Raw genomic sequence first — 103,108 nt, forward strand, 5'->3', positions numbered from 1 at the left:
GCTCCAACCCACAACACCAGGGGGTATAGACAGAGGGGGCTGAGACAGGGCTCCAATCTACATCACCAGGGGGTATAGACAGAGGGGGCTGAGACAGGGCTCCAACCCACAACACCAGGGGGTATAGACAGAGGGGGCTGAGACAGGGCTCCAACCCACATCACCAGGGAGGTATAGACAGAGGGGGCTGAGACAGGGCTCCAATCTACATCACCAGACAGGGGCTGAGACAGGGCTCCAACCCACATCACCAGGGGGTATAGACAGAGGGGGCTGAGACAGGGCTCCAACCCACATCACCAGGGAGGTATAGACAGAGGGTGGCTGAGACAGGGCTCCAACCCACATCACCAGGGGGGTATAGAGAGGTATATTTGGCAGTGTCTGCACAGTACCAATACTCAGGCAGTAAGTCTGAGGCCAGTCCTGAAAGCACACTTTGTCCAGGGAGGGAGTGGTGTGATAGAGGTGAGCTGTAACCTGCAGTCTACTGGCTCCTGAATGGCTCACAGGAAGAGCCATTGTTCCAACACAACCCTCTGGCGTTGCTAAATACGATGTCGTTGAATGGTTTTTGTCTTGCCCTGTCTCTCTTCCTAGGTAAGAGCAGCTAACTCCAGTCTCCTGTCATGGATACTAACGCTGGGGAAGTGGAGGACTCAGGAGAAGAGCTTACAGGTAGAACACCTGTCTACTTTATTTTTAAATGATTGACATGCCTAAACCAATGTAAACAGACATACGTAGCTGGCAAATCATTCACTCCCAATGCACCATTCATATACAGTGCATTATGCAATGCAAACAGGAATGAACTTCACAGCAAAAGTCTCATGTCTGACTCTGCAAACAAAACCAAATGTAGGACAGTAACTTCGTGGTGGTTTTAGGGAGGAAGAAGTCTCGGTTCAAGCTGCTGAAGAGTCGTCTGTTTGGCCGTCTGAAGAGGAAGGAGACTGAAGGACGGATGAAGCAGAGCCAGTCCGCCAGTGATGTCACTGCTGATGTCATAGCTCCAGGAGACATCAACTCAGAGGATGACTGTTTGTAAGCATCTGACCTCTTTCACTCAATGGAAATAGTAGCATATCAGTTGATCAAGTTATCAAGTTTAAGTAGCATGTCCACTGGGAAATACTGTATGTATGTAGTAAACATATTTTTGACCTGTGTCACTTACAGGGGCGGTCCAAATACACTGGGGTCCAGAGCTCTGTCACATGACAGCATCTTCCTGGCTGACCAATCACAGAGCTCCTCTGAGCCGACGAGGGTTCTGTCTCAGGAGAATATACACGGCAGGATACAAGAACTGCAGGTGAATCCGTAGGTGGGAGGGTCCTTATAGTCTAATCTACTGTTGTGATTGGTCAAGGAGTGTGCTCATCACACATGCACTGTTTCTGATTGGGCAGCTGAAACTGCAGCGGCAGAACATGTTTCTGGGCCCTCCCCCCTTGCTGATCCCTGGAAAGAGAATGGAAGATTCTGGAGCCACCTCTGAGGATGATGGTTTGCCCCAGAGCCCTCCAGAGATCTTGTTCCATGACCGAACAGCACAGGGGCCTTCCTACAAGGTGAATGGGGCTGATCACATATACTGCACACACATAGATACAATTGATCTAACTTGTATTTATCCTGGATAGTCTCATTGAGATAACATCTATTTTTAGAGAATAAACCTTGCTGTAGTCAGTAGAGTCTGTTGGTACATTTGCAAGCAAAACACAATGTAATCATCACCATTATCATTATCATTCTTCATTACTCTTCCACCACCTTGTGTGACTGACTGATTGACACCTCTTCCTCCATTCCATCCCCAGTTCCCTGACACTCACAGGCACCATAGCTCTCTGAGTTTAGCAGGGACAGGAAGTGAAGAGGAGGAGCAGGTGATGCAACTTCCTGTCTGCATTACACCACATCCCACATTCACATACTGATCATCCTAACAACATTCACCGAAAACATGTTTGTTGGGTCCATTTCAGTTGTTAATGTGCTTTTCTACTTTCTCAGTGCCTCTCCCAGCCCTGCTCCCGTCCTCTCTCCCCGAATCCTGCTTCCCCCTGTGATCCAGAGCCCTCCCCTGCAGTGGACTTTACCAGCCCAGCCCAGTACACTCCTAACCTGGACAGCTCTGCCGCCCGTCACCGCATGTCTGTTAAACCCAGGAACCAGAGGGCCAGCGCCAAGGGAAGGAAAGGTCCCCTGGTAAGATCTCACTGTGTAGTGTAACATCAAAACACCACATAGTGGGTACTGGGCAGCATTTCAATCTCTAATACCTTCATTACAGTGTAAATATAAGACCATGGTTTAACGGGCTGTTTTTCTTGTCTGTGTCATTACTAGAGAGCAAGCAGACTTGGCTCAGAGAGCCTGAGTGACCTGGACCCAGACCAGCCCCTGTCTGAGAGGGAGGAAGAGCAGGATGGAACGGAGGATGAGGACAGAGAGGAAGAGGAGGAGAGGGAGAGACCGTTCTCTTCATCTCCAAAAGACTCTGAGGAGAAGCCCTGGCAGTCAGTACCCCCTGGTGGTCAGAAAGAGGTATTACAGAGACAAGAGTCCTCCGAGACAGAGGGACGCGTCACCACCAACCCTCTCTACCTCCAGGCTATGACCTCTCCTCTATCAGAACCCATGACCAAGACCTCCATCCTGGAGACCCCGAGCCTGTCCACTCCCCCTTCAGCAGCAGTGGAGGAGCCACAGAAGCCCCCGGAACCTATCCGGGTCAAACGCCCAAGAACTCTCATCCAGGATAATTCAGACCAGAGAAGTCGGCCTGGGTCTACATCTGAAAAGACCCTCTCCAGGCCTCTCAGTCCTGTCTATGGATCAGATAATGTCACTTCCACCACAAATCAACTGCCCTCAAAAGAGAAGCCAGAGGAGAATATGACCCCAGCCACCTCTAACAAGGGAGACAGGTTGAGCAGAAACACACAGGGTGTGAGCCTAGCAGACACCAGCAGCTCTACACACCACTCTGCTCTACCTACCCCTGCCCCTCGCATTATAAGACAAACACAGAGACCTGCTTCTGAGAGGGAGTCTGTCAGAGAGACTACAGCAGTCCCACTGTCAGGCGTAAATGAAGAAACCTCCAAATTGGACCTGGTGCAGAGGACAACAGGGCCACCTACTGGCCATGAAGACACACTGCCTAGAGCAAACAGTTTCTCCACCTCCTCCTTGAGACAGCGTTCCAAGAGTGCCACTGGCAGAGCCCACACAGGGACGAGAAACAAGAAGGTGAATGCAAAAGGAAAAGGGGAGGGTTTGGTGGTCAAGAACCCTCATCAGGAGTCTGTCAGAAGGCAAGAGGTAAAACCAGAGCAGGTCACATTTAAAGGTCTGAAGGAAAACCAACCACAACCCTCGCCTCAGGAGAGAAACGTACAAACAGAGGTAGAAGTCGTGGAGGAGACAGGACTGAAGGGAGGAGAGAAAAGGGATGGGCAGAGTGAGGGAAATGAGGAGAAGGAGCAGGAGCAGGAGAGGAGGAGTGCTTTCGGAGTGAAGCTGCGCACCACTTCTCAGTCTCTGAAGTATCGCTTGGAAAGGGACCAAGAATTCAGGGTTAAGTGTCATATTGTCTCAACAACTGCAGAACCAGTCAAAGGCGAAATTGGCACAAGTTCAAAGGTCAGGGGTGACTTGGCAAATAAGGCTTCGAGGAAGGGCCCGTCACAAGTGTCTGACTGCCCCCCCTCATACACCGCTGACAGAAACAGACTCAACGAGAACCAAGGTACGTGTGTCCTCTAGAACATCGTCGATAGTTCAGCGGAGAAATTGAGCCTCGCGTTCAATGCTCTGAGTTGTTGCGGAAATTGACCTACTACGCTGTTTACTTTCTGAATCTACGTCATATCTATATTCTAGTCTATATTGAATAACTATTAACTTGGACTATGCACTAACTGACTTTGCGCTAACAAGGTGTTCTAGCTGACACGGTTGCAGCTATGTCAGTCTACTCAGGGCCCTGTTTCAATAGCATGTACTCACCTCTAGGCACTGTCTTGGTTCTATCCTTAGATGATGATGATACTGACCTGGTAGTAGATGCCTTTTCAGACCCAGGTAACATATATCCACTGAACCACTGAACACTTCTCTAATAATCATACAATAGTAGTTACAGTATAATGAGCACTTCTGAATCAGTGGGCAATTTCCCCTCCAATCAAAACTGGATCCAGATCTGTATAATAATATGTGCCCTCTGTAATTATTGGGACGGAGAAGCATTTTTTCTTCCTCTGACTCTATACTCCAAAAGTTTAGATGTGAAATGATACAATGACTATGAGGACTGTCAGCTTTAATTTCAGGGTATTTTCATCCATTACAGGTGAACCGTTGAGAAATGACAGCACTTATTGTATATAGTCCTCCCTGTTTTAGGTGAGCAAAAGTATTGGGACAAATTCACTGATATGTTTATTTGTGTAGTAAAACGGATAGCATTTGGTCCCATATTCCTAGCATTCAATGACTACATAAATCTCATGACTCTACAAATTTGCTGGATGCTTACATTTGCTGTTTGTTTTGGTTGTTTCAGATAGTTTTGTGCCCAATAGAATTGAATGGTAAATAATGTATTGTGTCATTCTTGAGTCACTTTTATTGTAAATAAGAATATAATATGTTTCTAAGCACTTCTACATTAAAGTGGATGCTACCATGATTACTGATAATCCTGAAAGTAAGAAAGTTACAGATGCACAAATATCCTAACCCCAAGACATGCTAACCTCACACCATTACATTTTTTGGGGGGGTAGGATATTTGTGCATCTGTAACTTTCTCACTCATCATTATTGATGATTCATTCAGCATTATCCATAGTCATGGTAGCATCCACATTCATGTAGAAGTGTTTAGAAACATATTCTATTCTTATTTTCAATAAAAGTGACTCCAAAATGACAAATTTTTTAACATTCATTTCTATTGGGCGCAAACTAATCTGAAACAACCAAAAAAATACAGAAAATGTACAAATGTGTAGTCACAAGCTTGATGTAGTCATTGTGTACTATGAATATGGGACCAAATACTTCACTTTTTACTACTTTAATACATATAAGTGAATTTGTCCCATATCCTTTGCTTACCTAAAATGGAGGGACTATGTACAAAAACTGCTGTAATTGGGGGGACTATGTACAAAAACTGCTGTAATTGGGGGGACTATGTACAAAAACTGCTGTAATTGGGGGGACTATGTACAAAAACTGCTGTAATTGGGGGGACTATGTACAAAAACTGCTGTAATTGGGGGGACTATGTACAAAAACTGCTGTAATTTCTAAATGGTTCACCCGATATGGATGAAAATACCCTCAAATTAAAGTCTGTACTTTAACCTCATGGTCATTGTTTGATTTAAATCCAAGCTTTTGGAGTGTAGAGCCAAAAGAAGAAAACATGCTTCACTGTCCAAATTATTACAGGGGGCTCTGTTTGTATTAAGATCTCTGTTTCACCTTGTAGTGGACATTTCCTGTATTACCAAATCATGAGAGCAAACCACACACAAATCAGAGTTATCATAAAGTCCATCTTTAATTATATGAGCTCCATCACAACCCTGTGACTCTCAGATCAATTCAGTGTATATAAATGAATTCTCTGAGAGTGCTTACACATTGCAACTGATCCTTTATAGCAAAGACACACATAGCCAGACAGCATTGGCTATACATTATCGTTCAGCTTTGTCTCCTAAACTATGTTCTTATCTCGCTCTTGGTACCACTCAGGACCAAAAACAAAACCTCATCTACTAGCATATATCAAATACACCCCCTCCTGGACAAGATCACAGAGAGACAGTGACTGGCACACAGACATTGTGGAGCCACCTATCTGGTTCCCCATTTATCACACCATCCCTTCACATGGTTTAGGAATAGTTTACAAACACATTCACAGATAAGACTAACCTTTCCCCTCTCTGGGGCCCAATGTAACTTAGCCCTAGCAGGAAAGGGATAACTGCAAACTGCAAACAGTATTATCCAAAAGAAGACATTCTAATGACAAATATCTCACATAAGCATCCAATAAAATGAATAAAACATCTTATTTAAAAATGTTACAGAAAGAATTCTGATTCTGCCACGACAACCTCAATCATAATATTGCCAATATCGACCAAACCAAATGAACCACAGAATAAAATAGGATGATCTGATTAAATAATGGATTCACAACTCCAGTCCTCAAACATCACAGTATCTTTTAAATAAAGTTTGATTTGATTTAAATAATGTCACCCATTGTTCCCCAGACAAAGGCCCATCCTCCAGACCTGCTCTGGGGCTCCCAAGAGGGGCTGAGACCCCTGGGTCTAATGGGTCAGCTGGATCGGAGCCTGTCTGGATGTCCATGGCCCGGGAAAAGACCAGGAGTCTCCAACAGCATCTCAGTCCAGAGACAGAGGCTGGGACAGGGGGGACAGGGGGGACAACAACGCCCCAGTACACCACATCACCATGGCCAGCTCCAACCCCAGCCCCACAGCCGAGATTACAACCAACAGCTCAGCCATCAACACAACCTCCATCACAATCACAGCCAAGCACAAAAACAGCCTCGCAAAAACAAACATCACCCCCAGTGGTACAACCACCATCTCAACCAATACCAAGCGGTAGACCAATCCTACGGGGAATGCATCTGACAGCTAAACTCAAAACATTGCCTTCAGATCAGCCTAACACACAAACAGCATCACAACCGACACCACAAGGAACAGCTCAACAGCTGACACAACCGTCCTCCCAACCTCACACGCCAACCAGACCAACTCTACGAGGAGCGTCTGAGAGATCCTCCACGTCTCTGAAGAGAGCTGAGAAGATGCCTGTGGAGAAATGGACAGAAAGAGCGCTCCCGACTGGGACTATGGTAAATATTTGACTGTGCCCCCCTGCCCCCACTAGGGTCAGACATTTTTCCTGGTCAGTTCACGTGGTGACGAAAAGCAACTGACTCAACCAGAGTAAGTCTTCATTTTGTAACTAAGATGTAATGTGGCCAGTTTAGTTAGTAATATGCAATCTCTGTATTTTAGGAGGAATCTAGCAATGGTCAAATTGAGATTCACATCTCAAAGCCTGAGATACCTCCTTCATCGTCATCATCGTCATACCGGGGTCAGCCAACCTGGATGGAACTTGCCAAGAGGAAATCTCTGGCCTGGAGTGACAAGACTATGGACTAAGAGAAAAGTGTGTGTGTGTGTGTGTGTGTGTGTGTGTGTGTGTGTGTGTGTGTGTGTGTGTGTGTGTGTGTGTGTGTGTGTGTGTGTGTGTGTGTGTGTGTGTGTGTGTGTGTGTGAGTGAGGGAGGGAGGTAAAGGGGTTCCTAAAGAGAGCAAGGAGAAAACTGAAATAAAATAATGATTTGTTGATGACTGTGTTATTTGAACCTACTGGATTCAGAGTTTAAAACTGATTTCCCATTACTGTGCTTTACTCTTCTAACCATTAAATATAAAAAAACGACTTATATTTCACTTATATATCACTTATATTTTACTGCATATAACATCACTAAACCAAGAGGTCTGGACTTTTAAGGCACAAGAGGGCATACTCTTGTCCTGTAACTTGTTGGTTGCTGGTTCAAACTCCGCTTCAGTTTTTTCACTGCTTTTGACATATCACTCCATGCTAGATCCCTTCGAACAACTGTCTCAAAGTGTTGTCTGGAATAAATATACTGTCAATTGTATTCTGACTATTTTGAATTGTGTTCGTTTCAATCAATCATCAATGAGCTATTCTCAACCACAATGGGGCTGCCTCATCAATAGGGCCATCGTGGAAATGGTCAATAACTGCAAATTCCTTGGTGTACACATCTCAGAGAATCTGAAATGGTCTAACCACACGAACACCATAATGAAAAAGGCATGACAGAGATTCTTCAACTTCAGAATGCTGAAGAAATCTGGCATGTCCCCAAGGGCCCTCACAGTGTTCTACAGGAGCACCATCGAGAGCATACTGTCGGGCTGCATCACAGCCTGGTACGGCAACTCCACCGAACGCACCATTGGGTGCACACTGCATTCTCTACAGAGCACCTAAACTCTGCGAAAAAAGAAACATCCTCTCCCTGTCAACTGCATTTATTTTTAGGAAACTTAACATGTAAATATTTGTATGAACATAAGATTCAACAACTGAAACAAACTGAACAAGTTCCACAGACATGTGACTAACAAAAATGGAATAATGTGTCCCTGAACAAGGGGGGGGTTCAAATCTAAATTAACAGTCAGTATCTGGTGTGGCCACCAGCTGCATGAAGTAATGCAGTGCATCTCCTCCTCGTGGACTGCACCAGATTTGCCAGTTCTTGCTGTGAGATGTTACCCCACTCTTCCACCAAGGCACCTGCAAGTTCCTGGACATTTCTGGGGGGAATGGCCCTAGCCCTCACCCTCTGATCCAACAGGTCCCAGATGTGCTCAATGGGAGTGAGATCCGGGATCCTCGCTGGCCATGGCAGAACACTGACATTCCTGTCTAGCAGGAAATCATGCAGAGAACGAGCAGTATGGCTGGTGGCATTGTCATGCTGGAGGGTCATGTCAGGATGAGCCTGGAGGAAGGGTACCACATGAAGGAGGAGGATGTCTTCCCTGTAACGCACAGCGTTGAGATTGCCTGCAATGACAACAAGCTCAGTCCGATGAGACCATGACAGACCCTCCACCTTCAAATTGATCCCGCTCCAGAGTACAGGCCTCTGTGTAACGCTCATTCCTTCGACGATAAATGCGAATCCGACCATCAACCCTGGTGAAACAAAACCGCGACTCATCAGTGTAGAGCACTTTTTGCCAGTCCGGTCTGGTCCAGCGGCGGTGGAAATGTGCCCTTAGGCGACGTTGTTGCCGGTGATGTCTGGTGAGGACCTGCCTTACAACAGATATTCAAGCCCTCAGTCCAGCCTCTCTCAGCCTATTGAAGACAGTCGGAGCACTGATGGAGAGATTGTGCGTTCCTGGTGTAACTCGGGCAGTTGTTGTTGCCATCCTGTGATGTTCGGATGTACCGATCCTGTGCAGGTGTTGTTACATGTGGTCTGCCACTGCGAGGACGATCAGCTGTCTGTCCTGTCTCCCTGTAGCATTGTCTTAGGCGTCTCACAGTACGAACATGGCAATGTATTGCTCTGGCCACATCTGCAGTCCTCATGCCTCCTTGCTGCATGCGTAAGGCACGTTCATGCAGATGAGCAGGGACCCTGGGCATCTTTCTTTTGGTGTTTTTCAGAGTCAGTAGAAAGGCCTCTTTAGTGTCCTACGTTTTCATAACTGTGACCTTAATTGCCTACCATCTGTAAAGTGTTAGTGTCTTACCGACCGTTCCACCAGTGCATGTTCATTAATTGTTTATGGTTCATTGAACAAGCATGGGAAACAGTGTTTAAACACTTTACAATGAAGATCTGTGAAGTTATTTGGATTTTTATGAATTATCTTTGAAAGACAGGGTCCTGAAAAAGGGACGTTTCTTTTTTTGCTGAGTTGACAAGAACAGGTGTCGCAGGAATGCCAAGAAGATCATCAGGGACCCCATAGCCATGCCCTGTTCTCCCTGCTTCAATTACTCAGAAGTGGGCAGTACAGGAGCACCATGGCAAAAACTGAAAGACTGGCCAATAGTTTGAGGGTAGAAACTATCAGACTGCTGAATAGCCACCACTAGTCAGCTACCTGCACCCCGCTCCCCCCTCCCCCGTGCTACTCCACCTATGGACATTTGCCCCGCCCCCCGTTACTCCGCCCATCGACATTTCCTGCATGTTGGAGCTCGAAGCCTAGGATTTACACTCACACCTGCAACCCTGCACGTGACTAATAAACACTCTGAATCACCTATGCTATACTGCTTTTACACAGATATTCATTATACTGCCCATTTAATTTAAAAACACATGCAAAAATCCATATCCATACTTTTATTTTGGCTATGTCAGAGGGGAGTGGTGATATGCTATGATAGATTGTAATGCAACAAAGCTTGTTTAATTTCTTTCCGACTACACTTCCCAAGATGCAATGTCGAAGCGCCTCTTGGTCACTTACCGGAAGTTTCTACGTGTTCAGTTGTCCGGAAGAGCTATTTTTTCTGAGGAAAAGGAACTTTCTTCTCAAAATAAGAGGTTCAGTAGGTACGTTTATCCAACATTCTTATCGCAGTTTGCAACTAAACCATACATTCAGTTGTAGTCTTGGCTAACGTGCTACTATGGCCAGCCAATTCCATGTCCATCAAAGGGTCTATGCAACAGACCTAACGTCAGCTAGCTACTTTGTTTAGTCTAACGTTTGTCTTTTGACACTCGCTTGCACAACTGACTTTAGTTTAAACAATATTGTTGGCAGGGAAAACCACAGTTTGCCAGCTGACGTTAGCTTTCAAGAGCCATCTAGTAGCTAGCTACTACTAGTCTGTTAGCCTGGCATGTCAACAAAAATCTGAGCACAGTATATCACACTATCTGTCGTGACTGCTGGAGAGTGTTACAGACATATCAGATAGCTAGTAAGATGTCTAAACTAAACTACCGCAGACAGACTGACAGTGTGACTGTTGCAATGACTTACTGTAATTGCATGGTAAAAGTCAATATTGTACAGGTTCTTGGATGTTGACATAAGCTGACAGTACTGTGTCACCAGGTGAGCCCTATGCAGGCAGAAAGGGAAGACTGCACCTCCACTGTAAATCAAATTCTGTATATCTATGGCTCTGATTTGGTCATCGTGATGCTTCCTGTGTTTCCCAGCACTATGTTACCGACCACCTCGCCGCAGAACGGAAGCCTGAGCGCCCGCGATGCGGCACGCCACACAGCGGGCGCCAAGCGCTACAAATATCTGAGGAGGCTGCTGCACTTCAAAGCCATGGACTTTGAGTTTGCCGTGTGGCAGATGCTCTACCTGTTCACCTCCCCACAGAGAGTGTATCGTAACTTCCACTACAGGAAGCAGACCAAGGACCAGTGGGCCAGAGACGACCCTGCCTTCCTGGTGTTACTCAGCATCTGGCTCTGTGGTCAGTATCTTGGGTGTTTCTGAACAAGTGTGCTTTATAATAACAAGGAGTGGGAACTGTGTAGCAATCGTTTGACCACTAGAATAGCTTTTTGCAATTTAGAGAAAGTATAAATATGCACAACCCCAACAAAAAGCAAAGCACCTTTAAGGCATCATATTAAAGCCTTGATTAGAAATGAAGCAGCAACAGAAATCATTAACAAACTCAAAATAGGATGCAATAAGGCTTTCTTGTGTAAGATGTAACCACCAATCAGACAGGATTGAATGTATCATTTGGAGTATTAATGCCTGGTTATGGGACCCTCTTTCCATTGAGACCCTCTTTCCACCCTCTTTCCATTCCATTGACTTGGTCTCATCTCACATGTGATTAAAACAGATCAGAGACATAAAGCGTTTGTGATGAGACTGTGTAGTCTCAAGGAAATGTTTTGATGATCAGTTACTCCACGTGCTCGACACTGAATGACTGAAAGAAATTGATAGTAATATGATTGTGGGAGCTGTTTTGTTAGACTTGTACAGTAAAATAAATAACAGACACGTAACACAGAGCTCCAGACAGTTTTACAACGGGTAACTAGCAATAGGCTGGTGCTAAATATCTCAAATGAAAAGCATCATTTTTGGACAAATCACTTGCACAATGCTAAACCTCGTTTAGATCTATTATTGAATGATGTGGCTATTGAGCAAGTTGAGGAGATTAAACTGCTGGGTGTAACCCTAGATAGCAAGCTGTCATGGTCAAAACATATAGACTCGATGGTTGCTTAAAAGGAAAGAGGTCTGTCCGTGATAGGGCGTTGCTCAGCCTTTTGACATCTCAGTTGTCCAGACAGGTCCTACAGGCCCTAGTTTTGCCGCACCTGGACGACTGCCCAATAGTGTGGTCATGTGTAGTTTCACCTGGACGACTGCCCAATAGTGTGGTCATGTGTAGTTTCACCTGGACGACTGCCCAATAGTGTGGTCATGTGTAGTTTCACCTGGACGACTGCCCAATAGTGTGGTCATGTGTAGTTTCACCTGGACGACTGCCCAATAGTGTGGTCATGTGTAGTTTCACCTGGACGACTGCCCAATAGTGTGGTCATGTGTAGTTTCACCTGGACGACTGCCCAATAGTGTGGTCATGTGTAGTTTCACCTGGACGACTGCCCAATAGTGTGGTCATGTGTAGTTTCACCTGGACGACTGCCCAATAGTGTGGTCATGTGTAGTTTCACCTGGACGACTGCCCAATAGTGTGGTCATGTGTAGTTTCACCTGGACGACTGCCCAATAGTGTGGTCATGTGTAGTTTCACCTGGACGACTGCCCAATAGTGTGGTCATGTGCGGCAAAGAAGGACAGTTGGTCCAGAACAAAGCAGCCCGTATCTCACTTAGATGTACATGGAGGGAAAGTGTCAGTATCATGCATGTCTGTCTCTCCTTTCTCAACATTGAGGAGAGATTGACTGCATCACTATTGGTCTTTGTGTGAGGTATTGATGTGATGAAGGTACCAAACTGTCTGTTCAAGCAGTTGGTACACAGTTTGGACACTAACCGGTACAACACAAGACATGCAAACAGAGGTCTCTTCACAGTCCCCAGGTCCAGAACAGAGGCTGGGAAACACAGTATTAAATAGAGCCATGACTACATGGAACTCTGCCACCCCAGGTAACTCAAGCTAGAAATAAAACCAATTAAAAAACAGAAAATAGCACACCTTACTGCACAAAAGGGACTGTGAAGAGAGACAGCAATGTAATATAGCTTGTATAGTCATTTGCACTGTACTACTATGTATTAGACCTAGATAGTGTGCATGTACTGAAATGTAGACTGTGATGTTTTACATGTATGTATTTCAGTCCTTTACTAATAATGTTCTGCATTATGTCATGTTTCATGTGAACCCCAGGAAGAGTAGCTGCTGGGGATCCTAATAAACAAATATATTACAAATTACAATATCATCTTTCTGCTTTTGTCCTGTGGCTGTGGTTGACACCGGTCTCTCGTCCTCTGTGTGTAGTGTCCACAGTGGGCTTTGGGCTGGTGCTGGACATGGGCTTTGTGGAGACTCTGAAGCTGCTGCTGTGGGTGGTGTTCATAGACTGCATCGGCGTGGGCCTGCTCATCTCCACACTCATGTGGTGAGTAGAGATTTAGAGAAAGAGCTAGATGGACATAAGGTGTATGGAATGGCTGGAAGCCTATGAGGCCAGATGGAGCCAGAAGCATCATTGTGTGTATGTCTATCTGGTCCCTTCAGATACAGAGTAGAGGTTGTCTTCGGGCTGTGCAAATGTTGGTCCTTCCCCATGATCTTCTAAAGGCCCTTTCCTGTCCGTGCTGTATCCCCAGGTTCATCACCAATAAGTACCTGCTGAAGCCGCCCAGCAAGGACTATGATGTAGAGTGGGGCTACGCATTCGATGTGCATCTCAATGCCTTCTACCCCCTGCTTGTCATCCTGCACTTCCTACAGCTCTTCTTTATAAACCGTGAGTGCAGACTTGTTATTACACATTTCTAACATGTTACGGTGTTATTTGTTGTAACGGTGTCTGATCTCTGCTGTTTGTTTCAGATATCGTAGTGATAAACTCAGACTGGTTCCTGGGGTACTTTGTAGGGAACAGTCTGTGGCTGACAGCCATCGGCTACTATCTATACATTACATTCCTGGGATACAATGGTGAGGTCCCCTTTTAACAAAGATTTTTTATAGCTAAACCAAGATAGACCACAGCCTGTTCCAATGGGAACAAATGAGTCATAGTGGGCAGAACAAGCAAGGAGGTGGGCATAGCCAAGCACGAGCCAGCGAGAAAATCTTGGCCCATTCTAGCATGCATCTGCATATTTCCGTTAGAGAGAACCTACTCTGTTAAGTGCACATGTGCTGTAACTCAATTCCCTTTTGCACTCCTAAACAATGTGTTTTTTTACAACTTTTGCAAAGGGTAAAGTCCACTCTGTTCATAACAGATTCTAGTTTTGGGAACAGAAAACTGTATTGAGATCAAATGTTTCAAAACTTGCAGTATGTCGGTCATCCTTCCTCTGGTGGCCACTGGGCATCATTTTACATTTAATTTAACAGACGCTCTTATCCAGAGCGATTACAGGGGAAATTAGGGCCTTGCTTGAGAGCATAGACAGATTTTCCCCACCCAATCGGCTCAGGGATTCAAACCAGGACCCTTTCGGTTACTGGCCCAATGCTCTTAACCACTAGGCTACCTGCCGCTTCCTCTCACTGCCATATTTGGTAGTGAGTGGAAACGACAAGCGGATGCATCACATTTATATATTTGTTCTGTGGTTTTATTCACCTTTAAAGGGATAGTTCACTGGGGGTGAAAGCATCAGACCCTCTACCAACTGTATATTTACTCCAGTTCCTCTCTCGCTGTCCCTCCTCAGCCTTGCCCCAACTGCAGAACACAGTGGTTCTTCTCTACCCCTTCGCCCTGCTAGTTCTCCTCTACATCCTCTCGCTCTCCCTGGGATGGAACTTCACCAAGGGCCTCTGCTGGTTCTACAAGTACCGCGTCCAGTAGACACTAGTCAGGACCAGAGCTCACAGTCAGGTGGCTCATGGACTCATGGACAATGCTTTCATTCTGGAATGTGATTGGATGGGGTGATGCAGTTTTGTATACTTTGTAAATAATACTTTGGCTGTAAGATACACAAATCGTGGATTGTTTTTAAGATTATATCTCGGTTTGTTTTCTTTTTTTTAATATGACGTACTGAAAATCTTGTTTATTGAAGAGAAATAGAAGTAAAGAAGTGGTGAATTTGTATTTCAATTGGACGAAGGGGCATTTCTCTGAGTGTACATTCCTGAGCACTTTCAATAAAGAGGTTTTACTTCATCCCCTTTTCATTAACAGGAAAGTAATGCAATTTAAAACAAGTAACCTGGTAACATCACTCAGGGACATTTGCTGTTGACCTCAAGACTATATCAGAAAATTAACATTGTAGAATATTTATTTTCTGATAAAGTAAAATGATTGGTGATTCAGAACATAATGGCATGTCAAAACAACACTAGAGACATATCCACCACCTCAAACTGTCTCCCTCTTATCAAGATCTATCTGTACAAAACTCATTACGAAGAGTGGAATTTTGGAGCCCCCCCCCCTATAATTTTGTAAAAATAAACAATTGAAAGTAATATGGGACAGCGGTATCAGTGTAGTTCCCTTATTACTTCAGGGAGTCCAACATCCCCTTGAAGCTCTCCAGGTCCACTGTCCTCATGATGACAACTTGGTGCTCCTTCTCCAGGACTCCCAGCTTGTCCAGGACCATCATGCCCCAGGTGTCGGTCCCCTGAAGCTCCACGGTAACCGCCACCGGCTCAGACACCCACATGAAACAGTCACCGATGGCCGTCGCCATGGTGTACGAGTTGCACGTCACGAAACCCGGGCCAGCTGTCATCTCACGTTGGTAGCGAAGTCCATGGTGTGTTTGAAGATGTTCTTCATGAAGCGGGCCTTGTCTGAGTCCTGGGCCAGCCAGTTGTCACAGAACGACTGCAGAGTGCAGATTAGAGACAGATGGGACAAGTGTGTTTGGAGAAAAGACTAATCAATTTGCTCAAACAAAATGTAAAATCTTTGTAAAAAGGCTGCAAGTGATATTTCGATAGACAATTCATTACTAAGTAAGCCAGTGGATGAATCTCAATAATTGAAAGTGGCCACCTCTCCTTGTCTCATTTCCTCCCATCTGCTCTGATGTGAGAGCTGGACCAGTACTTACAATAAGCCTGGTAGTGTGTGAGCCTTTAATTAGTCTGTATAGGTAGATGACCAGAACCTGTGCTCTTACCCATGGTAGTGATGTAGGTTGGACAGAAGAAGTGGTTCAGGACGATGTAAGCAGTCTCCGGGTCGGCAGCAAAGTTGAACTCTGCACACACTGTGGTGTTCCCCCTCGCTGCAAACACATAATATCCAAGAAACAAATACGTTATTATTAGGTCATTATTACTTACATAATTTCATAACATCCTACAAGGTCAATTGACTGTATGACAAAGTATGTTGATAAGTCACTAGGCCTATGCAAATTACATTATAGACAAAGCCCTTACAGTCAAGTGTTGCCTCCCATGATGAAGAGACCTTTGAGTTTCTGAGGGAGGGTGGGGTCAATCTTCACTGTAAGGGCAAGGTTGGTCAACGGGGCCATAGCTACCAGGCACACCTAGACAGAGAAACACTTGAGTCAATCCAGACATCTACTATGAAGGGGAAAAAAATGCCATTAACGTCTTGGCAACAAAGCACTAGACCTTGTTATAAACTGGTCCTAAACATCTCAAACTAAGAGCATTTTATTTTGGTACAAATCATTCATTAAGTGCTAGACCTCAGTTGAATCTGGTAATGAATGGTGTGGCCGTTGAACAAGATGAGGAGACTAAATTACTTGGCGTTACCTTAGATTGTAAACTGTCATGGTCAAAACATATAGATTCAATGGTTGTAAAAATGGAGAGAAGTCTAGCTGTAATAAAGATGCTCTGCCTTTTTTGACACCACACTCCAAAATGCAAGTTCTGCAGGCTCTAGTTTAGTCTAATCTTAATTATTGTGCAGTCATGTGGTCCAGTGCTGCAAGGAAAGACCTAGTTAAGCTGCAGCTGGCCCAGAACAGAGTGGCTCTTCATTGTAATCAGAGGGCTGATATAAATACTATGCATGCCAGTCTCTCTCAGCTAAGAGTTGAGGAGAGACTGACTGCATCACTTCTTTTTAAGAAACAATGTGTTGAAAATCCCAAATTGTTTGCATAGTCAACTTACACACAGCTCTGACACACACACTTATCCCACCAGGGATTTGTTCATAGTCCCCAAATCCAGATTTTTTTTAAAAAAAGGTACAGTATTATATTGAGCCCTAATTGCATGGAACTTCCTTCCATCTCATTTTGCTCAAATAAACAGCAAACCTGGTTTAAAGAACGCGATAAAGCAACACCTCACAGCACAACGCCTCTCCCCTATTTGACCTAGAATAGTTTGTGTGTATGCATTGATATGTAGGTATGTGTGCCTTTTTAAAAATGTATGTAGTTCTGTCCTTGAGCTGTTGTCTATTAATGTTGTGTATTATGTCATGTTTTGTGTGGACCCCAGGAAGAGTAGCTGCTGCTTTCGCAACAGTTAATGGGGATCCTAATAAAATACCTTCTTGTTTGGATTCCAAGCCCCAATGCAAAGACATTTCTCATAGATCTAGGGGTGCTGAGGTTTGGTTTTAGCCTAGGAACCTAACCCTTTTGTTACCGACCTCTCCAGGGTTCTCATTGACCAGCCTGATGACAGCCCCTTCTGTCTGCAGCAGCTCCAGGCCCAGGGCATCTGGGTCAGGGGCGTCCCCCAGCCCATCCTGCCCGTGGAAGGAGCCTGCCGACAGGGGGTGGCCAATCAGAGGCTCCGCAGTGCCACCGAACACTGGGATCTAACGCAACACAGCAGTCATAGAGTATAAGCTTACCACCAAAATTGTATGATCGTTACAAATGAAATGGTTGTTTAATGAAGTGAGCAGTCTTTCCACCAGGCCTACCTCAAGTCTCTGGAAGACCTTGAGGACTCGCAGTGTGTTCCTGCAGGAGTTTTCCAGGGAGGCGTTGCCGCTTACGCAGGTGATCCCCAGGACCTCCACGTTTGGGGCTGTGAGAGCCATCATGATGGCTTGAGCATCATCCACCCCCGTGTCCACGTCAAGCACCAGTTTCTTCTCGAACCTCCTTGAACACTTAGAGGTGCATTCAACGACAGTCAGAACAGCAGTAACATTACATGGGACATTACACTCCAAAATCTAAGTTTGTCAACCATTTCTTTACCCGCAAGATTGTGCTTGACAATAGTTTGTCGTTGCGGACTCGTCTTCTTTGAAAGACTAAAGCATGTCTGTTACACCTCGTCATGCACCTTTATATCGGAATGAATGGAGAAGACACACAGTATAGGAATTGAATCATAAGTTATCAGGCCGAGTAGAGCAGCAGTAAAGAATATCTGATATTGCCTATATGGAAACCCTATGTGTAACCCTGCCAGCTATACATGTGTGTGTGTGTTGGAACTGGCTTCTCAATGCATTTTTCGAATTGACCGGGCTAACGTTCTGTGCATTGAAATATAATTATATTTGTAATGGTTCAGTGCTACGCGAAACCCATTGACAAATGTCCTGCACACGTAGGTGGATAACCAGAGTTTTCCGGCCTGTCACAGGTCAAAAGGTTGGTAAACTGAAGTCTGTTATTACCAAGCTGATTACCGTTGGAGTCCACGTAGCGAACCGGAGTGTAAGCTCGAGACTGCCGGGTGGTTGTTCGAGGACAGGTTAAAAAAAATACCACCACCACACCACTGTATGTGAGGGTGTAACATCCCCAACGTTGTGGCAACGTAATGGCAATGCTCCAGATCCAGGCCGCCTTTTTCTTGCCTGTTCTCTTAGCTTTGTGTCAGTGTCTATCACCATTCGAATCCCTTTGGTCACCTCGTTTCTTCGTTTCTTTCGCATTGTTCAAACAATGCAAAACTTAATACATTTCTAATTAGTTTTTTTTATACTGTCCCCATTACGAAAAAAAAAGTTATTGTCCTGGAAAACATTACATTGAAATATTCTTATGACGGACCGTGGCTGCAAAACAGTGCCCCCTTGTCAGCAGATATGTAGGCTAAATGACTATGGACACAAGCAAAAAAAAGTCATCTACAAATGGAAGTTAGCTACCTCGTTTTTGGACGCACTCCTTTATAATGTGATAAGACATTTCTGCCACCGTGTATACAAGTCAGATGTATGGTCACATAATTCCACTCAGGATTGTAATGGTGCCTTGGATTTAATCATTTGACTTTAATTGTTCTTGCGTCGCGGCCGTAAAACTGGACAAAAGTCTCATTTTCGAATGCGGTGAGCGCATTATTAAAGTCTGTATAATTTGAGTATGTCGACCCAACATTAATAAGAGAAGCCATTCCTCTGCGAGAAACAGATGTCCTTTCACGGAACCGCAGCCACTACTATAGAGTTCTTCTTATTCCCCCTTTTTGTTTGTTCTTCAGTGTGCAACCCAGATGTTGAGTGCATTACTGCCACCCTCTGGACTGGAGTGTGATTGAGCGTAATAGACCACATGAATGTGGACTGCTTATGTCTGCCAAGGCTGTATTCTTAGCAGACTGTAGATCTCCAAAACATTTTCCTAACGCAGTCAAACGTATTAAAATACCAATCTTTGGACATATCCTGAACAGTGGAGGAAAATATGTATATATTCCAGAGATGTTTTAGTCAAAATAAAGTGCGTCCAATATGAATGATTAAATAAAAATAATACAGGATTACAAATGGGGCTAACAGCAGAGTAGATTTGCATTCACTGTGCGTCACTACGGGCCTGACAGTTGTCCAAGAAATTCGACCCGGCACTCCTTTGCAAAATGAGAAGTGAAAAATAAACCCAATTACCTCCACCTCTGGAAATGAGACGCTGATCTCCATAGTCTGCCGTATGCCAATGGGGCTGCCATTGTCTTCAAGTAGCACTGTATTTTAGGAATCAAAATTTGTTGAACCTTGTTTCTTTCTAGTTGTGACTATGAGTACGTCACCACAGACATTATAACTGGCTTCATATCTCTACAGCTTTGCTACTGTATAACAAGTGGCATCTTGCAGAGAACAAAACCCTAGTAAACAGACAAGGTTTTTGTTTTACTGTGGCCTGGCTGGATGACATTTCACTCTAGCTGGAGTCACCCAGATAAGATTCTGGAATACAATGAATTGCAATGAGAAGAACGGAACCTTCCAACACCCAACATCTTGATGTAAACTTTCAAGTCTCCCATTACAAAGACAAAACAAAGACGTTGAACAATCTTTTATTAGCGTCAGATATTGATGAAAGCTTCATCTAAAGCAACAGTCAGGCCTATACAGATATCCTCTTTGTGCAGGATACAAGATATGCGCTCATTACAATAGAAATATATACAAATCCAATCCCAACACTTATTGAATTATACCCTATAGTATAGTACATAAATGCAAAATAAAGTCTGCAGATAGCAAAATATGTTTCCAATAATACTAAAAATATTTATGAGCATGAAAGACACTACAGTAAACAATAGACTAAATGTACACAAACTGCATCTCACAGTTGAGTCTATGGGTAAATCCTGTCATGTGCAGTACAGAAGTGCCTGTTGAAAAGCAAACATATGTGAAGCTTTGCTACATACACACACAACTCATTTGTAGGGTCAAGTCTCCTCTGGCTCAATTGTGTATCAAATTGCAATCTCATTAAATGTTGCAAAACAGAAAGTTGACATTGCCGCTTGGTGGTGAAAATAGACATGACAAATATGTTGTTGAGCAGCAGTTTCCAGATTAACGTACAATGTAACTCCCATACCGATAACATTCTACCGACTATTTTACCCTGGTCAACAACGCCTGCCAACAAGACAATCCTAAAATAACAGTGCAACAAATGCAGAAAATGACCTTAAAGAAAAGTGCTTCTTGGGTGTTTAAATGGTTTCCTACTGGCCTTTACTTGGTTCAACATTAGAACAGAAAATAATCTACTCGATTTCCTTTACAAGTCAATCTTATAATGTGTTATGTTTTATTTATTACCCTCAAACCAAACTTTTTCCAGAAATTAACTTGTTAAGAGGGAAGTGGATCTTTCTAGAACATAGTTTTTTAATATTCCTCTTTAAGTCTTAAAGGAATAATTCAGGATTTTGGCAATGAGGCCCTCTTTGTGCTAAGCTAGTTAGCATTGGCTCGCGAAACTACCTCTAACTTCACCCGACTCCCGGGTGAACTCGTGCCAAAATCCCAAACTATCCCTTTAAGACAGTGCTAAGTCTTCACAGTGAGCTACCAGATAATGCCACACAGCTAAATCCATTCACAATCACAACCCTTCATTTGGCAAAGAAGTTAAACGCAGGCTTTACAGATATGAAAAGGGAAACAGGACATAGGTGAGGTACGCATCAGACACTGAAAGCTCTGGTTGGTCTTAGGTTGCCATTGCAGTCTGTGGGACGTCTCTCTACAGGGTTTCTTAAACTATGGGTCGGGTTCCAAAGTGGGCCCTGGGCATGCAAGAGGTGGGTCGTGAGTTATGAGAATACAGCTCTAATCACACACTATTTAATCTTCATTTTGGTCACTGGTGAACCATTTGGGTCACAGGAGGATGGTCAATTTCTTATTCAGTTCTGGAGCTGAAAACGTTCAAAGATCCCCTGCTCTACAGGATTAGAGTACTGCTAAATCCACGTGGGGAAGGAATCCTTCATCAAGTCCGTCAGACTAGCTTGACTTCCACAATGTGTAGTCCATACGTAAAACACTCCCTAAATAAGAACTCTGAAATGCATAGGATCTGGCCAATGACGCCAACCAAATGTACAAATCCCAGTTTACATGTTAACTATGGGTTGAGAGACACGACTTTGAACATAGTCAGCATGAAGTAGCATCGTCCCAGGATGAACATTTGGTGACCTATAGATTGCCTGAGGCTCTGAAAATAACTAAAAGTCATCTGTGTATAGTGGTAAAGAATCAGTGACCATCTTTTCAGGAAAACAACCTCCTTGCTGTATCTTGACTACGCTAAAAACGTAATTTAACCAGACAGTGTTGTCACTAGTCCCAACTGACTTATCTACAACTTCAGAACCATCTAGAAAGTATGTATGCGAGGTCTGAATAAATTGTATATCGTTTCTCAACCAGTAGTGGTTTGGCATTTTCCCCATTCCATAGTTTTTGCTATTCTTCTTTGAAAATGGAAAATATGCATCGATTCAGTGCACAGGCATTTACCACAGGACCTCCGCAACTACCGTAGGTTGAAGACCATTGATTCATTTTTTTTATGCTGCTGTTGTTGCTGTCCCTATTACAATAGAATAGATTATGATCCAAATCAAGTGTCAACCTTCCCAAACGTTCCGTCGGGGGGCCTGTAATGTTTGGGGAAGGCCTTGAGCTGCAGACAGTTAAAAGCATACTTGCGACATCCCACGTTCTTCATGGTATTCTCCCGTCTGCAGCCCTCACTGGGAAAAAAGGAGGGAGGGGAGGGGAGGGGAGGGGAGGGGGGCAAGCACAGATAGAGAGGATGACAGCAAAGTGAAGAAAACAAAACAAAAAAGGGCTCGTGTTAAAAGACAATGAGAAACCCAAAAACCAACCAACACATTGACGCCACTGTCAAAGAAACATGTGGGCAACAGCTAAAGTGAACGGACGGATTGTCCCGGGAAATATCGGGATGTTGTTGGAGGGAGCGGTACAGAACACTAATACTGTGTACAGAAGACCTGCTTTCTAGATAGAGTTACGAGCACCACAGATAAAGTGAAACAAGAGCAATAGCAAAACACACAGACTTAAATGTTCTACATTCTAATTTCAATGCAACAGTTCCATTCCAGGGAAAACAAACAGAACTATTCAAATACTCTATAGTGAAGTATACACCTTCTCCTCTGATACATTTGGCATGACGTTTATTGCATAACATTAAAGCTGATTCTTTGGGCTGCTGACTAAATGACTGCTATTTCACTTTCCAGCGAGAAGCATTAGAGAGAAAGGGAGAAACGTCTACTATTTCAGAGAGAAGCATTAGAGAGAAAGGGAGAAATGTCTACTATTTCAGAGAGAAGCATTAGCGAGAAAGGGAGAAATGTCTACTATTTCAGAGAGAAAAGTCTACTATTTCAGAGCGAAAGGGAGAAAAGTCTACTATTTCAGAGCATATTCATAAATGGTTATGCAAGCAACCCTGATATTGGGTTGGAACTTGGCAAAGTACCAGACAAGGGTTACTACAATGATATCTGGAACAGCAACTAGAATTTCTCCCTCTCATTATAGTGACACCTGCATGACGATGATGTAATCACATCAAACTTTCCATAAGAATACATATATTTAGCAAATCTTGAGTATTTAGACAGACAAGCATGAAAATATAATGCAACGCAATATAAATATATTCTCTATCGTCAAAAGCACTAAGGAATTCAAGAGAAACAGAAAAATAAAACTTGAGAATTGAGTCAGGAACTTGGTTTTAGTTGGAATTATTCCTGGATTTAGCATCACTATGGTTACAACATGTTTAACGCAGTGGGTTTCTTCATGGGAATTAAATACACCAGCAGAACCAACTGCCACCAGCACATTCTGCAATTCTCTACAACTTTAGAATGGGCTCCTAATTGCATGTATCCCCAGAATGGAGCAATCCAACTCTTTTCTTAGGACCTACCAGCAAGAGGAGCTATTTCACATTTGGTTGAAGCAAACGCCATCCTAGCGTTGTACATACTGGGGATGTGTCCTAAATGGCGCCCTATTCCCTATATAGTACACTATTTTGACCAGGACCTATAGGGCTCTTGTCAAAATTAGTGCACTACATAGGGAAAAGTGTGCCATTTGGGACAGAACTTGGGTGATGCTCTCATGGAGCACATTTTCCCCTGGCTGTCCCCTCAGCTCTCCTCCCCTGGCTGTCCCCTCAGCTCTCCTCCCCTGGCTGACAGTCAGATGGTGTTTTCATGGGACAAAAGAGGTAGTTCTACACCAGCATACTTATCAATAGATGATCTGATTTTATACATTTCTATTATTTACAATATGGATTTACAAGATTGAAAAAGTAAATACTGTAGAATACTGAGAAAGAAATACTGCATGTACTTACGTATTTGTTGATCATGTAAAACAGTAACATTGCACAAAAATCAGTTAAAAAAAAAAAAAAAACTCTGAATATTCAAAACCAAACCATTGAACTAACCTAAATACACCATTAAACCCAGCCTAGCTCTCATACCAGTCACACAGGTGAGAGGCCTATAAGAAGCTTGCATAAAGCTCAACCAACAAGGACAAAAGAATCCCTCCAGTTTTCCATTGTGGGGGGTCGAGGAGTTGGAAATGAGGGGTGGAGGGGCTGTAAGACAAGCATGACAATCTCACAGAGGCGGCTATTTTGGGACGGATGGTCCATTTCTTTAGTAGGTCACTTTAGATTGGATTGAGTGTGGCCGTCTTGGGACGTAACACTGAAGACAGGTATTATACTAATTAAAATGGAGAGAGGCTATGGGGCTAGAAAACGATAATACCACTAGTCTACATATTAATGAGTGCATATACCATTAGATAGCTAATCATGTTTTATGGGACTAGATAGCAACTACTGTATATGCTAATGGTGTGTGGACTCTCTCGGCAGAGACCAGGAAGTCCAGAGTGCAAGGCTTGGAAGTAACCCAAAGAGTCTGATATCAAATCTCCCTTTCTAGGGCACTTCTCTGTGGAAGCGGGATGGATTTGGGCTACTGGGAGATCTGGAGGTAATACTCTGACCTGGAATAAAGATCCAAGACCTGTATCTACCATCTGAGACCTGGCTAAAACATTTGGCACAACAAGCATGGGTTGTGTCTCAAATCATCCCCTATATTTAGTGCACTACTGGTCAGAGGTAGTGCATCATTTGGTGGTAGGGAGCCATGTAGGTTTGCCCATGTACATTCTCTTCACTCCCTCTGTCATTTCCATAGAACTGCAACCCTTATAGGTTCTCAAACAAAGAACCAATTCATATATACAAACTCTATAGTAAATAGGAAACTTGGTACAGACATGAAATGAAATCTGATAAACTAAAAATTAACACTTCGGAAAAACTACACTGCATAATCAAACAAGCCAACAAAGGTCCCCTGAAATATCATACATTCCCAGAATTAGCCAATTCAAATGGCTCCAACCAAGATGAAACTGTGTCAATTGGCAAGACAAGCAAATAATCTTCATTAAGATGACAATGTTGAGAAAAAAAAGTGCATTGGTTTAAAGTGAAAGCGGACACAAGTCTCTCCTGCTGTAAGAGTAGGAAGGCCTGAGGAACAACAACAAAATGGCCACCAGATCAAAACATCAGCTTGATATTGCATGGCCAAGCTATCCCTTGGCTTATGCTGTATGCAAACCTTATGGAAGACGTAAACGTCAAGCAAGCCAGAACATTTGCATGACTGAAAATAAGCTGTGTGCAAAACCAAAGGATCCATGACATCATATTATCATAACAGCATGGTTATAATCATGTCATGAGTTGGGAAGCAGCATTATAAATACTCAAGGACAACTGGGACAAAACTTCCATTCAATTCAGCTAAAACTTCTGACCGGCTATATTTCACAAAATTTCTCTCCATACTCTGTTTGTTTTTGATTGTTGTAAAACAATGGGTGTTAAACTGAGAAATATGTCAGAACACTGACAGTAACAGTCTCATACAGTACTGCACATAGACCTTTAGACCAGCCTCCTGCTCTGACTGGATTGGTTAGGACAGAGAGCAGGGCGGGAGGAGTGCTGGCTGCCCATTGGGTGGAACAGCTGGCAGTTTAGCCGAGTGACGCACATAAAGTCCAGTCAGGTACACACGGTCTGCCCTTGACCAATCAGAGGGTTCTCCCGGCTGAGCTCCAGACAGACTGACATAGAGCGACTGACTGACTCCCTGACTGCCTGTCTTCCTCCTTGACTGACAAACTAACGTTTTGCCTTTCTTCCTGACCGACTGACTGACTGATGGACACACTGGGGGGAATGGGTAGAGAGAAGAGGTGAGTAGAGGTCGAGAGTAGGTGGGGCTGGGTGGCAGAGGGGCTGTGCCTTCAGCTGCAGCGGAGCTTGGCCAGGAAGTAGGCGACGCTGAGGAACAGCCAGACGACCAGCAGGTTGGGGCTGAGGGCCAGCAGGGGCAGGGAGTACAGCAGGCTGGGGTCCAGCCTGAAATCCCGCACAGGCAACAGGCCACTCAGGTTCTTCTGGGTGACCCCCTCCCTGGTCCCAATGCTGTGGAGAGGGGGAGGGAGGGAGGAGAAGCCGGGGCCAAAAAGTACAGGTGGCATGGATGGATAGATAGATAGATGGACACGTGCATTGGGACAGGGATGAAGTGGCCAATAAGAGTGGAGGAGATGGTAATACACAATATGAATGATATGTGGTGGCCATGATCAGCCATGGATAACAAAGAGAGATACCAGTGATGGTGCAGGTGGGGTGTGATAACATTAAGGTTAGGGCCACAGTCAGTGGATGGAATGGAACGGAACGTGAAAAGACCCATTCAGCCAGAAACAAATCCCAAACAAGAAACACCCCAAATTAAAAATGGATAAAGGAAATCATTCCAACCAAAAACATGAGAAATGATAGACAAATACATTGTCATAAAAGAGGAAGAGAAAGAGAGAAAGGAAAAAATTAAGAGAAATGTTCTGCATCTTTATGAAAGAAAAGATCAAGAGGTAAGAGAAGACAGTGATGATTCTCCATGTTCATACCACAGACAACAGATATGGGGGGGGTTGTGCTCCAATCCATTTCATTTCAGTCAAGTCATTGAATTTGGATTCACTTCCTGAATAGCAGGTGGGGTGGGGGGGTATGCCAGCCTCAAGCCATGCACATAAAATTCCCCATACCAAATAGGAACAGGAAGTGGGCAGGTGAAGAGAGGAGCGAGAGACCATGCAGGGAGCTGCAGGACAGCATGGCATTACTACCCAACAGATCTTTCACATAACCTACTGTACTCTACAGGGCTTCTGTTCTGGGAGTCATCACATCCTTACACAAGGTTTCTGTTCCTTCTACCCTCCTCCACTTCATCTAGCCCTTCTCATCTTCTCAGCAAGCAGTGTCAGAGAACAGGGGGATGGGGTTGGAGGAGAGCTGGATAGGGGGATGATGTGGGGGTATGAAAAGCGAGCTCTGTCATCATGGGGGAGCATTCTCCACAAACTGGCTAGACAGACTGTCAAGCAGATGCTGCACGAGGAACCAATGCTAATTACAGAGAATTAAAATAGAACTTATATTTTATAAATGGGGGAGAAGGGACCCTGTAGTTGGCACTGTCCCAGCATATGGAGCGAGCAATATGTGTGCGTTTCATTTTAGTTCAGGCAGTGGGCTGGACACCTACCTGCGCATGCAGTCGAGGGCCTGGGAGAAGACCTGTGGGGCCATGCCATGTTCGTGCTGTAGGATCAGACACTGCTCCAGGGTGACGGACATGGCCGTGCGGTCCTTAGCACTCTTACAGCTGGTGAACCGCACACCGTTCAGACGACGACAGATCTGGGGAGGAGAGATACCAGGAAATAATAGACGGCAGGCTGCTCACTACAAAATTATTCTTCAGGCCTGCTCTGGACCCTCATTAGTAACATCCATACAGAAGGAAATGGACTGGACTCGAAAGGATCATCTCCAATAATTCATTCATGGCCCTGCAGCGAAAAAATGGGCTTACCTCTGCTGCCTGCCACAGGATGTCTACGTTCTTGTTCTTCCTGGCGTGGACGTTCTGTTCCAGGAACCTCAGCAGTTCTGGTAGACACGTCTGTGAACGGGACCTTGGCAGGCCTGAGACCAGGAGAGGGGGGGGGGAGATGTTATAGGCTACATCTTAACAATATTCTCCATATAGGGCCAATTACTTCAGGTAGGACCATATAGGGCCATTTACTTCAGGTAGGACCATATAGGGCCATTTACTTCATGGTGACTTACAGTCCTCAGGTAAGACCTCCTTGAACTGTTGATAGTAGGAGTTGAGTCTGGCCAGACTCTCTAGGTTAATGATCTCCTGGAGAGACGTGTCTCCAAACCTGTCAGAAACAGGAGACATGTCAACAATACAGGGACATCACCACTCTTCATCCCTCCATCATTCCTTCCCCCCCGCTCACTTCTCTGCCAGCGTCTGCTGTTCGTTGATTCCCACGTTGAAGAGCACTGGCTGGACGCGCAGCAGCATGCCGTTCTGGATCTCCCGCGGCAACGCGTCAAACATGGTCTCCGGCAACGGGATGCGGACGTTGAAGCCGTCCCGGTTGCCAGTGATGACCGGCAGCATGTCGGGGGAGGAGCTGGAGGTTGCCTGGGTCACCTTGAAGGTAACGTTCCGTAGGTCCATGATGCCAACCGACATGTCCTCCAACATGGACAGCTCCTCGCCTGGGAGGTATGTGAGAGAGTGAACAATTATTAAACAGAGAGAGAGAATGAGAGAGATAAAGAAAGAGAGAGCGGAGTGTGTGTACTTTACCGTAGGTGCTGAGCAGAGACTCAAACTGGGCCAGCAGGCCGATGGTGTAGAGCTGCCTGAGGAAGCCATCGTCACGGAGACAGTTCCTCAGCTTGATGATGAAGCCACAGATGAGGGCAGTGAGCTGGAGACAGATATTAACATTAACACTGAGTATACAAAACATTAGGAACACCTGCTCTTTCCATGACACTGACCAAACTATGATCCCTTATTGATGTCGCCTGTTAAATCTCCCTTAAAAATCAGTGTAGATGAAGGGGAGGAGACAGTTTAAAGAAAGATCTTTAAGCATTGAGACAATTAACACATGGATTGTGTGTGTGTGCCATTCAGAGGGTGAATGGACAATACAAAACATTAAAGTGCCTTTGAACAGGGTATGGTAGTAGGTGCCAGATGCACCGGTTTGAGTGTCAAGAACCGCAACGCTGCTGGGTTTTTCACACTCAACAGTTTCCAGTGTGTATCAAGAAGGGTCCACCAACCAAAGGACGTCCAGCCAACAAGACAACTGTGGGAAGTATTGGAGTCAACATGGGCCAGCATCCATGTGGAACGCTTTCGACACCTTGTAGTCCATGCCCTGACAAATTGAAGATGTTCTGAGGGCAAAAAGAGGGGCGGTGCTACTCAATATTAGGAATTGTTCCTAATTTTGGTATACTCTTTTTATTTACACATATTACTCTACCTCACTGCTTGTGTGTCTGTATGTATGCGCACATGTGTGTTTGCTAATGGGTGTCTGTGCACACATGTATTTGCATCTGCGTGTGTGTGCACGTCAGTATGTGTGCATGTGTCCTGTGCTGACCGTCTGGCAGAAGACCACGTCTCGTCTGTACTGCAGGGAGAGGTCCATGGCGATGGTAGGAGCACTGTCCTGCATCAACAGGAACACCATGGAGCTCTTAGCCTTGTCACTCATCATAGCCACACACTCTGTCAGCGTGGTGAGGAGAGGGTACAGCGCCTCGCTCCACTCCCCTGGGCCAGACACACAGTAACAAAAACAGTAACACACACACACACAGTAACACACACTATGTAGTCTTCTGCATTGAAAGCATCCTGAGACCCTTAAACTGCTGCTGCAACTCCTTTATATATTGTGAGACAATAACATGTGACAACACATTGGCCTTTAAGTCCTTCATCTCTGATAAGGTACTAGAAACAGAGGTGTCATACAGACGGTGTGATATATAGAGCTAGACGAAGCAGTGGCACTGAGCTGGGAAGCAGTCAGAGAGACAGGGGGACAGAAGCTGGGGAGAGGACAGAGCTCTTACCTGGGAAAGCCTCCTCGCCACTGGGGCTGCCATCTGGAAGGGGTGGAGGTGCCACATGCATGGTTAGGGAGCACCACCAGCAACATGGCAGACAGCACACAGTACAGTAAGCACATAATAAGCTAGATGGCTACAGTACGTAGGCTGAGCTGGCACATAGGAGGCCACAGCAACGGGACTTTGGCTGGCCTCCAGAATATAACAAGCACTGACAGACCTACCTAACACAGAGAAAAATGAACCATTCACACATAGGAAATACATCTTTGGAATGTTTAAGAACAAAATACTGCACAAAAACAAGGTAGACCAATTCTAATAGGTTGAGATATGATGAATATGATAGCAGTATGATAGGACAAATGTGCATGACAAAGCAAAAAGAAAGTGAAGTGAAGTAAGAAAGGAAAGAAACCTACATGGGTTTTTGTCAGGGCTGGGTGGGCATGCATGAGTCAGATTCAGGGTGAGAGCAGGCAGGAGGGAGGATGATGATGGGGAGGAAGGTAGTGATGATGAAGGCTCCTCCTGGGTCATACAATCGGGGTTGATCCAGAACGCCCTGGTACTCTGGTTACCTTTCTTACTGCTGCCGCCCTGCTGGTGGCCTGGGGTAGTGTCCCCCTGGCTGCTGTCGCCAGGCAGACGGTCCTTCTGAAGGAGTTTGTCCACCCGCTGGATGATACACTCCAGACTCTTGTCTACATTTACCCACACCTTCTCCTGGGGGGAGGGAATGAAGAGGAGGAATAGAAAAGAGAAGAACAGTGTAGGGGAAGGGAGAGAAGGGTAGAAGAGAGGTGAAGGGAGGAGAGATGAGAGAAGAGAATAACCAAAAGCCAATAAAATCTAGAGTTCCAGTCTAGACATCTGATGGACCAACAAACCAAACAAAAACACAACAAATCCCTCAGTAAACACACTGCTTTCTTCCTTAAATACTGGAACTGGATTTAAGTGCTCCTAAACCACGAAGGCTAAACTGGAGTTGACCTGTGAACCCCTGAGCCCTGGTGACCCCTTGCCTTACCCACTCCTCCTCGTGCCAGTCGACGTGCAGCGAGGAGCGGCTGTTGCATCCGCTCCACTTGGCCAGCAGCGTGTCCCGGTCGTTGCGCAGGACCACTTGATCGGTGGCGTCGGCGGAGGGTGACGCCTTGGAGGCGATGTACTCGGGGCGTGCCGCGTTCAGCGCCTGGATTGCCGAGGCCAGCAGTTTGCAGTCGCACTCCGTCACCAGCTGGCGAGTCTGAGGGTAAAGGTCATATGAACCACACAGCGGGAATTGAGCCAAGCAAGAGAGGCCATTCTGTATTCTCGTCCGTCCACATGATGACAAATTACATTATTTCACCAATATATCGATCTCTTTGGGTTTATGACTGAAGAGAAAATACACACCCCACAAAGGTCAGTAAAACAGCACAAACAGACCTGGTAAGGACCAGGCCAGGGGCTCTCCTTCCCCAACAGACCTGGTACCAGGCCAGGGGCTCTCCCTCCCCAACAGACCTGGTACCCTCCCTCACAAACAGACCTGGTCACAAACAGACCTGGTCCCTCACAAACAGACCTGGTACCCTCCCTCACAAACAGACCTGGTACCCTCCCTCACAAACAGACCTGGTACCCTCCCTCACAAACAGACCTGGTACCCTCCCTCACAAACAGACCTGGTACCCTCCCTCACAAACAGACCTGGTACCAGGCCAGGGGCTCTCCCTCACAAACAGACCTGGTACCAGGCCAGGGGCTCTCCCTCACAAACAGACCTGGTACCAGGCCAGGGGCTCTCCCTCACAAACAGACCTGGTACCAGGCCAGGGGCTCTCCCTCACCTTATCGGCCAGGATGGCGAGGGTCCTCTCAAGACCGTTGGCAGAGCGGTCCTTGGCGGCGCGGGACAGCCTCTCAGCATAGTAGCTGACCTGGGTCTTCAGGGTGTTGATGTGGGAGATGATCTCCTTGGCCCGGACAATGTCCTGGGGGATGTACACTATAGACTGACAGCTGGACAGGGCACTGCTGCAGGGACAGACAGGGCGTGGTGTTAAGAGAACACAGCATTTACCCTGAATCGCAGACATGTAGACACAGAGACAGTAGTCACAGTCACGCAGAGACAGTAGTATTAGTCACAGATACAGTAGTCACAGACACACAGAGACAGTAGTCACAGACACACAGAGACGCAGAGACACTAGACGTAGACGCAGAGACAGTAGTCACGTGACACGTAGACGCAGAGACAGTCGCAGGCACGCAGAGACAGTAGTCACGCAGACGCAGAGAAAGTAGACGCAGACGCAGAGAAAGTAGTCGCAGTCGCGCAGAGACAGTCACGCAGACGCAGAGACAGTCACGCAGACGCAGAGACAGTGGTCGCAGGCGCGCAGAGACAGTGGTCACGCAGGCGCAGTAGTCACGCAGACGCAGAGACAGTGGTCGCAGGCGCGCAGAGACAGTGGTCGCAGGCGCGCAGAGACAGTCACGCAGTCGCGCAGAGACAGTGGTCACGCAGAGACAGTGGTCACGCAGACGCAGAGACAGTAGTCACGCAGACGCAGAGACAGTAGTCACGCAGACGCAGAGACAGTAGTCACGCAGACGCAGAGACAGTAGTCACGCAGACGCAGAGACAGTAGTCACGCAGACGCAGAGACAGTAGTCACGCAGACGCAGAGACAGTAGTCACGCAGACGCAGAGACAGGCACGCAGACGCAGAGACAGGCACGCAGACGCAGAGACAGGCACGCAGACGCAGAGACAGGCACGCAGACGCAGAGACAGGCACGCAGACGCAGAGACAGGCACGCAGACGCAGAGACAGGCACGCAGACGCAGAGACAGGCACGCAGACGCAGAGACAGGCACGCAGACGCAGAGACAGGCACGCAGACGCAGAGACAGGCACGCAGACGCAGAGACAGGCACGCAGACGCAGAGACAGGCAACGCAGACGCAGAGACAGGCACGCAGACGCAGAGACAGGCACGCAGACGCAGAGACAGGCACGCAGACGCAGAGACAGTCACAGGCACGCAGACGCAGAGACAGTCACAGGCACGCAGACGCAGAGACAGTCACAGGCACGCAGACGCAGAGACAGTCACAGACACGCAGAGGCAGAGTCAGGCACGCAGAAGCAGAGACAGGCACGCAGACGCAGAGACAGTCACGCAGACGCAGAGACAGTCACGCAGAGGCAGAGAAAGTCACGCAGACGCAGAGACAGTCACGCAGAGACAGTCACAGACACGCAGAGGCAGAGTCAGTCACAGACACGCAGAGACAGGCACGCAGACGCAGAGAAAGTAGTCAGGCAGGCACGCAGATGCAGAGACAGGCACACAGGCACGCAGAGACAGGCACGCAGACGCAGAGACAGGCATGCAGACGCAGAGACAGTCACAGGCACGCAGAGGCAGAGTCAGTCAGAGGCAGGCACGCAGACGCAGAGACAGTCACAGGCACGCAGATGCAGAGACAGTCACGCAGGACGCAGAGACAGTCACGCAGATGCAGAGAAAGTAGTCACAGGCACGCAGACGCAGAGACAGACAGGCACGCAGACGCAGAGACAGGACACGCAGAGGCAGAGTCAGGCATGCAGAAGCAGAGAGTCACAGGCACGCAGACGCAGAGACAGTCACAGGCACGCAGATGCAGAGACAGTCACGCAGACGCAGAGACAGTCACGCAGACGCAGAGACAGTCACGCAGACGCAGAGACAGTCACGCAGACGCAGAGACAGTCACGCAGAGACAGTCACGCAGAGGCAGACAGTCACGCAGAGACAGTCACGCAGAGGCAGAGACAGTCACAGACACGCAGAGGCAGAGCAGTCACAGACACGCAGAGGCAGGCACGCAGAGGCAGGCACGCAGAGGCAGGCACGCAGATGCAGAGAAAGTAGTCACAGGCACGCAGACACAGGCACGCAGATGCAGAGACAGTCACAGGCACGCAGAGACAGTCACAGACACGCAGAGGCACAGTCAGGCACGCAGAGACAGCAGGCACGCAGAGGCAGGCACGCACACGCAGAGCAGAGTCAGGCAGGCAGGCAGGCACGCAGAGACAGGCACAGCAGCACGCAGAGACAGTCACAGGCACGCAGACGCAGAGAGTAGTCACAGGCACGCAGACGCAGAGAAAGTAGTCACAGGCACGCAGACGCAGAGACAGGCACGCAGACGCAGAGACAGGCACGCAGACGCAGAGACAGGCACGCAGACGCAGTCACAGGCACGCAGAGGCAGAGAGTCACAGGCACACAGACAGTCACGCAGACGCAAAGACAGTCACGCAGACGCAGAGACAGGCACGCAGACGCAGAGGCAGTCACAGGCACGCAGAGGCAGAGACAGTCACAGGCACGCAGAGACAGGCACACAGAGACAGGCACGCAGAGACAGGCACGCAGAGACAGGCACGCAGAGACAGGCACGCAGAGACAGGCACGCAGAGACAGGCACGCAGACAGGCACGCAGGCACAGAGACAGTCACAGAGACAGGCACGCAGGCGCAGAGACAGGCACGCAGACGCAGAGACAGTCACAGGCACGCAGACGCAGAGACAGTCACAGGCACGCAGAGGCAGAGACAGTCACAGGCACGCAGAGGCAGTCAGGCACGCAGAGGCAGGCACGCAGACGCAGAGACAGTCACGCAGACGCAGAGAAAGTCACAGGCACACAGACGAAGAGACAGTCACAGGCACACAGACACAGAGACAGTCACGCAGAAGCAGGCACGCAGAGGCAGAGACAGTCACGCAGAGGCAGAGACAGTCACGCAGAGGCAGAGACCGTCACAGGCAGAGGCAGAGACAGTCACAGGCACGGAGAGACAGTCACGCAGAGGCAGAGACAGTCACGCAGAGGCAGAGACAGTCACGCAGAGGCAGAGACAGTCACGCAGAGGCAGAGACAGTCACGCAGAGGCAGAGACAGTCACGCAGAGGCAGAGACAGTCACGCAGACGCAGAGACAGTCACGCAGAGGCGACAGTCACGCAGACACAGAGACAGGCACGCAGACGCAGAGACAGTCACGCAGACGCAGTCACGCAGTCACGCAGAGACAGGCACGCAGACGCAGAGACAGGCACGCAGACGCAGAGACAGGCACGCAGGCGCAGAGACAGGCACGCAGGCGCAGAGTCAGGAACAGGCACGCAGGCGCAGAGTCAGGAACAGGCACGCAGAGTCAGGAACAGGCACGCAGGCAGAGTCAGGAACAGGCACGCAGGCGCAGAGTCAGGCACGCAGACGCAGAGTCAGGTCAGGCACGCAGACGCAGAGTCAGGCAACAGAGGCAGGCACGCAGAGGCAGAGGCAGTCACGCAGACGCAGAGAAAGTCACAGGCACGCAGACGCAGAGACAGTCACAGTCACGCAGACGCAGAGACAGTCACGCAGACGCAGAGACAGTCACGCAGACGCAGAGACAGTCACGCAGACGCAGAGACAGTCACGCAGACGCAGAGACAGTCACGCAGACGCAGAGACAGTCACGCAGACGCAGAGACAGTCACGCAGACGCAGAGACAGTCACGCAGACGCAGAGACAGGCACGCAGACACGTACACGCAGAGACAGGCACGCAGACGCAGACACGTAGACGCAGAGACAGCACAGGCGTAGACGCAGAGACAGTAGTCACAGACACGTAGACGCAGAGACAGTAGTCACAGACACGTAGACGCAGAGACAGTAGTCACAGACACGTAGACGCAGAGACAGTAGTCAGACAGTAGAGACAGACGCAGAGACAGTACAGACAGACGCAGAGACAGTAGTCAGACACGTAGACGCAGACAGATAGTAGTCAGACAGTAGAGGTAGACGCAGAGACAGTAGTCAGACACGTAGACACAGACAGATAGTAGTCACAGACAGCCGCAGACAGTAAACACATACAGAGACAGACACAAAAGACGCAGACAGTAGACACAGACAGTAGACGCAGACGCAGATGTGTAGACAAAGATGGTAAGAGCACACAGGAATGTGAGACTGAATGTGCACTGCATTCTGGGAACTGAAGGAGAATGTTGAGAATGTTGCAGAAGTACATTCTCTCACACTGCTTGATAGATTACACACCTGGCTGCATACAATACATATCTGAATAATTCAACTCTGCTAGAATATTCTACTCTGCAGGTCTGGGACTGAGGTGAGCATCCACATCTGCATGCACAAGCCTGTTCCTCACCTGGAACACAGACAACACTATCTAGACATAGAACCACAGATGTTCAGAGTGAGGCAGACTGTTGAAGATGTAGAATGTACAATGCTATTGTTATGGATCTGTCGGTCTCTGTAGTTCTATGCCTCAAACCCCATAGCAAGCGCTCTACTGTAGATCACCCTCTGTCCATATACAGTAGCTTACGATGGTACTCACAGGCGGTGGATTCACACTTACAGTGGTGAAACACAGGTAGGTGACTGAGTGACTCAGCCTTACAGCTAAAACAACAAACTCAGTGACGGCGAACAAACAATTATTTCCGTGCAGAAAGAACCAAACAAACAGTGGGGAGAATAAAATGACTAAAGAACAGAATCAGAGTACATAGGAACTCACCAGTCTTCTTCATAAACGCTGATTAGAAAATAAAGATGCAATTGGAAAAAATTAAAAAGCCAGAAAAATGAAAATCATCTTTGAAATATATAATATAATTAAGGGAAAATGCCAAGGCTAAAAGCAGCATAGCATGTAGTGTATAATGAGAAAACAGACAGGAAGTCGGCCATCAAAATACGGATCATGCAGTAGCACAGGAACAAGGGAAAACAGACGTACATGGATTTGATAAATGAAGCATTGCATTTGACAGTATGTTGTGGGGTATCCTTCATTAACCACATACATAATATCATTCTCAGGATGTGATTCTCAACTGTATAATGATGTTAATGTTTAGACAAAAGCAGTGGTTTGTGTTTAATGCAGGTGTTCATTCTGCCTAATGGTTATAACCTGTTAAAACACCGTAAACATGTTTCGATGTAGTTCAACGTTCCAATACCATTTTAAAAGGGGATGGGGAGAGATACAAGGGTGTTTCCCTACCAAAAACAGACTTAGGATTCACTTGATTAGAAATGTGTCCGTTAAAAACAAGAGACTTAAAAGCCAGGCCCACACACAGCCAGTCAGTCACACAGCCAGATAATCAGTCAGTCAGTAGGGTTGTTAGCTGAAAAAATGTGATAAGATTAGTGAGCTTTGGCAGCAAGAAGGATACATCTAATACAACCAAGGTTCTACCGCAGTTCCACCTCTTTGTGAGGTTCTGTACTCACTGTTTCTTGGCCTCCTCGAACTTGGTGATTTGCTTGCGCAGGCCGCTGTTCTTGAAGCCCTGGTAGTGGGCGGCGGGAGCCCCGATAGTCACCACGTCATACGTGTGGTCTGGGGGGACATAACTATTAAGGCCAAAGTGGAGAGCTGCATGAACATCCAGGGGGGGAAACAGGTAATGGGGCTCAGCTCACCAAAGCCAGACTCATCCTGCACCCTCATCCTCTGGACATGAAGGTTGGTGGGTATGAACTCCAGCTTCCTCTCTGCCTTCAGGTTACTGGCCTTGAACGACGGACCTGGAGGAAAGACCAGAGAAAAGCGAGGGGTGGAATAGACAGAGTAGGATTCTCATGTTAAACCACAATAAACCACCTTAGACATAGTTATCTGAGGCTGAAATAAGTTAGTGTGTTACTTGTAGTTGTGTGTGTGTGCGTGTACAGTACTAACTCTTGTAGTTGGTGAGGTGTGGGGGATGAATCAGAATTAGTTGGGTAACATAGATAAGATGTTTTATTTTCATAATATGCTTGTGAGATACTTGTCATTTAGAATGTATCTTTTTGGACTATAGTGTTGGCAGTTTGCAGTTATCCTTTCTCTGCTAGGGCTCAGTTACTTGGGCCCCAGAGGGAAGAGGTCAGGCTTGTCTTCATATGTGAAAATATATTTTAAACCATGTGAAGGGATGATTGAGGGGGAACCAATTATCTCTTGGCTCCACAATGTTTGTGTGCTAGTCACTCCCTACTTCTCTCATTGGAGAGAGGAGGATGGCAGTGTCTGGAACCATTGTATGTCCCCTCTGAGGTTGCCCTTATCTTTCCCTAGTATATGACCTAAGAGGCTCAGTGAGTTTGTCCAGGTTTGGGTGTATTTGAGATGGGAGTATATAGAATTGACAATTGATATATGCCATTGGATGAGGTAATGTTTTAGTACTATGTTATACCAAGAACGAGATAAGAACTTTGTTTAGGAGACCAAACTGAGCGATAATTTATAGCTAATGCTGTCTGGCTATGGGATACTCCTCTCAAGTAAAAATCGTTCTTTGTAAGTTCCTATTATCTGTGTGGATGGATCTTTGCTATAAAATATCAGTTGCCATTATGTTGACCAATCAACTTTTCATTAGCGATACTGAAATGTTGAAAGTCAAAATGCTATTGCAAAAGCGTAATTATTATTAAAAGGTGAAGATTAAGCATAACTCTGACTGGTGTGTGATTTGCTCTCATCATTTGGTAATACAGGAAATTTCCACGACATTTGGCGACGAGGATGGGATGTGAATCTTCACTCGGTGACCGCTCCTGACGACCTAGGTAATCGTGCACAAGGGATCCCTCAAACTTGGGATCTCAGGGAGACCACACTTCGGGAACGGAGCAGATGGACTAACCTAAGATCTGAGAGGCAGCGAGCCGAGTGGATGCCACATCCCAAACTTAGTAAAAAAAGTGACGTGAGGTGAGCAAACCACACTTGAAGTTGAGTTTTTTAACAAAAGCCTCTGTTACGTGGGCTCTGAGTGTGTTCCTGTGTGAGGGGGGCACCTTGGAGCCGAGTCAGAGGAGAGTAATCTGAGAGTTTGTGGACTCAAAGATACTCTGACACTGTCCGGTTGCAGGCGACCTAGAGCCGTCCTGACACTGAACTGATCACAGTGGGGATTGGTGCGATCTGTGGGGGTGAGGGGCCAGGGTGGCTGTGTTCTGTGTGAAACACGGTACTTGGTGAAGACCTATTGGAAGAAGGACCTCATTCTGAAGGTGTCTGTGTGACTGCCTAAGTAACCCTCAGAGGTGGTGAATTCCAATTATTTTAAATGTGCTAGCCAGGTATGCCCTGGGTTACTCTGTGTGAGTGTTTTGTTTTGTAGGAGCGTTCTGTGTGGGCGCGGTAGGTTGACTCTGTGTGGGTAACCTTTTAATTATGTTCTGATGTTCTGTGTGGACATTTGGTTTCACAGACTGAGGTATTTGGGTTATGAGATCTCTCCCAATGGCAGGCAACTGGGTAAAGAGAGGATACAGACTATTCTCTCTGTCCCATAGCCAGTTACTAAACGACACGATGTCATTGACTGGTATGGCAGGGTATTGTAGGGCGTGGTTACCTGACTATGCTGAGGTGGTGCAGCCGCTTGCTGACCTTATTTATGGCCACAAAATGGCTATGAGTGACAAAATTAAGTGGACACCAGAGGGACTGACTGCTCTGACCAGACAAACAACTCATGACTACTTCTCCCTGTTTGGGGCTCCCTGACCATTCTAAACCTTTTAACCTCTTTGTTTGTGAGAGAAATGGTTTTATGTCATCTGTTTTAACACAGGAACATGGAGGAAAGCAGTGCCCAGTTGGGTATTATTCCAAACAGCTGGACAGTGTGGCCAGAGGTCTGGTTTGTTGTTTGAGAGCTGTGGCTGCTGCTACTGAAGCTGTGTTGGCTTGTGCAGACATTGTTGCCATGTGTGAACTCACTGTACACGTTCCTCATGCTGTACATGCTCTTATTTCACAGGCAAAGACGGCCCATCTAACATCAGCTAGACTGCTCCATTATCAGAATGTTCTTCTGACAATGTGTCATGTGACCCTGAAGAGGTGCACTGTGTTAAATCCTGCTACTTTGTTGCCCACCGAGGACGATGGAGAGCCGCACAACTGTGCTGCCCTGGTGGAGCTCGTCTCTAAACCAAGGTCGGATTTAACTGATTTGGAACGGTTTGTAGATGGCTCTGCTCAGCGTTCTGAGAAAGGAGAACCATTGGTTGCGTATGCGGTTACTACTGTCTCAACCACACTGGAAAGTGCTAAATTGCCCTCCCACCTTTCTGCTCAAGCAGCAGAACTCTTTGCACTCACTAGAGCTTGCATATTAACTAAAGGCCAGTCTGCTACGATCTATACAGATAGCAGAGATGCCTTTGGTGTGGTACATGATTTTGGTACTCTGTGGAAACAGCGCAGCTTCCTGACCTCCTCTGGTAAGACGATCTCTCATTCAAAACTTGTTGATCACTTGCTAAAAGCTATTTTGCTCCCTTCTGAAATTGCTGTTTGTAAGTGCCTTGCTCATGCTAACTCTTCCGACCCGGTCTCCAAAGGTAATGGTATGGCTGACTTGGCAGCAGCTGTCTCCTTTGAGGCCCCTGTGTTACAGATGGTTTTACTTCCTGATCATAACCTCTTCTCTCCCACTGATATCTCTGACTTGCAATTCTGTAGGTCCTGTTGAGTTGAGGAAGTGGAAATGACTATGTTCATATGACCAGGTGCAGAAACTCTGGCTGGGCCCTGCTGGGCTACCAGTCTTACCACGTTCATGTTTCCCCTACTTAGCTAAGTTGTCACATGGAAGGGATCATGTGTCCAACGGGGGAGTTGTTGATTTTGTAAATACATTTTGGTTTGCACCTGGGTTTTCTGTGTTTGCTGAACAATTTTGTGCAAAATGTGTGATTTGTATGACTAACAACATGGGAAGAGGGATTCCCATGCCACTGTCGGCTCATCCGACCCCTGAAGGACCATTTGAACACATAATAATGGATGTTATTGAACTCTCTCCTTGTCAAGGTTACAAATATTGTCTGGTGATAGTGGATGCCTTCTCCAAGTGGGTAGAGGCATTCCCATGTCGACATTCCACTGCTATGGCAGTAGCCAAGAATCTCCTTAGGGAGATCATCCCAAGGTCGGGGTTACCATCTAAATTAACCAGCGACAATGGCCTTTGTAAACCTGGTGATACAGAACTTGTCTGAGAGTCTGCAGATAGACCTCAGGACCCATTGTAGCTGTAGGCCGCAATCCGGTGGTTTAATTGAACGCGCTAATCAAACCCTAAAATCTAAGATGGTGAAGCTTATGGTAGAGACAGGGCTTTCTTGGGTCACTGTGATCCCCTGGCTCTGATGTACATGCGAGGGCGGCCCCACAGAATCACTGGATTGGCTCCTCATGAGGTTCTGACAGGTAGACCAATGAGGATGATTAATTCTCCCTTCCCACAGAACAAGCTGACACTGATGGGCTGTGACGATGACATGGTAAGTTATTGTACTTCTCTAAACAATGTTCTGAAGGCTATTTTCCCCAGGGTGAAAGCGGCTCTACCCAAGCCACTGGTGGGGATCCTGCACAAACTGCAACCAGGTGACTGGGTGGTGGTGAAAGACCTGAGACAAAAGCATTGGAACCAGCAGAGGTGGACTGGACCATACCAGGTGATGCGGATTACCCCCACTGCTGTTCGCGTAGCTGAAAGGTCTACTTGGATCCACGCCAACCACTGCAGGAAGGTGCCATACTGCCCACCAGACCCTGAGGATGGAGGACCAGAGACGCCGGAAGTCACCGACTAGATGGCCATGGGAGGATCAGGCCCAGACTCTACGCATAAAGTTTCTTGCTCTGGTCTTGAGCCTTCTCATTACAGTTGCCATATGGACAGTGACTCAAGGACAACCGGTCCTGGAAAGACCACATGGTACGGACTCGACTGATGACCGGCAGGCTCAGGACAGGAGTCCAGCAAACAATAGCCGCCCCCATATCGAAAGAAGAAGGTTGATGCCTCCACTGGATGAGCATCACAGTAGGAATCACGAGGGAAACACTTGGTGGTCACTGCTTAACTGTACAGTAAAGACTGAACTGATGTTAGGAAATATCTCCTGTTATGTATGTTGCTTGTTTCCACATTCAGCGATCTCCCCATTCTTACAGTATTCAGTAGAGGTCAGCATTTATGACACTCTGGACAAGAGCACTTCTAGTGCACAATGAGAACACAGGGGTCAACCCTCACTAGGTAGAACACTCAGGGATAAATGCATTAATGATAATTTGTCATCAACAAAAGATTTACGTGGGGGATTTGATTGTTCACATTGGTGCAGTAGAATCATCTTAGAACCTAGATCCCGTGTACCAGAACTTATTCAAGTCCAACCCCGGCGAACCCCATTTAGGACCTGTCATTGTCACAACCCAAGCAAAATTTTCATACCACAATTTAATGAATCCTATCTGGGAATGTCAACATGTGTCAATTATAGTGTTTTCCCAATAGGATGTAGCTGGAAGAAGGGAACATGCAGCTCTGGATACCCCATTAGACTGAGAGTGGGACACACCATTATTGATGCGGAAACTGACGATCGTTTTCCTCATCAATTTGGCTCTGCAACATTTACTGATCATTATTGGATTTGTGGTGATAAAGCTTCTCTCTACCTACCTACAAATTGGACAGGGTGCTGTATTTTTGGTAAACTAAACATCTCCCTTGTGGTAATGCATAAAACTAATTCCTCTATTCCAAGCAGGTTAAGACTAATTAAGAGGGACATCTCGCAATCCAATAATGTCCCCAGTGACTCTCGACGATCCTCGAAATTTGAAAAGTTCTGGTGTGGTTTAATCCCCTGGTATGGGGCATCGGAGAATGCACATGAGTTGGATAGGCTATGATATCATTTGGAATCCCTGGTAAATTTGACCACTGCAGGGTTTTCTATGATAAGACCAGAGTTACATGCTAGGGTTGCACTTGACATGTTGCTAGCAAGTGAAGGAGGGGTGTGTCAAATTATAGGAGATCACTGTTGTACATTCATACCCCAGGGAGATGACAATTTGACTATTGTAGTCGAACATTTGAAAGAGCTTAGTGGTGTTCTCAAAAGGGAACACCAGCCTGACATCAACTGGAATCCGTTAGGATGGGTTCAGTCAGTGTTTGGTGCTTGGGCTGCGACCATTTTCCACTGGTTAATCTATGGTCTAATATTACTGATTGCTCTGTTGCTAATGATCATTTGTGTGAAGAAATGGTTTAATAAAGTGGTTGATGTTCTTCTTACTATGCCCTTGCTTGCACATGAAGTAGGTGTAGATGAAGAATCTGAGATTGATTGACGACAATCAGGAGAACACAGTGAAATATTCACACTGGACAGTGTAGATAGAGAGGGTTCACAGTATATGAATGATTTCCCTGACCTATTCCCTATTCCTGACTACATCTCTGATAGTGGGGAACCCAATTCTAAGCATGAGGACTTAGAGGGATGACTGTCCTATAGGTTGTGATGAGGCCTGTGTTTAGACATGGGTTCTCCTGTAATTTAGGGAGCATTTATATGTTTTGTTATTTTTACTCAACAAATGTATTATTCTGTATGATTAAACAGGTGCAAGTCTATTGTGGTACAAAAGTTGTAAACTCAGTCTCTGAAGGGTGAATACTTACATATACATTGAAGGGATTTGATTCTTTATTATCTTTACATTTTGATGATGTATTTTTAATTTTATTATATACCCTGCAACTACTGTTAGTAAGGTGCCATGTTACTATTCTGATTCTTCAGAAGGGACTGAGTCCCTTGAGAGGGGAATGTGGGGGTGAATCAGAATTAGTTGGGTAACATAGATAAGATGTTTTATTTTCATAATATGCTTGTGAGATACTTGTCATTTAGAATGTATCTTTTTGGACTATAGTGTTGGCAGTTTGCAGTTATCCTTTCTCTGCCAGGGCTCAGTTACTTGGGCCCCAGAGGGAAGAGGTCAGGCTTGTCTTCATATGTAAACATATCTTTTAAACCATGTGAAGGGATGATTGAGGGGGAACCAATTATCTCTTGGCTCCACAATGTTTGTGTGCTAGTCACTCCCTACTTCTCTCATTGAGAAAATTAGGGAGCTTGTGGATGGGAGAGGAGGATGGCAGTGTCTGGAACCATTGTATGTCCCCTCTGAGGTTGCCCTTATCTTTCCCTAGTGTATGACCTAAGAGGCTCACTATCTTCAGTGAGTTTGTCCAGGTTTGGGTGTATTTGAGATGGGGATATCTAGAATTGACAATTGATATATGCCATTGGATGAGGTAATGTTTTGGTACTATGTTGTACCAAGAACGAGATAAAAGCTTCGTTTAGGAGACCAAACTGAACGATAATTTATAGCTAATACTGTCTGGCTATGGGATACTCCTCTCAAGGAAAAATCTTGCTTTGTGAAGTTCCTATTATCTGTGGTTTGTCATGTCGACTAGGGGGGTGGATCTTTGCTATAAAAGATCTGTTGCCATTATGTTGCCCGGTCTCAACTTTTTATTAGAGATACTGAAATGTTGAAAGTCAAAATGCTATTGCAAAAGCTTATTATTAAAGGTGAAGATTAAGCATAACTCTGACTGGTGTGTGATTTGCTCTCTCATCATTTGGTAATACAGGAAATTTCCACGACAGAGGTCAGAGAGAGTCTCCTGATAATCGTACGTGTGTACAGTACTAACCCTTGTAGTTGGTGAGGTCAGAGAGAGTCTCCTGGTACGCGAGGATGATGTTCTGGTACTGAGTGACTATCTGTCGTCGTAGGTTCTCCCAGCATGGTGACAACTCCCCCAGCTCCTCCAGCTCACAAACCCTGAACACACACACTTCGGCAACTTAGGCATTAAATGATATTTTATTAATGCACAGTCAATTAACAAATCTCTGGACACGGTCACAAATGTGCATGTCGGTGTGTGATATATATATATATATATATATATATATATATATATATATATATATATCTCTGTGTGTGTGTGTGAATATGTGTAGTAGTGTACCTGACAGCGTCCTCCTCCAGCAGTAGTTTGACATACTGTCTGGGGATGTTGAGAGACAACACACTTTCAGCCATCTGTTCTAGCACCCGCAGGTGGTGACCGTCTGTGGTGGGGAAACGATACATTCTGGACATGGTGCCTCCAAACACTGAGAGACACACACACACGGAAAATGCTCAACATCATCTAACACAATCTCTGAATCATTTATTTTGCTCCACAGTCGAGCAATAAATGATAAAGGAGCTGTATATTTCAAGGTCACATTTTGTCTCGGGGGGGGGATTTAAAGTATAAGAGGAGCATGTGAAAAAGTATTTCCTTCCCAGAGGACAATAAGCCATTCCACTGTATACAGATGTCTGTCCAGACACACACACACATCTGAGAGTGGTGACTAAGAAAAGCAACAATCTCTCACTGAGCGTACGGGTAATGACATTACTCAGTGAAACCTGCTAACATCCAGCCATGAGGGACGGATCGGATGGATGTCCAATCAAATCATTTAGAGCCGCAGAAATCATTTTTTTAGAACAGAATCACATTAGGTGAAATGTTACCGAACTGCATTCGTCTCAGGTGACACTTATGAATTATTGGCGCCTGCTTACAAAGCGTCTCAGTGGGGAGACGGGCTCTTCTAGTGGGCTTTGGTAGAGGTGGTGCCAGTGGGCTGAGATAATGGGACAGACCCAGCTGTCCCTCCTACCTGATGTCAGCAGGATGTCTTTGCATAAAGATGCATATTTGGCTCTGACACCCATGGATTCTGTCAGGCTCTCGTCCACCGGAAGCACGGTCTGTGGCACACAGGGATAGAAGAGTCACACATGCAGGATGCACACACGACCCTGGCCCCGGTCTCACAGGTGTCTGATATTTGGTGTCAGCGGTAGGGATCCGGCGAGAGTCTCGGAAGCTCACCCTGCCGTTGATGGTGTCTGGTAACCTGGCAACAGGCAGAGTCCTCTGATCTCTCTTCTCCTCTATCTGCCAGGCAATGATGGTGATGTTCCCCACGTGCTTGTTCTCTGCAGATCTGTTCATCATTAACACACACCAATAGGGCTGTCAACGGCATCCCCCAGGAACACACAGTCTACAGTCAGCAACGATCAAACAGCAAAAAACTATGACAGACCCAAAACAATCTAGCTGAAAAATGTAGAGGCTTCATATTTACATTACTATGGAGCCATACATTTAAGCATCCTCGTCTGTTATAAGACAATAATCATTTGGATGCTTACATTTGTCCTATTTCACAAATGTACAAGAATATATTATACATGTGTGAATATCCCAACTCCTTCTGAGACCCCCTCACAGAGTGGGGTCACAGCCAGGGTCAGCCATTGATAACTAAAGAATGAAACAGGATTAGTGAGCTTTGGCAGCAAGCAGGACACACCTGATAACAGCAACCCTGGAACAATTAGGGTTAAGTGCCTTGCTCAAGGGCACACAGATTTTGTTTTACCTTGCAGGCTCAGGTTACTGGCACAGCGCTCCAACCGCTAGGCTACCTGCCACCTTACCAAAGGCATGGGCTATTTTATTTTATTTAACCAGGCAAGTCAGTTAAGAACTAATTCTTATTTTACAATGACGGCCTACCCCGGCGACGCTGGGCCAATTGTGCGCCACCCTATGGGACTCCCAATCATGGCCTATTGTGATAGAGCCTGGATTCGAACCAGGGTGTCTGTAGTTACACCCCTAGCACTGAGATGCAGTGCCTTAGACCACGGCGCCACTCGGGAGCGATATGAATATAATTATAATGACATACGAATCCTGTCTGAATCAATTCCACCTGTCTGTCTCTCATACCCCAGGGTCAGGTGTAACCCGCGTCTCCCCTACCTCAGGTGTAACCCGCGTCTCCCCTACCTCAGGTGTAACCCGCGTCTCCCCTACCTCAGGTGTAACCCGCGTCTCCCCTACCTCAGGTGTAACCCGCGTCTCCCCTACCTCAGGGTCAGGTGTAACCCGCGTCTCCCCTACCTCAGGGTCAGGTGTAACCCGCGTCTCCCTACCTCAGGGTCAGGTGTAACCCGCGTCTCCCCTACCTCAGGGTCAGGTGTAACCCGCGTCTCCCCTACCTCAGGGTCAGGTGTAACCCGCGTCTCTCCTACCTCAGGGTCAGGTGTAACCCGCGTCTCTCCTACCTCAGGGTCAGGTGTAACCCGCGTCTCTCCTACCTCAGGGTCAGGTGTAACCCGCGTCTCTCCTACCTCAGGGTCAGGTGTAACCCGCGTCTCTCCTACCTCAGGGTCAGGTGTAACCCGCGTCTCTCCTACCTCAGGGTCAGGTGTAAGCGTCTCCCCTACCTCAGGGTCAGGTGTAACCCGCGTCTCCCCTACCTCAGGGTCAGGTGTAACCCGCGTCTCCCTACCTCAGGGTCAGGTGTAACCCGTGTCTCTCCTACCTCAGGGTCAGGTGTAACCCGCGTCTCTCCTACCTCAGGGTCAGGTGTAACCCGTGTCTCCCCTACCTCAGGGTCAGGTGTGTGTCTCCCCTACCTCAGGGTCAGGTGTAACCCGTGTCTCCCCTACCTCAGGGTCAGGTGTAACCCGTGTCTCCCTACCTCAGGGTCAGGTGTAACCCGTGTCTCCCTACCTCAGGGTCAGGTGTAACCCGTGTCTCCCCTACCTCAGGGTCAGGTGTAACCCGTGTCTCCCCTACCTCAGGGTCAGGTGTAACCCGTGTCTCCCCTACCTCAGGGTCAGGTGTAACCCGTGTCTCTCCTACCTCAGGGTCAGGTGTAACCCGTGTCTCTCCTACCTCAGGGTCAGGTGTAACCCGTGTCTCTCCTACCTCAGGGTCAGGTGTAACCCGTGTCTCTCCTACCTCAGGGTCAGGTGTAACCCGTGTCTCTCCTACCTCAGGGTCAGGTGTAACCCGTGTCTCTCCTACCTCAGGGTCAGGTGTAACCCGTCTCTCCTACCTGTCTCTCCTACCTCAGGGTCAGGTGTAACCCGTGTCTCTCCTACCTCAGGGTCAGGTGTAACCCGTGTCTCTCCTACCTCAGGGTCAGGTGTAACCCCGTGTCTCTCCTACCTCAGGGTCAGGTGTAACCCGTGTCTCTCCTACCTCAGGGTCAGGTGTAACCCGTGTCTCTCCTACCTCAGGGTCAGGTGTAACCCGCGTCTCTCCTACCTCAGGGTCAGGTGTAACCCGCGTCTCTCCTACCTCAGGGTCAGGTGTAACCCGTGTCTCTCCTACCTCAGGGTCAGGTGTAACCCGTGTCTCTCCTACCTCAGGGTCAGGTGTAACCCGCGTCTCTCCTACCTCAGGGTCAGGTGTAACCCGCGTCTCTCCTACCTCAGGGTCAGGTGTAACCCGTGTCTCTCCTACCTCAGGGTCAGGTGTAACCCGTGTCTCTCCTACCTCAGGGTCAGGTGTAACCCGTGTCTCTCCTACCTCAGGGTCAGGTGTAACCCGTGTCTCTCCTACCTCAGGGTCAGGTGTAACCCGTGTCTCTCCTACCTCAGGGTCAGGTGTAACCCGTGTCTCTCCTACCTCAGGGTCAGGTGTAACCCGTGTCTCTCCTACCTCAGGGTCAGGTGTAACCCGTCTCTCCTCCTAGGGTCAGGTGTAACCCGTGTCTCCTCCTACCTCAGGGTCAGGTGTAACCCGTGTCTCTCCTACCTCAGGGTCAGGTGTAACCCGTGTCTCTCCTACCTCAGGGTCAGGTGTAACCCGTGTCTCTCCTACCTCAGGGTCAGGGTAACCCGTGTCTCTCCTACCTCAGGGTCAGGTGTAACCCGTGTCTCTCCTACCTCAGGGTCAGGTGTAACCCGTGTCTCTCCTACCTCAGGGTCAGGTGTAACCCGTGTCTCTCCTACCTCAGGGTCAGGTGTAACCCGTGTCTCTCCTACCTCAGGGTCAGGTGTAACCCGTGTCTCTCCTACCTCAGGGTCAGGTGTAACCCGTGTCTCTCCTACCTCAGGGTCAGGTGTAACCCGTGTCTCCCCTACCTCAGGGTCAGGTGTAACCCGTGTCTCTCCTACCTCAGGGTCAGGTGTAACCTGTGTCTCTCCCCTACCTCAGGGTCAGGTGTAACCTGTCAGGTGTCTCTCCTACCTCAGGGTCAGGTGTAACCCTGTGTCTCCCCTACCTCAGGGTCAGGTGTAACCCGTGTCTCCCCTACCTCAGGGTCAGGTGTAACCCGTGTCTCTCCTACCTCAGGGTCAGGTGTAACCTGTGTCTCTCCTACCTCAGGGTCAGGTGTAACCCGTGTCTCTCCTACCTCAGGGTCAGGTGTAACCGTGTCTCTCCTACCTCAGGGTCTCCCCTACCTCAGGGTCAGGTGTAACCCGTGTCTCTCCTACCTCAGGGTCAGGTGTAACCCGTGTCTCTCCTACCTCAGGGTCAGGTGTAACCCGTGTCTCTCCTACCTCAGGGTCAGGTGTAACCCGTGTCTCTCCTACCTCAGGGTCAGGTGTAACCTGTGTCTCTCCTACCTCAGGGTCAGGTGTAACCCGTGTCTCTCCTACCTCAGGGTCAGGTGTAACCTGTGGTTCTTCTCCTGCAGCAACTCCTTCACAGGAAACAGAGCTGAGCCCAATAAATACATCTAGGTCAGGAGAAAGAGAGAAAGCGAGAGAATAAAAAGAGAGAAAGCGAGGGAGAGAGAACGAGGGAGGGAGTGAGCGAGAGAGAAAGGATACAGAGACAGACATCTAAGAAAACAACACTCCCAAGGTGGCTGGTGAGGGAAGGGAGGTGATGAAAGGAATGGGACTGACCTAGTAGTTTATTATCTGATGGGAGCAGGACATATTACTTGGTGTTTTAATGTCATCTTATCTAATATTCTACTCACCGTGCCCTGAGAGCGGTCCTTGACGTCGTACACAGACAGCTTGACCTGCGTCTGCTGGTTGATCAGAGAGTCCTGGAAGAAGGCTATGCTGCTCAGGAATATAGGGTTATTGGTGCCCTGTAGGGGGAAGCAATCAATCAATGAAGCTCTCATTGTTGCTTCATCTAAACTGTACACATACAGAAAGATATTAGTTAACAACATTCTAAAATCATGTTTTATTGTCACATACACCAGATAGGTGCAGTAGATTGTGTTGTTTTACAGGACGCAGAGGGAAGACGGCAGTAGGGGGCAGAGGGACGACGGCAGTAGGGGGCAGAGGGACGACGGCAGTAGGATGATGGTCTGTCTCACCTCGATGATCTCAGTCTGGGTGTGTTTGGTCCAGAAGGCCTGGGGAGGGGTGGTGCAGCTCACTGCCACAAAGCTGTTGGGTTTCCGCTCCAGAGCTGGGGTCACCAACTCATTACAGGCTGGGGAGGGAGGGACACAGCACGTTGGAACAAGAAATGAAAGACAAATTCCTTTAGAAGTTAATTTACTGTACTCACCCACACTGAACTCTAGAACAGGCTCATCTGGATCCTGGCTGTTCCCTACAAAACAGCAAAGTAGCATTAACTCATACAAGTAATTTTCCACTAATTCAGTTGGCAGCAATGAAAGGACAACAGTGATAAACATGTCGGTGTACCTTGACATCAACAGGATGTGTACAAGGCAGGAAGTCATTCCATTACCAATTGTTCATCACATGGTCTCTCATATTGTTTGTTTCCTTGATATAGTCTGTGTCCAACACACAACCCTTTCCCATTCTCACCTGCGAGTGCCAGGCCGATCATCTCAGAGGAGAGGTCAAAGGTGTTGGCCCGGTACACTGACCAGGGTCTCTGGTGGCGGGGGCTACGCTCTCTAGCCTCCGACATCCTGATCCTGCTGGCCTTCTCCAGGGGGGAGGAGAGGCACACACCCTTGGTGAGAACACACACCCTTGTACTGAGCCACTCTACGACCCCGCCTGGGCCTTCCTCTACGAGCTGAGAGAAGGAGGGAGAGATAGGGAGAAAGAGGGACAATGATAAACATAGGGGACCACACCAACTATACGTCCAGTCACATCTCCACTCTGACCATTGTTTCTCTCTCTCTTTTCCCTCTCTGTACCCCCCCTTCACCTTCCCCACTCACATTTCACTTTTGGTGCAGGAGCACTGCAGGCTGTGGAGGTGGCTGGACTCCCAGAGGAGAGGCTAGTCCACATAGAGAGAGAGGGATGGATGGAAATATATATAGAGAGAGACGGGGATGGAGGGACATCGACAGAGAGCAGCACGTGTCTGTGAACATGCAGTTAGACATCATTACTCTGCTTCAGCAGCATCCCCAGGGCACTGCATCCATCTCTCTGCTGCACAATCTGCTCTCAACCGCATCTGACAAATTAGATTATTTGTGTGTGTGTGTGTGTGTGTGTGTGTGTGTGTGTGTGTGCGCGCGCACGCTTCCGTCTGTCCCTCAGTGTGGGTCTATATGTGTACTCAAGTTTGTCTAGCAAGGCTTTTGTCCATGGAGTCCTAAATTCATAGATTTCAGAGTTTTGATACAGTGGATGCATCATCTTTGTTTGTGTTTACTTCATGTTGTACACTTTGTGCCCAGACTGTCCTTTAGCCTGCCAGCAGACAGGAACAAGCTCTGAATACGACAATGTTATTCGTCCTGTTTACACAATGGTCTCCCGTCATTTCAAAACTGTTGCTTACAATTTCAAGGGGCACTTTATCACATTAATTCAGAGAGAAGCCACAATAGAGTAGGTGTCAAATCGCACATATTTCAACCCTCGAGTCATCAGTTAATTGATAGAAAAGAGGAACTGAGAGTTATAAAACGTATCATCTTAAATAATGGCAGCATACAGTGCCTTCAGAAAGTATTCAGACCCCTCGACTTTTCCCACATTGTTACGCAACAGCCTTATTCTAAAATGTATACAATATTTTAGTCCCCTCTTCAATCTACACACACACACACACACACACACACACACACACACACACACACACAACACCGCATAATGAAAAAGTGAATAGGTTTTGATTTTCTAAAATAAATATATTTGGAAAAGACACACACACCTGTCTATATAAGGTCCCACAGTTGACTGTGCATGTCAGAGCAAAAACCAAGCCAAGAGGTTGAAGGAATTGTCCATAGAGCTCAGAGACAGGATTGTGTCGAGGCACAGATCTGGGGAAGGGTACCAAAACATTGAAGGTCCCAAAGAACCCAGAGGCCTCCATCATTCTTAAATGAAAGAAGTTTGGAACCGCCAAGACTCTTCCTAGAGCAGGCTGCCGGGGCAAACTGAGCAATCAGGGGAGAAGGGCCTTGTTCAGGGAGGTGACAAAGAACCCTATTTGTCACTCTTACAGAGCTCCACAGTTCCTCTGGAGATGGGAGAACCTTCCAGAAGGACAACCATCTCTGCAGCACTCCTCCTAATCAGGCCTTTATGGTAGAGTGGCCAGACGGAAGACAATCCTCAGTAAAAAAGGAACATGACAGCCTGCTTGGAGTTTGCCAAAATGTACCTAAAGACTCTCAGACCATGAGAAACAAGATTCTCTGTTCTGATGAAATTGATTGAACTCTTTGGCCTGAAAGCCAAGCATCACGTCTGGAGGAAACCTGGCACCATCCCTACAGTGAAGCATGGAGATGCTGCATCATGCTGTGGGGATGTTCTTCAGCGGCAGGGACTGGGAGACTAGTCAGGATAGAGGGAAAGATGAATGGAGCAAAGTACTGAGATATCCTTGATGAAAACCTGCTCCAGAGAGTTCAGGACCTCAGACTGGGGCGAAGGTTCACCTTCCAACAGGACAACGACCCTAAGCACAGTTAAGACAACGCAGGAGTGGCTTCGAGACAAGTCTCTGAATGTCATTGAGTGGCCCAACTAGAGCCCGGACTTGAACCCGATCGAACATCTCTGGAAAGACCTGAGAATAGCTGTGCAGCGAATGCACTGTATAAGCTGGCATCAACTGAAGGGTCTGAATGGGCATAAATGGAGCAACAGGTGCCCTTCCCAGAAAATAACAATGAGTGGTGGCAGATGTTTTTCCTCAATGTTGAACTGACACTTTCATATCAGTGGTGCCTATTCCAAATATAGACCGCATTTCTGCTCTCACTCATCACAAAACCATCCAATGTCCCTCCCACTCCTCATCCTCTCCCCAAACCTCCCCCTCAGGGGACAAAGTTCATCCAGGGAAGGCCCTCAGCCCATTGGCCTGTTAGCCCAGGAACCAGGCCTCTCCTCAAACAGGAACAATTAGCCCATTTACACTGAGGCTGGAGGCTGTGGGTAATAGACCAGCCCTGGTCTACTTAAAAGCTTCAATAGAGATCCACACTCTATTTCTGTCACTGCTAACAGCTGGAGTATAGTAGCTAGCAACAGCCCACAGCACCAGGGCTAGAACACCTCAGAGAGACTAGGTCAGGCAAGGAGGAAACGGCCAGAGCTGCTTGCTTTCACATACGTCTATTGACAATACCCAGCTTAGTCAAGATGATCAACACTGCCTGGATGTACCGTATAAACAAAACCCCCTATCAAGGTTCCGTTGAATGCTTTGTTCCTCTGTGATACCACAGGTCCACTTCTGTGTTAAATGACAAGTGTTGGGCTGATATGTAGGGCATCCTTTATGCAGAGAGCCTTTCAAGCGTTCATGTGGACTATCCCAGAGATTCAGCTGTGGCGAGATAATACAAACAGCAGGATGTTTTTCTAGGGATTCTGATGGAACCACTCCATCTACCCCCGACTGTCTCCATGGTAACAACAGTGCACTCTTCAAAGTATCACTCTGGGCCTTGCTCAATGAAACACACTAACCAGGTTTCCTAAAGAAAAAGGTTTGCTTATTTAGTTGGACTGTAAGGACATAGACATGCAAGAAGGGTTAGTCATCAGCTTGACTGGAAGGCACATTACTGTGTGTTATGATGATGAGTAGGGATAGAAGGATGAGGACTTCCTGCTAGCTTAATGATGTCTGCTCTGATCAAATAGGTAAACTTCCCCTGCAGGTCAGTGTTTCTCCTAGGTTACATCAAGGACATCCTGCTAGCTTAATGATGTCTGCTCTGATCAAGTAGGTAAACTTCCCCTGCAGGCCAGTGTTTCTCCTAGGTTACATCAAGTAGGTAAACTTCCCCTGCAGGCCAGTGTTTCTCCTAGGTTACATCAAAAGAAAGGAAGGGAACTAAATACCCAGACTGCATAGACCAAAATATTTGAGGCTATGTTTAGGCAGGGGTGAGCAACAGAGCTAGGGAAGGGGGGTGGGCGTCCCGCCTATGCATTCATAGGGAAAACCTTGTCATAGAGCCACACATCATCAGTGCCGTCAGTTGGGCATCATTCCACAGAGGCTGGGCTGGGGGCTTTCCTGGCAGGAGTACAAGGTGCCGGAGGCCCGTCTAGTCTAATCAGGCAGAAATGCTGGAGGAGAGCCCATCGATAGCTAGCTGATGCTGCTGGTGGTGAAAAGCTCAGCAGATACAGGTCTGGTTAGCACAATCATCACAGATCCTCTTCTGCCCTGCCAGAGCACATGTGGCTCTGGTCAAATAAAGTGCACTATATAGGCAATAGGGTGCAATTCAGGGAATGAATCCAAATGTCTTGTATGTGCTCTCTGTACAATGGATCAACATAGATTGAATTCATGGTCAGGTTCTTTGGCTACTATCTACAACTGTTCTGTAATTGCCTGGGAATATGGGCCACATTTGTAAGAGCCAAATGGTAGCAGACGGTGGTAGGCCTGATCACCGACGACAATGGTGCCAGGATCGTGGACTACAGGAAATGGGGGGCCGAGCACACCCCCATCCACATCGACAGGGCTGTAATGGAGCGGGTTGAGAGTCAAGTTCCTCTGTGTCCACATCACTAAGGAAGTAACATGGTCCTCACACACTAACGCAGTCAAGAAGGCACGACAACACCTCTTCCCCCTCAGGAGGCTGAAAAGATTTGACATGGGCCCTCAGATCCTCAAAAGGTTCTACAGCTGCACCATTGAGAGCATCTTGACTGGCTGCATCACCGCTTATGGCAACTGCTTGGCATCTGACCGTAAGGTGCTACAGAGAGTAGTACATACGGCCCAGTACATCACTGGGGCCAAGCTTCCTGCCATCCAGGACCTCTATACCAGGCTGTGTAAGAGGAAGACCCTAAAAATTGTCAAAGACTCCAGCCACCCTAGTCATAGACTGCTCCCTCTGCTACCGCACGACAAGTGGTACCGTTGCACCAAGTTTGGAACCAACAGGACCCTAACAGCTTCTACCCCCAAGCCAGAAGACTACGAAATAGTTAACCAAATAGCTATCTGGACTATCTGCACTGACCCCCCTGCACAAAATCTTTTGATGCATCGGTAGCAGAAGCTTATGTTTATTATCTATACTGTTGCCTAGTCACTTTACCCCTACCTATATGTATATATCTACCAAAATTACATCATACCCCTGCACATGGACTCGGGACTGGTACCCTGTGTATATAGCCATGTTATTGTTAATCATTGTGTATTCCTTGTTTTACACATTTTTTTCTATTTTTTTCTCTCTCTGCATTTATGGGAAGGGCCTGTAAGTAAGCATTGCACTGCTAGTCTACACCTGTTGTTTATGAAGCATGTGACAAATAACATTTGATTTATAGCGCCAGAGTGAGGAGACCCTGATGATTAGTAACTCACATGAACTGGGACACATGGGCTTTTGGAGCTTCCACGGCTAGGTTAACAAACCCTTACTGGGTTTCTGACGTAGTTTCTCACACCCAGTAACAACTGGAGAATACCTCACAGACTGGGCTGGGACCAAACTCGGTTTAAAACAGTTTCTAGGTTTGCGAATACGGGTTTGATGAATTCTCAGTGTCTTTGTGTAACCCTGGGCACCTGGTACCGTAGGTTAACCAGATATGAGTAAACAGAAACATTGACACTTGTGACATTGTCCTCACCAGAGAAGCTAAGGACTTACAATGCGATGCATATGTTTCTACCTGATTTAACTTAAAGGGGGAGGGGGGGTGACACCAACGGCGACAGCTAGTCTTACTGGCGTCCCGATCTGACTGGCAGGGTTTAGTGGATTTAACTTCTGCTGTTATGTTAAGTCTAACGCTGCACGCAACAGACAAGCTCTCTATGAAGAAACCGGGTGAGTGAGTGAGCGCGTTTAGACTTTGAGGACCCTGTGAGGCGTCCACGGTACTGCCCGAAATCAGATTTCTCCCTTCTCTCCCTGTTTACTTCCTCTCCTTCCCAGCAGACTACACTCCTGCTAATTCCACCGTTAATGAGTCTAATTCAGCCGTGTGACTCAGTGACTCCAACAGGATTACCAGCCAAGCGACAAGATCATTCTTTAATTTGTCTTGAATCTAAAAACCTCAGCTTGCCTTGGTTGTGAAAGCCCCTCAAGGCTCCGAGTTTCTTCCCACTCTGTGCTGGTTTCAGGAACCTCCCTGCAGAACTCCCCTGAGTGGGATTGACACTATCACACGGAGGGGTCTTGTCCAACCACACCTGGAAATGAGGATGTGTTTCTATCAAGGGTTTCTCTGCTCTCAGTCTCAGACAGTCTCCAAGCCTGTGAAGGGCAGCGTGGAGGAGAGCTCAGTCCTGTTGCCCTTAAAAGGCTAAAAACTGTTTCTGTGTTGACTGACTGCCAAGGTTCTGACTGTCCAGGCCAGGCATCACACACACACACACACACACACACACGACGAGCTAAAAGCATACCGTCTCAGAGTTTCCTCAGATCTGGACTTCCCATCTCTGCCTTATCAAACACACCTATACAGAAGGCAGGATAACGGCTCTCCCTCCATGTCACTAGTTTCCATCTTACTGTCGTCCTCCTGCCCTCCCAGCCCACATTAGTTATTTTTATAGCCCCGGCCTTGTCTAAACAGACTTCAACTCTGCACCACACCAGTATCTGTGTCATAATGACTATGGAGAAGGTAAACACTGCTGGAGAGCAAACAGAGTACATTCATAAAATAAAATCTCTTTTGACACTAACAGTGCTTATTTTATCTGTCTAAATGAGTTGCTGTGAGTAAGCCCTGTATCAGGGTCAAATAGCACTGGATTCATCATAGAATTTAATAGTCTCTATCGAGTCTCTATCAAAATAATATCTCCAAAATCTTAGACTTCCCTGACATTTTCATTTCCTGAATAAATATCCAGATGAATTTGTAGGTGCAGAAAGTCTTACATATTCTTCACCTTCATTTACATGATGTATAGTAGTTGGAGCTGCCCTCCAGACTAGACTAGCTACCTAGTTCCTACAGTAGTTAGTGTTGCCCTCCAGACTAGAGGTCGACCGATTAAATCGGAATGGCCGATTTCAAGTTTTCATAACAAATCGGTAATCGGCATTTTTAGACACCGATTACATTGCACTCCATGAGGAGACTGCATGGCAGGCTGACTACCGGTTACGCGAGTGCAGCAAGTTGCTAGCTAGCATTAAACTTATCTTAACATAATCACTGGTTAACCTAGTAATATCATCAACCATGTGTAGTTAACTAGCTTGTCCTGCATTGCTTATAATTGATGCGGTGCCTGTTAATTTATCATCGAATCACAGCCTACTTCTCCAAATGGGTGATGATTTAACAAGTGCATTCACAAAAAAAGCCTAACCATAAACATCACTGCCTTTCTTAAAATCAATACACAAGTAGATTTTTAAACCTGCATATTTAATTAATATTGCCTGCTAACTAGGAAAATTGTGTTACTTCTCTTGTGTTCTGTGCAAGTAGAGTCAGGGTATATGCAGCAGTTTGGGCTGCCTGGCTCGTCGCGAATTGTGTGAAGACCATTTCTTCCTAACAAAGCTCGGAATTAATTTGCCAAAATTTTACATAATTATGACATAACATTGAAGGTTGTGCAATGTAACAGCAATATTTTGATTTAAGGATGCCATCCGTTAGACAAAATACAGAACGGTTCCATATTTCACTGAAAGAATCAACATTTTGTTTTCGAAATGATAGTTTCTGGATTTGACCATATTAATGACCTAAGGCTCGTATTTGTGTTTATTATAATTAAGCCTATGATTTGATATTTGATAGAGCAGTCTGACTGAGCGGTGGTAGGCACCAGCAGGCTCGTAAGCATTCATTCAAACAGCACTTTCCTGCATTTGCCAGCAGCTCTTCGCTGTGCTTCAAGCATTGCGCTGTTTATGATTTCAAGTCTATCAACTCCTGAGATTAGGCTGGCAATACTATAGTGCCTATAAGAACATCCAATAGTCAAAGGTATATGAAGTACAAATGGTATAGAGAGAAATAGTCCTATAATTCCTACAACTTCTTACCTGGGAATATTGAAGACTCATGTTAAAAGGAACCACCAGCATTCATATGTTCTCATGTTCTGAGCAAGGAACTTAAATGTTAGCTTTTTTACATGGCACATATTGCACTTTTACGTTCTTCTCCAACAGTGTTTTTGCCTTATTTAAACCAAATTGTACATGTTTCATTATTTGAGCCTTCCAGACAAGCTGCCTAGTTCCTACAGCAGTGAGAGCAGCCTTCCAGACAAGCTGCCTAGTTCCTACAGCAGTGAGAGCAGCCCTCCAAACAAGCTGCCTAGTTCCTACAGTAGTGAGAGCAGCCCTCCAGACAAGCTGCCTAGTTTCTACAGTAGGCTCTGTCTGCCTTACTTACAAATCAAGGCCTTGTTCATGTCAGGGAGAGGGAGGGACTGACGTGAGGGGACTGTTCAACAGCTCAGGGTGTACCTGCCCCTCCCCCCTTCCATCTCTCTCGCTCTAGTCACCAGCCTTCTCTCAGGGTCATGTTAGGATGCCACATCCCAACAGCATCCTCATATACACCATAACAAAGTGCCTGAGACGTGTGCAGGTGAACTTACTGTCAGTGGGGAAGTCAGAGAGTGGCAGGTAGCCTTGTGGCTAAGAGCGTTGGGCCAGTAACTGAAAGGTTGCGAATTAAAGTGCCTGAGCCAGGCAAAGTGGAAAAATGTACTGTTCTGCCCTCGAACAAGGCAGTTAAACAACAACTGCTCCCTGAGCAACTCGATTAAGTCAGCCCCCCCCCCACCTCTCAGAGTCAGAGGTTGGATTAAATGCAAAATTAACATTTGGGTTGAATGCATTCAGTTGTGCAACTGACTAGGTATCCCCTTTCCTTTCCCAGAGGGAGGGGAAGCCAACTGATGCAGTCAGAGAGGAGCAACAGACTGGATCTGACCAGAGGAGGAGACAACATATCAGAAAATCTAAAAAGGATATTTCAGTATTTGCTCCACTTCCCCTAGCTGTATATAGCAGAGTATACAGCAGAGTAGCTATGATCTGTATCTGTGCATTGGGTTTGACAGTGACCGAGGCTACAGGACTGCCAAGTCACAGTCAGAGGTAGTGAGGCGTGCAACAACACATGATGGCAACCAGAAGAGGAGACATTCACAATTTAACCTTCACATCTGATATTCTATCTCTGCCTTGGCCTGGCCCCAAACACCACTCTTCAAAGTGAAACTCACGCAAACTCACTTTTTGAAGGTGTGTGTGTGTGTGCCTGCCAGTGTGTGTGTGTTAGTTTGAAGATCTACTGAGGCATTGCAGTGTGTGCTTCCAGCTATTTCAGAAGCAGTCCTGCATATACTCAATCCAGATGGTCCCTGCATCATCAGTCAGAGACACTGATCAATGGACTGGAGCCACCGGACCACGCTCTCCACACACACGTTTTTTTGTCACGGTGTGTGTTAGGGCTGTCCCCAAAAAACAAAACAAAAATCTTGGTCGACCGAAAGTCGTCTGTTCTTTCAACCAATTGAATAACATCTTCATATCTCAAAATCATTGTCATGTGGTTAATCAAAATTCTATGCAAATCTAAATGAAGAGCCTAAAAGGTTTCTTCTATTGCCAACTATGTAAAAACAGCCTACATTAAGCCAACAAATAAAAACATTACAGCCTGCAGGTAGAAAACATCCTGATTTAAAAAAAAAAAAAATACTATAAATCACATTGGCTACAACGTCTGCAACGAACATGAAACAAACATTGTATCAACTAGTAACTTGGGTCTAGCCCGAAGCTCGCACTGCTAGAAATTGTATGTAGTATTATGGGCCGTCAGAGTTTCCCCAACCAGTGAGCTCGGGACAGACACAGCTGTAGGCTACTTGTGCAAGGGATAAGAAGCAGGACTTGGGCAAAAGCTCACCGAAGCTGAGTACCGGCACCTCAAATGTTCTACTGCTTGAGCTCCTGTTCCTCTTAAAGAATATTATCTAAAAAGTATTGTGGAGCTTCTGCATCTAAATATGAACAGTACCAGAACCCAAAATGAGTTACTGAACATATTTCAGTCCAAGTCATGCACTACTTCTTGTCAATCAGGTCTATTTCATGACGTTCCCACTGGATCAGAGCATGACATTTTTCCCTTTCACACTGAGCGGTTACCAAAAGGGAGAGAGATGGAAAGTATTATTCAATTACATTGAGGAACGATTGTAATTCTCAATGAATGTAAAAACACACTTGGTTTGCTTTCTGTTTGAGGTGAAGTAAACATTACTCTGACAAGCTCCACAGCTCATTAGTGGTGGTGCGTTAAGTCAATCAAAAATACAAAACAGATCCCCAAATGGGCACATTTATATGCAGGCCAGGTAGCCTATAGACCTACTTCTATGCGTATGTGTCCTTACTCAACATTGACAGGAGCAGTCCAAACAACAGACAATGACTAAATTGACAAAACTCTTAAGCATAGCATAAGTTGTGCACTCTGCAAACAATGTGTCCACTCCGACAATGATAATGGGAAGACTGGCATAATATTGAATGCATTAACATAAATTACCATAAACAAAGTAACAACATTGTAGATTAGAAATTAACAGTAAATGTCCTACATGTAATGGGGAATTGATATACACTAACAAAACGCAAACAATTCACACAATGAAGTTCTGAAACAATGAATGTGCATAAATTGGCAGGAGAGAGCACATTCTGGAGAGAGAAGTGCATTGTGCATCTGGGCACATGGTCAATCCACCGTCTGCATTGGCCATGCAGCATTTACGGTGATACGGCCTCAGCAGAAGTCAGGGCATTCATACTTCTTGCACGTCGGGGAGCAGTGCAGAGCTATTGTCAAGGAAGTGAGTTTGTTTTCTACAAGATATACTGCCCCCACCTACCGTCACCCAATCATGTCAATGCGGAGCTATACAGAGCACCCCCCGCATTGTTAAAACATTTGGGAGGTGCATGGCGATGCGGTACGGAGCTCGATTAGGCCTGCTCGACTAAAACAAATCTTGTTCGACCAACAGCCTAATGACCAAATAATCAACTAATTGGGGTTAGCCCTAGTGTGTGTGTATATGCATGTGTGAGTGTGTATGTGTCAGTTAAAACATGTAGGGAGATGGAAGATGCTAATTTTCACAGTCCATGTGACTCATTCTATACGTGTAACTAATAGTGCATCAAGCCTAAAACACAGGAGTAACATTTCAAAATAACTGCTCGTCATCTTCCATCATATACTGTGCACTCTGCTAGACAGACGCCATTACTTTGGTACAGACAACGCCCTGAAAGCAGCTACTGTACTTTGACAAATCAATCTAGTGTATGTGATGATATAGGCCTACAATATGCAGTAGCATCATTAGTATACTGTCAGCAACCATATCAGCACTGTCTGCAACCATGTGGAGCCACGACCAGCTAGCAGGCTGATTGGTTAACTATCCTGATGACATAACCAGTGAGGAGAGCAACACATGTCCTCTGGTCTGATGAAACAACAATAGAACGGTTTGGCCATAATGACCATCGTTATGTTCATAGGAAAAAAGAAGAGGCTTGCAAGCCAAAGAACACCATCCCAACCGTGAAGCACGGGGTGGCAGCATCATGTTGTGGGGGTGCTTTGCTGCAGGATGGACTGGTGCACTTCAAAATATATGGCATCATTAAGGAAAATTATGTGGATATATTGAAGCAACATCTCAAGACGTCAGTCAGGAAGTTAAAGCTTGGTCGCAAATGGGTCTTCCAAATGGACAATGACCCCAAGCACACTTCCAAAGTTGTGGAAAAATGGCTTAAGGACATCAAAGTAAAGGTATTGGAGTGGCCATCACAAAGCCCTGACCTCAATCCTATAGAACATTTGTGGGCAGAACTGAGAACGCGTGTGCGAGCACGGAGGCCTACAAACCTGACTCAGTTACACAAGCTCGGTCAGGAGGGATGGGCCAAAATTCACCTTATTGTGGGAAGCTTGTGGAAGGCTACCCAAAACGTTTGACCCAAGTTAAACAATTTAAAAATGTAATGCTACCAAATACTAAAAAACTTCTGACCCACTGCGAATGTGACGAAAAAAAGAAAAGCTGAATTAAATCATTCTACTATTATTCTAACATTTCACATTTTTTAAATAAATTGGTGATCCCAACTGACCTAAAACAGGGAAATTTTACTAGGATTAAATGTCAGGAATTGTGAAAAACTGAGTTTAAATGTATTTGGCTAAGGTGTATGTAAACTTCGACTTCAACTGTACGTGAGAATGATGTTCATTGACTAAAGCTCAGCATTCAACACCATAGTGCCCACAAAGCTCATCACTAAGCTACGGACCCTGTGACTAAACACCTCCCTCTGCAACTGGATCCTGGACTTCCTGACGGGCCGCCCCAGGTGGTAAGGGTAGGCAACAACACATCTGGCACGCTGATCCTCAACACTGGGGCCCCTCAGGGGTGCGTGCTTAGCCCCCTTCCTGTACTTCCTGTTCACTCACAACTGCGTGGCCAAGCACGACTCCTACGCCACCATTAAGTTTGCTGACGACAACAGTGGTAGGCCTGATCATCGACAACGATGAGACAGCCTATAGGGAAGTCAGAGACCTTGCAGTGTGGTGCCAGAACAACAAGCTCTCCCTCAATGTGAGCTAGACAAAGGAGCTGATCGTGGACTACAGGAAAAGGAGGACCAAACAGGCCGCATTATCAACGGGGCTGAAGTGGAGCAGGTCGAGAGTTTCAAGTTCTAGTTGTGCAGAGGCCCCGACAACACCTTTTCCCCCTTAAGAGACTGAAAATATTTGGCATGGGTCTCGATATCCTCAAAAAGTTCTACAGCTGCACCATCGAGAGCATCCTGACCAGTTGCATAACCGCCTGCCATGGAAACTGCTCGGCATCTGATCATTCGTACGGCGCTACTTAAGGGTAGTGCGAACAGCCCAGTAAAAAAAAAACATTTCATCCATTTTAGAATAAGGCTGTAACGTAACAAAATGGCAAGAAAAAGTATGTGAACTCTTTGAAATTACCTGGATTTCTGCATAAATTGGTCATAAAATTTGATCTATTCTTCATCTAAATCACAACAATAGACAAACAGTCTGCTTAATCTAATAACACAATTATACATTTTTATGTCTTTATTGAACACATCGTGTTAACATTCACAGTGCAGGGTGGGAAAAGTATGTGAACCCTTGGATTTAATAACTGGTTGATCCTACTTTAGCAGCAATAACCTCAACCAGTTGCGGATCAGACCTGCACAACGGTAGGGAGGAATTTTGGACCATTCCCCTTTACAAAACTGTTTCAGTTCAGCAATATTCTTGAGGATGTCTGGTGTGAACCACTCAAGGTCATGCCATAGCATCTCAATTGGGTTGAGGTCAGGACTCTGACTGGGCCACTCCAGAAGACGTATTTTCTTCTTTTCAAGCCGCTCTGTTGATTTACTTCGTTGTTCTGCTGCATCTCCCAACTTCTGTTGAGCTTCAACTGGCAGACAGCCTTACATTCTCCTGCAAAATGGGAATCAATTTTTCCGTCAATGATAGCAAGCTGTCCAGGCCGAGGCAGAAAAGCAGCCCAAACCATAATGCTCCCTCCACCATGCTTTACAGTTGGGGTGAGGTTTTGATGTTGGTGTGCTGTGCCTTTCTTTCTACACACATGGTGATGCATGTTCCTTCCAAACAACTCAACTTTAGTTAAATCTATCCACAGAATAGCTGTGGAACATCCAGGTGCTCTTTTGCGAACTTCAGACATGCAGCAATGTTTTTTTGGACAGCAGCGGCTTCTGCCGTGGTGTCCTCCCATGAACACCATTCTTGTTTAGTGTTTTACCTATTGTAGACTCGTCAGAGATGTTAGCATGTTCCAGAGATTTCTGTAAGGTTTTAGCTGACACTCTAGGATTCTTCTTAACCTCATTGAACATTCTGTGCTGTGCTCTTGCAGTCATCTTTGCAGTACGGCCACTCCTAGGGAGAGTAGCAACAGTGCTGAACTTTCTTCATTTATAGACAATTTGTCTTACCGTGGACTGATGAACATCAAGGCTTTTAGAGATACTTTTGTAACCCTTTCCAGCTTTATGCAAGTCAACAATTCTTAATCTTAGGTTGCCTGAGATCTCTTTTGTTCGAGGCATGGTTCACATCAGGCAATGCTTCATGTGAGTAGCAAACTCACATTTTGTGAGGTTTTTTTTATATTGCAGGGCAGCTCTAACTAGAGGTCGACCGATTATGATTTTTCAACGCCGATACCGATTATTGGCGGACCCCAAAAAAAGCCTATACCAATTAAATCGGCCGATTTAAAAAATGTATTTGTAATAATGACAATTACAACAACACTGAATAAACACTTATTTTAACTTAATATCAATAAAATCAATTTAGCCTCAAATAAAATGAAACATGTTCAATTTGGTTTAAATAATGCTAAAACAAAGTGTTGGAGAAGAAAGTAAAAGTGCAATATGGCCATGTAAAAAAGCTAACATTTAAGTTCATTGCTCAGAACATGAGAACATACGAAAGCTGGTGGTTCCTTTTAACAGGAGTCTTCAATATTCCCAGGTAAGAAGTTTTAGGTTGTAGTTATTATAGGATAATCTCTCTATACGATTTGTATTTCATATATCTTTGACTATTGGATGTTCTTATAGGGACTTTAGTATTGCCAGTGTAACAGTATAGCTTCCGTCCCTCTCCTCACCCCTACCTGGGCTCGAACCAGGAACACATTGACAACAGCCACCCTCGAAGCAGCGTTACCCATCGCTCCACAAAAGCCGCGGCCCTTGCAGAGCAAGGGGAACAACCACTCCAAGTCTCAGAGCGAGTGATGTTTGAAACGCTATTAGCACGCACCCTGCTAACTCGAAAGTGCTGTTTGAATGAATGCTTACGAGCCTGCTGTTGCCTACCATCACTCAGACTGCTCTATCAAATCATAGACTTAGTTATAACATAATATCACACAGAAATACAAGCCTTAGGTCATTAATATGGTCGAATCCGGAAACTATCTCAAAAACAAGACGTTTATTCTTTCAGTGAAATACGGAACCGTTCCGTATTTTATCTAACGGATGGCATCCATAAGTCCAAATATTCCTGTTAACATTGAAGGTTGTGCAATGTTATGTCATAATTACGCAAAATTCTTGCAAATTAGGCGGCCCAAACTGTTGCATATACACTGACTGTGTGCAATGAACGCAACAGAAGTGACAATGTCACCTGGTTAATATTGCCTGCTAACCTGGATTTCTTTTAGCAAAATATGCAGGTTTAAAAATACATACTTCTGTGTATTGATGTTTATGGTTAGGTACAGTTGCACAACGATTGTGCTTTTTTCACAAATGCGTTGGTTAAATCATCCCCCGTTTGGCGAAGTTGGCTGTCTTTGTTAGGAGGAAATAGTCTTCAGAGTTTGCAACAAGCCAGGTTAGCAGGCAATATTAACTAAATATGCAGGTTTAAAAATATATACTTGTGTATTGATTTTAAGAAATGCATTGATGTTTATGGTTAATTGGAGCAAGACAGTCCTTTTTTGCGAAAATGCACCGCATCGATTATATGCAATGCAGGACACACTGGATAAACTAGTAATATTTTTATTTTATTTTACTAGGCAAGTCAGTTAAGAACAAATTCTTATTATCAATGAAAGCCTAGAAACAGTGGGTTAATTGCCTGTTCAGGGGCAGATTTGTACCTTGTCAGCTCGGGGGTATGAACTTGCAACCTTCCGGTTACTAGTCCAACGCTCTAACCACTAGGCTACCCTGCTGCCTCAATATCATCAACCATGTGTAGTTAACTAGTGATTATGATTTATTGATTGTTTTTTTACAAGACAAGTTTAATGCTAGCTAGCAACTTACCTTGGCTTAATACTGCATTCGCGCAACAGGCAGTCTCCTCGTGGAGTGCAATGTAATCAGGTGGTTAGAGCGTTGGACTAGTTAACTGTAAGGTTGCAAGATTGAATCCCTGAGCTGACAAGTTAAAAATCTGTCATTCTGCCCCTGAACAAGGCAGTTAACCCACCGTTCCTAGGCAGTCATTGAAAATAAGAATGTGTTCTTAACTGACTTGCCTAGTTAAATAAAGGTGTTAAATAAAATATATATATATTTTCTTAAATTGGCCAAATCGGTGTCCAAAAATACCGATCTCCGATTGTTATGAAAACTTGAAATCGGCCATTCCGATTAAATCGATCGACCTTTAGCTCTAACCAACATCTCCAATCTCATCTCATTGATTGGATTCCAGGTTAGCCGACTCCAGACTCCAATTATCTTTTGGAGAAGTCATTAGCCCAGGGGTTCACATGCTTTCCCCCAACCTACACAGTGAATGTTAAAATTATGAATCAATATAGATTAGAAAAAAACATTAATTTATGTGTTATTAATTTAAGCTGTTTGTCTATTGTGACAGAGGAAGATCAGATCACATTTTTTGACCAATTTATGCAGAAATCCAGGTAATTCCACAGGGTTCACATACTTTTTATTGCAACTGTATATGCAGAAAGTGTACAGCATAGTGGGTAAATTTCTGCAAAAACTTAGAGCGTTGAAGTGCGAGGCTCAACTTCTCCACTGTTTTGGGTCCCCTGGCTACCACACTGTTCACAGCGTGAAGCAAACCTGTGCACATTCGAAGATACAGTGTGTGACTGTGTGATAGCGAAGTGTTACATCTCACTCATCTCAATATCTCCGGTTCTGCTTCTGGCAACATCATTTCACTGAGTCTACTTTATGGAAGAAACACATCCCCAATTTAACTGACAGTCTAAAAATGTCTTCAGATCACTGATCATTAGTCACATTATTGAATGTTGGCATTGACCAGTGTTCTTCAAGCCTGGTCGTGGGGACCCTGTGAGTGTAGGCATTTGTTACTGTTCAGCGCTAACCCATCCGAATCAACCCAATGTTGGCATAGCCGAGAAGCTAGGCCCATAATCTCACCAGTGGGAGTTAGACAAACACTGAACACTGCAACAAAGACTAGATAAGCAGCAAGGAGCCGCTTTCCTATTTAATCAATAGATAAACCCACACTATGATAAATGCATGTTTCTGCCATTAGATTCCTCCTTCATAGGCAGTCTGAAGAGGACTCACTCATTACAGCCGACAAAGGCCGTTTAGAACAGCATGCAGAGGACTCTGGGTATTATTTATTCCCTGTCAACCGCCCATCTAAGAGCATCACCCCAGCCAAAACCACCATAGGGGGTTAGAGTAGTGCCTAATTCTACAGACAGAGCATAAGGAGGGATGCTCCCCAAAAATCCCTACCTTAATCCAGTGAATGCTACAGGCAGCCTGTAGATAGTAGCATTAGCATAGCAGCTAGTAAATGTAAAAGCAGCATGGTGGAGAGTGACACACTACAGTGCAGGCATGTAGAAGGGCTAATCCATATCCAGCTGTATGCTACAGCTGTACAGACAGACTAGTACATCTCTGCTCCTAACAGCTGAGCTTGGTTCCTCGTCTATAGGGTAAGATGACAGTCTGCGTGGCGAGTGAAGGGCCCGGCTGTGGATGCGGTCTCCTCACAGCAGAGCAGCATGTAAACAAACCCACACGCAGCAGCGTCGTCATCAGTGCTTACACTCTCCCCCATCTCTCTCCCTCCCTTCCTTCTTTGCTTGCTCTCGTACTGTCTGCCTGTCTCCTTCGCCCTCCCTCTCCCCATCTGTCCCTCTCCATTTCTCTCCCTCCTTATTCCTGCAGCAGCTAAGAGAAGCAGACTGATAAGGTCCTGTCTTCTCTCTGGCTGACACTGTTCTCCAGCAGAAATACACAGAGACAGGGAGAGGGACAGGAAGGGACAGATGGGACTGTGGATGCTTCGTGACAAACTGGGGTGACAGGAACCAGACGGGCTTTGTCCAGACGAGGAAGGGAATGAAGCCGAGAGGTGTCACTGTTCCCATCCTAAACCCTGCTCCAGAACCTCCTCAGTGACCAATAAATAATCAACTGTGGTGGCTGGAGAACATTTCCCTGCACTGTGTCACGTTGGCAGTCACGCTTTCCCTCTCTCCAGGGGTCCCATCCTTAGTATCGTTTAGTGTAGGGCCAGACCGACTAACCAACGACAGGTATCACTTTTCTGCACATGTGGATTTATGGTCTCCATTTAGCATGCCATCATCAATAATTCAGTCTGTTGCATAAGATGGAAACACAGAGGTTTATGCCCCAAACGGGACCCTATTCCCATAAAGTGTACTACTTTTGACCAGAGCATTATGGGTACTGGTAAACAGTAGTGCACATCTTAGGGTACAGGGTGTCATTTGAGACACAGCCAGAGACAGTGGACTCGGGATAGCACCCGCCACTACTTGACTACAGACCCGTCAGCGCAGATCCCCAAAACAAAAACTTTGGTTCAGGTCTAATGGATTTCAGTGTAAAACAGCAAAGACAGGCAAGGCAATGCAGCGAGGCAGAGTAGCTATTGATGTCTGAGGCACCGGCTACCCACCAAGTAGAAGAATTTACAATGTCGCTCATAAGTAAATTAAATAATACAGAAAGGAGAGTTTTACTATCAGACTTTTACGACAAAGGCTCCAGAGAAAAGAAAATACATGATTATTATAGTAGAGTAATTAGTAAGATAGCAACCATAGAAACGGTGTGTCAATGTGTGTGTGTCTGTGTTGCAGAAGAGTGTATGATGATATGAGAGGAGTTGAGTATAGTGTGTTGCAGGGGCATTGTAGGATGACGTAACATGCATGAGCCTGATTGAGTGTGTGTTTATGTGGGAAGCTATTATTGGCTTATAAGAGCAACAGAGTAGGCAGAGCATTCAACTGGCTGTGTGTGTGTGTCAGATTCACTGTGTTTAATACTGATATGAATCTTAAGAGTGTCTTCTCTGGGCTTGTTTACAGAGTGAGTGTTTGTTGAGACAGAGTGAGAGAGAAGAATGAATCAACAGGCTCCTGGTTGCCCTAGAGCCAAGTGGGAGAAAAATCCCATCGCTGAGTCACAGCACTCCCCCATACATACACAGTGGCCTTAGAGTGTATGCGAGCGTGAGAGGTAGCTAGCTACTATATTGAATTGCAAAACTACAGTGCCCAACTTAGTACAATGTAGTACTGTAGTTGTTTACAAATCACTGTAGAATCTTGTGAGCAACAGCCTACTGGGAGTAGTCTAAGAAACGGTTCCTGGTCATTCCAGATGCCTGGTCGTAACTCGTAAGCTTCCTCTCAATCAATAAGCATGTCCCCTCCCCTTGACCCTATAGCTCCTACCAGGAAACCACTGACTGAGTCTGCCTTTACGACCTCACTCCACTCTAGTGATTTGTAGTAGTCGTCAATTCAGATAACCACTCAAGCCATGGACTTTCCCAACCCTCTAATGACTGTCCATGACTGGTGTCTTTTTTTTAATGCTTTAGAGCTCTTTGAGAATCGTTATGGAATAAATAGCGCTACAAAAGTTGAATGAATTATTAGTAAATCATGCTAATGTGATTATGTACGCAAACTAGCACACAGCAAAGGCAGCTAAGGGCTTTCCCCTCTGGCCATGCCCTGAAGCATGTCTCTCAAACTGATGTCATTTTTCACTTGGTCATGTTCTTGTTCATCAGTTGTTCTTATCATATCGCCACTAACACATTATCTCCACTTTGGTCCATGTGAGACAGAGCTAATCCAGCAGTACAAAGGCTCTGTCCAAAACGACTCCCTATTCCCTAGTGAACCGAAATGCACCTTATTCTATTCCCTATATAGTGTACTATGGGCTCTGGTCAAGTGTTGTGCAAAATATACTAGGGTATATGGTGCCAATTTGAACGTGGACAAACAGTGGAGTGATGTGATGGGACAGAGACACTGGGTTCTCAGCACAGGAGGCTACTGAGGGGAGGACGGCTCATAATAATGGCTGGAATGGAGTACATGGACTGGTATCAAACATATGGCAACCATGCGTGATGAATTTGTTACCATTCCATTGATCATGTTCCAGCCATTACTATGAGCCCATCCTCCCCAATTAAGGTGCCACCAGCCTCCTGGTATTCTCAGGGATTTCAACAAGCTGTGTGATAGGAGCCTGTGTAGACAGGCCTGTTGCTGAGTCCCATTGAGACCAAGGTCTCTTTTACAAGGGAGCCATGCATATACACAATTTACACTCTCAGATCCAGGTCAGAGAAAACACTGCTAAGGATGAATGGTGATAAATCACAATGATGAGGTTTCACCGGTTCATAACGAACTCTTCTGGATGCTCACTGTCCACTTCAGCCTGTGTCACAGCGGGATGATTTACAATACAATACAATAACAGTGACTGTGTTGATACTGATAACACGCATACGTATAAAATAAATTCAATAGTAATCTTACAAGAAAACAGAGTTAGAAGAAAACATAGTTCCAGTTAAAGCTGTGGTAGAAGAGAGAGTGTTCAACAATGCACCCATCTGGTCTGTATAGCTGACACATGGCACCGTTTGTTTTCATTTTAGCCATGTGGAACTAACCGAGGCTCGTAGGAAAGGGCTGTCAACCGCACCACCACTCTGCCAACAGGCTTATATAACCCACCACTTCCACTTTCAGTAACTAGAAGCCCCTTAGCTCCACCATTCAAGATCAGCCAACACAAAACGCAGTCGTCATAGATTTGAACGGACAATGCTGCCCTGGCAATGCCAAGAACCCATCATGATGGTAATGAATGTTAGCTGAGAGAATTTCATGGTAATAGATTATTCAATAACATACTAGAATATGGTCTATCATGTACCAAGCATGTTCAAGTGGACGAACAAAGAGCCTGGTAGTCAGTGGGCTACGGATCTAATTTCACAGCCTGACTGCAGATACAGTCATAAAATACCAGGAAATAATACATAGGATGCCTAGGAACGAATACATAGGATGCCTAGGAACGAATACATCGACATTAAAAGACCCGTATGTCTTGTCTTGGTCATTGGAGGCAGAGTGCGCATCTGCTCGCTCCTCTCTTCCCATATGAGAACATTGCGTGAAAATAAGACGACTAGCCTAAGTTGCAGGTGGTGTTCATACCTAAACGTATCATAGGCAATAACTAGCTGTGGACCGCAATAAATAAAAAAGCATACGGGTGATAACTGACTATACAGAGAAGAATACAACTTTGAAGTTGAAGCTTTTTTTGCAAGGCGGTGTAAACAATTAATAAGCAAATTAGCTATTATGCTAACCTTCTCATGGCGACTTTTCCTGCCTCTCCAGCTAACCAGATAACTGCATTTCAAGATGAAGACACAAACCTTTCTACGACGTTTGATGACAATTAATTCGGTGGGAAAGAGACAGCCGTTGGTGTTGACGCTCGCTTGTTACATTTGTTTCCAGCCTGTCAGCATTCCGCAGTGTGATCTCGCCTCTCGGCTACATTGTATCATGTGACGTTGCAACTTCATCAAAGGAACCTCCCCTTACTTGAGTCTGAGGCACATTCAGAAGGACACAACTTTATTGAAGACAAATCTATTTTCAGTAAATCATGATAGGCTACATCTTTGTACAGTGTCCTGGGAAAAAAAATCGAATTCGATTTTGGAATGACCAATAAAAGGCATGATGAAGAACTATATTTAGATTCAAAACATAAGTCAATGACATTGGGAAAATCAGGCTACAGAATATAATCAAGATATGAGTCTATGCTATGATTGAACTGATACAAATACACTTACATGGGTAAAACCGTCTGTTAAATTACATACGTTATTATTATAATTATCATTATTATTATAAAAGTTATCTGTCTCAAATAAAAATGGCTTCACTCTCTTGTGGTTGAGGGATGCTGTACAGTAGCTCAGTCAGGCCTGTGATTAATCCTGGCTAAATCCTGTAGGAAGGCTAAATCCTTGTTTTAAGTCTATCTTTGCAACATCTTGGCTCCAGTAAGGCATGGTCCAGCATTATGTTCCTGCTCTGCATAGACAGTCATTATTACAGCAATTTCAAATGTTATCATATGTCATTATCTGAGCATATCACTGGTTATTACCATTACAAACTGGGTGGTTTGAGCCCTGAACGCTGATTGGCTGAAAGCCTTGGTATAGCACGGGTATGACAAACCATGTATTTTCACTTCTCTAATTACATTGCTAACCAGTTTATGATAGCAATAAGGAACCTTGGGGTTTGTGATACATGGCCAATATACCAGTATACTCCACGTTGCGTCGTAGGTAAGAACAACCCTTAGCTGTGGTATATTGGACATATATCACACCCCCTCTGCCTTATTTATCAAGTATGCGTTCTTCTTCTTCAGTTCACAGTTAGATTAAGCTGTACTACCATCATGTGGCCACAATTTGCAGTCGCAGCTTTCACATTTGTGTGGTCTCTATTCTCTTAAAATAAAATATACTTTCTAGAGCAGTGTTTCCCAACCCTGGTCCTCCAGTATCCCCAACAGAACACATTTTCATTGTAGCCCTGGACCAGCACACCTCATTCAACTCAATGAGGGCTTGATGATTAGTTGACAAGTTGAAGCAGGTCAGCTAATCATCAAGCACTCAATTAGTTGAATGAGGTGTGTTTATATTATTTTTGTCCTATAATAAAAATGTGTACTGTTGAGGGTACAAGACTGGTTAAACAGTATTCTAGAACCTAAAAGGGCTCTAAGGCTGTCCCCATAGAAGCACCCTTTGAAGAACCATTTTTGGTTCAAGGTAGAACCCTTTTGGTTCCAGGTCGAACCATTTTGGGTTCCATGTAGTACACTTTCCAAAAGGGTTCGACCTGGAACCAAAAACGGCTCTACTAGGAACAGCCGAAGAACCCTTTTGGAAGCCTTCTGTGATTTATCATTGAAACATCAATAATGTCTTACGGTGTTATCAATTTCCTTTAAACCTGACAAACAATATGATTTGAATAGTACAAACATTTTCTTCAGTAAAATGAACTCAAGGAATTTGTGTTTTTGTATTCAGCCAAGCTCCTGTGCTTTCTGAGCTAGCCTACATCACTAGAAAGCTAATAAACTTAGGTGGGGAGCACCTCCTAAAGTAACCTTTTGGGTTTTCGCTGTCCGGTTTATGTTACAGTAGTCTTTGGGTTGTGTTGCGCCTGTGTTTTGGCTCCAACCATTTTTGTACCTGTTTCTGTTTACTGTGGACATTAAAGCGTTAAAACTTCTGCTCTCTGCGCCTGACTCCACACCCATCATTCTCCTGATGTTACACCTACTCATTCAAGGGTTTTTCTTTATTTTTACTATTTTCTACATAGTAGAATAATAGTGAAGACATCAAAACTATGAAATAACACATATGGAATCATGTGGTAACCAAAAAAGTGATAAACAAATCAAAATAGATTTTAGATTCTTCAAAGTAGCCAACCTTTGCCTTGATGACAGCTTAGCACACTCATGGCAGGCACTCAGTCAAGGAAGAGCCCCCTGCGATCCTCAGCCCCATTGCTGCCCATCATCGTCCTCAACGACAGCTACTTCCTGCCCACTCGGACCTTCTTAGAGAACGTGGGCACGGTGTTGTGCTATGCCTTGGTGTGCACCTTGTGGAATAGCATTGGCGTTGGCCTGTCTCTCTATGTCATCTGCCGGAGTGAGGCATTCTGGTTGAAGGACACCGATCTGCAGGAGAACCTGCTGTTTGCCTCCATCATCTCTGTGGTGGACCCGGTAGCTATGTCTAAAGATATTAGGGTCGGGCCTCCTGAGTGGCGCAGTGGTCTAAGCTTGTAGCTTCAGTAGCCTCAGGCGTACAGTTACCAAGCGTGTATTTCCATGGATGGTCATCATGCTTTACATACCTGGTACGCTTTAGTGACAACAAGCTAGTTTCCCTGTTGGCTAGTTTCCTTGTAGGCTAGTTTCGCTGTAGGCTAGTTTCGCTGTAGGCTAGTTTCGCTGTAGGCTAGTTTCGCTGTAGGCTAGTTTCGCTGTAGGCTAGTTTCCTTGTAGGCTAGTTTCCCTGTTGGCTAGTTTCCTTGTAGGCTAGTTTCGCTGTAGGCTAGTTTCGCTGTAGGTTAATTTCCCTGTAGGCTGGTTTCCCTGTTCCCCAGATTGAATGGCTGTGGGTGTCTGCTGTCTTTGTTGCTCTGCAGTTTCAGCATGACAAGGAGTTTTACTATAAACTGGAGAGGCCCTGGCCGTGTCTCAATGCTCCTAAAATGCTTCCTTTCTCCATGCCCCCTTGCCTTCTTTCCTTTGCTTTGTGATCACTAAAAACTGAAACAATTGGAAATATTTCCACCATATTGCCTTCACATGTCATGTTCGTTCAGATCGATGGTAAGGAAGAAAGGAGAGGTGGAAAAGAGAGGAGGTAAGGAGAGGAGGTAAAGAATCCATTCAACACTGATTAAGACATAGCCCCCGAGTTTAAGCCTGGGAAAGATAAAATTGTTAATTGGAATTGTTCAGCAGCTTTACCCTTCTACCACTGTGACACACCTATTACTTTCACTACGGTTTGACCTGAACACTGGAGGAACAGTAAACCAAAAGGAGCGAAGGCTTTGGTTGACACTGTACCTTGCTGAGATAGATGCTTCGGACCCTTCTGATGCCTTTAGTCAGTGAAAGTGTCTGTTTGTTTGCAGTAGGTGGTATTTGACTCCTGACTATAAAGAGTCATAATTCTCAACCAATAGAATTTTGCACCCGATAGAATAAAAGTCAATAATTGATGATGACGCTCTCTTCCTCCTTCTCTCTCTCTCTCTCTCTCTCTCTGGCCAGCTGCTGTACAACATGTTCACCTTCGTGGCTGACATGCCAGATGACATGCCAGATAACATGCCAGATGACAAAACAGTGTACAAAACATTATGAACACCTAGCTCTTTCCATGACATAGACTGACCAGGTGAATGCTATGATCCCTTGTTGAGGTCACTTGTTAATGTGTGTGTGTGTGTGTGTGTGTGTGTGCTCATATACTCTACACACAGCTCCACTCCTTCTGTGTTCTCGCTCTCTTCCAGGTGTGTGAGTCTTGACTCAAATCGTTACCCCTTTCCGTACCGTTCCCTTCAGCATGGCCTGCGAGGGGCCATCTGCTTTGCCCTAGTCTTTGCCTTGCCAGACAACATCCAGCAAATTTTTTTATTTGTTACTGCATCCATCGCCACCATCATGTTAACTGTCTTCGTCCAGATATGGAATTTGATCAGGGCAGCCTGTGCATATATAATGCTAGTCCATTCAGAATACTGCGGTGCACAAAAACAAGTTGATGCAAATATGATATGAAGAGGATTTCAGTTGTGTGACTTCTGATCTTTCACACAGGATATCGGCAACTGGCCCTTGATTGAATTAATGCACATTCTAATGACCAATCGCAACATAAACACCATTAATGTCAAGGTTCACATCAGGGAAGGTAGAGCGCTAGCTAGTTGGATAACCAATTTATAATCAATCAATATGTTTAGATAGTTAATCAGGCGTTGTTATCTTCTACCCTTCCATACCCATTCAGACTGGGACCTCTGGGGTCTAGTATATTATGTCTCTCTGAGTTCTTACCTATTGTTCACCTAATACCTTTCTTGCACTACTGGTTAGAGCCTGTAAGTAAGGTCTACACCTGTTGTATTCGGCGCACATGACAAATAAACGTTGATTTGAGTATCTTATATCTCTCTGAGGTCTAGTACCTTATGTCTCTCTGAGGACTAGTATCTTATGTCTCTCTGAGGACTAGTATCTTATGTCTCTCTGAGTTCTAGTATCTTATGTCTCTCTGAGGTCTAGTATCTTATGTCTCTGAGATCTGGTATCTTATGTCTCTCTGAGGACTAGTATCTTATGTCTCTCTGAGTTCTAGTTCTAGCATCTTATGTCTCTCTGAGGTCTAGTTCTAGTATCTCATGTCTCTCAGAGTTGTCGTGTCTTTGGCATCATTAAACGGGTCATCATTAAACGTGTCTTAAACGTGTCTTTGGCATCATTATTATTACGTGATTAACTAATCAGGTAAACGTAATTAACTAGGAAGTCGGGGCATCAAGGAAAATATTCAGATTACAAAGTTATAATTTTCCTAATACAACTTTTCATATATTTTAATAGCTGATCAATTAGTCTTCTAATTAATGAATTATTCTTTACCTCACGTTAGTCTCATTCCAAGCGTAAATGGTTTGTTATCTGCACGAAACCACTCTTCACTATGAATCATCCATACATCAATTGTCTCAATCATTTATTTATTTAACTAAATAATCAAAGAAATGCACACACAAACAAACAAAGTAGATATGGTTACAAGGAAATGATAGGGGATGTGCCCTAGTGGGCTAAACCGGTATGGCGGCTTGGTAGACAACGGGACTGAGAAGGGCGTGAAAGACAAGACACTACAGTGTTGATAATTCTAACAATTGAAATGCTAATCCTTATCACATGAACGCTCACTCATTCGGGAATAATTGCAATCAATATATATATATTTACGCTCAGTGTGTTGTCGTGATCTCTGTTGGAAAGTTTGTTTCTGTTGGAGAGTTTGTCAGCACTCTCTCTCTCTTCCGTGGTTAGAATGGATAGTTCAGAGTACCATTCAGAAATGTTGTTATAGAATAGATGTTTCGGCGGTTGTCGGCCTTCACATTCAATGATAGAATTCCTAGCTGCAGACTAGTAATTAGCATCAAAGATTTACTCTTATTCTGTCAGTATCGATAGTCTCAGAGTTTCAACAACCATTACACCATTAGCTTATACTCAGGTTTATGGTCTCTCCTCAAACCTTAGCCCTCTCGTGGTAATCTAGGTAAGCTGGTCTGGTCTCAAACCTTAGCCCTCTCCTGGTAATCGAGGTAAGCTGGTCTGGTCTCAAACCTTAGCCCTCTCCTGGTAATCGAGGTAAGCTGGTCTGGTCTCAAACCTTAGTCCTCTCCTGGTAATCGAGGTAAGCTGGTCTGGTCTCAAACCTTAGCCCTCTCCTGGTAATCGAGGTAAGCTGGTCTGGTCTCAAACCTTAGCCCTCTCCTGGTAATCGAGGTAAGCTGGTCTGGTCTCAAACCTTAGCCCTCTCGCGGTAATTGAGGTAAGCTGGTCTGGTAGGAAATCCTTCCGATGGCGGTTATATTCGTAACAGTAGAAAGGGTCTGTGCTCACGGGTCTGTGCTCACGGGCCAATGATTTAGTTAACCTCTCTAGGGTAGGGGGCAGCATTCAGAATTTTGGATGAAAAGCATGCCCAAATTAAACCGCCTGCTACTTGGGCCCAGAATATATGATATGCATATAGCTGGTAGATTTTGATAGAAAACACTCTAAAGTTTCCAAAACTGTTCAAATAGTGTATGTGAGTATAACAGAACTGATTTGAGAAAAATCCAGTCAGGAAGTATTTTTTTGTTGGTTTTGTAGTTTTCTATTCAATGCCATTACAGTATCCATTGACTTAGGACTCAATTTGCAGTTCCTATACCTTCCACTAGATGTCAACAGTCTTTAGAAATGGTTTCAGGCTTGTATTTTTATGAATGAGGGAGTAGACCAGTCTGAATGAGTGGACCCTGACGTGTCACAGAGCTTTTTCATGCTCAATCCCGAGAGAGTGCATTTCTTGTTTACCTTTTATATTGACAACGTTATTGTCCGGTTGAAATATTATAGATAATTTAGGCTAAAAACAACCTGAGGATTGAATATAAACATTGTTTGACATGTTTCTATGAACTTTATGAATACAATTTAGATTTTTTTGTCTGCCTGTTTTGACTGCATTTGAGCCTGTGGATAACTGAAGCAAACGCGCGAACAAAACTGAGGTTTTTGGATATAAAGAGACTTTATCGAACAAAAGGAACATTTATTGAGTAAATGAATGTCTTCTGAGTGCAACCATTTTATCTCTATTTCTGAGTTTTATAACACTTCTGCTTGGCTGGTTACTGTTTGTGATAATTTGTCAACTGGGCTATGTTCTCAAATAATCGTAAGGTATGCTTTCGTCGTAAAGCATTTTTTAAATCTGACACCATGGATGAATTCACAAGAAGTTAATCTTTAAACCTATGTAAAATATGTTTTGTTTTCTGAATTTTTATAATAAATATTTCTGTATTTGAATTTGGCGCTCTGCAATCTCACTGGATGTTGGCCAGATGGGACACTAGCATCCCACATACCCTAGAGAGGTTAAACTCCAAATGGAATTGGAGTTTCCTTCATTAAACAGTTTAAAACCACATTATATAATTTCACAAATAGTTTAATCTTTACTCATTAATTTTATACAACAATTAGATGCAAGCCTCACAACTGAGACTCTTGTATAAACAGAGTTATGGTAATGTGGCTGTATTGTCTCTCATGAGTTTCACAAAATTGTACAAAATGGACCAGTTCGTAGCTGGATTTGTCCCCGACCGTGTACACCTTCTCCCAAAACATGGACATTGTTCAGTTCTCAAGTTCTGTGATGTGGAAGAGGTTCATTTGTTCTCCTGTGAACCTCACTCCCTCTCTACTCTGGCCATGAGGAGAGAACTCCTCTAGGAATTTATGACCTGCCTAACAGAGCCTGGGAGTAGGGGGAAGAGAGAGAGAGGTGGTGAGAGAGAGTGAGAGAGAGAGAGAGAGAGAGAGAGAGAGGGGGATGGTGCAGAGAGAGGGGGAGGGTGCTCGCTGTACCCAAAGAGGGCCACGTCATGACAGAGTTCTAGTTGTAGTATATTATGTCTCTCTGAGTCCTAGTTCTAGTATCTTATATCTCTCTGAATTCAAGTTCTAGTATCTTATATCTCTCTGAATTCAAGTTCTAGTATCTTATGTCTCTCTGAAGTCTAGTTCTAGTATCTTACCTTTCTTAGTTCTAGTTCTAGTATCTTACCTTTCTTAGTTCTAGTTCTAGTATCTTATGTCTCTCGGAGTACTAGTATATTATGTCTCTCTGAGGTCTAGTTCTAGTATCTTACCTTTCTTAGTTCTAGTTCTAGTATATTATGTCTCTCGGAGTTCTAGGTCTAGTATCTTATATCTCTCTGAGTTCTAGTTCTAGTATCTTATATCTCTCTGAGTTCTAGTTCTAGTATATTATGTCTCTCTGAGTTCTAGTTCTAGTATCCTATGTCTCTCTGAGTTCTAGTTCTAGTATCTTATATCTTTCTGAGTTCTAGTTCTAGTATATTATGTCTCTATGAGTTCTAGTTCTAGTATATTATGTCTCTCTGAGGTCTAGTATATTATGTCTCTCTGAGTTCTAGTATATTATGTCTCTCTGCGTTCTAGTATATTATGTCTCTCTGAGTTCTAGAATCTTATGTCTCTCTGAGTTCTAGAATCTTATGTCTCTCTGAGTTCTAGTATATTATGTCTCTCTGAGTTCTAGTATATTATGTCTCTCTGAGTTCTAGTATATTATGTCTCTATGAGTTCTAGTATATTATGTCTCTCTGAGTTCTAGTATATTATGTCTCTCTGAGTTCTAGTATCTTATATCTCTCTGAGTTTTAGTATCTTATATCTCTCTGAGTTCTAGTATCTTATGTCTCTCTGAGGTCTAGTATCTTATGTCTCTCTGAGTTCTAGTATCTTATGTCTCTCTGAGTTCTAGTATATTATGTCTCTATGAGTTCTAGTATATTATGTCTCTCTGAGTTCTAGTATATTATGTCTCTCTGAGTTCTAGTATATTATGTCTCTCTGAGTTCTAGTATATTATGTCTCTCTGAGTTCTAATTCTAGTATATTATGTCTCTCTGAGGTCTAGTTCTAGTATCTTACCTTTCTTAGTTCTAGTTCTAGTATATTATGTCTCTCGGAGTTCTAGTTCTAGTATCCTATGTCTCTCTGAGTTCTATATCTAGTATATTATGTCTCTCGGAGTACTAGTATATTATGTCTCTCTGAGGTCTAGTTCTAGTATCTTACCTTTCTTAGTTCTAGTTCTAGTATATTATGTCTCTCGGAGTTCTAGGTCTAGTATCTTATATCTCTCTGAGTTCTAGTTCTAGTATATTATGTCTCGCTGCGTTCTAGTTCTAGATTCTTATGTCTCTCTGAGTTCTAGTTCTAGTGTCTTATATCTCTCTGAGTTCTAGTTCTAGTATATTATGTCTCTCTGAGTTCTAGTTCTAGTATCCTATGTCTCTCTGAGTTCTATATCTAGTATATTATGTCTCTCGGAGTACTAGTATATTATGTCTCTCTGAGGTCTAGTTCTAGTATCTTACCTTTCTTAGTTCTAGTTCTAGTATATTATGTCTCTCTGAGTTCTAGGTCTAGTATCTTATATCTCTCTGAGTTCTAGTTCTAGTATATTATGTCTCGCTGCGTTCTAGTTCTAGATTCTTATGTCTCTCTGAGTTCTAGTTCTAGTGTCTTATATCTCTCTGAGTTCTAGTTCTAGTATATTATGTCTCTCTGAGTTCTAGTATATTATGTCTCTCTGAGTTCTAATTCTAGTATATTATGTCTCTCTGCGTTCTATATCTAGTATATTATGTCTCTCGGAGTACTAGTATATTATGTCTCTCTGAGGTCTAGTTCTAGTATCTTACCTTTCTTAGTTCTAGTTCTAGTATATTATGTCTCTCGGAGTTCTAGGTCTAGTATCTTATATCTCTCTGAGTTCTAGTTCTAGTATATTATGTCTCGCTGCGTTCTAGTTCTAGATTCTTATGTCTCTCTGAGTTCTAGTTCTAGTGTCTTATATCTCTCTGAGTTCTAGTTCTAGTATATTATGTCTCTCTGAGTTCTAGTTCTAGTATCCTATGTCTCTCTGAGTTCTAGTTCTAGTATCCTATGTCTCTCTGAGTTCTAGTTCTAGTATCTTATATCTTTCTGAGTTCTAGTTCTAGTATATTATGTCTCTCTGAGTTCTAGTTCTAGTATATTATGTCTCTCTGAGTTCTAGTTCTAGTATATTATGTCTCTCTGAGGTATAGCATCTTATATCTCTCTGAGTTCTAGTATCTTATGTCTCTCTGAGTTCTAGTATCTTATGTCTCTCTGAGTTCTAGTATCTTATGTCTCTCTGTGTTCTAGTATATTATGTCTCTCTGAGTTCTAGTATATTATGTCTCTCTGAGTTCTAGTATATTATGTCTCTCTGAGTTCTAGTTCTAGTATATTATGTCTCTCTGCCTTCTATATCTAGTATATTATGTCTCTCGGAGTACTAGTATATTATGTCTCTCTGAGGTCTAGTTCTAGTATCTTACCTTTCTTAGTTCTAGTTCTAGTATATTATGTCTCCCGGAGTTCTAGGTCTAGTATCTTATATCTCTCTGAGTTCTAGTTCTAGTATCTTATATCTCTCTGAGTTCTAGTTCTAGTATATTATGTCTCTCTGAGTTCTAGTATATTATGTCTCTCTGAGTTCTAGTTCTAGTATATTATGTCTCTCTGCCTTCTATATCTAGTATATTATGTCTCTCGGAGTACTAGTATATTATGTCTCTCTGAGGTCTAGTTCTAGTATCTTACCTTTCTTAGTTCTAGTTCTAGTGTCTTATATCTCTCTGAGTTCTAGTTCTAGTATATTATGTCTCTCTGAGTTCTAGTATATTATGTGTCTCTTAGTTCTAGTATATTATGTCTCTCTGAGTTCTAGTATATTATGTCTCTCTGAGTTCTAGTATATTATGTCTCTCTGAGTTCTAATATATTATGTCTCTCTGAGTTCTAGTATATTATGTCTTTCTGAGTTCTAGTATATTATGTCTCTCTGAGTTCTAATATATTATGTCTCTCTGAGTTCTAGTATATTATGTCTCTCTGAGTTCTAGTATATTATGTCTCTCTGAGTTCTAATATATTATGTCTCTCTGAGTTCTAGTATATTATGTCTCTCTGAGTTCTAATATATTATGTCTCTCTGAGTTCTAGTATATTATGTCTCTCTGAGTTCTAGTATATTATGTCTCTCTGAGTTCTAGTATATTATGTCTCTCTGAGTTCTAGTATATTATGTCTCTCTGAGTTCTAGTATATTATGTCTCTCTGAGTTCTAATATATTATGTCTCTCTGAGTTCTAGTATATTATGTCTCTCTGAGTTCTAATATATTATGTCTCTCTGAGTTCTAGTATATTATGTCTCTCTGAGTTCTAGTATATTATGTCTCTCTGAGTTCTAGTATATTATGTCTCTCTGAGTTCTAGTATATTATGTCTCTCTGAGTTCTAGTATATTATGTCTCTCTGAGTTCTAGTATATTATGTCTCTCTGAGTTCTAGTATATTATGTCTCTCTGAGTTCTAATATATTATGTCTCTCTGAGTTCTAGTATATTATGTCTCTCTGAGTTCTAGTATATTATGTCTCTCTGAGTTCTAATATATTATGTCTCTCTGAGTTCTAGTATATTATGTCTCTCTGAGTTCTAGTATATTATGTCTCTCTGAGTTCTAGTATATTATGTCTCTCTGAGTTCTAGTATATTATGTCTCTCTAAAATCTAGTATATTATGTCTCTCTGAGTTCTAGTATATTATGTCTCTCTGAGTTCTAATATATTATGTCTCTCTGAGTTCTAGTATATTATGTCTCTCTGAGTTCTAGTATATTATGTCTCTCTGAGTTCTGGTATATTATGTCTCTCTGAGTTCTAGTATTTTATGTCTCTCTGAGTTCTAATATATTATGTCTCTCTGAGTTCTAGTATATTATGTCTCTCTGAGTTCTAGTATATTATGTCTCTCCGAGTTCTAGTATATTATGTCTCTCTGAGTTCTAGTATATTATGTGTCTCTGAGTTCTAGTTCTAGTATATTATGTCTCTCTAAGTTCTAGTATATTATGTCTCTCTGAGTTCTAGTATATTATGTCTCTCTGAGTTCTAGTATCTTATGTCTCTCTGAGTTCTAGTATATTATGTGGATCATAACATAAAAAAGGTTTAGGAACTCCTGTTTTTAATAATTTGGCTCCTGGCTGTTTCCTGAGGGGGATTCTGATCAAAGGACAAAAGAGCTTTGTAGCTCTGTATAAGAGGCTGGAGCTGCAGATTGCCAATGAGCTGCTGGAAACCCAAGCAGTGGTAGACATCAGCACATAATTATTATTATGAAATAGATAATACAGATCCTAATCTAACAGGTTCAGTTAGTGAGCGTGACTGGACACTTCTATAACATGCTATTTGCATCCAAAATACAGATTTGCAAAAGAGAAGTGCACTTTTTCCTTTAAGATGAGCAATTATAGAAGAATGAGGATGTTCATTGATAAATAAATATTTCTCTCTCTGTCAGAATGTGTCCAAGTCCTCTCTACTCTCCAGAGAACAGTCCGCCTCCCCTGGGGTGGACTATAACGATGAGCAGGGTGGGCCTGGAGGTCGGTGTCTGGGGTAGGGTCATCAGTTCACCAGAGCCAGGAACGCTCCAGACCCTGCCTCACTTCATAGGCTCTCTGAGAAGGATGACCCTGGTCTCAGGGACCAGGAGCCTGGTTAAGAGGTTCTGGATACTCCTCCTCTGCTTCCACCTCCTAGGCTGGGTCCCAGAGCTTCAGGACACCACGAGGGCAGCGACACAGAACCCCCTCCTAAGGCAGGCTTCCAGGGGCTCTCGCAGTCCACCCACCCCGTGAGAACCAAAGAACCGGAGGAGGAAGACTGGGGCAATGTGGGCCAGGAGAAGGAAGAGCAGGCAAGCTGACCAGGCAGGGTGTTACAGTGTAGACATATCATGTTATAGTGCAGGATGAACATGCTCTCTGAACAGATCAGGGACCGTAGTGTGTCAGGAACTATGAACCTCTAACATATTCTCATTTATAAAACCACATTAAAACATCCCTAAATATATTTGTTTTTTTGTGTAATGTGTATGATAATATAAACAAATATTGGATATTTAAGATATACAGCGCCTTCAGAAAGTATTCACACCTCTGGACTTTTTCCACATTTTGTTGTGTTACAGCCTGAATTTAAAATGGATTACATTGAGATTTTGTGTTACTGTAATAACCAATATTGTCAAAGTGGAATTAGGTTTTTAGAAATGTTTTATTTGTCTTGAGTCAAAGCATTCAACCCATTTTGTTATGTCAAGCCTAATTAAGTTCTTGAGTAAATATTTGCTTAACAAGTCACATAATAAGTTGCATGGACTCACTCTGTGTGCAATAATAGTGTTTAACATGAATGACTACCTCACCTCTGTACCCCACACATACAATTAGCTGTAAGGTCTCTCAGTCGAGCAGTGAATTTCAAACACAGATTCAACCACAAAGACCAATGAGGTTTTCCAAAGCCTCACAAAGAAGCGCACCTTTTGGTAGATGGGTAAAACATTTTAAAAAGCAGACATTGAATATCAGATCAAATCAAATGTTATTTGTCACTTGCACTGAATACAACAGGTGTAGAACTTACCATGAAATGCTTACGTACAAGCCCCTGGTGAAGTTATTAATTACACTTTGGATGGTATATCAATACACCCAGTCATTACAAAGATACAGGAGTCCTTCCTAACTTAGTTGCCGGAGAGGAAGAAAACCGCTCAGAGGCCAATGGTGACTTTAAAACAGTTAGAGTTTAATGGCTGTGATAGGATACAACTGAGGATGGATCAACAACATTGTAGTTACTCCACAATACTAATCTAAATGACAAAGTGAAAAGAAGGAAGCCTGTGTGTGCTGCTTTCCTACAGACACTGGGAGACAAATTCACCTTTCAACAGGACAATAACCTTAAACACAGCCAAATATACACTGGAGTTGCTTACCAAGATGACATTGAATGTTCCTGTGTGGCCTATATACAGTTTTGACTTAAATCGTCTTGAAAAACTATGACATGACTTGAAAATGAATCTGTAGCAATAATCAACAACCAACTTGACAGAGCTTGAATACTTTCAAAAGACAAAATATTGTACAATCCAGGTTTGCAAAGCTCTTAGATTCTTAACCTGAAAGAGAGCTGTAATCGACGCCAAAGGTGATTCTATCATGTATTGACTCAGGAGTGTGAACACTTATGTTAATTAGTTATTTCTGTAATACATTTTCAATACATTTTCAATCATTTCTAAAAACATGTTACTTATGGGTTATTGTGTGTGTGAGAAATTTTTTTATTTAATCAATTTTCAATTCAGGCTGTAACACAACAAAATGTGGAATTAATCAAGGGGTGTGAATACTTCCTATTCTGTTTTTCCTGTTTCGAAAAATAAACGCTTTATTAGACATCTGTTCATTTTGTTGAATTTTGGGGACAAAAGCAGTTGCTGCAAACACTCAGATAGAGGGTTCCATCAGAGGTCTGAGTGCCAGACGGTACACTACAACACACACACTTCTATTTTTATGTGTGTAAAAACATTGCAACAGTATCCCTGGAAGTGTCACACGCATGACGAGAGTGATTATTTTTATACCTCTCGCGCACGCACGCACGCACGCACGCACGCACGCACGCACGCACACGCACACACACACACACACACACACACACACACACACACACACACACACACACACACACAAGGTCTCTCCACAACATATGATTGGTGAGTGGGAGTTGCTGGGAATAGATGAAGCATAAATACTTAGCTCCTGTTTAGATGCCTCCATGTCAAACACGATGCTTCTGATTGGATGGTCATCGGGCGGTTATATTTGCTCTGCCCCTGGACACACCCCTATGACAAAGTATTTGATATGATTTACTAATGGAAATCAAGGTGGATAGGTCTGCTACAGTACGTAGGATAGTATCTGGCTCCTTCCCTGTCCTGCTATTGGTGGGGATGAAGCCGATAGACGAATCGACATACTGGAGGACAGACAAACATCCGAACAGAGAAACAGTGACGCATAAAGGCAGACGGACATACGGACAGACCGAACCACCCGACACACCGATAGACTGACAAATCTTCACAATTGACTGACCGACTGAAGACAGATAGGCCTCACTAGTGTCATGTCTCCTGCTGAGAGGCTGAGTGTGCTCCTCTTCCTAGCTGGGTTCTTCCGGGGCTTGGGGGCCCTGTCCCTGATGCTCTCCTTTGGGACAGACTACTGGCTGCTGGCCTTGGAGACCTGTGGCCCTGGGGGGCATCAGAGACCTGGGAGGCTGGGGCCCTCAGACCTGGGGAGAGGGAGATGGAGGATCAGGACACTGTGACATTCTTCCACCAGGGCTTCTTCTGGAGGTGCTCCTTCAGTGGCATGAGAGAGGAGAACATGGTGTGGCACTTCTGGATCAGTAAGTATGAGAGTTTTCCCCCACCTATTTATGAAATAGAAATACTGTAGCAGACAATACACTCATTGATGAATGACAAGAATGACCGGAACTGTAGTATAATGAACAAAAAAAATACAATGTACATTTTTTTCCATAGCCAATCAACCACACCAAAAGGTCTGTGTGCCTGCCTACCTCTTCCTAATTTATGCTTCTGAGCAAAGCACGGATTACCAGGCACCTGACACTGCAGTCTACAGGGCCTTCTGGAGCATCTTCCTTCTAGTGGGCGTGGTCACTGTTATGATTGGTGGGTTTGTCATCATCTGTGCCTCTCTATTGGCCAGCCACAGGCTCTACAAAGTAGGCGGGGCACTCTTGCTCACTGGATGCAGGTTATCGGTTGTGTTCCTCTGCTCAGACATTGCTGACGCATGCCAAATCTTACAATGCCTGTCAGCTAACCACATCATATTTTATAGAAATCTGATGCCAGACGGCATAGTCGATGATGTAGTGTGCAACCATGGGTTGATGCATGCATCGTCTGATCAGAGCAGGGGAACAAGACCATCATGAGTTACTAGCCATGGTTGGGTCCACTGAACTTTAGATGAAGCTCAAAGTTCAATGTGGAACAGTGACGATTTTAGCATCTTTTTTATGCATGCCAGCAAACCCAGAACACAACTTAACACTAAACAATACATGAATGACACTATAACGGTGACAAACGGTGCCCACACAGGGTGCCTACATAAAGCTGTCCCTACAGCAGTCCCAAGACCTTACCACTGCTACACCTGGCTATCAGCGGAGCCTTAGCTGATATGGCTGACTTGCTTAAACAAATGTGGCTTCTACTGACAATTGAGATGTACAATCTATAGCATAAGGGGATATGAGGCAATCTGTTATTTTGATTAAGACATTAATGAGCGAGCTAGGACGGATGTAGTCAAATGCACAACACTGAATTCAGAACATGGGCCGTTTTTACAGTGTTCTCCATGTACACCAAGTCAAAAATGATAGAATAAATCTAAGGGGCATATATTCAGACAATGAATGCTCTTATAATACTCAATGATTACATTTCTCTAAAACAGGCTTATCCTTTTTGTTTATCCTTTTAAGCTTGGAAAAGAGACCCTTAAACCCAGACTTGGGACCACACACCCACTCTACGGAATAGCAGGCTAGTGATTGCTTTGCAATGCTTGCACTTAGCCACTGATTCCTTCCAAACCACTCATTGTTGAATTTGCAATTTCCAACTTGTTGTGTAATGTCCAATGGTCGATGAGCATCTGTACATTTTATCTATCATTTCTCTTCGTTATTTCTTCTCATATGACAAGGATTTAAAAACATTTGCCAGTAGATTTTTGACTTGATTCATGATGATGACTGCTAGCTTGCTAGCTAAGAAAGTATGAATGTTGCTATGAATGCTAAGAAAGTATGATGTTGACATGATCAGTCCAATCAAAGCTGCTGTAGATATAACGTGATTTGAAGTCATTTTATCTGTGGTCAATGACCTTGATCCTTCTTGGATTGGCACTTCTAATGTAACTCTATGGCAGCACACAACGGGCGTGAATTTTTTAGCTCTACCCTTAGATTTGCGGTGACGTAGTGTCCCCATGAGTGACAGAACACTGAGCCAATCACGGCGCAAGTAGAGAACATTACCAACCCCTACGCTCCGTATTTTCCGCTGGCTTCCCCACCACCACAGAAAGCACTGAGCTGGGCTGAAACACCTGCATTTTGGAGCTGCCTTACTCAAGAAAGCAAAAAAATGGACCAAGCTTGTATGCGGCTTTATTAACATTATTATATATATATTTTTTACATTGTTTTCAAACTGATATGTGACATGTATTAATGCCAAAATAACATGCAAACAGGCAACCCCACCTGCCCTGAATGACAAGTTGCCACTAATCAGGAGACGCATTTATGTTCTATTAACTTTTATTGAGTTTAAATGTTTCCCTCTTCCTCCCCCTCTCCCTCTCCTCTCTCCAGGTCTATGTCTCCTGGTTGTAATAATGATGTATGTAGTCTGGACCCAGGTACTGGACACTCTGGAGGACTACGCTGCCCAGCAACAACACTCCTCTCAGTGTCCAACAGTCTACCACCTCCTTCCTGTTTGCTCCCTTCTCCGTCTTCTTCTTCCTGCTGGCAGCACTGCTCTTCATCCTGGTTGGACGAACAGTGCGGAGGTGCCATCACAAAGTGCCAATGTAGTGACTGAGGGGGGAAACAGCCAGAGAGGAAGTTGGGAATGAACAGTGACTCTAGTGCCATAAAGGCCCAGACCTCCATGTTCAGTCTATAACAAGAGCCAGTAGTGACTGACACCATGGTCAAGTCTTTGGCTCTCACAGAGTAATACAGATGGACCATATTAAATACATTTGGAATAATCACCTGTGATTAGCTTTGAATAAAAAGGCTACAGTCTCATTGGGAGTTAAATTTAATTCCACTGATTTTTTGCAATCAGTTCTGGACTCTATCAGACAGTCCAGTCATGTAGGGTAATGAATTAGATTGTCATTATCTATTGGGATAATCATGACGGACGGGACAGCGGGTTCCTAATCAACTGCAACACATCTGAATGGAAATGCAGCTGGGTTCCACGACCACCACTAGAGAGCAGTGCTGCTTTAACAGTAGTAAAGTAGGAAAAATACAACACCATTTACAGTATTCCTAACCCAAATACTTCAAGCCATCTCAGAGAGCTTCTATAGTTTCGATGGGAACAGACGTATCCCAGCCAACGTGAAGTTGCATCATTCATATTTCATTACAGCAGAGGGATTAAAAAGTTGAAAGAGGAAATGGTGAGATAATTTATTCAATTGCCTTTTTTTTGGACCAAACAAAAGATAATATATGTTCTGTTTTTTTCCTTCTTCTGTACAGTACGGTTAACTCAATATTAAAGTATCTGATACAGAAAGCCCACCATCACACCTTAATAATTGGAAAAGGCAAACATTATGAGTTCTCTCTCAGTGGCGAGGGCCTGAGTCAGTAAGACAGCGATGAGATGAGGCTGACTGGGGGAGGAAAGGAGGGAAGGAGAAGAGGTGAAGTGTCTCATCAGTGTGTTTTTCTTTTCTTTTAATGTCTTTCCTCCTCTTCCTAGTCTGAGCTGTGAACAAGGTGAGCGTAATTACACTAGGAGCTTGTCACATTCACTTCTGTGGCCTCACACCGCCTGAAACATCTCTGGCACTAGCACCCCCTCCCTACCTACACCCCCCATCACCACCCGTCTGCGTTAAACCCACACCGGCGCCACGAGCCGCTCGTTTTAAAAGGGAGAGATTTTAATGATAGCCTGATTCAGTCATCTCTTGCTTTCAATCTTGTATTTTTTAGAAAAAGAGATTCTGTTGGCAGATTCATTTCCAGTATGTGCCCCCCCCCTCCCCCAATCCAACATCCTCCAGATTCAGTGTTATGTGTCACTGTCACCCCAGCATTGCTCACACACTGTTGTTGATCCCCTCGTCACCTGGATCTCTGTTCCTGAGAAATGAGACTGTCCACAACAATTACTACAAGAGCAATAATTGTTCTCTCATTCTCTCATCTTGCTCTCTCTCTCCCATTCAAAATGAAAAATGGTGGATCAAATGTATGTCACATGACAGATTGCAAAATGGAGACCATTGTTTTTAAGTTAAATGTATTTTCTACAAATACTCCTTAGCTCTTTGGTTGGCACTGTACAATCAGCAAATCAGTACTTGCATGACTTGCTTTTGTGTGTGAGTGTAAATCACCCTCACATATTACTGGGTACAATCATGGCATAGTTCCCCTCCTTCTTATCCTCCACATCCTCCCTAAACACACCCTGTCCTCCCAGTTGGTTTGGTCCACTCAGCCCAGAGCCTCGGGGCCCACCCAGGGGCCACAATTATTAATTATTTTGCTCAGCCAACTAGAAGAAATGACCCTCTCTCCAGATCCAGGACCTTCTAACCTGAATCAGAACCCCAGGCTGAAGCCCCCTGCCTTGGCTACAATTATGACCCCCCGTGCCTCCACTCTCCAGACCCAGTGTTTTCCATAAATATGAGGCTGGGCGGCTGGACCCTGTTGTACTGTACTCACACAGCCCATGCTCTGTCTGGTGTGGAGCTGTAGCCTGCAGGCTGTGTGTGTTCAGTGTCCCTCGGGTGGCTAGGGAAAAACAGAAGTGTTAAGGACCTGAAGAGACACATATATTGGACTGATGGATGATAAATGTGAAGAATGGAGGAGAGTCAGACTCTTCAGAAATCTTTCATGGATTTCAGCCATATGTCCATAAGTGTATATGAATAGATCTGATGTTAATAACTTGCTGGACTCTACACGACAGCATGTCCTGTCCCTTTTTTTCCATGGCACATTTTATGTTCTATTACACTTCTCTATTCATCCTGCTCACATCCTCTTATTTAGCTCTATTTCCCTGTTTCTAACATGAGATCTTTCTCTCTTCCCCTCTCCCCCTTTTTTCCCTCACCTCTCGCTCTCTCTCTCCCCTCCATCTCATCTGGCCAGGTCTTTCAGTGTTCATAATGAGGTCTGTGATTGCTCTGTGGCCCTCTCCCCCGATCTGCCCTGCTCTCTCCTCTCTTCCTCTCTCCTCCTTTCTTCCTGTGTCCTCTGCGTCTTTCCTGGGGGTTAATGAAGATCCTGTGGATTAAAAAGCAGCTGTTAGAAATGACACTGGCCCTGGCAGAGATGTGGGGCTGCAGGCTGGATTGTGCCAAGAAGGCGGGAAGAGAGGAGCAGGGTAAAGAGAAGGGCATGGGAACCTGTTTGTCCTGCTCTGACCTGCCATTTGAGTATCTACAGTAAATCCTATTACCCATCTACCTCTCTCTCCCACACCATCTCTCTCTCTCTTTCTCTCTCTCTCCATTTCTCTCTCTCCCTCTCCATTCAATTCAATTCACAGGGCTTTATTGGCATCTCTCTCTCTCACCATCTCTCTCTCTCTCTCTCACCATCTATCTCTCTCTCTCTCTCTCCCCCCATCTCTCTCTCATCATATCTCTCTCTCTCTCTCTCTCTCTCTCTCGTCTATTTTCTCTTCCACCTCTCCTTTTGCTCTACATCTGTCTCACCTCCCTTTCTAACCTTCTCATCCTATTGCTTTCATTTCTCTTTTTTCTTTCTCCCCCTCCTCTCTATCTCATCTGTGTTCACGGGTCCCTTATCATCACCTTCTTTGACAGCCCCTTTCACCTCACCAGGAAAATAATGACTTGTGAGCACAAATACCTGACTGTGGAGCACTTATCATTAGGAGGGGAGGATGAGCCGGCGAAGAGATGAAGACTTCTCTTCATCTGTCCCTCTCTCATCCTCCTTCCATCTCTTCCTCCCTCGCTTCATCCCGCTCTTCCACCGGACACTATTGCATTAGGTGAGTGTGTACATCAGGTCAGTGTGTACATCAGGTGAGTGTGTACATCAGGTCAGCGTGTACATTAGGTCAGTGTGTACATCAGGTCAGTGTGTACATTAGGTCAGTGTGTACATCAGGTCAGTGTGTACATTAGGTCAGTGTGTACATCAGGTCAGTGTGTACATCAGGTCAGTGTGTACATCAGGTCAGTGTGTACATCAGGTCAGTGTGTACATTAGGTCAGTGTGTACATCAGGTCAGCGTGTACATTAGGTCAGTGTGTACATCAGGTCAGTGTGTACATCAGGTCAGTGTGTACATCAGGTCAGTGTGTACATTAGGTCAGTGTGTACATCAGGTCAGTGTGTACATCAGGTCAGTGTGTACATCACGTCAGCGTGTACATCAGGTGAGTGTGTACATCAGGTCAGTGTGTACATTAGGTCAGTGGTACATCAGGTCAGTGTGTACATCAGTGTACATCAGGTGAGTGTGTACATCAGGTCAGTGTGTACATTAGGTCAGTGTGTACATCAGGTCAGTGTGTACATCAGGTCAGTGTGTACATCAGGTCAGTGTGTACATTAGGTCAGTGTGTACATCAGGTCAGTGTGTACATCACGTCAGCGTGTACATTAGGTCAGTGTGTACATCAGGTCAGTTTGTACATCAGGTCAGCGTGTACATTAGGTTAGTGTGTACATCAGGTCAGTTTGTACATCAGGTCAGTATGTACATTAGGTCAGCATGTACATTAGGTCAGCGTGTACATTAGGTCAGCTGGTACATTAGGTCAGCGTGTACATTAGGTCAGCGTGTACATTAGGTCAGTGTGTACATTAGGTCAGCGTGTACATTAGGTCAGTGTGTACATTAGGTCAGCGTGTACATTAGGTCAGCTGGTACATTAGGTCAGCGTGTACATTAGGTCAGCGTGTACATTAGGTCAGTGTGTACATTAGGTCAGCGTGTACATGAGGTCAGTATGTACATTAGGTTGGTGTGTACATTAGGGAAGGTAAACAGATTATATTTAGCTCATTTTCAACCCCGCCACCTCCTTCACCTCACCTCCTCCTTGGAGACCAAAAGGGGCATAAGCCTTTTCTTTTTCTCTCTCTCTCATTCTTCTTTCCTCCCTCTCCCTTTCCAAAGAAAATTATCAATAGAGTGTACTAGAAGAGAGAGAGAGAGAGAGAGAGAGAGAGAGAAATATGAAATCCAAGTTTCTTTCATCCATGAACGCTTTCATCTCTTTTTTCAAACTGAGGGGATTATCAGTGGTGGTGCTACTGGTGCTACTGATACAGGTGGTGCTACTGGTGCTACTGATACAGGTGGTGCTACTGATACAGGTGGTGCTACTGGTGCTACTGATACAGGTGGTGCTACTGGTGCTACTGATACAGGTGGTGCTACTGGTGCAACTGATACAGGTGGTGCTACTGGTGCTACTGATACAGGTGGGGCTACTGGTACAGGTGGTGCTACTGATACAGGTGGTGCTACTGGTGGTGCTACTGATACAGGTGGTGCTACTGGTGCTACTGATACAGGTGGTGCTACTGGTGCTACTGATACAGGTGGTGCTACTGGTGCTACTGATACAGGTGGGGCTACTGGTGCTACTGATACAGGTGGTGCTACTGGTGCAACTGATACAGGTGGTGCTACTGATACAGGTGGTGCTACTGGTGCTACTGATACAGGTGGTGCTACTGGTGCTACTGATACAGGTGGTGCTACTGGTGCTACTGATACAGTTGGTGCTACTGGTGCTACTGATACAGGTGGTGCTACTGGTGCTACTGATACAGGTGGGGCTACTGGTGCTACTGATACAGGTGGTGCTACTGGTGCAACTGATACAGGTGGTGCTACTGATGCTACTGATACAGGTGGTGCTACTGGTGCTACTGATACAGGTGGGGCTACTGGTACAGGTGGTGCTACTGATACAGGTGGGGCTACTGATACAGGTGGTGCTACTGATACAGGTGGTGCTACTGGTGCTACTGATACAGGTGGTGCTACTGATACAGGTGGTGCTACTGATACAGGTGGTGCTACTGATACAGGTGGTGCTACTGGTGCTACTGATACAGGTGGTGCTACTGGTGCTACTGATACAGGTGGTGCTACTGGTGGTGTACTGATACAGGTGGTGTACAGGTGCTACTGATACAGGTGGTGCTACTGGTACAGGTGGTGCTACTGATACAGGTGGTGCTACTGATACAGGTGGGGCTACTGATACAGGTGGGGCTACTGATACAGGTGGTGCTACTGGTGCTACTGATACAGGTGGTGCTACTGATACAGGTGGTGCTACTGGTGCTACTGATACAGGTGGTGCTACTGGTGCTACTGATACAGGTGGTGCTACTGATACAGGTGGTGCTACTGATACAGGTGGTGCTACTGGTGCTACTGATACAGGTGGTGCTACTGCTGCTACTGATACAGGTGGTGCTACTGGTGCTACTGATACAGGTGGTGCTACTGATACAGGTGGTGCTACTGGTGCTACTGGTGCTACTGATACAGGTGGTGCTACTGATACAGGTGGTGCTACTGGTGCTACTGATACAGATGGTGCTACTGGTGCTACTGATACAGGTGGTGCTACTGGTGCTACTGATACAGGTGGTGCTACTGATACAGGTGGGGCTACTGATACAGGTGGTGCTACTGGTGCTACTGATACAGGTGGTGCTACTGATACAGGTGGTGCTACTGATACAGGTGGTGCTACTGATACAGGTGGTGCTACTGATACAGGTGGGCTACTGATACAGGTGGGGCTACTGATACAGGTGGGGCTACTGATACAGGTGGGGCTACTGATACAGGTGGGGCTACTGATTCAGGTGGGCTACTGATACAGGTGGGGCTACTGATACAGGTGGTGCTACTGATACAGGTGGTGCTACTGGTACAGGTGATACAGGTGGTGCTACAGGTGGTGCTACTGATACAGGTGGTGCTACTGGTGCTACTGATACAGGTGGTGCTACTGGTACAGGTGGTACACTGGTGCTACTGGTGCTACTGATACAGGTGGTGCTACTGATACAGGTGGTGCTACTGATACAGGTGGTGCTGATACAGGTGGTGCTACTGGTGCTACTGATACAGGTGGTGCTACTGATACAGGTGGTGCTACTGATACAGGTGGTGCTACTGGTGCTACTGATACAGGTGGTGCTACTGGTGATACAGGTGGGCTACTGATACAGGTGGTGCTACTGGTGCTACTGATACAGGTGGTGCTACTGATACAGGTGGTGCTACTGATACAGGTGGTGCTACTGATACAGGTGGTGCTACTGATACAGGTGGTGCTACTGGTGACTGATACAGGTGGTGCTACTGGTGCTACTGATACAGGTGGTGCTACTGATACAGGTGGGGCTACTGATACAGGTGGTGCTACTGGTGCTACTGATACAGGTGGTGCTACTGATACAGGTGGTGCTACTGATACAGGTGGGGCTACTGATACAGGTGGTGCTACTGATACAGGTGGTGCTACTGATACAGGTGGTGCTACTGATACAGGTGGTGCTACTGATACAGGTGGTGCTACTGATACAGGTGGTGCTACTGGTGCTACTACAGGTGGTGCTACTGATACAGGTGGTGCTACTGATACAGGTGGTGCTACTGATACAGGTGGTGCTACTGATACAGGTGGTGCTACTGATACAGGTGGTGCTACTGATACAGGTGGTGCTACTGATACAGGTGGGGCTACTGATACAGGTGGGGCTACTGATACAGGTGGGGCTACTGATACAGGTGGTGCTACTGATACAGGTGGGGCTACTGATACAGGTGGTGCTACTGATACAGGTGGGGCTACTGATACAGGTGGGGCTACTGATACAACCTCTACTAGGGGAAGAGAGGAGCGAGGGGGAGGAGGTGGTGCTACTGATACAGGTGGGGCTACTGATACAACCTCTACTAGGGGAAGAGAGGAGCGAGGGGGGAGGAGGTGGTGCTACTGATACAGGTAGGGCTACTGATACAACCTCTACTAGGGGAAGAGAGGAGCGAGGGGGAGGAGGTGGTGCTACTGATACAACCTCTACTATAGGGAAGAGAGGAGGGAGGGGAGAGGAGGGAGGGGGAGGAGGTGGTGCTACTGATACAACCTCTACTAGGGGGAAGAGAGGAGGGAGGGGGAGGAGGGGTGCTACTGATACAACCTCTACTAGGGGAAGAGAGGAGGGAGGGGGAGGAGGTGGTGCTACTGAAACAACCTCTACTAGGGGGAGAGAGGAGGGAGGGGGAGAGAGGGGGAGGAGGTGGTGCTACTGATACAACCTCTACTAGGGGGAGAGGAGGGAGGGGGAGAGAGGGGGAGGAGGGGTGCTACTGATACAACCTCTACTTTGGGAAGAGAGGAGGAGGGGGAGGAGGTGGTGCTACTGATACAACCTCTACTAGGGGGAAGAGAGGAGGGAGGGGGAGAGGGGGTGCTACTGATACAACCTCTACTAGGGAAGAGAGGAGGAGGGAGGAGGGGGGAGGGGGAGGGGGGTGCTACTGATACAATCTCTACTAGGGGAAGAGAGGAGGGAGGGGGAGGAGGTGGTGCTACTGATACAACCTCTACTAGGGGGAAGAGAGGAGCGAGGTGGGAGGAGGTGGTGCTACTGATACAACCTCTACTAGGGGGGAGAGGAGGGAGGGGGAGAGAGGGGGTTGGAGGTGGTGCTGCTGATACAACCTCTACTAGGGGAAGAGAGGAGCGAGGGGGGAGGAGGTGGTGGTAAGATAGGTGGCTGTCAATACAGAAATGGAACACACTATTGGTTGGCATCCATGTTGGAGCTGAGAGGCTGATCATTGCTTCTCACACAGAGAGAATTGTGGTACAATACAAACAGAATGGCACAGGGTACATGATCACTGGAGTAGGTCGGCACTCAGCAGGTCTTCTCTTTTTTCACATGGAAAAGTATTGAACTAAAACCAAAAAGACAAGACAAAATAAAAACATTAATGCCAAAGAATATTATTAATCCCAAAAATGGAACCAAAATCAAAATAATAAATGATATTTCTCTCCTGTGATAGCTACTTGGCTTGACTTCTAATCTCGACTGTTCCAAGTGTTTTTTCATTAAATGTGTGTCAGACTAATTTCGAGGCAAATGAATACAGATGTCAGGATGCCATCAAATCCCATCGTGGGCCCCATAATGAGATAACAGGCTTTAGTCAAAGCATTAACGCTATTGAAAAAATGAGATTAGTTCAATGGGATGTGGATACGGGTCTGAAACCGCGGAACGAGGGCTTGGCGGGCGGAGAGGCACGGGGAGGAGGAGAGAGAGGAGGAGGTGGAGAGAGAGAGGCACGGGGAGGAGGAGAGAGAGGAGGAGGTGGAGAGAGAGAGGCACGGGGAGGAGGAGAGAGAGGAGGAGGTGGAGAGAGAGAGGCACGGGGAGGAGGAGAGAGAGGGGGAGGTGGAGAGAGTCAGGCACGGGGAGGAGGAGAGAGAGGATGAGGTGGACAGAGACAGGCATGGGGAGGAGGAGAGAGAGGAGGAGGTGGAGAGAGACAGGCACGGTGAGGAGGAGAGAGAGGATGAGGGAGAGACAGGCATGGGGAGGAGGAGAGAGAGGAGGAGGTGGAGAGAGACAGGCACAGGGAGGACGAGAGAGAGGAGGAGGTGGAGAGAGACAGGCACGGGGAGGACGAGAGAGAGGAGGAGGTGGAGAGAGACAGGCACGGGGGAGGAGGAGAGAGGAGGAGGTGGAGAGAGAGAGGCACAGGGAGGAGGAGAGAGAGGATGAGGTGGAGAGAGAGAGAGGCACGGGGGGAGGAGGGGAGGATGAGGTAGAGAGAGACAGGCACGGGGAGGAGGAGGAGAGGATGAGGTGGAGAGAGAGAGGCACGGGGAGGAGGAGAGAGAGGATGAGGAGAGAGAGAGAGAGGCACGGGGAGGAGGAGAGAGAGGATGCGGTGGAGAGAGACAGGCACGGGGAGGAGGGAGAGAGGATGAGGTGGAGAGAGAGAGGCACGGGGAGGAGGAGAGAGAGGATGAGGAGGAGAGAGAGAGAGGCACGGGGAGGAGAGTGAGGATGAGGTGGAGAGAGAGAGAGGCACGGGGAGGAGGAGAGAGAGGATGAGGAGGAGAGAGAGAGAGGCACGGGGAGGAGAGAGAGGATGAGGTGGAGAGAGAGAGGCACAGGGGGAGGAGGAGAGAGAGGATTAGGAGGAGAGAGAGGATGAGGTGGAGAGAGAGGATGAGGAGGATGAGGTGGAGAGAGAGGATGAGGAGGAGAGAGAGGATGAGGTGGAGAGAGATGATGAGGAGGAGAGAGAGGATGAGGAGGAGAGAGAGGATGAGGAGGAGAGAGAGGATGAGGTGGAGAGAGAGGATGAGGAGAAGAGAGAGGATGAGGAGAGAGAGAGGATGAGGTGGAGAGAGAGGATGAGGAGGATGAGGTGGAGAGAGAGGATGAGGAGGAGAGAGATGATGAGGTGGAGAGAGAGGATGAGGTGGAGAGAGAGGATGAGGAAGAGAGAGAGAGAGATGATAAGGTGGAGAGAGAGGATGAGGAGGAGAGAGAGGATGAGGTGGAGAGAGAGGATGAGGAGGAGAGAGAGGATGAGGAGGAGAGAGAGGATGAGGAGGAGAGAGAGGATGAGGTGGAGAGAGAGGATGAGGAAGAGAGAGAGAGAGATGATAAGGTGGAGAGAGAGGATGAGGAGGAGAGAGAGGATGAGGTGGAGAGAGAGGATGAGGAAGAGAGAGAGGATGAGGTGGAGAGAGAGAGGATGAGGAGGAGAGAGAGGATGAGGTGGAGAGAGAGGATGAGGAAGAGAAAGAGAGAGGATGAGGTGGAGAGAGAGGATGAGGAGGGAGAGAGAGGATGAGGAGGAGAGAGAGGATGAGGCGGAGAGAGAGGATGAGGAAGAGAGAGAGAGAGAGGATGAGGAGGAGAGAGAGGATGAGGAGGAGAGAGAGGATGAGGTGGAGTGAGAGGATGAGGAAGAGAGAGAGAGAGGATGAGGTGGAGAGAGAGGATGAGGAAGAGAGAGAGAGGATGAGGTGGAGAGAGAGAGAGAGGATGAGGAGGAGAGAGAGAGAGGATGAGGTGGAGAGAGAGAGGATGAGGTAGAGAGAGAGGATAAGGAAGAGAGAGAGAGAGAGGATGAGGTGGAGAGAGAGAGAGGAGCATCAGACTATGAGACCTGCCAAATCACAAATCTATTTCCAACGTCGGTATTAATTATCAAACTGAAGCCGCTGGTGCATATTGATTCATCGGGTGCAACACTTTTGTATTATCTCCTATTAAGCAGGGAAAAAAAGCAGAGATTATGGAGCCTTCAGGGGCGTCTTATGAATTCTGTGAGACTATTAAGCCACGTCATGGACTTTGGAGCAAAAAGACAGGGCTCCCTATAGTGTTCTCTAGATGCTCCTTATGTGGACTAAAACGCATCCTTAAGCTCCAAATTCAATTATTGTGGGTGCCTGTTACAATTACCTTGAAGAATGACACGGCCCTGTATAAACTTGGTATTCACTTATTATGTCTCTGTCTGACAGTGTGTGTGTGTGTGTGTGTGTGTGTGTGTGTGTGTGTGTGTGTGTGTGTGTGTGTGTGTGTGTGTGTGTGTGTGTGTGTGTGTGTGTGTGTGTGTCTGTGTGTCTGTCTGTATGCACCCATATGTATGTGAACAGAAGCTTAAATGCAGATGGATTAATTTAAACGGAGCATTATGCTGTTGTATGTATGTATGCTGTGTTGTGCTGTGTTGTGCTGTCTAAGTGAGGTTAAGCTTCCCTGTCCCCTCCATTGACCGGCTCTCACCAGCGGAGCTAAACACTCTAATGGTTGTCACCCCCATTGACCTCTGCCCTTATTTGGACATAGCAGGATATTAACCAGGAAGTAGGCCAAGTATCCATGACGGCTCAAGTCTTCGCAGTTGCCTGGTATTGGCCTTTATCTAATGACAAAGACATTAAATAGACCCAAAAGAAGGAAAACAAGAAGATACGCATCCACTTCAGTGAATGGGTAATCAAACCATATTGACCTACCACAGTCCAAATGGAAGGAAGGATTCCATTATCACCTAACATCAAATACAATCATTTTCAAATACAACCAAAAGCCAATATCTGTGGTGTACGCAAAATCCTACAACATCTCAAGTGCCTCGCCCTGAGATTGTCTAGTCAGTGTGACCAGGGAGAGAGAGAAAGGTGTAGCTATCAGAATAACCATGTTAGTCAGTGTGACCAATGTAGCTATCCTACCATCCACTATGCTACACTAGATGCCTCCACAGTATAATGAGCCCCCCAACAGTCAGACACCCATTTCACACATGGATGGCAGCGGAGATGGGAAACATATGTTGGTATTGATATATAATTATGAGCATCGAGTTCTACTTCCTGTAAGTCATATGTAATGACATCATAGAAGGCTGTAAGATGGTGTTGAGAGAGAGATCTGCTGACTGCACTCAATCATCACCTGATTATGCAGCGAGAACAGAACACACTGCTCACTCATTGTCCGTCTGCAACGTGTGTGTGTGTTAGTGTGATAGACACGTTGTCATCAACAGACATTTTCTTCATCTTCCTCTCCTCACAAACACATCCTCCTCTTCTGCTTCTTCTCCTCTTGCACATTTGCTTTTTCTGTTTTCTGTTTCTCCAGACTGACAGTACTGTGGTGTATGTGTTCTGTGATGGTACTGAAGATAATAGGTACTGTAAGGTATTGGGGCGAGGAATCTACAAGATGACGCTGCAGTGGACAGCTGCCGACTTACCAATTCTGCAATTATTTTTATTTTTTTACTTGTACTTATATTGTACAGTCATGGCCAAACGTTTTGAGAATGACACAAATATTAATTTCCACAAAGTTTGCTGCTTCAGTGTCTTTAGATATTTTTGTCAGATGTTACTATGGAATACTGAAGTATAATTACAAGAATTTCATAAGTGTCAAAGGCTTTTTATTGACAATTACATGAAGTTGATGCAAAGAGTCAATATTTGCAGACTTGGCCTTTCTTTTTCAAGACCTCTGCAATCCGCCCTGGCATGCTGTCAATTAACTTCTGGGCCACATCCTGACTGATGGAAGCCCATTCTTGCATAATCAATGCTTGGTGTTTGTCAGAATTTGTGGGGTTTTGTTTGTCCACCCGCCTCTTGAGGATTGACCACAAGTTCTCAATGGGATTAAGGTCTGAGGGGTTTCCTTGCCATGGACCCAAAATATCGATGTTTTGTTCCCTGAGCCACTTAGTTATCACTTTTGCCTTATGGCAAGGTGCTCCATCGTGCTGGAAAAGGCCATGTTCGTCACCAAACTGTTCCTGGGTGGTTGGGAGAAGTTGCTCTCGGAGGATGTGTTGGTACCATTCTTTATTCATGGCTGTGTTCTTAGGCAAAATTGTGTGTGAGCCCACTCCCTAGGCTGAGAAGCAACCCCACACATGAATGGTCTCAGGATGATTTACTGTTGTCATGACACAGGACTGATGGTAGCGCTCACCTTGTCATCTCCGGACATGCTTTATTCTGTATGCCCCAAACAATCGGAAAGGGGATTCATCAGAGAAAATGACTTTACCCCAGTCCTCAGCATTCCAATCCCTGTACCTTTTGCAGAATATCAGTCTGTCCCTGATGTTTTTCCTGGAGAGACGTGGCTTCTTTGCTGCCTTTCTTGACACCAGGCCATCCTCTAAAAGTCTTCGCCTCACAGTGCGTGTAGATGCACTCACACCTGCCTACTGCCATTCCTGAGCAAGCTCTGTCCTGGTGGTGTCCCGATCCCGCAGATGAATCCACTTTAGGAGACGGTCCTGGCGCTTGCTGAACTTTCTTAGGCGCCCTGAAGCCTTCTTCACAACAATTGAACTGCTCTCCTTGAAGTTCTTGATGATCCGATAAATGGTTGATTTAGGTGCAATCTTACTGGCAGCAATATCCTTGCCTGTGAAGCCCTTTTTTTACAAAGCAATGATGACGGCACATGTTTCCTTGTAGGTAACCATGGTTGACCAAGGAAGAACAATGATTCCAAGCACCACCCTCCTTTTGAAGCTTCCAGTCTGTTATTCGAACTCAATCAGCATGACAGAGTGATCTCTAGCCTTGTCCTCGTCAACACTCGCACCTGTGTTAACGAGAGAATCACTGACATGATGTCAGCTGGTCCTTTTGTGGCAGGGCTAAAATGCAGTGGAAATGTTTTTGGGCGATTCAGTTCATTTGCATGGCAAAGAGGGACTTTGCAATTAATTGCAATTCATCTGATCACTCTTCATAACATTCTGGAGTATATGCAAATTGCCATCATACAAACTGAGGCAGCTGAATTTGTGAAAATTAATATTTGTGTCATTCTCAAAACATTTGGCCACGACTGTCCATAATATTTCCGCCATAATATTTCCGCCAATATTTCCCCATGACAGCTTCTGGACATCAGACCAGCGATCACTAACCTCGATGTGGATGAAGATTTCTACTTCAGCAAGGCAGAAGCTGTGGATGTAGTGCTGATTCCAGACCAGGCCCTAATCCCCGGCACAAGAGAGGCAGACGAGCGTGCTCCCTGACGAGACTACGTCGGCAAGTTCATTTTTATTTGATTAATTTATTTAAACTTTATTTAACTAGGCAAAGTCAGTTAAGAACAAATTCTTATTTTCAATGACGGCCTAGGAACAGTGGACAGAACGACAGATTTTTACCTTGTCAACTCGGGGATTCAATCTAGCAACCTTTCAGTTACTGGCCCAACGCTCTAACCACTATGCTTCCTGCCGAGTTAATAAACAGCCTCTACACCCCGTTCTATTGGTAAACGTACAATCACTGGAGAACAAACTGGACGAGCTCCAATTGAGACTATCAATGGGACCTGAAGACCTGTAATATCCTGTTTCTCTGAGTCGTGGCTGAACAAGGACATGGATAATATACATCTAGTTGGTTTTTCTATGCATCGTCAAGGCCGAACGGCAGCTTCGGGTAAGGTTAAGGAAGGAGGTGTGTGACTCTTTGTTAAAAATGTGTTAAACAAATCAAAATAGATTTCATATTTGAGATTCTTCAAAGTAGCCACCTTTTGCCTTGATGACAGCTTTGCACACTCTTGGCATTCTCCCATGAGCATATATAGTTGTTTAAAACACTTTTTTGGTTACTACATGATTACATATGTGTTATTTCATAGTTTTGAAGTCTTCATTATTATTCTACAATGTAGAAAATAGTACAAATAAAGTACTGAATGAATACTGTAGCTGTCTCCAAACTTTTGACTGGTACTGTATATTTTTCAGGGCTGTCTATTTACCACCACAAACCAATGCTGGCAATAAGACCACACTCGACGAGCTGTATAGGGCCATAAGCAAACAAGAAAATGCACATCTAGAGGTGGTGCTCCTAGTTGCTGTTCAT

At 45.3% G+C, this 103,108-nt stretch overlaps 3 protein-coding genes, 1 long non-coding RNA gene and 2 pseudogenes across 26 annotated transcripts in view; 3 read left to right on the top strand and 3 right to left on the bottom strand.

The window, feature by feature from the left end:
* Window positions 1–7,767, top strand: part of LOC121846756 (CRACD-like protein) — a 12,615-nt gene extending 4,848 nt beyond the window's left edge. For 2 of the 4 annotated variants that reach the window (XM_042323883.1, XM_042323884.1), the window contains 10 exons: window positions 601–678; window positions 891–1,047; window positions 1,183–1,318; window positions 1,416–1,577; window positions 1,830–1,898; window positions 2,026–2,220; window positions 2,362–3,766; window positions 4,057–4,101; window positions 6,321–6,940; window positions 7,107–7,767. In XM_042323883.1, the coding sequence (XP_042179817.1) occupies window positions 630–678; window positions 891–1,047; window positions 1,183–1,318; window positions 1,416–1,577; window positions 1,830–1,898; window positions 2,026–2,220; window positions 2,362–3,766; window positions 4,057–4,101; window positions 6,321–6,940; window positions 7,107–7,256 (2,988 nt within the window). In that variant the 5' untranslated portion in view covers window positions 601–629 and the 3' untranslated portion in view covers window positions 7,257–7,767. Of the gene's footprint in view, window positions 1–600; window positions 679–890; window positions 1,048–1,182; window positions 1,319–1,415; window positions 1,578–1,829; window positions 1,899–2,025; window positions 2,221–2,361; window positions 3,767–4,056; window positions 4,102–6,320; window positions 7,035–7,106 lie in introns of all 4 variants that reach the window. The other 2 variants (XR_006083678.1, XM_042323885.1) reach the window with 2 other exon arrangements.
* Window positions 7,768–10,093: 2,326 nt separating this feature from the next.
* LOC112266370 (protein unc-50 homolog) lies at window positions 10,094–14,996 on the top strand. The gene is made up of 6 exons (XM_024443771.2): window positions 10,094–10,221; window positions 10,840–11,108; window positions 13,142–13,262; window positions 13,474–13,613; window positions 13,700–13,807; window positions 14,539–14,996. The coding sequence occupies exons 1-6, from the start codon at window positions 10,109–10,111 to the stop codon at window positions 14,673–14,675; spliced, it is 888 nt and encodes a 295-aa protein (XP_024299539.2). The 5' UTR covers window positions 10,094–10,108; the 3' UTR covers window positions 14,676–14,996.
* Window positions 14,837–18,686, bottom strand: LOC112267675 (annotated as a pseudogene).
* Window positions 18,687–20,043: 1,357 nt separating this feature from the next.
* Window positions 20,044–71,440, bottom strand: LOC121846757 (inositol polyphosphate-4-phosphatase type I A-like). Of its 20 annotated transcripts, XM_042323888.1 has the most exons (25): window positions 71,283–71,440; window positions 50,660–50,721; window positions 50,292–50,508; window positions 50,020–50,064; window positions 49,823–49,941; window positions 49,466–49,582; window positions 49,137–49,216; window positions 45,559–45,673; window positions 45,344–45,434; window positions 44,632–44,779; window positions 44,311–44,441; window positions 37,184–37,288; window positions 36,992–37,100; window positions 36,267–36,284; window positions 31,503–31,689; window positions 30,695–30,913; window positions 30,084–30,387; window positions 29,665–29,697; window positions 29,187–29,359; window positions 28,370–28,493; window positions 28,011–28,278; window positions 27,832–27,929; window positions 27,572–27,684; window positions 27,242–27,396; window positions 22,285–26,103 (listed from the first exon to the last, which is right to left on the bottom strand). In XM_042323888.1, exons 3-25 carry the CDS (start codon window positions 50,395–50,397, stop codon window positions 25,923–25,925), a joined length of 3,039 nt encoding a protein of 1,012 aa, XP_042179822.1. In that variant the 5' UTR covers window positions 50,398–50,508; window positions 50,660–50,721; window positions 71,283–71,440; the 3' UTR covers window positions 22,285–25,922. The 20 variants fall into 20 exon arrangements, with proteins under 20 accessions (XP_042179828.1, XP_042179835.1, XP_042179830.1 ...); XM_042323894.1 differs by lacking the exons at window positions 22,285–26,103; window positions 50,660–50,721 and adding an exon at window positions 20,044–22,270 and having other exon boundaries at window positions 71,283–71,439; XM_042323901.1 differs by lacking the exons at window positions 22,285–26,103; window positions 50,660–50,721 and adding an exon at window positions 20,044–22,270 and having other exon boundaries at window positions 30,243–30,387; window positions 31,503–31,686; window positions 71,283–71,438.
* A 14,292-nt stretch (window positions 71,441–85,732) lies between these two features.
* On the top strand, window positions 85,733–86,260 carry LOC112255127 (annotated as a pseudogene).
* A 1,820-nt stretch (window positions 86,261–88,080) lies between these two features.
* On the bottom strand, window positions 88,081–93,012 carry LOC112255400. Its single transcript, XR_006083827.1, has 4 exons — window positions 92,704–93,012; window positions 90,742–90,914; window positions 90,345–90,413; window positions 88,081–88,457 (listed from the first exon to the last, which is right to left on the bottom strand). It is a non-coding gene; the product is annotated as an uncharacterized LOC112255400 (long non-coding RNA).
* Window positions 93,013–103,108: the final 10,096 nt, after the last annotated feature.

The sequence above is a fragment of the Oncorhynchus tshawytscha genome, linkage group LG07 (genome assembly GCF_018296145.1).
Source record: "Oncorhynchus tshawytscha isolate Ot180627B linkage group LG07, Otsh_v2.0, whole genome shotgun sequence".
In the NCBI taxonomy this organism is placed as follows: domain Eukaryota; kingdom Metazoa; phylum Chordata; class Actinopteri; order Salmoniformes; family Salmonidae; genus Oncorhynchus; species Oncorhynchus tshawytscha.

Bases quoted from the DNA above. Each gene is read 5' to 3' on its own strand.
- LOC121846757 (XM_042323886.1), bottom strand. From the start codon at position 50,397: ATGTCGGAGGCTAGAGAGCGTAGCCCCCGCCACCAGAGACCCTGGTCA. The intron at 37,101-37,183 runs GTGAGCTGAGCC...ATGTCCCCCCAG, and splicing joins GCAGGATGAGTCTGGCTTTG to ACCACACGTATGACGTGGTG. The intron at 30,388-30,694 runs GTAAGGCAAGGG...CCCTCCCCCCAG, and splicing joins ACTGGCACGAGGAGGAGTGG to GAGAAGGTGTGGGTAAATGT.
- LOC112266370 (XM_024443771.2), top strand. From the start codon at position 10,109: ATGTCGAAGCGCCTCTTGGTCACTTACCGGAAGTTTCTACGTGTTCAG. The intron at 10,222-10,839 runs GTACGTTTATCC...TGTGTTTCCCAG, and splicing joins CAAAATAAGAGGTTCAGTAG to CACTATGTTACCGACCACCT. The intron at 11,109-13,141 runs GTCAGTATCTTG...CTCTGTGTGTAG, and splicing joins ACTCAGCATCTGGCTCTGTG to TGTCCACAGTGGGCTTTGGG.